Source organism: Phodopus roborovskii, unplaced genomic scaffold (genome assembly GCF_943737965.1).
Source record: "Phodopus roborovskii unplaced genomic scaffold, PHOROB, whole genome shotgun sequence".
NCBI lineage: Eukaryota > Metazoa > Chordata > Mammalia > Rodentia > Cricetidae > Phodopus > Phodopus roborovskii.
This window is the reverse complement of record NW_026126103.1, coordinates 47626-191339: the sequence shown is the minus strand read 5'-3', so window position 1 is coordinate 191339 and position 143714 is coordinate 47626. Positions and strand designations below refer to the sequence as shown.

At 35.8% G+C, this 143714-nt stretch overlaps 2 protein-coding genes across 5 annotated transcripts; both read right to left on the bottom strand.

Annotated features, from left to right (window-relative positions):
• Nucleotides 1-5604: 5604 nt before the first annotated feature.
• Znf711 (zinc finger protein 711) lies at nucleotides 5605-31467 on the bottom strand. 4 transcript variants are annotated; one of them, XM_051179461.1, is made up of 9 exons: nucleotides 31225-31467; nucleotides 27789-27893; nucleotides 19736-20281; nucleotides 13231-13386; nucleotides 12722-12859; nucleotides 11529-11639; nucleotides 10696-10740; nucleotides 9021-9164; nucleotides 5605-8293 (listed from the first exon to the last, which is right to left on the bottom strand). In XM_051179461.1, the coding sequence occupies exons 2-9, from the start codon at nucleotides 27865-27867 to the stop codon at nucleotides 7116-7118; spliced, it is 2397 nt and encodes a 798-aa protein (XP_051035418.1). In that variant the 5' UTR covers nucleotides 27868-27893; nucleotides 31225-31467; the 3' UTR covers nucleotides 5605-7115. The 4 variants fall into 4 exon arrangements, with proteins under 4 accessions (XP_051035418.1, XP_051035422.1, XP_051035421.1 ...); XM_051179465.1 differs by lacking the exon at nucleotides 11529-11639 and having other exon boundaries at nucleotides 31225-31465; XM_051179464.1 differs by lacking the exon at nucleotides 27789-27893 and having other exon boundaries at nucleotides 31225-31283.
• A 47942-nt stretch (nucleotides 31468-79409) lies between these two features.
• On the bottom strand, nucleotides 79410-138536 carry LOC127218442 (uncharacterized). Its single transcript, XM_051179467.1, has 7 exons — nucleotides 138464-138536; nucleotides 136396-136501; nucleotides 128443-128634; nucleotides 125046-125139; nucleotides 81012-81094; nucleotides 80287-80425; nucleotides 79410-79532 (listed from the first exon to the last, which is right to left on the bottom strand). The coding sequence occupies exons 1-7, from the start codon at nucleotides 138534-138536 to the stop codon at nucleotides 79410-79412; spliced, it is 810 nt and encodes a 269-aa protein (XP_051035424.1).
• Nucleotides 138537-143714: the final 5178 nt, after the last annotated feature.

Below are 143714 nucleotides of genomic sequence, written 5' to 3'. Positions count from 1 at the left end.
AAATCTCTAGCAAATGTAAAAATACATGAAAAGTGTAATCTTTCAAAGTCATTTACCTTTTTCTTTTCTTTTCTTCCTTCTTCTTTTTTGTTTGTTCATTTTCTGTTTTTTTTTTTTTTTTTTTTTTTTTTTTTTTTGTTTCTTTTGAGACAGGATTTCTCTGTATTGCTTTAGAGTCTGTCCTGGAACTAGTTCTAGACCAGGCTGGCCTGGAACTCACAGAGATTTGCCTGCCTCTACCTTCCAAGTGCTGGTGGGATTAAAGGCATGCACCTCCAACACCATGCTACCAAACTCATTTTTCTTGTCATTAACTAGTTGAGAATTATTACTAATTATCGAGTTAAAATGAGAATGTGATAACTCATGAGCCAGAATAGTAAGAAAAGAAGTCTGTATAGGGTACAAAATATTCATCTAAGGAAAGTTGATGTTGAAAGACTCAGAATCAATTGCTAGATTAACTACATGTGCCTCAGAGGTGACAATAGAATGAGAAACTATTCCTTCTGTCTCCAATGAAATAGTTAAGGTCTGAAAGGGATATAGATAGAGGAACATACTTATATAAACTCACAGAAGATAGATCTGTATTACCAGAAGTATTTCAGCATATACTTAACCTTTAAATATGACAATAAGAAGACAATGCTTCTCAATCTCCCTCCTTCTGGTTTACAGTCATTTAAAACACATGCCTTAAGTCAGAAAGATTATTTTATTGAGCACTATGTAAGAGTATATAAAAGTGTGGTACATTTCTGTTAGCTGTATACATACCCAACTGAATAATTTTAGGAACTATGTACACATAATAATGGCAGTATTTTAAAATAATTGTGAACCAATTTTAAGATACTTTTTTTTCTTTTCTAGCCATGAATTGATCCACTTTGCAATACTACAACTCAAAGGAGATTTTCTTTGTCTGCTGTATCAGTATTTTAATTATTATTTTTCTATTGCTAAAGTGCAATCAAATCGTGAAGCATGGTCCTATCCCAAACAATCTTTTGGGATGACTTAATTGTGAAGATGAGTTCCACCAGACTTTCAGAAGATCTGAATCCTTTTCTATAATATTGATATATTTGATACAATACCACACAAATGGAAAGAAAAATGTATTTTACTTAAACTCTGGTTGCAGACATTGTGGAACCTAACCTATTTTTATCTAGGATGCTTCTTATATGTTAAACTTATTCATAAGGATAGTCTTTACAAGTAATTCTATAATGTTAAATATGCAATTTAGCTACAAGATTCAATACTTTTTTCAGCAATACAGAGGCAAAGGACAATTACGTTTAAAAATAGGTTAATTAGAGCATGAAAAATACAGCTTAAATGTACTTTTCTAACATTGAGCTTGTGACCAAACAAGAGTCAGAAATAGCTAAGTCAGAGGTGGAGGTTAATGTTGTTAATCAAGGAAATGGGCTAATGTATTTTAAATAACTACATTAATTAAATTATACATTGTGGAACTCGGTTCTAAGTACATGATAGTACTTGGGAAAATCTATTCTTTCAAAACATGCTTTCTGCTAGTGATCCAATTCACTTTCTTAAAAACATATAATACTGTAGTAGTAGGACAATAAGAATATAGAAGTTTTCATAGTGATATACAGATACAATGTTGAAATATTTCATAGTTATAAAAGCTTAAGTAATAAAAATAACAATAAAAGGTAATTGATAACTATCTTATTGGAGAACATTTTATAATAGTGCCCTAATGTATTTAGAAATTTCTTAGTTGAAATATAATGACTTTCCAAAGTGGATACAAGTATTTGTTAAACAGATTACAACAATGAAATTTCATACTATAACCTAATTAAAAGGCACAATAACTTGTTCATCAAAGTTAGGATTAATGTAACAAATATATTCATGTTACATGTTTAGTACATAATTTTGTACTAAACTATCTACAGAAACCTTTATAAAAATTTTCAATGCTTCATAAGTATATTCTAAAAATTATTCATTATGAAAAGAAGCAGTTCAGATAAGCATGGCTGTGGCACTATACTAACTGGAACTACTGTTGAGAAATATTTAAATGGTCTTGATATGAAATTAAGTCTTATTTATATTTTCATAACACTTCAGCTAAATATTAAGTTCTATGATATGTGGGAACTGGGGTCAATATGCAAAATTAGAAAATAAAGAAAAAAATTGGTTTATTGATTTAATGTATAAAATGTTAATGTTTCATATTATTACAGTGCCCCACTATATTATGATCAATTTCTTCTCTGTTAGCTACTCATAGTTTTCATCCATTATAAAAGTTATAAGGGGATGTTTTAATTAACTTGACAGAAAACTGACACAATTACAGTTTGAAAACGAGAATAAGACTTTTTTTTTTTTTTCGAAAACAACTAATCATAGCCAATTAAGAAGGCAGCTCATTTGATCAAGGATAGTGAAATGGAGTCGTGTTTCCTATATTTACCAACTTTTAAAAAATAGCCATACAAAATTTGATGACAGAGAAATTTTCTCTGTATTTGAAAATAAGGTCAACAGAAATAAGAGGAATAAAAGTGGTGTATATTCCTTTCACCAACTCTATAAAGTTTCTCAAAGAAAACTCCATTGATGTCAGGTGAGGATGCCTGTTTATTTCATTTCTATTTCTGTATGTTTTCACTTCAAAATTGTCAAATACAATAAAGACTAAAGTCTGTCATGCAAGAATTGTTCATATGTCTAAAAACAATATAAGCATCTATATGGTCTTCGTGGAAGTTCACATAGGAAATGTATAGGAAAGATTTTTAACTTATCTTCATATTTTGCCAGAAGTTTTTATTGTTTGAATATTTATATAGGGAGGTAAGAGGCAATACTGTAAAATAACACCAAAAAACAAAGCCTTCTTGATGTAGCCTACTCAAAGTGGAACTTTAAGAAAAGTATGACATCCAACTCCAACTGATGTCAAGCATAATACCTTTGCTTACAAATTTAATTTTCTAAGCCCAAGCATGGTTTGCTAAGACATTTTCTTCCCATCTTTGTACTGGTGCTTTCTTTAACTATATTACTTTTTTCAAACTTGAACAATATAATGAATACAATTTTTTTAAAAAAATTATTTAACTGTCAAGTTTATGTCAATTTAGCAAAAATCTGTCTTTGCATTTCTTAATATTGCAATTTATAAAGATTACATTTTTTTTGAAAATATAAACTCATTTGAAAGTAAATGTTTTCAAAGGAGTTCCTCACATGGCTCATCTTTATACCATTACAAAATTTACTCCATTTTGTAGTATTTTTTGTTTAACTGAAAACTGCATAATATTCCATAACTCTGGTATAAATAGTAAACAAGTTATTTCAGTAAGGAGTATATTAAACATACCCTTCATTACTAAAAAATACCCAATATTTACTTCAAAACAAGACATACCTTTTTTTTTTTACTATACAAAGGAATGATGGAATTGTCATGGGGCACAATTACATGATAGCCAGTATCAGTTATTATATTCTTAGTAATTTTCTTGAATACATTTTATAAAGCTGGGCATGGTAGCACACACTTTTAATCCCAGAACTCCAGAGGTAGAGCAGTTGGATCTTTCATGTTTGAGGATAGCCTGGTATACAAAGTTCCAAGACATGTCAGAACTACACAGGGAAACTGTGTCTCAAAAAAATGTGTTTGTAAACTTTGAAATACAGGCTACAGAAATACTTTTAAGGGGCAGATTTTAAAATATCCTTTAATTACATACTTTGCTAACACCATCAGTGTTGAATACTGTTTGTGTGAATCAAGACCCAATGCAGCAAATTTGTTTAAATGAGTGTGTGTGTGTGTGTGTGTGTGTGTGTGTGTGCACGCGTGCGCGTGTGTGTGTCCTAAAGGAGTCTAGTAAAACAATCATCTTGTGGAAAATATCTGATATCTGTTCCAAGAATAAGAGTTTGTAAATCAAATGGGAGGTGACATCAGACATTGTCTGAAGACTTGAAATGTACATAGTTCATTTTATTCTTGAATTTGTATGTGTATGAAAAATATTTAAGAGTAGTGCACGGTTGATATTGGTCATTGTCCTGTTTGAGACATGTGTTGAATTTGAGGAACCTTATCTGGGAATTAATTCCTGATACATTGTGTCATGTCATGGATCATTTAAAAGTAGGCGAACAAATCCATCTGCACATGATGGCTATGAACTATTTTGTAAAAAGGATTTTTAATAATTCCCATATTGGCACACTTGGCAGTCCTGTATCAAGGAATCTGGTTCTTTTAACTGAATTTTTATTCTGTCTGGACTGAAGATTTTCAGGGACAATTCATAAGAAATAGATCTATTTTTGTTTAATTCCACTGTAACCATGAACAATCTTTATATAGTATCTTGCGTTCCTCAGCAACTTTGTGATATAGTCCTTATTCTCCAAAATGACCTTCAAATATAAACCAAAGGGGAAGGGAGGATGGAAGGAAGGAAAACTATGCTCCATTCTTTCACACCCATTTCCTACTACAAACTTCTCACAGGTCCCATCTCTTTATCAGTCTTACTTACTCACCATTGTCTGGCAACAGCTTATTTCACCTCAGAATATTTGTATTTATAAGTTTCTTTTCCTTGTTATTTTTTTAAATTGAATTTTATCTTTTATTAAAATTAGAAACAATCATATTTTATGTAATTATCCAAGTTCCCTCACCTTCCCATCCTCCAATGACCCCCCCCCCACTGATCCCCATCCCACCCCTCTTTTGCTCCATGGAAAGGCTGAGGCCTCCCATGGGTGATCATCAAAGTCTGTCACATCATTTGGGGCATGTCCTCAATATGGATTTTCTTTATCCATTTACCCAATTATGTAGGCAAGAACACCCAACTGTTCTAGTTACATTCAAGGCTTTTTATGTAACACCTTAGTACTCACAGGGTGCCAAAATAGGTGAACTTTCTAGAAATGTAAAACTAGTCACTATAAATTAATTTGACTGTACATTTCAATAAGATCCCTAGGTGAACCTTAAAATTATTAAACTTGTGAAACAGTGGTTTAATACATGAAGTTAAAAGATTTCTTCTCCTGCTAATAGGCTTTAAAGAATAATACTCAGTTGACAGAATTTTAACTTATAGTGCTATATATATATGGCACTAAGAATTCTGTTAAATAGTTATTGGAGAACAGTAAATTAGCATATGCTTATTTTCAGAAACAATGGTTGAATGATTGAATCAATACTTTATCTTTTGAATGTATATTGGGAAAATTAACAGATATACACATTTCTCAGAACTAGATAATGTAAACAGTTTAAGAATTTTTACTTTCCTGTCTAGTAGTCATTCTCGGGTCTTAAAATGAGTAATTTTATTTAACACATTTCATCATGGTTTTATCAAATATATCTATTTTGAGGAATAAACAAGCCACAATCATTGTTAACTATTAAAATCCCTAGCATATGTTAATTAATGTACAAGAGTGAACAAGATACTTTTAAAAGATAAAACTGCCTAAGAGAAAGTTTAAGTGAGAAGTCTTTCATAAGAAATGCACATAACAAAACTTTAAATAAACTTAGAAAACTTTTAAGTGCAATAAATGCTTTTTATTGTATGCTCATTTCAATGAGTAACATTTAGAAATAATAAGTTCACATAACAGTAACAATCTTATTTTACAGCGTGTACATCATTTACAGCCACATAACACACAAGTTTAGTAGATTTTTCCAAATTTAGTATTCTGAAGTTAAGAAAGATAAAAAATTTATTTTCAAGTAACTGATTCTTATCTGGTGCAAAAACAGAAAGGTGAATATTACTTAAACACAAAGCCACAATATACCATGAAGAAAAATTACATTTTAATTATGCTGAACAGCTGAATATAAACTAAATTAAGCCAACTAAAACTTAAAAGTACACATCATATCCATTACATTTATGAACAGGATTTTCATTAAAATTCCCTACACCAGCTTTTAATATTAAGCGCCATTTTGATTTGCAGCATGCTAACACAAAGCGTTGTTAAAGGGATGCATATTTTAAATTTATACACTGTAAACTGAATATCCAACTCCAAACTCTATTGGCAGCATATTTTCTGTTAAATACTGCATAAATACCACCTCATTGAAAATTTATGTTAAATATGGTATATAGATTTTAAAAATCAAACTTTTCAATAATGGCATAAAATTGCACCTTTAAACATTAGAGCAAGTAAGACAAACAGTCATACTTACTAAAACTGTCCTAAAAATTCTAAATACTTTAATATTTAAGAAAACTGTTCTCTCAATTTAATATTTAGATAATAAGAAACATAGTTCTGACTTTGTAATGTTATAGTTGCATCCAGTTTAGAAAGCCACATTTGACTCAAATACACTTTTATCATATATGCCATACTGAATCTACTTGAACATCAAAACTGGAACCTTATTTCTTATATTTCACTTCATATTTCAGCACAGAATGCTATGTCTTAAACATCCTATCCCGTGATAAAATATCAGCAACTCTGAAGTGCTTTTTTTTTACTAGTACTGAATTAATATAACTTGTTTTCTCAATGAGATTCCTTGCAACGAATACATAAAACATTTGCCATTTCTGGAATCCAATGTCCAGGACAATATAAAAGGTTCAATGACTAAGTGACTGATGGATGACTGCACATTCTTTTCCCACCCCATTTTGAAAATTGCATAAAAGTGAGGCTGCTTGGTACAGCAAAGCATTTCTACATCGTTTATGTATTTTCCTTTCAAAAACACTTACTTCTAGTATGACCAATCAAATAAGGTGTCTTAACATTTCTCCCTCTATAGTTTAGTTATGCATATAATATTGTTAATACAGAGTTAAGTTCCTCTGCAACCATCCTATGGTGCTTCTTGAACTCTTTAAGTAATTTTCAAAGGGCTATGAGATTCCCCTTCTAATCCCAATATTTTAAGATCTCTAATACAAAGAATGTAAAGGTATGACTTAATATATCAAGCTTTGAAACCAGATAAAACAGCGAAATTCTCCTTCCAAATAGCTTATCTTATTTTGTAAATAACTCCTTTCCTTATATTGATCTTACTATATAAGAGTCTCCTTGTGGTGCCTCATTATATGCTGATTCTTTTCGGATGGTCTTCGGAATCCCTTCTTGCAGAATTCACACCTGTGTGGATAGTCTTTCGTATGTATTGAAATCACATGTCGTTTAAAGCCAGATGCATCTGTGGTGCTGTATTCACAATATTCACACTGGTAAATCTTCCTTCCGGTATGTGTCTTCATGTGCTTTTTGAGCTCATTCTGTTGTCTGAACCCTCTCTTGCACCGTTTACACTTCAATGACTGATCCTTAGTATGAACTGAAAGAATATGACCACTAAGAATAAAAGGATCTGATGTTTTAAAGTCACAATGCCTACACTGATGAATCTTCCTACCCTTATGAATATCACTATGTTTTTTAAGCTCTGAAGGACGATGGAAACCTTTATCACAGACTTCACATTTGTGAGGAAAGTCCTTGGTATGGACAGATATGATGTGCCGCTTAAGGTCACTTGAGTTGGTGCTCTTATGATCACAATGAGGACACTGGTGTGTTTTATGTCCTTGAAACAAATCCAGATGGCGTTGAAGCTCTCTCTCATCACCAAATGCTTGAGGACAATGCTCACATTTATATGGCAAGTTGCTACCATGCTTAGACTTAATGTGAGTTTTCAGATTTGATTGATCTGCACACCTGAAGACACAAAACTGACACTGATATGGCTTCTCACCGGTATGGGTTCTCATATGTTTCTTGAGTTCAGAAGGATGACGAAAACCCTTTCCACACTCAACACAAACATGAGGAAAATTCTTGCTGTGAACAGCCAATAAATGTCTGTTTAACAGTCCTTGTTCGGCAGTTTCATAATCACAGTACTTGCACTTGTGCATCTTCGGCTCCTTGTCCCTTAAGATGAGTTTATTTGAACTTAGTGGACTAGCTTCTCTGTATCTTCTAGTGTATTCTGTAAATTCATGGGTTTTATCAACTTTGTTTATGAGCTTATGGCTTTCTAAGTGGTTATGGAAACTCACTTTCTTGTTAGTTGTAAAGTCACAATCTGTACACTGGTATTTCTTTCTCATCAAATGATCGGGATGATTCTTCATGTGTCTCTTTAAGAATCCCCTGGATTTAAACTTTTTTGTGCAAATGTGGCAAGGGTATACTGTCAAGGGCTGTCCATCAGGGCCTATTATAACAGCTGGATGAGGGAAAAAAAGAAGTTATAACATCTGATCACACTGCTTTAAAATATTTTGTAAAACAGGCTCCTAAAACTAGCTGAAATTCAGTATGTGGAAATAGTAGTTAAATAAAAGCCTTATAAGATAAAATGCATATTATAAACTTTTTGTAGTAAAGTTGCTTACTGAGAAATGAGTGGCTTTCTACTGTACACTACTTATCTATGGTATGAAATATAAAAAAGAGGAATAAAGCACCTTTATAATCATATGGAATTTGTCTTTAAAATATCTCTTGAATAAGGAGGAAATAAGCACTTTAAAGCACCAACAACATACTGCTAAAATTTAATACCAGATCTGGAGAAATAGCATTTGAGAGCACTTTTTGCTTTCTCAGAGGATTTTAGTTTGGTTCTCAGCTTCCAGATCAGGCAGCTCATAACTACTTGTAATTCCAGTTGCACTGGATGCAACACTCTCTTCTAGCCCCCACAAACACCTGCATACATGTAGTGTACACATACACACACACACACACGCCAAATTAAAATAAATCTTAATCTATCTATATATAGTTTATATATACATATATACATACATATATGTGTTTTTAGTTATCTATAGAATATACAGGGCTATATGGGGGGATAACTACCTTGCAAATATTATCTTTCCTCCTTGTATTACATAAAACTGTACATCTCAAATTACTATACTATTCTTTAAACATAAGAACCTTACCTGTTTGCCACTGCCTTGTTTCTCCCCTTCTCCTCTTCTTGATTTTTTGTTTAAGTACTTTATTTGTGTTAATGCTATCACAAATTTGAAGGAACTGTGCTGCTGTAGTGCTTCTGTTTTCTAATGCTGAGTCAAAAGTGTTTCCTGAAAACAGTTCAATCACATATATTTATTGTTTCAGGATTCTGTTAGGTAAATTACTTGATGTGACATGGTGTTTAGTTATGGTATTAAATTTAAGAAAGCATACACATTTTCTCATTTTCCTTAGTTTTATACATATCCTCTTGTGCACATGCAAGCACATTGAGTAAGACAGTACACAAAATTAAGTTATTTCACATGAATATCCTAAAGGAATAAACTGGTAAGATTAATTTAACATAAGAAACTTTAAGAAACCATAAAAAATAAAAACATCAGACCAACTTCTTATGAATAGAACCTGATAAAGTTAAATGGATTCAGCAAAGAACATATATAACCAAGTGAACTGTTACAGTCATGGTAGTTATATGTAAAATAGATGATACATGTGTTTTATGATTTCAAAGTTACTTAGATTGACTTTGGGGATTAAAATATACATGGCAGGTAATTTGCTGCCATGTGATCAATGCATACAAAATAAACTCTTTAATGAAACCAATTCTCATAACTCTATCATATCATACAAATACACTGTAATGGTTTTAATGAGCCTAGCCCTCATTCAATGGGAATATTTGGTTCCCAGTTAGTTGAACTGTTTGGGAAGGCTAAGGAGCTATGGCCTTATTGGAGGCAGTGTGGCCTTGTAGGAGAAGGTGGGGGTGAAATTGGAGGTTTCAAAACCACACCATAAGCGCAAGTTCCTCTCTGCTGGCCTGCCTGTGGATCAGGATGTAAGTTCTCATCCCCAAGCCTACTTGTTTGTTTGCCTGCTGCCATGCTTCCTGACATGATAATGTACTAATCCATTGAAACTGTAAGCAGGCTCCCAATTAAATGATTTCTTTAATAAAGGACGCCTAGGTTATAGTTTTTCACAGCAATACAACTATAAATAAGTCGGATATTAAATTTTAACTCTATAAAACTGTCAGACTAGCATATATGCTGATATATGTCTTCTGTTGATTTCTATTAAACCTACATTAAAATTTTAGAGTCAAATCCTGCCCAGTAGAAAAATAAACAGAATGATTATATATATTGTCATGATTAAAAAGTCTCCTTAAGAAAAGTAAACTGACCATGGAATAATACTAAATAGAGTATACTAAACAAGAAAAGTTATTAAGCTGGGGTTAAATTTATGATATATTCATGTTAGATGTTTGCTATAGAAATTAAGGCAGTCTCACTCCAAGAATGACATTAATAAATGGTTGATATGAACAATTGTTCTTTTTCTCTTCAAGTAATTTGTATTATTTTTCCATCGCAACCTTTTATGGTCCATGTTGTAAACTGTCCAATAATTGTACTATCAGGGAAACCTAAAATGGATTTCATTCACAAATTAATACAGTATTTATATATGTTGGCTGTTAAAAAGAGGAAAACTTCTATATAGCATCTATAATAGGTGAAGTCCAACTAATATGCCTACAGACATAAGCTAACATTTTTATTTAGCAAGTAGTATATAAAACAAAACATAATTTATATCTCATTTATAATGTTCTCTTACCTGTTGCTTGACAGTCTTCATATCTTCGGGAAACTCTTCTTTCATCTATAGAAATGAATTAGTTATGAACTGATATACTGCCTAGAGAAACTAACAGATCATATTTTAATCTATAAAAAATTATGTTTGCCCCAATTTCTCAACGAAATAAACTTGTTTTTGAAAACTTACCTAAGTTAGACAATATCCTCCACTGAAAATAAGGACTACTGTCTACCCCATTAGAATTGATAACATCCAGAACAGTTTTACATTTTAAGTGAAACTGAGTAGCTATTTCAGCAGAGTACCCCTTAGAAATGAAGATGTTCAATACATGCATGACTGTTGAATGAATGAACCTTTGAGAAAAACAACTTTTGATAAATTAATGCACTGTACATCAGAGGTTTTTAATGTATACATTACATAAAAATGAGATTAACAAAAGATAGAGTGTGGTTAAGAAAAAACTTGATAAATGAATATATGTTCTAAAAAATTTGTTTTTTCCTAGAATCTTAGTTTTTTTATTTATATGTCAACAAATATAATACATTTTTGATAAAGGGGAAGAATTAATTTTGAATGGATACTCCTATTAGGAAAATAAAGCATGTTATGATGCTCACTTATACAGGTAGGATTTTGCACAGAGTGTAACAAAAATTCATTAAATTAGGTTTAGTAGTATAAGATTGTGATAAAAAAATTATGTAAAATAATTGGAGATGAATCAATTCACAGCAGAACATTTTATTCTATTAGCCAACACAGTGGCATTATGGCAAAGAATATTTAATTGCTCAATGGCATAGCAAATGCAAACTAAGGTAAAAATACTAGTGTCCTACCATATGATGTTTTATTAACATCAGAATTCTCAAGCTGAATCTCAAGGTGTGTTCCTTCCTCTTCCCCTATAATGATTTCCATGTACACTTCATTTGATATATCAGCATGACCTAAATTTGGAAATAATAATGTGGATTTTGCCCTGTGGTCCTCAGTCCCAAAAATCCCTAGTAACAATTACCCATGAAGAATATAATAAAGATTCTGGCAGAATGGTTTGTATAAATACTTACCAACCTAACATCTCAGTGACAGGAGATCAACCAGTTAGCCCATCCACTGCTAAATCCAGATAGGCCAAAAATGCTTACTGCCATGTGGAGAAAACACTGGCAGGAGAGTTAGACAAGAATTCAAATTCTAGTACTGTAAAGGTCTTGGGCAACTTATTTTCTCTGAGCCTTTATTTGTCTTACAAACTGGAATATTAGTTTCTACCTCAGAGATTAATTATTAAAGATAAATGAAATTATCACACCTAAAGATTTTTTAAAAATGTGTGTGTGTGTGTGTGTTGTGTGTGTGTGTGTGTATTCCAATGTGAGCTTATGTGCAGTACATGTAAATCAGAAGAGGATGTTGGATCCCCTGGAACTGGAGTTACAGGTATGGTTATAATCTGCCAGACATAGGAACTGAAACTGAACCTGGGTCCTTTGCAAGAGCAGTAAGCACTTTTAATTACTGAGCCACTTCTCCAACTCCAATTAAACAGGTATGATTACACAGATAAACTGTGTACTATAGGATTCAATTTCTACATATTTGTGAATTTCATTACATCAAAACAGTAAACTCTTCATCTCTTTATAACATATTATTTGAAATGTAAAGCCATGTATCCTTATCTAAGTAATACATTAATGCAGAATATCTAAAAAAAAAAGGGCCCTTTGCATGAAATGGCTTATTCTTTTTAAACTATTTTTTTTTTTTTTGGTTTTTTGAGACAGGGTTTCTATATTGCTTTGGAGTCTGTCCTAGAACTTGCTCTGTAGACCAGTGTTGCCTCCAACTCACAGAGATCTGCCTGCCTCTGCCTCGGCCTCAGGAGTGCTAGGATTAAAGGCGTGTGCCACCAACGCCCGGCTTTAAACTTTGTTCTTATTCAGTACATCTATTGTTATCAATTGCATTTAACTTTTATATCATTGTTTCTTATAAATTATTGCAGTGCCTTTTTTTATCTTACTGATATCATCCTCTTCTTGGGAAGAATCTTTAACAGCCATGTAAACCATTTTCTCTCGCTGCATTCGGCTCTGGTCAAGCACTCCAGCTACAGAATGTCCACTGGTATATTCACTCTCTGTGACAATTTCTGTCCCACCTTTAAAATTAAAACACATGTAAATTAGAAATATATTATGGGATAAATCTCTGAATTAAATGCTAGAAGTAGTTCTAAAATCTAAAATACCTGCCTTTGTCATCAATGCTCTCAAACACTCATCACAATCCTTCTCCTAATCCCAATTATTTTCGTTTTAAAGTTTTCTACCATAATAAGTTTCGTATCAGAAAGAATCTAAGAATGGCATAATCCCAATTCCCACTTTATACATAAATATTCATACACAGTTCTAGAAATACACTAAGAAGCCTATGAACATTTTTGTCTTTTGAGAATTTTAGAATCATCTCCATGAAAGATAAAAATTCTAATGTCTCTTATATTGTGGAATTAAAATAGCTTTGTACCTATTTCAACATCATCTTCAGCCTCTGCTTTAAATATATACACTTTTATCACTTCTGAACCAAATCCATCTTCTTTAACATCTTCTTGTGAGCCATCACTACCGATTTTTAATGGTGTGTTCCCCATATGCTCTAACTTCTCTCCCACATCATCCACTGCAAAATATAAAGGAAACAATTTAAGTCAAAAAGTACCTCTGACATTTAATGAGTGTTAAGCATAATGGGAAAATAAAATGTTTTAACCACCTACCCACTATATTCCCTTAGTGTTCTATTATGCAGTCACTAAAAATGCTGTTTCATGAAAACAATACTCAAGGTAGCTATATCACAGGATCAAAATTACATAAAATTATTTTAAATTACAATAAATTACCCAAAACATGTTTCTGTATAGAAGCACTGAAATTTAAAATAGCAAACATGTATTTAAATAGGCTCTATTTCTTAAATATGACATGATTTTGGCAATTTATGAATATCTAACTAACAGCAGTTCATATATCATGGTCCTGTGATATTAATGCTATCCTTAAAACTATACAGAATATGATTTTAAAGTAAGTGGTTACTTCAAATTTTGTGTCTTTGTCTTTTCGTATGTTTTTATATTCACTGAATCATCAGGCTTTAGATGAAAAAAGTGTAAGTAGTTCCCACTTAGGTATTCACTTCACATGCAATTATGAAATAAAGCATAGACTGTATTTTAAGAAAAATCCTTATCACCAAAGTTTGTAACAGAAAAATATATGCATCATCAAATAATTTTACATAAACATCTCAAATTAAAAACCAGTTGTTTCTCAAACTAATTTATCAAGTCTATTATCTTAAACGATGAAATAAAACATATCCAAATGATTTTAGTTAAAAAGGACTTTTCATAAATGATCATGAAAATATTACCTAACAGCTCAAAATTCTGTTGAGGCATTTGAAGAGAATCTCAAACCAAAAATTTTGTGCGTGTATAAAATAAACTTTGTTTTAAACTCAGAAAAAAGATAATACCTAACTGCATGGTACTTTTTCCTTGTTAAAAACCTGATGCTTCAGGGCATATGAAAAAAAAAAAGCCATACAGAAAAGCAAATCAACCATATTTGAGACTACTACTAAAGATTTTCAACATACATATACAATTTTATTTTGTTCTATAGTTTCTGAGGAAGATACAATATGTCACATGAATATTCTACATAAACTATGAAATATATCCTATTAATAATCTTACAACAATCATAAGTTATATTCAATATATTCTCTACAATTATTGTATCTCTAACATTTTAATTTCAATCCTGTTCCTATAAAAACTAAAGCATAATCTAAACCAAAATTGTGTAATTACATATTTCAGAATACCACACATGAAACACTAAACACTGAAGCCTCTGAATATATATAACAATTTTAGAACTATGAAAAAATATAATAAAATGCATTAAAGAGCTATAACCTTGGTGCTTGTTAAAATTTCAGGCAGATCCTAAATGAGTCAAAAATCTACATTTTTGCTAGTTCAGTTTCAAGTTTGATATGTCATGAAAAATGTTTTGTCCATATGAAATGGAAAAACTCACTTATTTAAATATAAATGTTTCCACTTTATTTAAAAGTTTAAGAAGCTAGCACTCTAATAACACAAGAATGATCTAAATATTTGTATTCCATTGTAGCTCCTAATCATACTACTGTATTTAGCAATTATGGGGTTTAAAAATGTCATGAATTAAGATGATGAGCTGTTTAACAGTTTTTCTTATAAATATCAAATAAAATAATGAGGTCATAGAAATATTAAAACAATAAGTTAATTTTCAAGTAAAAATCATTTGGTCATTCATGGACTTAAAAATGGGATTTAAATAAAACTTTTTAAAAGTCCTAGTTCTAAACTGTGTGCCATAATTTTAGCTATAAATATTGTAATTAGAGTTGATATGCCCTTATCATTTTTCTATTGGTATTCTTTCTGATTTCACTTCTACTTTTAAAAAAAGCTTCATAATTTGAATGTTTAACATACCCATTGTTTCCTGCTTAGATTAAGCATCTCAGAATGAATAATTTTGAAATGGATGAAGCAACTGAATTTGTTTTGCATTTTTAGCTAATAAATGGTAATTATTTTAAAAGTGGTGTGAACTTGGAGTATAGCCACCAGCTTTATACTAATATTTATTCTGTATTCTTACTTACAGAAAATAAAACATTATTAATGTTAAAGTTTTACTAGGAAAAAAATGAATTAAGAAATACATTCTCACATATTTTTTCTTCTTATTTTTAGGATGTAGAGCTGGTTTTATGTAGCCCTAGCTTCCTAGCTATGCAGACCTTTCTATGTGGGCATGGGGCTTACAAACTTCCTACCTTGCCTCTCCAATACTGAGATTACAGCAATGTACCACCACTTGTCTTTCAGGGACTGTTCTTAATATAGATAAAATTAAATACTTAATAGACTCAAGCTTAAATTATTGCTTATTTGTAGGCATACACAATACTACTGCTTCTGAACCCAACTTTAAGTGAGCAACATAACACCCCCACAAAATTCTATTTGCATTAAAGACAAGAACATAAGTAAGGTACATGTTTTGCCAGCACTGAAAGACTGGAAATATTCGATATTCATTTGTAGATCACTGACCCAATTTGATTAAAACTTCATTTTACCAAAATATACAGTACAATACTCATTCTAAAAAATGATTAAAATACAATTATATCACTTCCCTCCTCCCTCTTATACCATGCCCATCTCATTCCTCCCCAAATCGATGGCCTCCTTTTTAAAGCTACAAAGGCTTTTGAATTTGCCCGTTATGGTACATAAAAATAAAAAAATTATGTTATGGCTATTATATAAGTATGCAATATACTGATATATCATTGTGATTAAACAATAAACAAAGGATCTCCTCTATAATGCAGAGAAAACAAAAAAAGTCACATTTGAATTTTAATAGCATGCCATGCTCAAGTATATATCCAGAAGAAATGAATATATACCACCACAAAAACTTGTACACGTTTTTCCTATCATCCTTATTTATAACAGTTAAGAAGTAGAAACCAATAAATTGTCCACCAATGATGGTAAACTAAATTATATATATTTATAATGGAATATCATTTGGTAATAAAAAATGAAAGCTACAATGATAAACGCTTTGATATGGATGACCTTTAAGAAACCCTAAGACAGAAAGGAATTTTCACATATTATACAATTCCATGTACATGAAATATATATGTAAAATAAGCAAACTTTATGAACCATGTTTACTGTTGCCTGGGAGTGAAGAGTGGGGAATAACTTTAAGAGCATACCAGGTTTAATTTTAGCATAATTAAAAGTTTCATATTGGTTGAAGTGATAGAAATTCTACTATTAATATATGAACAAACAATAATTTAAATACCTTATTAATTTTGTAGTATAAATTGAATCTTGCTAAACTATTCATATTGTTCACATTGCAAAGCTATAAACATTATTCTTTTACTCTTAAAATTGGCAAAATTTAAATGACATTTTCCTATATGAATTCAATTTCATAAATAAAAGTCCTATTTACACTACAGTGCATCATTATGAAGGAGATTCCTCATTCCAGTGAAGTTTTTCACACAGGAAATGATCATCCATAAATGTCTTAAATATGTTAGATTCTTCTTATAAAAATAAGAATTCATCTGGAACTTTAGGCAAACATAAATACTGTGTATTAATTTCAAAGTTACTTAGCACAAGTGGACAATGTTATTCATCTGGTAGGATAAAGAAGTTGTGAGGTTTGTTTTAAACATGGATTCAATTCAGATGCACCTCAAAATGAGTTAAAACCAAATCTTAACTCTAATGTCCTGTTACTTAATAAGATTTTTTACAGGAATATTTAGGGAAGCTAGATCTGCTTGAAACATTCAGCTTCACCCCTTAAATATTTTGGAACGTCTATATTTTGGGGTAAAAAAGTAAAGGACCTCTTGATTTAGAATGGAGTTTTTAAAGGCAATTTATTACATAATACTTGACTCAATAGCCACCAGACACCAAAAGACAATGAAATGAAGATTAAAAAGATGAAGAGGGGAAAATAAAATATTAAGAGTAAACAGTTCAATTATGAATATTATAACTATTCAAAACAATAAAAATGTGGGAAAATTCTGAATAGTCACACCTTACATATTTTCTATGATTTGTCTGTACAAATTTTTATGAAATAGTTCTAAGCTGGGCTTAATAGCACATGCCTAGAATCCCTGCACTTGGGAGTATGGATAGGAAAATCAGAGTGCATGGGTAATATAAAAATTATTTAGTGTTTGTGTATGTGTATACATAAATTATGTAATACAATTTATTAGCACATACTACATGTACAAACATCTATTTCATTATGACATTTCCATGTCTCTCTCCTGCCATCTTCTTACTTTTCCCTTCTGCTTCCAGAATCCTAATACTCTCCATTTTATTTTCATTTTCTCTAGTGCACTCACCACTGTAGATTTCATATATGAGAAAAACCACATGCACTGCTTGTCTTCGCTGGACTGGATTATTCACTTTACATGATTTAAGTTCTAAAGAAAAAGTTTAAACTGTTCCTGCTTCTCTCACAAATAATTAAGAAGTAATCAATCTCTAGCTTAAATTCAACATAAAACCAAAGCACTGGAGTTTCAATAACATGATAATAATACAATCTTCTCTTTAATTTTCAGTTAAATCTATTAGAGTAAAACGACAGAAATCTCTTCACTTAGCATTGTGTCTTCTCTTGCACTTTTTTCCTTATGTTTGTATGTTCAACTCTAATGTGTTAGCTTTTGTTTTATATTATTACATTTTATTATTAAAAAATAAAAAGATAAATATTCTAGCTTAAAATATTCTTAAAAGAACATTATTCTTTTTCATGATCCTCCTGCCTCTACTTCCAAATTATAGGCACAGACCATGGTACCAGACTTAGAAATGTATGTCTCTTCCTTAAAAATATTTGAAAACAAATGATAAGTCATGATAACCTATAAAACATAACATCTAAGATTTCTAGCATTACAAGTATGTAAATAAGTAGTTGCCCTAGTAAGTCACATACATGTAAGAATAAGCAGTAACACTCCCACAATTTCTTAGTAGTGCACCCAATTCTCTTAAAGAAAATGTAAATATTCATTGGCAAATTATTACCAGGCTGAGCATGATGGCACAGAAGCAGGAGTTAATAGGACCAGAAGTTCAAGGCTAGTCTTGGATACCCACAACTTTGAGGCCAGCTTGTAGTATGTAAAGCTGCCTCAAAAAAAAAAAAAAAAAAAAAAAAAGAAAAAGAAAGAAAGAAAAGAAAAAAGAAAAAAGCAGAAGAAAAAGCACAAAAATGCTTACAAAAGAAAGGTTAACATAATATACTTTAAAAATATATTTAAAAATTACATAAATCCAGTTTGTGGTTTTGGTTTTAAAATCACTAACACATACAAAACATAGAATCATGTTATAAGCACATAAGCACACATACACAGACTTTCTACATGGTGATTCCCTCCTCTGTGTTTTATTTTTATTTTTAAAAGGGAAAATATTATTTCCTAGAAGAGTTAAAAAGCCTTTACTAATTTTTTTTTTATAATTGTAGCATGATCCCTTCAAAATGCATAGAGAACATACCCATTTTTTTACACAGGCCTGTGTACACACATGTGCATTCATGTGTGTATGCTGGGGATTGAACATAGGAGTTTGGCAGTCAAGGCAAGTGTCCTACCAGCTGGACTCCTTGTTTTTATATATACCATCAAAAGCATACCATGAGATTCTTTTATTATCTTTACTGGTTGGTATGGCAAAATGAAAACAAAATAGTTCTACCTTCTTTCAAACAGAGTACTGTAAGTAGTCTGAAATAAAAGCATTAAATAGCTTTGCATAGACCACATATAAATACTAATCAATCAAAATAAAATATAAATCTTGAAAGAAAGACAGGACACTAAGTTTGTTTCAGTTGACAAAATTATAAGTTCATATAACCGATCTAAACATGTTATGTTTGAGTTCTTAAGTAAAAGTTTATTGGCAATGCCAATGCCTGTTGGTTTCTAAACACAGTAAAAACGTAAGTTACTCATTTTGATATATATATATATATATATATATATATATATATATATATATATGTATATACACATACATACATATCACTGAAATTTTGTAGCAGTTAATGTTTCTATTGAACCTTTGAAATAAATTATTTCTATTCTAAGACATTAATTGAACTTTTCATTTTACTTTGGTGTGCAATTTCAGAGTTATTAAAAATACAGGTAAACTCAAAAAGCATCTCAACACCACAGCTTTGAAATTATTTTCAAAGATCCCTCCTACTGCCTTTATGAACTATATCACTGATTCCAAAATGACTTTCCAAATTATAGAAATTAATCTCAGAAGTAACTGACTTTATGTGTCACTTACAAGATATCATTAAGTAGTCTTCAGAAGTGCTCTTGACATCATCATCATCATCATCATCTTCAGTTTTTATTGTAACAGTAGAACCAGGAACACCCCCAGCTGCTTGAATCACAGTTTCTGTATCTGAGTTGGTTACAAGAACTTCTTCTGATACCATAGTGGGAGAGTCAACGCCTGAAACACAATCTTGCACCACATGTCCCAAATGCCCATCAGGACCACTAACAAGATCAGCCACAAAAACTTGCTCTGGTACTCTAACGGTTTCTGTAATTAGTTCGGAAGTCAAGATATGATCGCCATCATCTTCCTCTAAATCTTCTTCAATGGCAACATCAGCTTCAAGTACAGCTTCAGGGACAATCACACCTTCTGTTACTACGTCAGTCTCTGTAATAATATCAGGCCCATGGACAACTTCAGCTGCAAGGCCATGATCAAGAGTTATTCCATCATCTGTGACAACATCAGAAACTAATACAGCTTCAGGAACTGAAACAACAATATGGTCTCCATCGATATGTGCAGTACCAGCCATTCCAGCCACTACAATACAAACAATTATTCAAAAAAGGGTAAAGTTATTCTATTAATAAAATATATTTAACACATACTATAAAATTGTTAAAATATGTACTAAATGTATTGATACACACATATATGTATATATAATTTAAAAAGAATTGTTGATAATTTAACTAATTTTAAAAAATCACTAATTAGGAATTTAGGTTAGAGATCAGTGTAAAAATGCCCAAAAAACATAAGTTATGCTCTTAAAAGTAATTTGTTGTCATTTAAAAGCAAAAAAAGTCATACTAAGACATCACCATACTATAATTAACACAACTAAAATAAGAAAAAAACAAAGAAATCTAAAATAAAACAAAGAAATTTATTTTTTATATGTTTTGGGAAATTAAAATATTCACAGCTATTCAGAAAAATAGTTTGGCAGTTTCTGACAAAACTAAACATTCATTTTATATACAAGCAGCAACTGCATTCTAAAATATTTTGCCCCAGAAAATGTAAAACATGTTTACACAGAAACTATACTTAAATGTTCATAATAATTCATAGCAGCTATTCCTCATAATAGTAAAAAATTAACACTATTCAAATATCAATCCATCAGCAGATAAATGATTGGTTAAATGCATGCACCCTGACACATCCTTATCACTGAATAATACTTAGTCATAAAGAGGAATAGAGCACAACCAACAACCAGAAAAAAATCTCCTGAAACGTATCCTGACTTAGACCTGTATTTAAGATGAAGAAAATAAATGACAGATGTGGATTCATCCTTAAGCAATTTACTTAAATCACCCCTTCAAATAAGGGAACATTAAAGAGGGGGTAGGAGAGTTAAAGATGTATGTAAGAACTTAAAGATAAGGTGAAGAATTACAAATTGCATTCCCTAGACTATTATCCTTAACTCACATAACTATAGTTACCCACATTTGACCCCCATAAGACCAACCCTAAAAACAATCAGTCACAGAAAGGAAAGAGGGTAAAGGGGATCTATCCTTCACCTGTGAACTATTAGCTATATGGGAGAGAAGGAAATCACTATACTTATTTGTACAACCTCTGCTGAGACCACAATGCTACAAAGGATACCTCTATACCTCATCACACAATGGCCCTGGATAATCTTGGTGGGGCACAAAGTGAAATGAGTAGACATAAACATGAGAAATAAAGTAGGTGGGGGTGAAGAGTGAACAGGGGTGGTAGGAAGTGGGAGGTGAGTGTAGTCAGAATGCAAAGGACACATGTGAAACTTTATAAAAAAGGTAAAAGTAAAAAAAAAATTAAAAATCCATGAACAAATATGTCCAAACAATAGGAAAAGAACAAGGTATATAGTTTTAGATAACAGGGATTGCCAAAACTTTGATTTTTAAGATTTGGTATTGTACTACTGTTAAACAGGATACCAGCATTGGGGGAAAATTAATAAAAAGCATGTAAGACCTCACTATACTAATTTTTCCTACTTTCCATGACCATATAGTTTTTGAAACACTGAAAGCAAAATGAGAAACACAAAGGGACACTGTTATCAGCGAACACAACATTCTACTATAAAACATAACCATAGAAGCCCCATGAAATTCTTTAACTTAAAGAAATCACTGTATCAAAAACCTTAGAATCTTTTAACACTTGATTTAGGAGAAAAAAAATCTTAACTCATACTAGACTAAGATTTAGCTTGATAATATTAGTAAGCTTGCACCAGAGAGAAAACTTTAATTTTTCTCTTGAGAAGCATAGTAAGCATCAAATCCCACTTCCATTGTAAATACTATAAGAGAAATAAACTCTCTTCATGAGGAATTTTAAGTTCTGCCACACTGAGGTGGTACAGTAAATTAATTAAGAGTTTGTGGGTCTACTTATAATGCATCATCTATAAGAAATGACTCAGTACTTAGTCTTTTTAACATAATTATCACTTTTCTTATAAAGTACTATCTGAAAGAATGTAAAGTGAGACACCACTAGAGATATACAATGCTTACTATAACCAATTCATCAGCATGTTAGTTAAATATGGAAAACCAGTTTCTACCATAAATGAGAAAAAGCTAAGAATGAAAAGAAAGCTGATTTTTCAACAAAGGTCTTATTATTGTACTGATTTTGAAACCTCACACAATTCAAGCTGTCCTCAAACTGGCTATGTAGACAAGGGTGACCTGGAACTCATGACTGACCTGACTCTGCCTAAGGAGATCTGGAATTACAAGCACATGCCAACACAACCATTCTCCCTTTTAGCTATTCTAAATCCTTCTCTACATTCTTCAATTTTCACCTAAATCTTAAATTACATCAAAAGAACATAACAAGAGACATGCCAAAATAAACAGAAGGCCTTCAACCCTACACAAGGAGCTACCTGTAACTATGGAATGTTCAGGGTGGGAGAAGTAGTACACCTTAGGGAAGAGAACACCAATTGGTTATCAAATACCAAACAATCAGTCCTGAAAATATATACACAAGTAACATTATATACACTGAGCAGGCTATAAATTAGTAATATACATGTATGAAAAATATTTATGAATATACGTCAAAGAAAAAATAGGACATGAATTTGAAAGAGAGCAAGAAGGGATGTAGGAGAGGGTTTGGAGCAAGGAAAGAAAAGGGAGAAATAAAATAATTATAATTTAAAAATAAGAGAAGAAAAGCATAACCACAACCCTACAAAAATGATAGACAATGAGAATATGTATTTAAAAACTACTTTTTGTCATTTATTACTCCAGAAATTAATAGATGAAGACAGACTAGGGTTTCAAATCCTGCATTTATACAGACTGGAAATGATAGCTTTAGTAAAGAAAATTAAATATTAAACCTATTAAATTCATAAAAATGTGGTTCTCTATATGTAAATGCTAAGATTACTATTTCATAAAAATGTTTTCAGAAATCAGTAATTTACTATTCAGTAATTCCTAATTATTTCAGAGTATTAATTAAGATTACTTTGGTTTATGATTAGATAGTGGGGAAAGATGGAAGGACAGAATAATGCTAGTGCTGTCCTATGCTCAGATTAACCTAGCTCGGCTGATTCTAAGAAAATGTAAGAAATTACTCCAAGTTCGCCTAGACCAGAGTAGGTCAAAATCAATCAAACCTAAACCAAAATGAATCCAAATATACTTCTTCATCCTGATTATATTTCTTTAACCTGAACCAAATGACCTTTAAAAACTTATACCAAGAACTAATGATTACAGCAAAATAATGTCAAAATTACTCAGACCAAAAATGGTCCATAACTTTGCTTTCTTATATCAGTTCATCTGTTTCATTTCATTAAATTTAAAAACAAATTCATTTATTCAGCTATACATGAGCGGTACTTCTTTTAAAATGCTATTTATTCAGATACACATAAGTAATATTTATTATGCACTAATAACGCATCAAGCAGCCTTATACTACGTGTGTGAGAGACAGAATATACACAATATACATATAATCATATTTAATTCTCAAAGTAAGTGTGTTATCTCCATTTTATATATGAACAAAATACATGTTTCCTTTAAAAATTGTTATTATTTATGTTCATATAAAATATGGGTAGGACCTCAGAGGACAACTTTATGAAGTGGTTCTCTCGTTTAACCAAGAACTGAAGACAGAAGACAGGTTGTTGTTAGGCTTTCATGGCAAGTACTTCACCCACTGAACCACATCCCAAAAATATATTTTAACTATATTTTAAAAGGTTACTATATTCATTCTTTGACTCAAGGTTATAGTATTATTTTCTTCTTCTTTTCCTGCTGCTGCTGCTTCTACTCTCCTAGAAGGAAAAGTTTTGTTTCTTATCCTAGATAAGTTTTAAAAGAGATACTTGTAAAATCAAGCAAACATGGCATTACTACAGTAATATTTCGAGAAGTATTAAAAGAGCTATCATATAGAAACTCATTTAAATATTTTTTTAAAATTTATTAAGGAGAACCCAATGGCATGAGGAATTTATCTTAGTTTAAAAATTACAAATGATTAGCAATCATCTCTAAAATGTGAGCCAATGATAAACATGTAACAATAAATAGTAAATTCTGAGGAAGTATTTTCCAGTTTATAAGAATTTGTTCAAAGGTTACCTGGCACTCCACTAGAGTGACAGCAAAACTAATTCTTTCTTAACAATCTGTCTTCTACTAGTATCTAAGGCCATTTTGCTACTAAGTTTCAAAGCAATACTTATCTTTGCAATATTAAAATCTTAAAACAACTATTAAACTCAATACCACTGACTGTAAGGAAAATCACTGTACTCAAATATCAGCAAAAATATATGAGACGATATTGTAAAATTTTAAATCTTAACCATCTTTCAGAACAAATTGATCTAATTACTTATAAATTAGTTCTGCCAATTTTCTATACAACATTGATCTTATAAAATGAGAACCTTACAGATTTGGAGACCTGGTTACATGGTGTTAATTTACATGGTTGTATAACTTCAAAAATTTCAAAATGTATTACTAAGGAGAAATGGAAGCCTAATATATTTTAGGACTAACCAATTGAATCATGAATAGATATATAACAAAAAACAGTAGCTCTCTACTTTTTTTCTTACATAAAAATATTTACTTCATTAGTTCATTTTAGAGAAGCCCTCAATAATTATAACAATGACAACAAAAATTAAAAAGTAGTTTTTAAACTTTCCCATCTTCTTACTCCTTCCTTAAACAACATAAAACATACCAAATCAAAACTGTTTCTTTCAGCCATAATGTGATCACCTATAATTTGTTAATGAAAGAGGAGTATGTGTTAATATGTACAGTAACATAAATAACACATGAAAATGAGTTAAAGTAAAAGAAGCCATGCATGAAAGGCCATATATTATATGACTGTATTTATACAAATTTTTCAGATTAGCTGAATCTGTAAGTTGAATTACTGGTTGTTAGAAACTGGTGGAGAAAGGATAGGCACTAACTGATACTAAGTATAAGGTATTTTATTTCATTTTTATATGTATTTAAAATTTTGAGATTATAATTGTAGAATAACAAATGTCTGAAAATCGGATCAATGACCACTGTATAATTCCCTAATTGTACTAAAACATGGAATTATAAACTTTAAAATAGGGTCTGAAGAGATAGTTCAGCAGTTAAGAATGCCTGCTGCTCTTCCTTGGGGCCTGAGTTCAGTCCCAGCACCCACTGTAGGTGGCATATAACTGCCTGTTAACACCAGCTCCAAGGGATCTCATACTCTATTCTCATTTTCACAGGACCAGCATACATGTAGCATATGTGCATACACACATATACATACAAGTAAAAATAATTACTTTAAAACTAATCGTAAAACGAGTAAATAGTATGACATATGAATTACATCTTAATGAAAAATAAAATAATATTTGTATAAAAGTAATTCAATATGTAGCTCCTATTTCCAAAGCAACTAAAAGTGAATAAAATATCACAAATAGAAAAACCTCAAGATGCTTAGGTTACAAAGCTAACATTTAAAATGAAAATTTGTTTAGTATATTGAAATTAAAGAATCCCTCTAGTCTACAGCCTAAATTCAAATATAAGTGGTTTTAGCATTTTTAAAGCTTATAAACTCCCCAGCCAAGAATTTTAAGGACAAAAAATAAAATCTCTCTATCATTAACTTTGTTCCCTTTCATTTATAGTTCTTCCTATGTCACTTTTTTCATTACTGTGATTTAAACATGAGAGGAAAATTAAGAAGTCTCATTTTTGGCTCACAGTTTCAGAGATTTCAGCCTGTTTTCATTGGTATGGGAATGAAGAGAGAGAAGCTGAATGTCATGTCAGGGAGTATGTAGTAGAGAAAAATCAGCTAACCTCATGAAGAAAGGTTAACAGAAAGAGACTATGCCTGTGGTTGCAAGCATTCTACAGTCTTCCTATTTTATTGCCTCTAGGCCCCTAGTCTGTTAGATGGTGATACCCATTGTGTCAGGTGAATCTTTCCTCCTACTGAATCCTTTACCAAAAACACCCTAAGAGACACACCCAATCATGTGCTTTTAATAACTTTAAAATCCTCTCAAACCAATCAAGTTGCCAACCAAGATTTACTATCACAATTCTTGTACTTTCTTACCAACCCCAAATCATTTCTAAATCATCAATAAATAACAAAGCTCACTCATCTTTTAGGAGAATAAATCCATGACTCCTTTATATATCACTTTAACAATAATTTCAATCCTTACTAAATTCAACCTTGAGGGACCCAGGTGTAATTTTCAAAAAAATGTCAAAGAATCACAGAACTCAAGAGAACCTCAATATCATTTAAAAAGTGGATCAGCCAAGTTTATAACCTAGTAGCATCATTGTCAAGACTAGAATATAGTTCCTCTAATTTTTATTACTATGGACTTTAAAATGGGGCAGCAAATGGCATATTAAACCATGCTTAGAATAGTACCATTTTTTGGTGAAGCAAAATATCGCTATTTGTAGTCTCCATCACAGATTTCAGCTTTGTCAAGTACACATGACCCTATGGGTCCCGTGTCTTTCTTACAACCATTTATCATTTCTGTTTTCTACTTTTATTCCTATTGAACCTTCAAATCTAAGAGCCCACCCTTGCTTCTTTTAATTTAGATAGCACCATCTCTTCTAAAAGTCAGACCAACCTTCCCAAAATTTAGTTTCTTTCTAGAAAATAAATGTATTCTTAACATATTTATCAAAATAATTACTGCTTTAAGGCTACTGAAAAAAATGGATATAGAACTAAGAATTCATTTATTAGGACAAAAAGGGAAAAGGTGGTGGGCTCTAAAAATTGCTCAGTAGTTAAGAGTGCTTGCTGCCCTCTTAGCGGACCTGAGTTCAGTTCCAAGCACCCATGTCAGACAGCTCCAAGCCACCCATAACTATGGCAGCAAGAGATCCAATGCCTGCTTTTGGGGCCTGTGGGTGCCTACACACGTGTGCACATGCACAGACACTTGTGCGTGGGCATATGTGCACATACACACACGCAAATCTTTTTAAAAAAGAAGTGTATTTTATTGGCAATAACCTTGAGGGAATGATATCTGAACATAATTCCCAAATATATGATTTACCTTTATCTCTTTGTAATTATCTTAACCTTTTGTATTGATAGAAGCAGCTCCCTTTCCAGCTTTAAGAACAATGCAACTTAAAATGTATTTTAGACAGGTGTTTTAACATTTTCTCCATCTGAAAACTAATATATACGATCACAATATGATGCAATTAAGCAGTATGCATAGTGAGTTTTTCATTTCTAGCAAAATATTATCTTTACATCTCAAGTTTATTTCAAATTTCTTACAAACTATATGATCTTAAATATACTGTTTATATTTGCCTTTAAGAAAATAAGCTGTACAATTTAATTTTTCCAGTAAAGGAATCATTTCAGTGTAATTCTACTTCCTTGTTAATTTTTAATATATTCTACTTTACAATCATAAAATACAACAAAGAAAATGCTTTACCAAAATCCTGCATAATCATGGTATGGGCCATTCTAGCATCTGAAGTGTGCAATCCAAGACTTCCACCACCTGAATCCATCCTTAGCAAAGTTCATTCACAAATACCTGTAAAATAAATGGTTTGAAAAGGGGTTTTAAAACATTTATCTCCAAATCAGTCATTTTGAGAGAAACACAACAGAAAATATGCCTTACAACCAGTATGCATAACTCATTACAAAAGAAAAGAAAACCCAAAACTGCTTAGATGCTGTATGTGAGAGCCATACATAAAAGAGGCAGGTGGAAGTAAAGCCAAAATACAGAAAATGAGGCACAGTTATGGTGGTAAGCCATCAGAACATGATAAAAAGCAAAAGAACAAAACTGGAAGACTGAGGTCCAGTTAAAATATGTGTAATAAATAAAATGAATGATGACAGATTAATAGTTTGGATGTTTACACATTACTAGAGAACTCAGATGTCTAGTATTAGTGACTTTCATCCAGTAGCTTTCATCCATTTCTTCCAGACCCAGATCAGTCCTGCAGTGAGCTCTGCAGATATTGTGTTCACCTCTGGCTCCTGGGGCTCTACTTATAATGCAAAATGTTCTATCACAAGTTTCCCTGGAGTTCTTTTAACCAGTAAGGACTTCTGGCCTTATTCTGCTACATTCTCTTGTCTCACAGTTTTGAGGAAATCATGAAACATGACTCCTTTCTAAATATGGTAACGATAAGACCAACCACACACAAACATTTAGCATTGTTTCTTTCTGCATATCATTTGCTTGCAACTGTACAACTGATATTTTCCAGTAATGATTAATAACACCAAGCTATTCTGGGGAAGTTTTTAAAGCAATAGTTCAACCTTTTTCATTTCCTATATTAAGACAATCAGACACTATGGAACAGAAAGTCAGATGTTGTCACTCAATATATTACTTATAATTGCCTATGTGCATTGCTCCAGCAACAAAAGATTCTAACCAAACAACCAAAATTGTGCAAATTATAAAAAGTATTTAAGTTATTTTCACTCAGAAGTGTTTGTTAAATTGAACCACAACACACAAGGGTTATGTCCTTAATGAAAATTTTAGAACCATGCCTAAGCCCCACCTTCTGTAATGCTCTATAGCTACCCCACAGGCAGAAGAATATTGAAGACTAACTCCTATTTAAACACTTGAGTTGTACACTTTGTACACAAAAATATTCTATATCAGTGGATAATTATTTCTATGTACCAAAATAATTAGGTAAATTATGCTGGAACAAAATTAGATATCTGGGAGGACTTCTTAGGTATATTTTGCCTTTCTTTCAAATTAGTATGTTTTGTTTTGCTGTCATCCAAGATAAGGACAAAGGGCCAATGGAGTTCACCACCATCAATTATCTGTAATAACATACATTTAAGTAAAAATGCCATAAGGATTTATTTTGACAGTTAAAAAATATACTATGTGAACTTCCATTTTAACATTTGCTTTCTTTATCAGATAACTATTACCGTTACAAAAGTCATTCTATAGTTTAAATTTTGTATAATTAATAAAGAATAAGTAATTTGTTAATCACCTTTACATAATTTGGTTGAAGAAACTGTAGATTTCCTTACTAATTGTAAAGTGAATTTTGAAAAATTTCTTTTTAATTTTTCCTTCAACACAATGCATTTCCTTTGGGAAAATGTCTTTTTATCTATTATGAAAATACAAGTTACATACTTAAAAGCATTTTTAATCAAATCTCTTACACAACTTAGGAATGTTCTCTACTCTTCAACTTGTAAGGTGAGGTTTTGAAAGCTCACATGCTCAAAGCTGTGTTTCTCTAAAAAGCAGTCAGAGGGATGCCACCACCAGGACCCCTCCCCCCAAAAAAGATTACTCAATATTACATTTAGAATTAAACTGCTTAAGTCAAATCTTCTTTAAATCATATACTTAAAACACCTTCATTTGGACAGTAAAGAACAACCATGGACAAGGTGTATCTTTGCCAAATCCATACAGAAAAATCTACTCTAGCACTCAATGAAGTGTGAAAATTGCCACATACAGGGCAAATATTATGGAAGTACCACACTGTATAGACAGCAAAGACATAAAGTGCAATACTTCTTCGGATATATAAAGTTTCAATAGATCAATAAATAATGTAAGGGGACAGCAGTATGGAATTTAATAACCGATAGGTAGCTAAGCTCAGTCTTCACAAGAGTCTACCACACACGCTTATGGAGCCAAGATAAACCAAGCAACTATGCCTCAAGTACACATCCTTCTATCGATGCACGGTAAACAGAAAACCCAAAAATCAGATTTTACTCTCATCTTTCTCTTCTAAACAGCTCGTTCAGGGGCAGGCTTCTCTGTGATGTCAACAGGGCGAGGGACAGAAGAGAAATGGTAAGGCGGCTGAGCAAGAGAATGGGAAAGTAGTATTCGCAGAGATAGACAAAGGAGCCCTGGCAAGTAGCAATATTGCAGCTTTGGACGCAGCACTCTTCCCGCAGAAGTCTCCCTTTCCCACGACCGTGCCAAGTTTCAATCATTTCCAGCCGAACGCACACACGTGCCCTCTCCGATGTCGCCCAGGCGAACTGATGTTCAAGGGAACGAGAACAAGAGAGCCTTCGTCGCGGAAAGGCGAGACCCGACCAAGGAGGAGTCCCCCGCGGCGCCCTCCCTGCTCTCCCGCGGCGCAGCGGTCACTGGCGCTGCCCCCACCCCGCGCCGCCCAGCTGCTCGCCGCCCCTCGCTCCAGCAGCCCCGCCGTACGTGGGAGTCCGCCGCCAAGCAAAATGGTGGTGTTGGAGCCCAGGCGACGGCTGCCGCACACGGCACCCGCCCCCCCCCCCCCACACACAGACCGGCTCTGACGGCTCCGGATCGTCGCTCCCTCCCACGCCCGGCCCCGGGCCGCCTGACTGGCTGAAGCCCGCTAGCCCTCAGGCGTGCCGTGCCGTGCTGTGGGCTCAGGTCAGCCGCTGCTGCGGGCGGGCGGGCGGGCGAGCGAGCGAGCGAGCGCAGCGACGCGGGGCGCGGGCGAGAGGCTCGTGGAGGGGGGTCGCTGAGAGAAAATGCCAAGAGGACGCCACACTCTCCACCGTTTTGTTTTCCGCCATTTTCCTGTCACCCTAAAGCACCGACGGCCGAAACGACGGCTTTAGCTCCCCCCGGGGAGGGGGGGACTCCGGCCTAGGAGAGGAGGGGGCTGGCTGAGGAGGGGACCCTCTTGCCTCCGTTTCCTGGCCTCGGATGGCGGCGGTGGAGGAAGCCGGGACTCGGGTGGCTGAGGTAAAAGCTCGGGGACTAGACGCCACTTCCATTGTTCCTTTCGCCCTCCCCGAGACGCTGGGTGGGAGCCTCTCCCCTCACCGAGACACGCTGAGCGTGGCAGAGCTGGCGCTCCCGAGTTTCTCCTCGGGAGTCCCCTTACCTGTCACCGCCGCCGCGGGCCGCCACCGCCACCGCCTTCCCCGCCGCCAGACAGACTGAGGCCGCGCTCTCAAGTGCCGCGGGGGGCGGCAGCCACGGACCTGGAAGGTCCTAGCTTTCGGGTTTCCGAGGTTCCGCAGCCCGAGCCAATCACAAGCTACTCTGCGACTGGGAGGCGCGCCGCCTTGTCCCGCTTTATAGCGCTCCTACATGCTGAGGTTGCATTACGTCACGCAACCCTTGCTGCAGGGTAGGGGGCCAAAGGGGGAGGGCGCGCACGCGCGCGCGCGCCGCGGCGCCGACCGTGGATCCCGCGCTGGGCTTGTGCTCAGAGACCCCGCGGACTAGCAGCAAAGGCTGCGCTGCCGGTGGAGGAGTGCGAATGCGCAAGCTCGCATCTTGGGACGTCCCTGAGGAGTTTCCGTGGGAAGATTTTTGTTTTCTAGGTTTCCCAAATGACATGAAGAGAAGGAGGGAAAAGCAGAATGACCCACTCGCTCAACATACAATAGATGTTGCTTGCCATTTAAAAATGTGTGTGTGTGTGTGTGTGTGTGTGTGTGTGTGTTACCCTGGAGGACCTGAATGTGTGTGTGTGTGTGTGTGTGTGTGTGTGTGTGTGTGTGTGTGTGTGTGTGTTACCCTGGAGGACCTGACAAATTAGATATTGACTCTCCACAAATAAAGGCTATATATGTTTTGCAGGTCCCCTCCATTCCCCACTCTATCCCTTTTATAAATGGAGATAATTCGAAGAAGTAAAAAAAAAAATCAATTAAAATTAAAAATGCAGTTTTAAAAATAGAAGAAAAAGATAGACAAGAGAACTAAATGAAATGAACCCTAAGTAATTTCCGACTGTGACACTTTTAGCTTCTGTCTGTAGAAAAGTGGAAAATTCGACGGGTGTGCCAGAAAAGGTGATGAAATGAGACAGGAAAAGGAGATATGAACCAGGTTGTACTTTTAATACGCCTTACATTCTGAGATTTAACCCTTAATTATATATTCATTCAGAATCTATAATACTATTTAAACAGGGAGAAGACATGTCCTTTGTGGAGGGGGAAAGAGTAACTCACTATTGAGAAAATAATCTGAATATTTAAAAACAAAAGATGTTATACCTCTAGAGATTTTTTTAGATGTCTAGAAAGATATGACACTCTACCAACTGACCAGAAAGCAATAGTCTTTCCCCGAAAGGTACCAGGTAATAGATATTTTAGTTTTGAAAATAAATACTAATAAATATTTCTCCGTGGTGCTGGGGATGAAACCCAATACCTCACACAATCTAAGCAAGCACTCTACTTCTGAACTATGTATACAAACCAAGGAAATATTTCTGAGGGCTGCAAAGTCTGTATCACAACTATTCAACTCTCCTATTGCAGCCCAAAGCTGCCATAATTTGTACACAGTGAGCAAGGTTGTTTTCTATTAGAAATTTATATATATTGACATTTGAATTCTATTCCATTCATTGTGTTTTGAAATCATGTTTTGGATATTTCTTTAACCATTTAAAATATAAATCTCCTTTCAAATATATATGTCCAGATTTGGCTTGTGGGCCATGGTTTTTTTTTTTTTCATACTTTTAGCTGTCATTTCTTTACACTTCTATTTTCTTTCCTAGATGAAGAAATGTGTTTTAATGAGTGTATATGGTGACATAGTTCTGTACTTGAAAATATGTCAAATACTGCTTACTGGTCTTTTACTGTGACAATTCCAACTGAAAACTTAGAAAAAACTTTAAAAAGAAGTGTTTTGTGTGCTTGGTTGATTTGGGGTGTGTGTGTGTGTGTGTGTGTGTGTGTGTGTGTGTGTGTGTGTGTGTGTGGAAAGAGAAAGATTCCATTTCATGAATGGCAGCACTGTGGTACATCCTTGCTCTTTTTTCCTTAAATATCAATCAAAATGTCATGAGAATTCTGTCTCTTTAACATCTGTAGAATTCCCCAAACTTTGGCCAGTCTATCATCCTTTGTTGAGATTCACATCCCTTCTTATTTACATTACTGCAAAACTATGATAAGCAATTCTTTTGTGTCTGTTTAGTCATTAACACTCAAAATACCAAGTTTCCAAGCCAGAAGAATGTCTAGAATTGAGTATCGAAACTCCATTATTACTTCACTTGAAGCTTTCAGCAAGTGAGCCCGTTGTAATTCTCTTCTGACTCATTTCTCATCCCTATAACTCAATCTAATGAAATAGAAATAATGCAAATAGAATCAAATCAAACATAAAATATACTCATTTGAAGGAAGAAATTGGCTACTTGATGTGGAAGAAAAAACATGAAATACAGGCTTTTGTTATGTTTTAAAATAATAGTAATAAATATTGTTTATATGTTGATATTTTAGAGCCTCTTCAGGATCATACTAGCTACAAGAACAATAATATTAGTCAAGTTTCTCAGTAACCTCAGCTAACTAACTAATAGTGGTTTGCTATGGTACATTTAGAAACCAATATTGCTGTCTCTTTTTTCTTAAATGATTCTTCAGTAACAGTTTGTCATCAGCTACATTCTCTTTAAACTGAATCTCATGTATGAACTGTATTCCTATTCTTGCTTTCCCTGTAACCTAGGCAACTCCCATGGAATAATACCAAAAGCATATTCTGGGTCACCTAGAAGAACATTTTACAAATATATATTGTCATGCACGGTCAACATTTATATTTATATTTATATTTACAAACAGGTTGACACTAGATAATAGTGTTTCAATTGTTCTTGGATGATTTGAAACAAGAGTCAGTTTTCATTTGTAAATTATATGGTACTACTCGGTGTACTATACATAATCAAATATCTTGGTAGTTAGAGTGACAGGTGGGGTGAGTCATCTCATAGCATACAAAAGGGCAAGCCATATTCAATATGCCACTGCAGTCATATTCATGTATGAGGTACAATTTAGCTTCATCAAAAATATAATATGCGATATTAAATTAATGCTGTTACTTCAGAGGTAATTTTTGATTGTTTTCTGAATTGTATACACACACACACACACACAGAGAGAGAGAGAGAGAGAGAGAGAGAGAGAGAGAGAGAGAGAGAGAGAGATTGTATTTATATATTGCTCTGGTTTTGTTCACATTTAACTGACATTATAATAAAACTAAATTAACATTAAATAATACCATTTTCCTTGAAAATAATCTAGAATAAAAACTACAAACTACTCACAAATGTCTAAATACTATCCCCCACAAACAGGACCAGGAATCATTGAGGGAAGTGGATAACTCCAAATTTCACAAAAGAAATGAATAAGATGAGATTTTGCCATTTTGTTCTAATAAAGAGGAAATGTTCAAAGACCAATGTATTTATGCCAAAAGTACACAAAAGTTTCCAAAGATAAAGTAGCTGTGAATGATGGAAACATATTAAATACAAAAATTCTAAGTTGAATCAGGATCTCAAAAGAGATCTTCCAAACAAAAGCTTCAGTGAAAGCTATTTTTCCTGCACTCACAGAGTATCAAGTTACATACTCTGTAAATTAACAATAAAAAGAAAGTAAATCAACAGTTCATATTTGTTTTTCCATTTTAACTACTTCAGCACAACACAATATCCTTAATAGAAAAATCAACATTTTAAAAGTCTCAAACATAGCAACAGACCTAAGCAACATTAACAATGGATGAAACATGAGATGAAATACTGAACTAAAAGTTTTTCAGGTTATATTCACACAAATATCTTAGTAGCTTCCCTATCAGTGTCTTCACAAAAATTTGATGTTATTACTATTCCTTAGTTTACATTAGCTAATGGATAGAAAATGGACTCTAAACTTGCACTTGTCTGGTACTTAAAGATGGTAAATGCCTTTACAAGAGTGCTCTAAAGACCCAGCAATGTGCCTTGTGAGCATATACCCAAAGGCTGCTCCATCCAACCACAAGGACATTGGCTCAATTATATTCATAGTAGCTTTATTTGTAATAGCCAGAAACTGGAAACAACTTAGATATCTCTAAACCAAATGGATAAAAAATGTGGTACATTTACACAATGGTTTATTATTCAGATGATAAAAAAAATAACACAAAATTTGCAGGCAAATTGATGGAACTAGAAGAAAAATTATCCTGAGGGAGGTAACCCATAGTCCTTTCTAATTAGACAATGCTATTTCAGCCCTTCTTAAATTTTACTAACACTCATTTGGTGACACAGTATATGGTATATTCCATAAAATATTTTCTACACATTTGAATCAGACATACAGTCTGTCACCCATAGGTGGGATGTTCTGTATCTGTCTGGTTATCTATTTTGTCTAGACAAGGTTTACAGAAAGTGAGATAATAAGTCTTCAATTATAATTATATTACTATTGTTCTTATTGTTGCCCATATTGCTTAATGTATTTAGGTCATTTGATGTAGGATAAATGTATCTCTAGTATATTTTTCTTTGTTATATAATGACAGGTTTTTTTTATTAAATTGTAGCTTTTCTGAAGTAAGTTTAGCTACCCTGTTTTTGTTGCCTCAATAAAAAAAAAAAAAAAAAAAAAAAAAAAACCCTGTTTGAGGAACCTAAGAGATTCATACAAGATCCCTAACAGAAGGGGAAAGGAACAAGAGGTCCTGAGTATATTGGGAGTGGGGGGGCAATGACTGTAGAGGGAGTTAAGAGAAAAAGGAGGGAAGGAGAGGAAAACATGTGGGACCAAGGAAGATTGAGTCCGGGACGAATAGACAAGTGCAGGGAAAAAAAAGAGATACCATAATAGAAGGAGCCATTATAGGTTTGAAGAGAAAACTGACTCTAGAGACATGGCCAGAGACCTACAAGGGTGACCCCAACTAACAACCTGAGCAACAGTGGAATGCTCTTCCCTGATAATGAGATTGATAAGTAACTTATATGCCATCATAGAGCCCTCATCTCGTAGCTGTTGGAAACAGAAGCAGACACCCACAGCTAAACACTGAGCTGAACTCCTAGAATCAAGTTGCAGAGAGTGAGGAATGATAAGTAAATGGGGACAAGACCAAGCTACAGAAAACCACAGAGACAGCTGACATGAACAAGTGGGAGCTCATGGACCCCCCAGACTAATAGCTGGGAAACCAGCATTATAGTAACTCAGAAACCCTAAACGTGGGTCTCATAATGCCTGGGCAGACTAAGGGACCTCTGACAGTGGCACTAGGATCTATCCCTGGTGCAAAAAAGGATGTTGGGAGCACATTCCCCATGGAGGGATATTCCCTTAGCCTACAGACAGGAGGGGGGCCTAGGCCCTACTCCACAAGATTTGACAGATTTTGATGACCCCTTCTGGAAGGCTTCACCCTCCCTGTGCAGTGTGGGTGGGTGGGATGAGAGAGGTGGTCGGGGGCATGGAAGGAAGGGAGAGAAAACTGGGATCTATATGTAAAATAAGGAACAAAATATATATGTATACTTTTCTATTCCTTCACTTTCAGCATATTTGCGTCTTTAAATTCAGTTACATTCTTATAGACAGCATGCATTTGAATGATTATTATTGTTTCATGATTTTGTTTTAACCCACTGAATCATTCTGTTTTTGGTTGGGGAAATTTAATTCATGTCTTTAAAAGTAATTATTGATAAAGACAAACTTGCTACAGTCATTATTTCCTTTGTTGTTCAGCTATTCAGTTTTAAATAATACTTTCTCATTACAATGTCTTGAAGTGTTGCTCCTTCATTTTCATCTTACAGTTCACAGCTTCAATTCTTATGTATAAATATTTAATATGTATTGAGCTTGTTATAATAATTGCTGAAATATTGGGGTGTACTATTTTTTATGTATGACACCAAATTTTTCAAAAGCTATTTATTAAAAAAAAACATTATCAGTACTGAGTGTTATAAAACATCTATGTTGAAACTGAATTGGCTCTCTATGTGTAGATTTACCCCTTGTCTGTCTATTCTGTTATACTATTTATTTGCCTGCATGTATGCCAACATGTTCTTTTTTCCTTCTTGCAATCAGTACTACAATTAGAAATCAGATGCTGTTATACCTACCTTGCTTGATTATTTTTGTTCAGGGTTGCTGTGGCTAATGAAAATGTTCGTTTTTCTATTTAAATCATAAAATTAGTCTTTTCTAGTAATGTGAATACTGTCATTGGTATTTTGACAGGGTTTCCATTAAGTCTGTGAAATGTTTTGCTTACTATGTAGTCTCAACATTATTGATTTTTCTAACCCATGAACACATGATGTTTTTCTATTTTCTCTTCTGCATATGTCCTCAGTTTCTTTCATCAACGATTTATAATATTCATTATGAAAATCTTACTATATTTCATACATATATATATATTGTGTAGGTATTATAAATTGGAATCATTCATTGATTTAAGTTGACGGTAACCTGCTACTCACAATAATACTATTGGTTTCTGCATGTTGACCTTCTATTATGTATCATTCTGTTCTTTTCTTTTGTGGGAACGCACTTAGAATTTTCTACATATAAGATCATGTCATCTGGCTTTTAGACTCTTTCTGTCCCCTCTTCTACATGGATCCCTGAATCTTTGGAGTAGGGAGTGTGGTATATGTGTTCCATTTAGGGCAGAATATTCTGTAGTATTTTAATCTCTGTACCTTGAACAGTTGTGGATCTCTGTGTTGATAATCGCCTGCTGCAAATAGAAGCATCTCTGATGAAGATTGAGAGATGCCTTATTCTACAAGTATAATGTTAAGTCATTAGGAGTTGGTTTAATACTGTGCCGGCTAGATTTATTCAACATGAGATAAACTGTAGTCATCTGAGAGGAGGTAACCTCAAGTGAGAAAATGCCTCCATAAGATTGGACTGTGATCCTTCCAGTCATTTGGAGTAGGGTGGTGGATGGGAGGGTGGTCGGGGGGGGGGGTCATGGGAGAGTGAGAAAGAGGGAAGGAGGGGGAGAGACGGGGGAGAGGTAACTGGGATCATTGTGTAAAATAAAAAGAAAAAGACCAAGGCTTTAAAAGTTTAAGACTCAAAAAAAAAAAAAAAAAAAAAAAAAAAAAAAAGATTGGACTGTGTTCTAGACTGTAGAACATTTTCCTAATTACTGATTGATGGGGGAGCACCCAGCCCATTGCAGGTAATGCCACTCTTTGACTCTTTGGCTGCAAGTCCTGGGTTCTATAAGAAAGCAAACTGAGTAAGCCATGTAGAGCAAGCCAGTAAACAATGCCTCTCTATGGCCTCTGCATCAGCTCCTGCCTCCATATTTCTGCCCTGTTTGAGTTCCTGTCCTGACCTTCTTCAATGATGAACAGCAATATGGAAGTGCCTGTAAGCCAAATAAACCATTTTCTCCTCAACTTGCTTTTTGGTCATGACATTTTGTCACAGCAGTAGGAACCCTAAATAAGATACTATGTCCTTTTTTCAGCATAATATTAGTAGGTTCTCTCCTAGTATCTACGTGTGTTTAATATAGTTTCTATACCTGATAATGGTAGCATATATGGATTTCATCTTTTGAAGTGATATTTAAATACTTAGAAAGCAGTAGGCTACTAGCCTAATGTTTTGCCACTATTGCACTAATGACATATCTTGTCAGGCTGCTTGTTATTGTAGCTCACAAGGTTTGTGTCTGGGTGAAATTGATGATGACTTTTCTCTTCTGGTAGCATGAGTAATACTTTCAGCAGTATGAAAGATGTCTTGTAGGAATGAAATTCATAGGTCTGTACTAGCCCGATTTCTCCATGTTATATGACTCAAATATGTTTTGTTGTACCTTCAGCAGTAAGGTTTTACCATTGAATTCTACAGAGTAACAAGAGGATTGGCAATATCCTGTAACATTTAGGGGGTGTCCATGAGGCTTCATTGGCCAAGAATTGCAAAGGAAGTAACATATTTCAAGAACTGGGATTTTTATTGGTTAGCCTCTGTTGTCTAATAGGGGCAATGCAGGGTAACTACAAATTTACTTTTTAAATGTATATGTATAGATATTTTAGGAAGCTTGTACAGTGGTTTGTTTCCAAATTTTCTATTTCTTTATATTCTATTTTTAATATTACATATAATTAGAACATTTCTCATTTCCTTTTCCTCCCTTCAAACCTTCCCACAGACCTCATCACTGTTCTTCAAATTCATGACCTCTTACTTGTTTTTTACCAATTGTTATGCTCTCTGTTTCTCTCTCTCTCTCTCTCTCTCTCTCTCTCTCTCTCTCTCTCTCTGTGTGTGTGTGTGTGTGTGTGTATGAAAATGCATGTGTGTGTTATATTTAGGATATAAAACATATGAATGTTTACATATTTATGTGATATATCCTAAATATAACCTGTTTGGTCTGTATAATGTTACATGTATGAATGTTTTCAGGGCTGACAATTTGGTACAAGAAAACCAATTGGTATTCTCTTCTTCACCGGTGAAGACTACCTCTCCTGCACCCAGGTTTTTCTCATCTGTTATAGGTCTTTGTGTATGTTTAAGGCCCCATAACCTTTTCCACATCCATTTTGGCATGCACATTGGTGTTTTCCTTGTTCAGCTCATAATTGAGCAGTCATGTTGGAGAGTTTGTGGATTTAGCTTCTGATATTACTAGGAGACACAGTCTCACAGCGAACTTTCTGTTCTTCTGGCTCTTGTAATTATCCTGTCCTGTCTTGCACATTTTTGCCCTGAGCCTTAGGATTTGGTGTATTTTCTAGACTCCTGGCCTCTACATTTTGATTGGTTTTGGTTTTCTATAGAAATCTCCAACAGTTGTAAATAAGTTTCATTGATTAAAAATGGAGATTACACTTATAACTGTGGATAAAATGACAAATAGTTATAGACTGTTGCTAATAGATTGTTGCTAGGTATTGTGCTGGTTTAGTAAATTAGTAATAACCATGACTTCACTAGCACTGAGTAGATAGTAGGTTTCCAATCCATAGTTGCTCCCCACTTGTTGAGAAGGTCTTAAGTCCAGAGAGCTGTTGATTACCAGGTGTTTATGGAATATTTTACCTGTAGGGCTATTGTGCAATGGTGCTTGTCGTCCATGGGTATAATAGCAGGGTAGGACTGTTAGTTGTGTCTTTGCTTTGGAAGCTTGCATGGTATCTTTTGATAACACTAGAATTCAAGGAGAGTATATTTAGGTCAATTCAAGCTCAGGGCTCTCTGGCCCCCTTTTCTGAAGTCCATGATAGGAAATTGCCTTTCATTTCTGAGAAGTAACTGAGGGCAACAGTAATAGGCTGTATGATTTGGGAGTCTTGGACAGCCCTGACCAGCAACTCACAAAAGAGCTTCTCATTTCTGATATTGGAGTTCTTGTTAGTCACTCTTTGGCTCTTAGAGGGAGCCCTTTAAGCCCAGAAAAGTTCATAAAAACTCTATACTCATATTTATAAATAGAATTATGCATATTATAGATAAATAAATAATAGACTGATTCCTTGTGGACTTTCAGCCATTCATATCATTATTTTTCCCACTTCCCTCATTCTTCAATATGTAACTCCCAGCTCTGTCATGGAAGAGGCCCCCATTTCCCATATCACATCACTTGTATTTGGCTATTACCCTTCAACTTTCCCAACTTTTTATGTATTTACCTCCACACTCCCTAAAAGAGTCTACTCTTTTCTATTTCCTTCTCTATTTCTACCATTATTCCTGTCCTGGAAATTGTCTCATTTTACTTTCCTGGTTTCTGTAGTTATTGTAGACTATATTTTAACATCTAAAGGTTTGGAGCTAGGAGCCTCCAATGAAAAAACTCATTCAGTATTTGTCTTTCGGGGTCTCTGTTACCTGGCTCAATAGGATCCTCTCTAGTTCTATCCAGTTACCTACAAAACTCATTATTTCATTTTTTGTTACATTTTTTTGTAAAACATTGGGCCATTTCAAATTTCTAGCTGTTCTGAACATGGCTGAGAAAAGTAGTCATGGAGTAGGACATCAAGTTTTGGGCATATGCCAAGGAGTGGTTCAGCTGGATTATATGGTAGATTTATTTTTGGCTCTGGCTCTTCAAAATTATCCACACTTATTTTATAGTGGCTGCAGCAGTTTCAATCCCACTAACATGGAATAAGGACTCCATTCTCACCTCATCCCCTCCAAGATCTATTGTCAACTGTTGTCAATTGTTCTATTAGTCACTGCCATTCTGACTGAGGTTTTGATTTATATTATACCTGGTTACTAGAGACAAACAATAAAATTTGAACTATCTTTCAGTTACTTTTTTCTTTTCAGAATTTTCTATTCAGGTTCCAGGCCCATTTTCAGATGGACCTTTTTTTTTTTTTTTTTTTTTTTTTGACTCTCATACAATATATCCCTATTACATCATTCCATCATTCCTTTCTCTATCTACCCCCTATTCCCTCCCTCAGATCTACTGCTTCTCTATTTCCCTTCAGAAAATAGCAAACTATATGAGTAGATACGAACTTTCAAGGCTAATCAAGGCAACTCAGGAGGAGGAAAAGTGACCCAAGAGCAGGCAAAAAGAGTCCAAGAAACCCCCACTCCCACTGTTAGGAGTCCCTCAAGACCTCCTGAGCTGAACAAACACAATGTGAACGTAAAAGACCTACTGTACACCCATTTGGTCTCTAAGGTTGCAGCTTCAGTCTCTGTATGTTCCTATGAGCCTTGCTTATTTAATTCTGTAGAGCATGTTCTTCTACTGCACTGGACCCATCCTACAACTATTCCTCCCCCTCTTTCAAGGGATTCTCTGACCTCCACCTAATATTTGCCTGTGGGTCTTTGCATCTGCTCCCATCAGATGTCAGAGGAAGCCTCTCTGATGACAACTGAGCTAGTCACTGATCTATGAATATAGCAGAATATCATTAGGAATCATTTCATTGATTTTTTTTTAAATCTGGTCATGTTTGTTTCTACCCCAGGTCTCTGGGCCATCCGATTTTCAGTTCCTGGCTGTCCAGGCAGTGTGTAGCCTGGACTCTCACTTTATGGCTTCAGCCTCAAGTTAGACAGATCATTGGTTGGCCACTATAACAAGAACTGCACCATTACCCCAGAACATCTTGCAGGTAAGACAGGTGCAGGTTGAAGGTTTTGTGGTTGGGTTGGTGTCTGGTTCCCACCACTGGGAGCTTTGATACAGAAGATGGCCACTTCAGGCTCGGTAGCCCTCATCACTAGGAGTTCTCACTGTGGTCACCCTCATAGATTTAGGTTTCCATGTGTCCCCTCTTGAGCACTCATTGTTACTTAGCCTTTCTGACTATGTGGATTGTAGCATGATTATCATTTACTTAAAATCTACTGTCCACTTATAAGTGAGTACATACCATGTTTATCTTTCTGATTCAGGCTTGCCTCACTCAGGATGTTTTTCCAGTTCTATCCATTTGCCTGCAAATTTCATGATGTCAGTGCTTTTAACAGCTGATTGATATACTCCATTGTGAAATGTACCACATTTGGTTTATCCATTCTTCAGTTGAAGGACATCTAGGTTGTCTCCAGTTTCTGGCCATTATGAATAAAGCCACTATGAGTAAGTGTCTTTGTGCTCAGATGTTACAGCTTTTGGGTCTATGTCCAGGAATGGTAGAGCTGGTTCTTGAAGTAGATCATTCTCAGCTTTCTGAGGAACCATCGTATTGATTCCCATAGTGTCTATACAAGTTTACATTCCCACATACAGTGCAGGAGTGTTCCACTTGCTCCACATCCTCACCAGCATGAGCTGTCACTTGCATTGTTGATCTTAGCCATTCTGACAGTTATCAGATAGAATCTTAGAGTCATTTTGATTTGTTCAGCTAAGGATGTTGAACATTTCTTTAAGTGTACCTCAGCCATTTGGGATTCCTCTATTGAGAATTCTGTTTAGATATCTAACCCATTTTAATTGGAGTTTTTGATTTGTTAGTGTCTAGTTTCTTGATTTCTTTACATATTTTGGATAGTAGCCCTCTGCCAGATGTGCAGTTGAGAATGTCTTCCCATTCTGTAGGATGTCATTTTGTACTATTGATAGTGTCCTTTGCTCTACGGAAACCTTCAGTGTCATGATCTCCCATTAATTAATCTTTAATTTTAGTGCTTCTGATATAAGTGTTCTGTTTAGCAAGTTGTTTCCTGTGCTAATATGTTCAAGGCTATTCCCTCTTCTTGATGGTTTTAAATAGGTAAGGCTGAAATGGACTTGTGATTGAATGCTTGGCCAATAGGGAAGTGACACTTTAGGAGATCTGGCCTTGTTGGAGGAATTGTATCACTATGAGCTCAGACTTTGAAGTCTCCTATGATCAGGTTATACCACAGTTGCTTCTGCTACCTGTGGAGCAAGATGTAGAACTCTTAGCTCCTTCTTCAGCCCCATGTCTGCCTGCACACCACACCATTGTGTGCCACCATGAAGATAATGAATTAAAGCTCTGAAACTGTAAGCCACCTCCAATTAAATTATTTCCTTTATAAGATTTGCCACTGTATAGAGGTGGGCCTAAATGAGATGACTAGATTATATGGATTGATGTTTTTACTATGGGAGTGGGTTAGTTATCATAAGAATCTTGAGTTTGAGTTCATCTTGCTGACTTGCTGTTTAAAGTTCTCCCCACCTTTTATAGATCATTTTATACAACATGTTTAGAGCATATTCATCCTCCTCTACCAGATCAATCACCCCTTCCCTACCTATCCAACTTTGTGTCTTATATTTATAATCCTTCAAGACCAATGTGTGCTACCTCAAGCCCTTGGATATGTGGTCCTCTACTAAAGACTGACCAACTTACCAGGATCTACAGTGTAGATACTACATTCTCAAAAAAAAAAAAAAAACTGACTCTTCCTCTCACAGCAGCTACCCATCACATCTTTAAAGGTCTCTTGCTTGTCTGCCATCTGTCTTAGTATAACCCAACAAGGCAGCCTAATGTTAACATGCTGACAATGTATTTCCATCCCCTAGAACATGATAATTTAAATTTTACTTTTCATAAATTATGTCAGTTGTATGAAATGGTTAACTTTTACTTACAACTTGACAGCATCTAAAAATCACCTGTAAGAGAGTAACAGTGAGGTATTGGTCTGTGGGCATATTTTCTGGGATTGTAATAAATTAATTGATCATTCCTTGTGCAGGGGATTTTAAACTATATAAAAATAGAGAAATTGAATTGAACAAGCAAGAAAGAATGTATGCATTCATTTATCTCTGCTCTTAAGTGCTTATGTAATGTGACTATCTCTTTGAAGTTCCTGCTTTGACTTTCCCATAATGATGGACCATAATGTGGAATTATAATTTGAAATAAATCCTTTCTCTTTTAAGTTGATTTTTGAACTATTTTTACAATAATAGAAATAAAGCTAAGAAATTTTGATATTATCTCATACAAAAACAAAATATATTAATTAACTTATCAGAAGTCAAATTTTAAATACAGTGTTATATATTTCCATCAGGAGGCACACAATGCCTATGTTTTGAGGGGGGAGATACCTACAGAAATTTTTTCTTAGATCTACTAATTAACTGGGAGTTTCATAACTATGAATGACTATGGCAATAAAATTAGAATTATGCCTATAAGATTATAGTACTGTATAATTTCAAAGAAGATACAGTTGACAGTTTGAGACAGAAACGGCATGAAATTTCCACCAAAGAGAATGGGAACATGACTGGAGTAGAGAAATTTAGTTTGATCTTGTGGTAAGACTAAAAGGACACAGATAAGGTTCATGGCCAACAATTTACATAAAGCCAATAATTTCACTTAAATAGTTTCCATTAACCACTTTAGCTTGGATTGATTTGGATAAATGTAGGTAAAGAATTGGATTTAATCTGAGCTGCATTTCGATTGGTGAATTCAAGGAAGAAAGATGTAAATATATTGAGAGCATATGTGAGAGAGTCACAATAATGATGAACCATGCTATTCACACTATGAAAAAATAAATCAAAGACTTGAGAACTATGAGGAACTGTTACAATTTGATGGAGTATAAAGAGTATATGTCCTGTACAGTTTAAAAAAGACTAAAGGTCCAGGTGCTGAAAGGAATATATTAGGAAGAGTCAGTAGATAGTGATGTATTTGAAATTGAGGATATGAAGAAAATAATACATAGGACTAGAGAATAATTGTAAGAATAAGTACTGAAGAGAAATAGTGTGTAGAATGTCTTCTTGAAAAAGATCTAACTGCCCTGGGGAACAACATCTTTATTATCTTTTCCCATGCTCCTCTTCTCCATTTGCTTCAAAATTTGACACTCACTTTTGATCAAAGAATTAAGCTTTCAGACATTTCAGAAACTATTTTGAATGACCCCAGGCAGGATTCATGTAGATAGAATTAGATAAGTGTCTTAACTTTCCCAGTTTTGGTTTTCTTATTACTGAACTAATGACAACATAAAACATCTACCATAGTGCCTGGATACAGTTTGTTCTTAATAGCTGTGATGGCTAGTTTTTAATGTTAACTTGACACAAACTAGAGTTATTTTGGAATAGAGGATCTCACCCTGACCATATTGTGCTTTAGACAAGTCTGTACATTTCCTTTATTATTTCTTGATGCAGGAGGATCCAGCCCATTGGGGGTGGTGCCACCCTTAAAATGGTAGTCCTGAGTGCTATAAAAAACTAGACTCAGAAAGCCAAGGGGAACATGCCAGTAGGTAGCACTCCTCTGTGGCTTCTTCTCTTTATGCCTTCAGGTTCCTGCCCTGATTGAATTCCTACCCAGAGTTCCCTCAGTAATGAATGTGAGACAGATCTGTAAACTGTAATAAACACTTTTCTCCCTGAAGGGCCCAGCCCCTCACCCAGCCCCCTGCTTTGGCAGCCATGACAGGCTGCAGAAAAGACCCAGCAAGACATAAACCCCTGACTCAGCAACATGTTCTGAACTCCCCCCTCAACTTTGCCCAACCTTGCCCTAATCTCTAGGAAGCAATCTCCAGATATCCTCCATGTGGCAAGGAACCAATCAGAACTTAGCTGGCCGGCTCTGGATGTAGTTTACTGATAAGAGTGGAATGCAGGGCTTACTAACTGTGCTGCAGCTGCAGCTGCAGCTGACCAATCAACTCAGGACAGGTTCCCTCAGCCCAGAGGTGCACTAATCCTGAGACTGTTGCTACTCAACTAGCGAACCCCCAGACACTCCCCTTGCTCTACCCCCAATATATACCCTGTCCTACTTCTGCCCAGAGTCCCTTCTACTTCATCCACTGTGTCAGGGACAGGGGACCTGGCTTAACTTGTAAATTAAAAACAGTTTTGTTTTTGCCTCAGATCTTCCCTCTGAGTGGTTTTAGGGGTTCATAGTCTGGGCACAACACTCCCCAAGTGGATACAGATGGGGGGATACATGGTGAGGAATGTGGTGGAGTACAGGAAGGAGAAAGCATAATCAGGATATATTGTGTGTGGAAAAAATCAATTTTCAATAAAAAGAGAAATAAAAAGTAGACTTCATTTTTAGTTTAGATGTGAAAGCAATAGGCAATACATACCCAATTATGACTTGTGCTGACTTGTATTGAACCTTTACATTCATTGTTATGATAAGTACATAATGGTGTCTTCATTTCACTATTTAAGAATATATTCTTTCCCTCTAGGTCTGAGTACATGATTTTTTTAAAATATTTATGGGGAAAAATATAATGTTAATGCAGTGCAGTGACAAATCTAATTATTTCTGTTAATATTACACTTTGGGCATTGAAATACTAACTTGCTATAGTTATCAAGGGAATTCTTCAATATCAATAATGAGTTCACCAGTGAGTAGTAGTGTTCCTACAAGGAGCCCCAGGAAACAATAGTAATTTAATACATAGTAAAATACATTGCAATAATGCAGTTTTACAATGGTAATATGCATGAGTTACAGCTTATTACACACACACAAACACATATACACACACACACACATATACACACACAGAGAGAGAGAGAGAGAGAGAGAGAGAGAGAGAGAGAGAGAGACTATTAATGGGCAGAATTCCAATGAAAAACCTTAATGCACTTACCAGTTCTGTGTTTGAAAATTTATATGTTATTGTCAACTGTGACCTTTTTGAAATAGAAAACAATTTTATGGAATGCAGCCTTCTGGCATAGAGGGCCTGTCTTTCATTATGGTGAAAAATGTACCTTTTTTTCTGTTTAGACTAGTAAAATTGTCAGGACTAAAGATTTTCAAAAACTTTTTGAAAGGATAAAACAGTTTGATTTCATTACAAATGCTAAAAGCTCTACATATCTCATCTGTTTTCTGATTGGATTTGAAGCTTGCTTGCTCCATAGGAGGGAATACATGCCTGGTCCTTTAAAGTTGCTGAAATGCCAGTGGATGGAGAATTCACAAACCCAGGTGGGTGGAAGCATCTACTACTGTAGTCTAGATGAATGGCCATATGAACAAATTAGCAAATATGTGTGTTTATACATACAAATTTTGTATTGATCTCAGCATTAGTCAGAAAAACTTATTTAAAGAGGGCCATGATTAATACAGAGACTTGCAAGTGATGAACCTACTGGCCATAAGGGACTGTTGAGTGTTTAACCATAAACAATACATCTACACAAGCCCTTAGAATACTAAAAGGAGTTCTGCAGAGAGGAAAGAGAAATCATACAAGAGCCTAAAAATGAAGACTGCTATAAAATGCTTTCTTTTCGATATGGTATCTAAAAGTAGCTGTGAGTACACAAAAGTAGATGTGGGTGCCTAAACAAGTATTATACAAAACTGAGACCTTAATATATCTTCATGGATAGACAAAAGGTTCATGGGGCCTCAATTTACTTGAATGTGTTTGTACTCAATGGCTGCTGGGGAAAGGGGAGTCATTTTTTTTTTTCATTGTGTAGGCTTGTAATTGGTTCAACATCTAGTAAACAAACTACCACCCATTTTCATGACAGGAACTCTAAACAAATTCAGTCACACACTAAAAGAAGACATGAAGCCAGGACGGGAATCAGTTGGGGAGACCAAAGAAGTCAGCAGGAGTAGCAAAGGGATTAAGACGGAGTAATCAGAATTGAATATGATAATAAAAGCAATGTATGCATGTATGAATATGTCAAAAATTAAAATTAAACATGAGGGGTAAATCTAGTCAACTAGAATAGGAGGGCATTTATGGTGTGATATGGAAACCTAATGAATTGGAAACTCCCCGAAGTCTACATGGGTGATCCTAGAAAGGACTATTAATGAGAAATATGGAATCTGAACAGGTCATCTTCTCTAACTAGGTAAGGCTCACAGTGTTAGGAACTAGCAGCCAGCTGACACCCACCCCCCCTCCTGCCCCAACGATGGGCCGGACGCTCCTGGTCGTGTCATGCTACATCAGCCTTACCTGGCTGCCAGAGGACTCAGTTAAGCATGCGCAAGCCCCCTTTTAAAGCAAGCCCACCAAGAGCTTCGCTCTCTCTGGTCTCTCTCTCTCTGGTCCCTCTGTTTCCTCTCTCTGGTTTCTCTCTCTGGTTCCTCTCTCTGGTTTCTCTCTTGCCCCCCCTGCTCTCTCTCTCTGTCTCTCTCCTGCTTTTGGTTGGCCACCAGCTACCCCCTCTTTCTCTCCCTTCTCTCAATAAACTCCACGTGGGCACTGAGTCTCGTGTTTGTGTTTCTTAGACATTAGCTGCACAGCAAAAGAACAACACACAGTGCTGGGAATGGGACACCAACCCAGCCACAAAACTTTTAACCCACACCTGTTCTGACTGCAAGAAGTGCTGGAGAAATGGTGCTGAACTTGTAGGAGTGACCAACCAATGACTGGACTAACTTGACTCTGAAGGCACAAGAGAGAGCCCAGGCTGAACAGTGCCTGGATTGTCAGGAACATTCAGATAGCCCAAAGACCTAGGGTAGAAACAAACATGACCATTTTTTTTAATCAATGAAATGCTTCCTAATGATATTCTACAATACTCATAGATCAGTGCCTAGCCCAATTGTTGTCAGAGATGTTTTTCTGGAACCTGATGGGAACAGATTCAGAGATTCATGGAGATATGTTAGGTTGAGCTCAGAGATTCTCTTAAAAGAAAGGTAGGAAGCATTTCAGGAGACAGATGGGTCCAGGACATCAGCAGAACATAGTCTACAGATTAAAATAAGCATGGCTTCTAGAGGCTCATAGAAACTGAATTAGGAACAGCAGTAGTAGTAGGTCCTCTGCATTCATGTTGTGGTTGTTTAGCTCAGCAGGTGCTCAGGGACTCTTAGTAGTGTGAGTGGGGCTGTCTCCGATTCTTTTTTTTTTCTTCTTATTTTATATATTGATCCAAATACCCTTTCCCACCCTCCCATGCCCACCAACTCCTCCTCCCTCCTCCTCCTATCCCATTCCCTACCCACTCCACAGGGAAGGTGAGGCCTTCCAGGAGGGATCAACAAAATCTGTCAAGTCATTTGGAATAGGGTCAAGGCCCTCCCTCTTGCCTCTAGGCTAAGGGAGTATCCCTCCATGGGGAATGTTCTCCCAAATTCTTTGCATGCACCAGTGATACATCCTGGTTCCATTGTCAGAGGTCCCTTAGACTGCCCAGGCCTTCTAACGGAGAACCATGTTCAGGGGGTCTGAGTTGGTTCAATGCTGGTTTCCCAGCTATCAGTCTGAGGGTCCATGAGCTTTCAGTTGTTCAGGTCAGCTGTCTCTGTTGGTTTCTATAGCCTGGTCTTACCCCCATTTTCTTATCAGTCCTCCCTCTATGCAACTGGATTCCAGGAGTTCAGCTCAAAGTTTAGCTGTGGGTGTCTGCTTGTTTCCATCAGCTACTAGTTGAGTGCTCCATGATGGCATATAAGTTAGTTATCATTCTCATTATCAGGGAAGAGCATTTATGTTAGCCTTTCCACTATTGCATTATTAGGGTCTTGTTCAAAAATTCCTGTGTCAATGAATTTAACTGTGTTTTCAACTTTATTCTCTATCAGACAGGGGGTGTAAGGTTTTTTTTTAAATTAATGTTTTATTTAAATTAAAAACAATCTTAGTTACAAACATATCAATCCCATTTCCTTCTCCCTCCTATGCTCCTATCTCCCCCAACAATACCCCCCATACAGTCCTTAGGGAGGGTGAGAACTCCTGTGGTGGATCATCAAATTCTGTCACATAATTTGGGACATCACTGAGGCTTTCCCAGGTATCTAGGCTGAGAGACTATCCCTTCATAGAGAATGGGCTCAGGAACTACAGAAGCAAGCATAACCAACAGAATTAAGAGATGGAAGAGAGAATCTCAGGTGGTGAAGATACACTAGCTGAAAAAGATTCATAGACCAAAGAAAATGTTAAGTCCATTAAATCCTTAATACAAAACATCTAGGAGATGTGAGACACTATGGAAAGACCAAACCTAAGAATAATAAGTATAGAAGACAAAGAAGCCCAGATCAAAGGTGCAGAAAACATACTCAACAAAATCATAGAAGAAAACTTTCCCAACTTAAAGAAGTACATGCCTATGAAAGAACAAGAAGCTTACAGAACACCAAATAGACTGGACCACAAAAAAGTCTCCTTGCCACATAATAATAAAAGCAACAAACATACAGAATAAAGAGAGCATATTAAGAGCTGCTAAGGAAAAAGGCCAAATTACATATAAAGGCAGACCTATCAGAATTACACCTGGCTTCTCAATGGAAATGCTGAAAGCTAGAAGATCTTAGATAGATGTTCTACAGATACTAAGAGACCACAGATACCAGCCCAGACTACTATACCCAGCAAAACTCTCAATCACTGTAGATGAAGACAAGATAATCCATGACAAAACCAGATTTAAATAATACACATCAATTAATCCAGGCCTACAGAAAGTTCTGGAAGGAAAACTCCAACTCTAGGAAGTTAGTTACACTCACAAAACATAGGTAATAGATAATCCAACATTACCAAAACCAAAAAAAGGAACACACACACACATACACACACACACACACACGCACGCACGCACGCACGCACGCACGCATGCACGCACATGCACATGCATATGTGTGCTACAACCACCACCACCAAATCAAAAATAACAAGAATCAATAACCCATGATTATTAATATCTCTTAATATCAATTGTCTCAATTTTTCTATAAAAATACATAGGCTGACAGAATGGATAGAAGAAGAATCCATCCTTCTGATGCATACAAGAAATATACCTCAACTTCAAAGACAGATATTACCTCAGAATAAAAGGTTGGGAAAATATTTTCCAATCAAATGGACCTAAGAAACAAACTGGTATAGTTATCTTAATATACAATAAATTAGACTTCAAATTAAAATTAATCAAAAAAGATGAAAAAGGTAAGTTTATATTCATCACAGGAAAAATCCATCAGGATGAAGTATCAATTCTGAATATCAATGCCTCAAATACAAAGGTACCCACATTTGTAAAAGAAACATTGCTAAAACTTAAATCAAACATAAAACTCCACACATTTATAGTGGGAGACTCCAAAATCCCACTCTCACCATGGGACTGGACTGCCAGACACAAACTTAATAGAGAAAGGAACTAACAAAAGTTATGATTCAATTGGGTTTAACAGATATCTATAGAACATTCCATCAAAACAAAAAATATTATACATTCTTTTCACACCCCATGGAACCTTTTCTAAAGTCAACCACATACTTGATAACCAAGCAAACTTCAACAGATAAATAAATATTTAGAACAGAAAAAATAAAAATTGGAATTATCTCCTGTATCTTACTAGATCACCATGGTTTAATATTAGAGTGCAACAATAATATTAATTGCACAAAGCCTACAAGTTCATGTTAAATTGCTTCACCCCTGGGTCAAGGAGGAAATAAAGAAAGAAGTCTTTGTAGAATTCAGTGACAATAAAGGTACAACATACTCAAACATATGGGACATTTTGAAAGCAGTGCTCAGTCATAGCACTAAATGCCTATATAAAAAAACCAAAACAAAAAACCACAGAATAACTACACTAAAGACTTAATAGCATACCTGAAAGCTCTAGAACAAAAAGAAGTAAATGCACCCAGAAAGAGCAGGGGGGCAGGAAATAATAGAATTGAGGGCTGGAATCAACAATATAGAAACAAAGAAAGCAGTACAAAGAATCAATGAAATGAAGAGTTGTTTTTGGAGGAAATCAACAAGATAGACAAACATTTATCCAAACTAACCAAAAGGCAGAGAGAGAATATCCAAATTAACAAAATCAGAACTGAAAAGGGAGATATAACAAGAATATCCAAATTAACAAAATCAGAAATGAAAAGGGGGACATAACAACAGACAAGGAGGAAATCCAGAGAATCATCAGGTCATACTTTGAAAACCTTTACTCCACAAAATTTGAAATTTTAAAGGAAATGAACAATTTTCTGGATAGGTATCACTTACCAAAATTAAATCAAGAAGAGATACACAATTTAAATAGACCTATAACTCCTAATGAAATAGAAGCAGCCATTAAAATCTCCCAATCAAAACAAACAAACAAACAAATACCTGGGGTCAGATAGTTTCAGTGCAGAATTCTACAAGAAATTGAAAAAAAAAAAAAAAAAGCTAATATGAATACTCCTCAAATTGCTCAAAACAATAGAAGCAGAATCTCATTGCCAAACCCTTTTTACGAGGGTGTCAATTCTTATGTTGAGGTTCTTCATTAGGCCAGTTGAGTTTTTTTGCAGAATTTTTTTTTGCAGAGGATCAACAAACAAGATAAAAGAAGTAAAAGTAACCTTCTTTGCATATGATAAGGTTCTATATATAAAAGACCCTAAAAATAACACCAGAAAACTATAACTGACAAACACATTCAACAAGACAGCAGGAAAAAAAATTAAAAATTAACAAAAACTCAGTAGTTTTTCTATATACAGATGACAAATATACAGAAAAAGAAATCAGGGAAACAATACCTTTTATTATAGCCTCAAAAATATCTTGATCTTTACCTAACTAAGGAAATGAAGGACTAATGAAACTGTAAAAAGACAATGAAGGAGAAACCAGAAGATGTAAAGATGTGCTATGCTTATGAATTGGTAGGATTAATATTGTGAAATTGGCCATCCTACCAAAAGCATACATAAATTCAATGAAATTTCCATGAAAATTCCAATATGTGTCTTCACTGAAATTGAAAATAAAAATATTAAATTTTGTATGGAAACACAAATGACCTGCTATAATCGAAAGAGAAGGGCAGAAGAGGAAAGCACTAGGAAGAATGAGTCAGGGGAGGAATAGAAGACAGCTGAGAGAGAGAGAGGGAAAGAGAGAGAGAGAGAGAGAGAATATAAAAGGAGGGAGCAATTATAGGATTAAAGAGAAAATTGAACCTAAAGAAATGTCCAAAGACCTACAAGACTGACTCCAACTAACAATTTGAGCAACAGTGGAAAGGCTACCATAAATGCCCTTCCCTGATAATGAGATCAACGACTAACTTATTCACCATCATGGATTCCTCATCTAGTACCTGTTGGAAGCAAAAGCAAACACCCACAACTAAACACTGAGCCAAACTAGAATCCAGATTCAGAGAGGGAGGACAAGACCAGGCTGCAGAAACATATAGAGACAGATGATGTGAACAAGGAGGAGCTAATGGGCCCCCAGACTGATAGCTGGGAATCCAGCATGGGACTGACTCAGACCCCCTGAACATGGGTGTCAGGTTGAAGGACTGAACAGTCTAAGGGACCTCAGACAGTGGAACCAGGATGTATTGCTGGTGCACAAAAGGTCCTTGCGGGCACATCTCCCATGGAGGGATACTCCCTTAACCTAGAAACAGGAGAGAAGTCCTAATCCCTACTTCAAATGACTTGACATACTTAGATGACCCCTCCTGGATGGCATCACCCTACATGTGGAGTGGGGGGGATGGGAGGGGAGGTTGGTTGGGTACATGTGAGTGGGGGAGAGAGGGAAAGAGGGAGGGAGAGAGGGAGGAGGGAGGGAGGGAGAAAGGAAGGAAGAAAGGGAGAGGGAACTGGGATCGATATGTTAAGAAAAAAAAATCTCGAACAGTAAAAACTCTGTTGGAGGTATCAATCTTCCAGATTTCAAGTTATGTTACAGAGCAATATAATTAAAAAGAGTATGACATAAAACAGACCCATTGATCCATTGAATTGGATTCAGGACCTGTATATAAACCCAACACTCCCACAGCCACTAATTTTTGGTAGAGTGGCCAACAACACACATTGGAAAAAAGATAGCATCTTCAACAAATGGTGCTGAGCAAAATAGATACCAACATATTGAAAAATTGAAGCTCACTCTTTTTTCACTCAACACACACACACACACACACACACACACACACACACACACACACACACAGCTCTACATTTTAGAAAGTATTTTTACAAATGACATACAGTTTTGTTAAAAAGACATGGAGATGTTAAATATCTTGTAATATTTCAATAGAAGAGCAATATTGCTAGATGTGATGGTGTGAGTCCTTGAATGTTAATGCTGAGGGCAAAGAATCTTTATGATTTGAAGACAGCCTTCGCTGTTAGCAATAGTTTGTCTCAATAAACCAAAAAAAAAAAAAAAAAAAAAAAAGAAAAGAAAAGAAAAGACAAAGATTTCCTCTCCAACTGTGCTGGCTATTTTTCCGGCAACTGTAAAGTTGCTGCTATAAAATTGCAGCATCTAGGGCATTTCCTTAATTAGTGATTGTTTGGTTTGTACCATGCCAGGACTGGTAGTCCTTGGTTCTTTCAGAAAAAAATACTGAGCAAAGCCATAATGAGCAAGACAGTAAGCAACACCACTCTGTGGCTTCTGCATCAGATCCTGCCTCCAGGTTCCTGCTTTCTTTGAGTTTCTGTCCTGAGTTCCTCTTGGTGTTGATTGTTACCTAGAAGAGTAATCAAGTTTTATACTCTTCCAGTTGCTTTTGGTAATAGTGTTTTATCACACTAATAGGAATCCTCACTAAGATGTCAGTCAAATAGGACAGACAGCTAGCTCCTCAACCCAAACCACATATTACACTTCCCTTTCACTGATATATCCCTCCAACCAAACTGACCCATGTACCATCATGGACTAGTAAAAGCAAACCCACATCCAGTTTCCAGTAATTTCTCCCTTTCCCTGGGGGCCTCCTACAGCCCAACTTCATCTTCATATGAAACCAGGCCCAGTGTGGAACCAGAAAGGTGGTCCACCCCAGACTTCCTGGGATTTCACCCATGCCCTAGTGTCTTTCCCACACAAACTGACAAACTTAGGCCTGGCATGCTTCTATAAAGCAGCCCTCTCCACAAACAGGAGTCCTGGATAACTCACCCACCGCAAGTAGCTTGTTAAAGCAGCCCCTTGGCTCTGCCCCACCCTGTGCTCCCTCTAATTTTCCTAAACATCCTAGTCTACTACCCCCATAATCTAGTTGAGTGGAATGAAAATGCAAAACAAAACCAGCAGATGTCCAGGTATCATTGGAAACATAAAAACAGTAAGAAAAACCAAGACAACATTTCTCAAAACAAACACAAAAAACAAAAAACCCAATAACAATGATCTGCAAGGAGAATTATTTAGGTGAATTCAAGTCATGGAATTCAAAACAATTATAAGCATGTGCAAAGGTTTCAAAGAATTTGAAGGAGGCGTTGTGTAGCAGGTTCCTCTGAGGTTAAAATCTTCCATCTTGGAGGTAAGTTCTTTAAGACACAAGATGTTTACAGGGAGGTAAAATACTCAGATGTTCTAAGGTAAAGTAAAACAGTCCATCTACATGGAAGGTCCTTAAGACAAGAAGTAAAAGATTCAAAGTAGCTTCAAGAAGTCCCTGACACTTATCAGATATACTAACTACCATCCTTCTCAGCCCAAGAGTATATATAAGCAGTAAAGACTGCTGAAAGTCACTCTCAGACAAATTGAATGTCATAGATGATACAGAGACTAGCTAAACAATCTTGAAGATGCAGAAATCAGCTGTGAAACATGGAAGAATCAGAGAGCTGCCGAACTGCCTAGACGGAAGCAAAAGAAAGCCAAACTGCTAAGAAGAGGGTCAGATCAAATGACCTACCTAGAAAAGACACTCTCCAACCTCTTGAGTAGCCTTCAGGTTTTTCAGTGTGCTCCAGGTTTCCAGTTTTGGTGAGGTGGCATCATTGCTAAGATGAGCTTTGATGATAAAGCTGTCTTGTCATTTCTACTCGCATAAGTAACCACTCACTCATATTCCTATAACTAAATCTAATAAAATTCATTGGTTCACTAAGTTGGGCTTTGGTGGTATCCATACACTAATCTGTTATCAGTTCCCTATCTGGAATGAGTAGATGTTTGCTCACATTTCTCCAGGAATAATTCTACATCATAGGCATTAATAAACATCTTGAAGAGCTGACAAAAGTCAAGAATAAACCATTTGAAGCCCAACAAAATACAGGAATGAAATAAGATAATATAGGATATTGAAATTTAATCCAATAACATGAAGTACTGAAAAAAACCAAAACTTCAAAGAAGCTAGAAATTAATCACTCAAACAAGGAGGTCAGTGAAACTGAGCTGAACTCCTGGAATACAGTTGCAGAGAGGGAGGAGTGATAAGCAAAGTTGTCAAGACCAGGCTACAGAAAACCACAGAGACATCTGACCTGAACAAGGGGGAGCTCATGGACCCCTAGACTGAAAGCTGGGAAACCAGCATTGAACCTACCCAGACCCGATGAACATGGGTCTCAATTAGAAGGCCTGGGCAATCTAAGGTACCTCTGACAATGGAACCAAGATGTATCCCTGATGCACAAAAGGACTTTGGGAGCCCATTCCCCATGGAGGGATACTCTCTTAACCTAGATGCAGGAAGAAGGGTCTAGTCCCTACTCCACATGACTTGACAGATTTTGATGATCCCTCCTGGAAGCCCTCAACCTCCCTGTGATTGGTTGGGAATGGGATGGGGGGTTATCAGGGAACATGGGAGGGAGGGATGGAGAGGGAACTGGGATCACTATGTAAAATTAAAAAAAATAATAAAATTTTAAAAAAGAAAAGATTGTTAGTGAAAAGCCTTACTAACAGAATTGATTAAGTGTAAGACAGAACATAAGAGCTTGAAGAAAATGCAGAGGACTTGTATCATTCACTCAAGGAAAATTACACTTTAAAAAAATTCACATGAACAGAGCATGCAGGATCAATGGGACACCCTGAAAAGATCCAACCTATAAATTATGATCATAGAATGAGAATTCCAAATCAAAAGCATCGAGAATACAACAAATTGTTAGCCCTGCATGCTTCAGTAATGACTGATCTGATATGACATGTCCAGTGGTACAATAGTGGCATAAACACCATTGGAGTATCCAACCACTTTTTAATTGGATATAAATCCTATTTCACATAGTGAAACCCATGTTTGGCCCAATTATCATGCAATAAACCTGTTGCTAGATGTGTCATATGCCCTATAAAAGAACCTAATACTATTATGCTACCAAATGGAAGTTGTATTAAATAAACCTATAATGATTATAGAAAATTCATCTCTCAGTACTCATCTGAAAAGTTTCTATTTACAGTAGATGGTGATTAACTCAAAAACCCATTGTTGACCAAAGTGCAGATATTTAGAGAATGAAGAATGCTCATACCTTTAGGAAGCATATTTACCATGCCCACAAACTCCAGACTCAGGGAACATTGTGGAAGAGGGGGCAGAAAGTATATAATAGCAAGAGATGGTGGATAACTACAAAAAAAAAAACAAAAACCAACAACAACAACAACAAAAATCATCTTTCTGACACAGCAAGGCAACTTCATATATGAGCTCACAGTAGTTGTGACAGCATGCACAAGACCTGTTCAAGCCTAATCCAGACCAAAATCCACCCTGAAGAAAAGATTTTGTGTTCTATTTAGGGTTACTATTTCTGGGAGGAAACACCATGACCAAAACAACTTGAGGAAGAAAGGGTTTATTCAGCTTACACTTCCATATCACAGTTCATCATCAAAGGAAGTCAGAACAGATACTCAGGCAGGGCAGGAAACTGGAGATAGGAACTGATACCCTGAGGCAATGGAGGAGTGCTACTTACTAACTTGCTCCTCCTGGTTTGCTTCAAGTGTTTCTTAAAGAATGCAGGATCACAAGCCCTGGGATGGTCTCACCCACAAAGGGCTGGGTCCTCTCTCATTATCCACTAATTCAGAAAATTCTCTAGAGGCTTGTGTTTAGCCTGACCTTACAGAGCTATTTTCTTAAGAGGCATCCTCCTCTTTGATGACTCTAGCTAGTGTCAAATTGACATTAAACTAGCCAGAACAGCTGAATACATAATACCACAGTGGATCATTGGGGTCATAGACTCTATGTCATAGAGGGATTGACAACTGTTACCTGCTGGAGAGAAGGAAAAACTTTTTTTTTCTAAGAATGTGGCCCCTGGTAAATTGACCATACTCTAGTTGAAGACCTCACATGCATGAATATTTGGGCATCACAAATGGTTTTGTAAGCTTAAAAGAAAGAAAACACAAAGTTGTGTGAGCAGGAAAAAAGGGGTGAATCTTGGAAGAGTTGGGGGATGGGTAAATATGATAAAACATATAAGAAATTTAAATCTCAGAGAATTAATAAAGTAATTCTAAATGAAAAATATTTTCAAAAGAACATGAAGGAAAATTTCCCAAACTTTGAGAAAGAGATGCTCATAGAAGAACAAGAGACCTACAGAACACAAAATGGACAGGACCAGAAAATAAACTCCCCATATTATATTTAAATACAGACTGTATTTAAAAATACTACATTTAAATATATATTTGAGTATATCATATTTGAATATATTGTTACATTTAACCACAGAATAAAGAAAGAATATTGAAAACTGCTGTTGAAAACTGCAAGAGAAGGGGGCCAATTCATATAAAGCACAGTTTGTACAGGAATAACTGCTAATTACTTGGTAAAAAATTTATTTGGTTTTTATTTTACAAGATGGAGATTAGCCTGTATGTATGTCTATGTACCATGTGTGGTACAAGCGTGGTACCCCACCTCCTCGCCCAGGCCAAAAGAGGTAATTAGATACCTGGAGACAGGAATTTCAGACAGTTGTGGGCCACCATGTGGATACTGAGAATTGCACTTGGGCCTTCCTGATGAATAGCCTCATAGAAACTTTTAAATACACAAAATCTTGAAAAATTTATTTCAAGTTCTGAAAGACTAAGACTTATAACTAAGAATACTATACACAGAAAAATAATCTTTTAGAAATAAATGAGATATTTAAAAAATTGTTTTATGATTTAAAAAAAAAAACACCTAAAGGAATTTCTGGTAACCATGCCATCACTACAGAGAATACTGGAAGGAGTACTTCAGACAGAAGAGAAGGGTAACCAGACCCAAGTAGTCACAGGGAAAAGTAAAATTCCAGGGCAATTAGTCAAATTATGTGTGAGGAAATAAAAACAGGAAATCACCAAAATTACAGAAATTAATATAACCTTTTTCAAAAATAATCTGAATATAATAGCCTCAGCTTCCATATAAAAACAAACAAACTGGAATACTGAATTAGAAACTAATATTCATCATGTTGTTACTGCCAAGAAATACACCTCAACATCAAGGATAGATAGATCCTTTGAATAAAGAAAGAGGAATGATAATCTCTGCAAAGAGAACTATGAAACATGCAAGTGTAGCTACCTGAAAAAATATACTACAGACCAAAATGAGTCATAAGTGATAAGGAGGGATTCTTAATACACATCAAAAGAAAAAAATCTGCCAGCAGGAAAAGAGATTTATAAGGAATACTGTGAAGGAGTTCTGCAGTGATAGGAAGAGAAATACAGAAAATGGGAGTAACCAGAAAGTGTTATATACATATATGAAATGTCAAAGAATAAAATTTATTAATAAAAAGACAGAAACTTTTTTTTTGGAAATAAGACAAGGTGATTTTGCAGTCTTTGTGTCACCCAGAACATAATATTTTTAGGCAATAAGGTTTATTTTTCTAAACTCATCTTTATTCCTTGACAAAAATGATTTCTCTGATGATCATTATCTAGAACTATCTTAGTCCCTTAATCCATTTTTGTTGTTGTTGTTGTTGTGGTTTTATACGAGTTCTCTTTATGTAGCCCTGGCTTTCCTGGAAATACTTATGTGGATCAGGCTGACATCTAACTCATAAGAATCTGCCTGCCTGTGCCTTTCAATTGTTGTGATTAATGTTATATGTCACTATGCCTAACCATTTAATCTATTATTTTTAATTAATTCATTTTTTAGTATAAAGTCAAGCCTGCCAACATGTGGGAAAGTACTATGTTTCTATTTTAAACTTTAGGCATTATACATGTCGGACATTTCTTTCCCAAAATATATTGGCTCAGTATCTAGTTAGTTTCTAGTTGCTGATGGCCTGTGCTTATAATTCTGGCCCAATCATTTGATAGCAACATTTTGTGATCTTATATTTGGTCTAGGGACTTTGTTCCCCAGTACAGAAGCCTGGATCTTTATCATTGTTGTTCTAGATATAAGCTACTTTCTAGAACATTGTCCACAGGATTTCATACATGTTAATCTCATTTTTATAATCGACTTTCACATGTTTCACTTTTTTCTGGGTGGTTTTAAGTAATTTACATATCTTATCTCATTTAATCATCTTGAATACCCTATGAAATACATAGATTCCTTACATTGGGTTATGCTTCAGGATTAAGATGATGCAAGCACTACTAATTGTGATGAAACTGGAAGAGTAATAGCTTCATTTTGCAAAGAAGGAAATTCCGAATTTGGTGTCTCCTTCACTGGCCCTATGATTTTTTTTGAGTCTCTTGATTTTATCTGGCAATTCTCATATCTTCGTTACTACATTATACTACTCATCTTGTAGTCTAAATGCATTTCCATTTAGGAACTTAGCAACTTCTCCATGCTTTCTAGATTATATATAGCATAAATTTTGTAGATTTATGTATAAGATGTCTCAATCAAATGTTATAAAGCAAATATCCTTTTATCATATATATATATATATATATATATATACACACACACACACACACACACTTTTTTGTCGTTTTACATATTGATCCCAGTTCCCCCTCCCTTCCTCCTTACCTCCCATGCCCCCCAACCACCCTCCCATCCCATTCCCCACACTCCACAGGGAAGGTGATGCCTTCCAGGAGGGATCATTAAAATCTACCAAGTGATTTGGAGTAGGGACTAGGCCCTCCCTCCTGCCTCTAGGTTAAGGGAGTATACCTCCATGGGGAATGTGTTTGTAAAGTCCTTTCGTACTTCAGGGATACATCCTGGTTCCAATGTCAGAGGTCCCTTAGACTACCCAGGCCTTCTAACTGAGACCCATGTTCAGGGGGTCTGAGTTGGTTGGTCCAAAGCTGGTTTCCCAGCTATCATTCTGAGGGTCCATGAGCTCCCACTTGTTCAGGTCAGCTGTCTCTGTGGGTTTCTGTAGCCTGGTCTTGTCCTCCCTCTCTGCGTCTGGATTCCAGGATTTTGGCTCAGTGTTTAGCTGTGGGTGTTTGTTTCTGTTTCCATCAGTTACTAGATAAGGACTCTATGATGGCATATAAGTTAGGTATCAATCTCATTATCAGGGAAGGATATTTAAGGTAGACTTTCCATTGTTGCTCAGATTGTTAGTTGGGGTCATCCTCCTTGTAGGTCTCTGGACATTTCTCCAGATTCAGTTTTCTCTTCAAACCTATAATATTTCCCTCTATTACTCTATTATTCTCTCTCTCTCTCTCTCTCTCTCTCTCTCTCTCTCTCTCTCTCTCCTCTCATTTATTTGTCTCCTGATTCAATCTTCCTGGTCCCACATGTACTCCTCTCCTCCCCTTCTCTTTCTCCTAACAACCTCTCCACTCACTGCCCCCTACTCCCAATATGCTGAGGAGATCTCGTTCTTAAACATTCAAGATACTTACTTTGATAAAAGTATAACAGTAGAAAAGTGGGTAACTTTCTACAAAATTATTAAAAATTCCCCATGGATAAATGATTCCTCACAGATAAACATGAACAATTTGTATATAAAGTAGGTGCTGTTTTAATGATAATGCTACTACAACTATTCTATGCAAACTTTAAATAATCTTAGCTATAGAATTCTGATTATAAAAGTCATGCAATGTGGAGTATTCCATTCTTTAAGGATTCAGTAAGAGCTGCAGTTGTGACTTATTGGTAAACAGCTTAGGAATGTGTGGAATCTTAGGTTCCATCTGTTTCCATCTGGAAAACAAATTCAATGCAACTTCTCTCCTAGTTTATTTTCTTAGAGTACATTATTACATGTGGTTTTCTTTGATGTATTTTGTCTCTTATAGTTAGGAGGAACAAATGTCATAAAGACTTGTAATCGTGTTTGATAGTGTCAGAAATGGAAACTAAACTTCCTGATGTACCCACCAGCAAGCAGTCAAAAATTAAACCTTTTCACTATAACATAGAAGTATGAGTCAACAAGCAGGCCTGATGTCATAATTATACAATCACATTAGGCAGTCCAAGGTGCATATGTCAAAAGAACAATTATATTTGGAAAGAAGAGAAAGAGAGGAGTGGGTGAAAGGTTGGGAAAAAGTCAGTTGAGGTATATATATTCAAACATGGGATGCAAAGAGAATTTGTGGACGAAACCATTGTTTTCATTAGCTCGAGTGTCATATTTGGGAGAGCAGAGAATAGCTATGATTAATTGGAAATTTGGTATGTCCTGAACACCCTTTTAAGTGTTGTATGCTTTATTTCATTATATACAAAAACCATGTGAAAGAAAAACTTACTGTGATCATTATAATGGCATGAAATGGTAGCATAATAGTTGTTACTTGCTCAATATTCCACAGCTGAGTAAGTGTACATGGTAGGATTTTAATGCAATAGAACAACCACAGACCTGTGCAGTCTATTAATTGTTATGCAAAATTATCTTCTATATCTGGACTATGGCTTTGGTTATCCTGGGTCTATTCCCACACTGCTGTAGGTGGGTACTCACAGTAGAAGACTCAGACAGTTGAAACATCATCTGACTATAAAAAAAGAGAAACAAAACACAAACAAACATAAAAACACAACTAGGGATGAAGAGATGGCTCAGCCATTAAAGGCTAGGCTCACAACCAAAACATAAGAGAACATAACTGTCCAGATTCTACTGGACTGATACACTAAACATCCAAAATATATCATTGCTCAGGCCTAAAGGAACCAGCTAGAGGCTGATTTTTATTAAATACCTACAGATGTCCTATTACCAAGGATTGCCCATATACATCTCTCAGAGTGAATCACAAAAACTGTTAACAACCTGAAGTTTATTCTTATTCTGAACTTCATGACTTTCACAGAAATCATTTGACAAGCCAGTAGCCCTTTCAGGGAAGGACAAGTTTAGATATTTTCCTAGGATTGCCATACATCTGCAAATATCTGAATCTAAAATAAGAATTTATCTAAAAAGTTACAATATGTATGAAGATCAACCTTACAAAAATAAAAGAAAATTAATGTATGGTAGGACTAGAGCAAGTGTGAACAAGAGTGGTTTGAAAGAAAAGAGAAAATACCCACTGCAATAATTGCATATGTTGGAATCAGAATAATTGTCAAAATCATTCTGCCTTTTACACTTCATATGGTCTTGGGCAACTTATTAAATAACTCAAAAATGTCAATTTCTCATTGGTAACTGGAGAAAATACTTGCATTCATCTCATAGAAGGGCTATAATAGTGTCACAAGTGAATTGATGCAAGGCATTTTTTATTTTCTTATGGAAATATTCTATAAATACTGTTTTCTTTTTTTCTTGCTTATACTGTTAGCATTTATTATACCATTAGCATCGTGTTATTGATGTTAATTCTAAATAAAGGGAAGGGGGGAAATCCAGCCCCAAACATGCATACCATATACATCTGGCATGAGCTCACTGATAGTTTTACAAATGCCTCAGTGGGAGGCACATTCTGAGAGGGAGGCTGATGGAAGGGAAGGAAGCCAAGTCAGTGAGAGGTGACTAAGATGACCAGAAGTGGCAGGAACCAAACCAGTGTCACAGGCTCATTTCAGACTTCATGCTCCTCCTTGCTAAGATGAAGATTTGCCACGCCCTTTCTCAGAAAGTCCCTCCTGATGTCCTCTTCATGAACAGCCAGCATGTGGGGAGTTCTAACTAAGTGGCCATTGTGTTGGATGATCCATCCTACCCCTGTTGCTGGAATCTTCCATCTTGGGCCATCACTAGTCTTGTGCCTGTCCTTGCACTGGGTCCTTGGGAACGCACCTTCTTTGACTTTGTCCCTAGCACCTCACACATCCAAGCAGGCTGCTAAAAGTTGCCTGAAGCTACCTGCCAGACACAGGAGCAAGGCAATGACAGAAGATGGTGTGTCTTTGTGCTTAGTCAGTTTCTAAAATCTGCAGCAGGGAAGCAGTGTGGGGGCATGAATCTCATTGCATATGTCTGGCAATTTGACTTTCTTCACCTGTTTCCTTTTTTTTATTTTTTATTTTACATGTTGATCCCAGTTCCCTCTCCCTCCCTCCCTCCCTCCCTCTATCTGTCACTCTCTCCCTCTTACCCTCTTTCCTCCCTCACATACACCCTGACCACCCTCCCCTCCCATCCTCCCACCCCAATTCCAAATGTAGGGCAATACTATCTAGGTGGGGTCATGTAAATCTGTCAAGTCATTTAAAGTAGAGACTAGAACTCTCCTGTCTCTAGGTTAAGGCAGTATACCTCCATGGGGGATGTGTACTCAAGTTCTTTTTGTGCACCAGGAATACATCCTGGTTCCACTGTCTGAGGTCCCTTAGACTGCTCAGTCCTTCTGGCTGAGACCCATGTTCAGAGGGGCCTGAGTCAGTCCCATGCTGGATTCCCAGCTATCAGTCTGGGGACCCTTTGACTCCTCTTTGTTCAGGTCAGCTGTCTCTATATGTTTCTACAGTGTGGTCTTGTCCTCCCTCTCTGCATCTGGATTCTAGTTCAGCTCAGTGTTTAGTTGTGGGTGTTTGCCTCTGTTTCCAACAGATACTAGATGAGGGCTCCATGATGGTGGATAAGTTAGTTGTTGATCTCATTATCAGGGAAGGGCATTTATGGTAGCCTTTCCACGGTTGCTCAAATTGTTAGTTGGCAGCAGTCTTGTAGGTCTCTAGACCTTTTTTTTCAGGTTAAGTTTTCTCTTCAAACCAACAATGGCTCCCACTTTTATTGTTCTCTCTCTCTCTCTCTCTCTCTCTCTCTCTCTCTCTCTCTCTCTCTCTCTCTCTCTCCTGTATTCATTCCTATCCTGACTCAATCTTCCTAGACGCACATGCTTTTCTCTCTTCCCCTTCTATTTCTCCTACTTCTCTCTCCATTCACTGCCCCCCCACTTCCCATGTGTTCTGGGGACTTGTCCCTCCCCCCTTCTGTGAGGGACTTTATATGAATCTTTTAGAATATACCTTGTATCCTTGTTCCTCAGGGGCTATGAAGTATAGGCTGGTGATCCTTTGCTATAGATCTAAAATCCATATATATGAGTGAGTACATACCATGTTCTTCTTTTTGTGACTGGTACATCATTCAGGATGGTTTCTGCAAGTTCATTCCACTTGCCTGTAAATTTCAAGATTCCATTATTTTTTTCTTGCAGAGTAGTATTCCATTGTGTAAATGTGCCACATCTTCTTTATTCATTCTTCAGTTGAGGGGCATCTAGTTTGCTTCAAAGCTCTTGCTATTACAAATAGTGCTGCTATGAACATAGTTGAACAGATGTCTTTGTTGCATGGATGTGAATCCTTTGGGTATATGCCTAAGTGGGGGATTGCCGGGTCCTTGGGAAACTAATTCCCATTTTCCTGAGGAATCGCCATACTGATCTCCAAAATGGCTGTATGAGTTTGCATTCCCACCAGCAGTGGAGCAGTGTTCCCCTTTCTTTATATCCTCTCCAGCATGAGTCCTCATTGGTGTTTCTAATTATAGCTATTCTGGCAGGAGTAAGATGGTATCTCAAAGATGTTTTGGTTTGCATTTCCCTGATAGCTAAGGAGGTTCAGCCTTTTTGACTTCCTCTATTGAGAATTTTTTCTTCAGTTCAGTACCTCATTTTTAATAGGGTTATTTGTTGTTTTGTTGACTAGTTTCTTGAGTTCTGTGTATATTTTAGAGAATCAGCCCTTTGTGGGATGTCGGATTGGTGAAAATCTTTTCCCAGTCTGTGGGTTGCCATTTGGTCTTGTCCACTGTGTTTTTGCCTTGGAGAAGCTTCTACGTTTGAAGAGGTCCCATTTATTAATCGTTTATCTCAGTGTCTATGCTCCTGGAGTTATCTTCAGGAAGCGGTCTCCTATACCAATTTGTTCAAGGGTACCTCCTACTTTCTCTTCTAAGAGATTCAGTGTGGCTGGATTGATGTTGAGGTCTTTGATCCATTGGTACTTGAGTTTTGTGCATGGCCACAGACACGGGTCTATCTGCAGTCTTCTACACACCATTATACAAATGGTGCCAGAACCATTTGTGAAAAATGCTTTCTGCCCCCATTGTATTCTTTTAGCTCTTTTGTCAAAAATCAGGTGTTCATAGGTGTGTGCCTTTATATCAGGATTTTCAATTCAATTCCATTGGTCTACCTGTCAGTTTTTGGGCCAATACCAGGCTGTTTTCAGAACTATAGCTCTGTAGTAGAGCTTAAAGTCAGGAATGATGATTCCTCCAGAAGTTCTTTTATTGTACAGTGTTGTTTTGGCTATCCTGGGTCTTTTTGTTTTTCCATATAAAGTTGTTTATTGTCATTTCAAGGTCAGTGAAGAATTGTGGTGGGATTTTAATGGGTATTTCAGTGAGTGGGTAGATTGCTTTTGGCAAGATTGCCATTTTTACTATATTTATCCTACCTATCCAAGAACATGGGAGATATATCCATTTTCTGTTGTCTTCTTTAATTTCTTTCTTAAGAGCGTCAAAGTTCTTATTATATAGGTCTTTCACTTGTTTGGTAAGCGTTACCCCAAGATATTTTATGTTGTTTGTGGCTATTGTAAATAGTGATGATTTCTGATTTCTTTTTCAGCCTCTTTGTCATCTGAATAAAGTAGGGCTACTTTTTTTGAGTTTATCTTATATCCTGCTAGTTTGCTAAGTGTGTTTATCAGCTTTAGGAGTACCCTAGTAGAGTATATGGGGTAGCTTATGTAAACTATCATATCATCTGCAAGTGGAGACAGTTTGACTTCTTCCTTTACAATTTGACTTCTTCCTTTTGCTGTCATATAGCTTTAGCTAGAACTTCAATTACAATATTGAAGAGATATGGAGAGAGAGGGCAGCCTTGTCCCATTCCTGATTTTAGAGGAATCACATTAAGCTTCTCTCCATTCAGTTTTATGTTGGCTGTTGGTTTGCTGTATGTTGCTCTTATTATGTTTAGGTATGTTCCTGTTATCCCTGATCTCTCCAAGACCTTTATCATGAAAGCGTGTTGAATTTTGTCAAAGGCTTTTTCATCATCTAGGGAGATGATCATGTGGATTTTCTTTTTTCAGTTTGTTTATAAGGTGGATCACGTTGACAGATTTTCGTATGTTAAACCATCTCTTTAATCCAGGGTTGAATCCTACTTGGTCATGGTGGATGATTTTTCTGATGTATTCTTGGATTCGGTTTGTCAGTATTTTATTGAGTATTTTTGCATCAATGTTCATCAGGGATATTGGTCTGTAGTTTTCTTTCTTAGTTGTGTCTTTGTGAGGCTTGGGTACCAAGGTTATTGTGGTCTTGTTGAAAGAGTTTGGCAATGAACCTTCTGTTTCTATTGTGTGGAACAATTTGAGGAGTATTGGTATTAGTTCTTCCTTGAATTTCTCATAGAATTCTGTACTGAAGCCATCTGGCCCTGGGCTTTTTTTTTTTTGGTTGGAAGGCTTTTGATGACTGCTTCTACTTCATTGTGGGTTGTAGGTCTATTTAAGTTGTTTGTCTGTTCTTGATTTAATTTTGGTAAGTGATAGCTATCCAGAAATTTGTCCATTTCCTTTGAATTTTCAATTTTCGTGGAATACAGGTTTTCAAAGTATGATCTGAAAATTGTCTGGATTTCCTCTGTGTCTGTTTTTATGTTCCCATTTCGTTTCTGATTTTGTTAATTTGCATGTTCTCTCTCTGATTTTTCATGAGTTTGGATAAAGGTTTGTCTATCATGTTGATTTTCACACACCCAAGTCTTTGTTGCAATGATTTTTTTGTATTGTTTACCTGGTTTCTATTTTGTTGATTTCAGACCTCAAATTGATTATTTCCTGGTGTCTACTCCTCTGGGGTGAGTTTGCTCTTTTTGTTCTAAGGCTTTCAGTTGTACTGTTAATTCTCTTATGAGTCTATCCTCTGTTTTCTTCATATGGGCAATGAAATTCCCTTGTAACACTGCTTCAAGGTGTTCCATAAGTTCGGGTATGTTGTGTCCTCATTCTTGTTGAATATTAGAAAGTCCTTAATCTCTTTCTTTATTTCTTCTTTCACCCAGTGTGGTGCAATTGCACATTGTTCAGTTTCCATGAGTTTGCAGGTTTTCTTCTATTTGTGTTGTTGTTGAATTCCAATTTTAAAGCATGGTGGTCCGATAAGATACAGGGGACTATTCCTATTCTCTTGTATCTGTTGAGGTTTGTTATGCTACCTAGTATGTGATTTATGTTAGAGAAGGTTCTATGTGGAGAAGAGAAGAAGGTATATTCTTTTATGTTTGGATGGAATGTTCTATAGAAGTCTGTTAAACCCTTTGAGACATAACTTCTGTTAGTTCTTTTGTTTCTTTGTTGAGTTTCTGCTTGGTGGTTCTGTCTAATGGTGAGAGTGGTATGTTGAAATCTCCCATTATAAGTGTGTGAGGTTTTATGTGACATTTGAGTTTTAGTAGTGTTTCTTTTACGAATGTGAGTGCTTTTGTATTTGGGGCATACATGTTCAGAATTGCGACTTTGTACTGATGGATTTCTCCTGCGATGAATACGAAATGACTGTCTTCATCTCGTTCGTTTGAAGTCTAACTTGTTAGATATTAGGATAGCCACACTTGCTTGCTTCTTGGCTCCATTTGATTGGAAGATCTTTTCCCAACCCTTTACCCTGAGGTAATGTTTATCTTTGAAGCTTAGATGTGTTTCTTGTATGTAGCAGAAGGATGGAAGCTGTCTTCATATCCATTCTGTTAGCCTGTGTCTTTGTATAGGTGAGTTAATACCATTAATGTTGAGGGTGAGTAAGCACCATTGATTGTTGATGCTTCTTTGTTTTAGACTTCTTGTTGGCAGTGGTATTGTGAATATATTTGTCCTGCTTTACCCTTGGTTTCTGGTGTACTGAGATTATCTGTTGCCTACATCTTTTGTGGGAGTAGTTAACTTCCTTGGGTTGGTGTTTTCCTTCCAATATTTTCTGTAGCATTGGATTTGTAGATACGTATTGGGAAAATCTGGTTTTGTCATTAAATATCTTATTTTCTCCATCTAGAGTGATTGAGAGTTTTGCTGGGTATAGTAACCTGGGCTGGCATCCGTAAACTCTTAGTACTTTTAGAACATCTATCCAGGACCTTCTGGCCTTGAGGGTTTCCATGGAGAAGTCAGGTGTAATTTTGATAGGTCTGCCTTTATATTTTTCCTTCACTGCTCTTAATATTCTTTCTTTATTCTGTATGTTAGGTGTTGTGATTATTATATTTCAAGGGTTTTTTTTTCCTTTGGTTCAGCCTATTTGGTGTTTGGTATGCTTCTCGTACTTTCATTGGCATGTCCTTCTTCAAATTTGGAAAGTTTTCTTCGAAGATTTTGTTGAATATGTTTTTGACACCTTTGAGCTGGGCTTCCTCACCTTCCTCTATACCTATTATTCTTAGGTTTGTCCTTTACACGGTGTCCCACATTTCCTGGATGTTTTGTGTTAAGTTTTTGTATTTATGATTTTCTTTGGTCGATGAATCTATTTCCTCTAGTTTCTCTTCAGCACCTGAGATTCTCTCTTCCATCTCTTGAGTTCTGTTGGTTAAGCTTATGTCTATAGTTCTGGATCGTTTGCCCAGGTTTTCTATTTCCAGCATTCCTTCGGTTTGTGTTGTCTTTATTTTCTCTATTTCAGTTTTCAAGTCTTGAACCATTTCCTTCACCTACTTGTTTTTTCTTGGCTTTCTATACTTTCTTTACTTTCCTTAAGAAATTTGTTCATTTCTTCCACTTTTTTGTTTTTTCTTCATTTTCTTTAAGGGAGTTTCTCACATTTTCTTTGATGGCCTCTATTATTTTTATGATGAGAATTTTTAAGCCGTTCCCTTCTGCTTCATCTGCTTTGTTGTGTTCCTGTCTAGTTGGTGTATATTCCCTAGATTCTGGTGGTGTCATGCTTGTCTTTCTGTTGTTAGGTGTTTTCTTGTATTGCCGTCTTCCCTTAGCATCTTCCAGTAGGTTTTGGTGGTGTCTCTCCCTCTCTCTATGGTACTTCCCCGGTGGGCTTAGGTGGGTCAGAGGTTCAATGCCTGTAGTTCTGGGTGGTCCAAGCTCTTTAGAAGGTTTCTCCACAGGCAGGAGCCTGGCAATGGGGGTCAGTGATCCAGTAGAAGACTGGCGATGGGGTTCAAAGATCCTGAAGGCTCAGGATGTTCCTTGTGCCTATAGGCAGATCTAGCCTGGGCCTGACACTCTCCAGCTGAGGCCTCTTTAGCAGTGTCCTGCTGGCAGGAACTCAGAGTGGTCCCATAGAGATAGGCAGATCTCTGGGTGGGGTTGAGAGACCAGGCATTTATCGGTGGTCCTGCATGGATAGGCAGGTCTCATGTGTTCAGAACCGCTCCTGGAAGTTCCCTGAAGGTGGCTGGATTGTTGGCTCCACCCTCTGTTCCAGTGCTCAACCAGAGTGGTGGTACAGTGGGCAGGGTAGGGCACAGGGTAGGGGGAGGGCCGGCTCTCGGTGGGGGGTGGGTGGGGGTGTATCAGAGCTCCAAAACACTCTTGATGGGGACAGGACACAGGAGCAGGAGGATCCGGGGCCAACCCAGGGAAGGGTGTAGGGGAGAGTTCACCCAAATTGGTCCCAGACTCACCTCTAGCCAAGGCCTGGCGATAGGATACCTATAAATATCATTTTCTAACTTGTATAAAAATAAACATGGTAGATATCAGTATAAACAGAGATGAAGAGACACAGAAACAGAGACTTATGTTTTAGAATCTTAGAAGATCTAACATTTAAAGGGAAATTAAGGCTTTACTCTAGAATAAGTTGGAGATATTAAAGAATTTAAGGATAGACAAATGAAATCAAATTATATTTGTATGCTAAAATACTCTAAATGTAAGATGGCAATAAAATGAATGCAGGAAAGTGTGGTTATGGGGAAACCAACTGACATTGTTAAAATTGTATAGGCAATAGATGGCAGTGTCTTAGATAAAAATAATGACAGAAGAGATACTGATAAAGACATTATATGGGACATATTTGAGACATATTTGGGAACTATGAAGGGCCAAATACATAGCAATTGAACTGTTAGCTGACTTCTCTATTTCCATCATTCTCCTTTCAATGGGATTAAGGAAAGACTGAAGAATAACATCATCAGTTAGGGCCAGGAAGTGGTGGCATATGCTTTTAATCCCAGCACCTGGGAGGCAGAAGCAGGTGGATCTCTGTGAGTTCAAGACCAGCCTGGTCTAGAGGAGTGTCAGGATAGGCTCCAAAGCTATACAGAGAAACCCTGTATCAAAAAAAGCTCCACCATCAGTTAGTTTATGTATTAGTGTATGATACTTTGTAGTGTATCTTAGATCCTAGAGAAAGAGCCTGTTATTTTACTAGACTCTGGCTGATATGTTAGTATACTAATTTTGTTGAAGAAATGTATTTTATTTTATATCCTCTAAGACAAAATCCAGATTTACAGGATGCTATTAGAAAATCTCCTTTGTCTTCACTCTCCTTTGTAACCATTGTATCTGAGCAGATAGTACTTTCAAACACTGGAGGTCATGAAATTTGAAAAACTGAGCAGGGTCAATATTTTATCACTACCATAAGTGCTCTTCTTGAGATAGAATGATCCATGAAGTTAACTGGAAGTAGGGAGAATAAAGAGAAAAGACTTTTGAGAGTCTGGATAGAGAAAGAAATTGGAGATGAAGCAACAGAGGGACATAAACAGAGAAATTGATTAGGGAATAAGGGAAGTCCATTAGACCCAACTTTCACAAACTTGAGGAATAGCTACATGTTCCTATCACCTCCAAAATGGAGGCATAAATAATATTATGCAGGACAGTAAAATAGATCCTAAAAAAATGTGCTGCGTTCATTCTCCCTCAACTTTGAAACTAATATATGTATTATATTAATAAAGAATTGCTAAGGCCAGGTATGGCAGCACATAACTGTAATTTCAGTATTTGGAAGCACAAGATATGATGGTACAAGGTCAGCTGGGACTACATAATAAGACCCTGTTTCAATAAATGGAGAAAGCGAGAAAGACAGCCCAGTGTCGTAGACTTTTAAAATGGAAGGAAGGACCAAGTGTTAAAAAATATAGGCAGCCATTAATATCTGGAGAAACTTGAAAAAAATGTTTCACATGAAATATAGCCTTGTCTATATCTAGGTTTTAGTTCATGGAAGCACATTATCAGATTTCAGATCTATAGAATTGTAAAAAAATAAATGTGGTATGTAAACCAAATGAGGTTTGATAATTTGTAATAAAACCATAGGACACTGAAACAAATAAATACTTAAGTAGAAGAACACATTTTTAGAAATATTGAATTTTCAGCATATTTGAGGTATCACACATGTGTAAAGAAGACATGTAAAATGCAGATTTAAAGCTAGGAGTTAGTAGTGATGACAAAAATGGATAATTGGTACTGGAGAGATGGCTCACTTGTTAAAAGCAGGTATTGCTCTTACAAAAGCCTGGAATTCAGATCCCATCACTCTAGTCAGGTGTTTCAACATTGCCTGTAATTCAAGTCCCATGGATAGCCAACACCTATGACCTCCTCAGACACCTGCATTCATGTACACATACCACCTAACACATATCCACATAATTAAAAGGGACAAAATAAACCTAAAGATGGAAACAAACATGGTCTCTAGGTAAACATAGAAATGGATTTCTGAGCTCAAAGGATGGGCTCAATAGTGAGAGGTCTGTGAGTCACATTCTCATAGTTCCTATATTAAAAGAATTCCTATTTGACTTGTCTTAAAAGTTTAATGTATATTCTAACTTAGGAGAGAATTAAAATAATGTAGAAAGGATAATTTATGGAGCAAGATCAAAGAACATGTACCACAGAATGAAATTTAAAAGAAGCACTGCATTTTTTGATAGGATGTGAGACACATTGAAGGAAGATAATGGACTGTTTTTAGATTTGTTAGTTTATTTTTGGAGGGTTCCATTTATTTAAATTACGAAGTAGGAAGTGACCAAAACAGATTATTTTTGCTTTGTTTCCTCCATTAGTATTTATCTAGTCTCCCCCAGCCCAATAGCCATAAGCTTGCAGGTGTCTCTCCTCTCATATTTCTTCCATTCTCTTGGGACTCCACAGAACCTAGGTATGGACCAAGTTAGTCTCCTTCCCATGGACCTTCTCAGCCCTCCATTCTAGCCCACCCCATTCCTTTTTGTCAGAAACCTTTCTACCTGGGATCTCCAAAGGTAAATCCAGGCAGGGACACAAATAGGCAATGCTCATTCTGCCTTATTTCCTCAATTAGGAGCTCTCTAGACACAAACTAGCCCAGTATCATTCTGCCTGCAGGTGCCCTTCCTCCTGCCTTAATTTCATTCACTGGAGATTCCAACTCTTGTTACAGACCCAGAATCTACCTAGTGCTTTCAAACTGTTCTCTCTAAATTATTTGTCTTTCTGCTACCCACTTTCAGGAGACCCTCATACCCACCACATCTCTAACTCCTTAGAGGGCCTACCTCTTGTTGTGGTCTAAATCCCCTTAGCTCTTTCCAGCAGTCCCTCTCAGCCATTTATCTGAGCCCATCTCTACTATTCTCTGCCACCCACCAACCTACAGAAGCACTCTCTACCAGGAAAACCATAGATATGGCTACTTCACTTTGCTAAAATCTAGAGAGAGCAAAAGAAACAAAGAAATGGAACACCCACCCAACAAAGACAAGACCACATATGATCACATAGAAATGTCTCAATTATCCTGATTCCAGACCAGATGCCTTGATACCAACATAAAAACAAACATTAACAGCCAAGATATCTTTTTTGCTGCATCCAAGAGACAGGCATTAACATTAAGGATAGACATGACTTTAGAATAAAAGAATGGAAAAAATGTATTTCAAGCAAATGGACACAAAAAGTAATTTTAATTTCTGACAAAAATAGAATTCAAACAGAAATTCAAATAAAAAACAAAGAAAGGGGGAAGGCACTACATACATATAAGGAAAAAAAATCTACCAAGAAGATAATGTAATTCTAAGCATCTTTGTGCCAAACACAAGATCACCCAAGTACATATAAGAAAATGCTACTGTAGCTTAATTCACAAATACTATCTCATAGCCGATAGGTGGGTCATTAAGATAAAATCTAAACAGAGAATGTCTGGAATTAAATGATGTCATAAAGCAATCAGACCTAGGAGATATTTATAGAACATTGCACCAAAATACAAAAGTATATAGCTTCTTTTCAGCATCTCAGAGAACTTTCTCCAAAATTAGCCACATACTTGGAGACAAAGCAAGTCTTAATAAATAAAAGAAAATTTAAACAACACACCACATCTAATTGAACACCATGATTTAAACTGTATATCACAAAAAGTAAAAACAGAAATTATACAAATTCATGGAAACTGAACAAGTCATTATTGAATGAAAAATGGGACTAGACAGAAATTAAGAAGGAAATATAAAAATTTCAAATTGAATGGAATTGAAAGCACATATGTTCATTTGAAAGGAAAGTGCTTAAGCTGTAGGTGAATCCTTCTGGAAAGAAATTTCCTAACCAATCAAGTGTTTCCCTATGGTCAGTTCACAGAAGCTGTGAACTACAGGAAATAAGACCCATCATGAGAGGGCAGTAGAACTTGGCACTGCAGGAATAAAAGGAACAAAATTGATGGCACAACAAAGTCACAGAACATTTATAGAAAGATACTAAGGTGAGATAACAAGTAGCAAGAGTTGATTCTCTACAGGGGAAACCTTGAGAGGCAACTGCATGAAGCAGTGAAAGTGATTTAAGTTGTAATGGAGACCTCAGTATGCTAAAGATGCCACAACCATGGGAGGTCCACTGAGGAATGCTGATGACATAGAATAAAGCCAGTTCAAGAAAGAATCCATGTGTGCTTTGCAAAGCACAGCTGGAGGAATTGAGCTACCTAAGACCATTGGAGCCCAGAAGATTCCACCACGAGTCGAAGATGACAAGGAAATGGAGTTACAGGATTTAGCATTTTCCCTCTTTGTTTTCATCTTGCCTTGGTCTGTCTTTATTCTTTTCATTTGGAATAGCAATGGTTAGTTTGTACAATTGTGTATAGAACTATTCAACTTCTTTTTTTGGTGTAATAGGCTGACAGTTAAGAAATATTGTTGAGTGCCAGATAAGACATGAATTTTTAAAACTATTTCTTTAATTTTTTGAAATTATAACATAATGAGAATATTTAACCCTTCCCTTACCTCCATCCAAATGCTCCCATCTCCTTGCTCTCTTTCAAATTCACAACCTCTTTTTCATTATTTGTTGTTATATATGTGCGTATTTGAGATATATTTATATTTTAATCAATATATAAATATATTTATAAATATATGCATAATATATAAGTGTAGTTTTACATATAATATACAATTAAATATTTATTAATACAATTATTAAAATATATTATATGCTATAAAATAATAAAATGAAGTATATATGTAACATAATATATAGATATGATATAAATATATGATTATGTATAATATGCTTATTATATATGTTTTATATCATTATATTATCATTAGCCTATATAATGTTACTTGTATGAGCCTTTGTTTTTAAAATTTTAAACAAAATTGAAAATGTTAAAGACTACGGGAACAAAGGGTGATTTTTTTTAAATAATAATATGTTTAGTTGTCAAGTTGACAAGAGGTGAAATTGTAACATTTGATCTTCACTGTCAATGTGACTGGTTTTAAAATCACTTAGGTGACACACCTTTGGTTTTTCTTGGGAGGGTATTTCCAAGAGAAATAGCTGGGGGAATAAGGAAGTACAGGAAAGAGGAGCCCAGATTTTGGGATTCTTCTTTTTACTATTCATTTTGCAGAAAGCATTTGACAATGTATGTTTATTTCCAGAAATTAATTTAGGCAAAAATTTTATGCTCCACATAGTTGTCTGATTTAATATGATATTTCACTGCAAATTTTTATCATATAAATTACTCATTTTTAAAATTTTGAGTACTTTTATCAAATTTGTTCTATGATAAATATGTATGTGTATATAATGTATTCTTATTAATATTGCAACCAAACCTCTCTTAATTTTCCAACTACATTTTGCCATACACCACTTCCTGCAGTTCCTTTTACTCTATTCATATCTCTTATTAAAATTACTTTTATTTAAGGATCATGAGAGTGGTGTCTTACACATGCTACTGAATGCACATAGAAGCCAGAGGACAATTTTCAGGATTTAATTTTCTCCTTCCATCATGTTTGCCCTTGAAATTGAACTCAGGTCATTGGTCATTGGCAACAAGCACCTTACTAAGCCACCTTAGTGGCTCATGTATTTATTTCATTATGATTTGCTGAGCTCTATCAGGATAATCTTTGAGACTATTGGTTAGGAGCTAGTCATTTGAGCCTAGTGAGCTCATCAGTAGTTAGGAAACTGAAGACATTGCCTTGCTGCAAACTATTCAGTAGCCAATAATTGAGCAGGGAGAGGTAAGACCACATAAGACTGTTGTTGACAAGCCTGGTCTTGTTCAGAACCATTGCAGCTGGCCATAACTGAAATGAGATCATGATCATATTGACTATATCCTGAACACAAGACAGCATTTCAATTTCTGTTCCTGTCCTGCTTTTAAGTGTTTTTTTTTTTCCTGCCTCCTCTTCCACAATGGTCCATAAGCCATAGAAAAGGCATTATATAAATGCCTATCTATAGCTGAACTTCAACCATAACTTACTCTCACTCATTGAACACTCACGTAACTCTCTATTCACCCTCTTTGATCACAAAGAGAAGCTTTCCTGATTAAAGCTAAGCGTAGCATTTGTCTATTAATATAAGCATAGATAATTGGAAGACAACTTTAAGTTTTGACAATTTAACTAAATGACAATAGTAAGCTCAGCCCTGGGACCTCATCCATGGGAATGTTTACTGGATTTAAAGTACCAAGGAAGGATTATTGTTTATGGATCAAGCCTCATATAAAACCAGAAGTTTGTTGGTAAGTCTCAAAACAGTTGTGCCACTGGTGTATCAGTTGACACTCCTTACCTGGTAGGTTGGTTTTGTAGCTTGTAGTGTTAATAGATGAGTGAGATCTTTGATACCTTCACTACTGCAGTGGCCAACATAACACTTTTCAGGCTTATGACAACTGGCAGCAGGAAAGAAACCCTTAGCTCATTCCCAGCTTGATTTCTCTATATCATGAAATTTGGGTGTTTGGTGTCTCCAGAAATGGATTCTTATCAAACTAGTTTCTGGTGGCAACCAAGAGGAAGGCCAAGAGCCTGTATTATGCTTAGGTTGGCCTCTGAAGTCTCCCTGACAAACTTCTTATAAGGTGTCATTTTAAAGCTAACATTGGAATTTTTGCTTAAAAAAACCCATGGCTTTTTTTTTTTAATGCCACTAGTTTTAATTAAATACAGTGAATTATTTATTTATTTTTTTTTTTATTTTACATGTCAATCCCAGTTCCCTCTCCCTCCCTCCCCCCTCCCTCTTACCCTCTCTCTGCCCTCACATGCACCCTGATCACCCTCCCCTCCCATCCTCCCACCCCAATTCCACATGTAGGGCAATGCCATCCAGGTGGGATCATGTAAATCTTTCAAGTCATTTAAAGTAGGGACTAGGACTTCTCTCCTGTCTCTAAGTTAAGGCAGTATACTGTCTGAGGTCTCTTAGACTGCTCAGTCTTTCTGGCAGAGACCCATGTTCAGGGGGGTGAATCAGTCCCATGCTGGATTCCCAGCTATCAGTCTGGGGGCCCGTTAGCTCCTCCTTGTTCAGGTCATCTATCTCTATGTGTTTCTGCAACTTGGTCTTGTCCACTCCCTCTGGATTCTAGTTCAAATCAGTGTTTAGTTATGGGTGTTTGCTTCTGTTTCCAACAGATACTAGATGAGGTTTCCATGATGGTGGATAAGTTAGTTGTTGATCTCACTATCTGGGAAGGGCATTTATGGTAGCCTTTCCACAGTTGCTCAAATTGTTAGTTGGTGGCAGTCTTGTAGGTCTCTAGACCTTTAGGATTCCCTGTCTCTTATTCTTTTAGCAAACTACTACTTTTCATGTGACATTTTCATACACCTTTTGTTTAGGTTAACTCTTCCTCCATCCCCACTTCATATGTATTTTCTTCTTTACTCCATGAATCTTGAGGGTTTGGACTCAGCTCATCAGTATTGGCAGCAGGTGTCTTTACACATCACTATTGTTTATAAATAGTTTGCCACTGATCTTCTATGTATTTCACTGAGCATACTAAAAATTCATAATTAACACCCAAACATTGTGGCAAATTTTGGAGACAATGAATGTCTGTAAATTGCTGAATTAATGAAATTGGATATAAGAAATGGAAGTTCTTTCCTTATGGTCATCAGGAAGGGCATTAAAGAAAAAAAAATCCACATGAGGGGAATTAACAAAATTATAGGAGGAAAGTATTTAGAGAATATAAATCATATCTGTAGTGTGTTCTTAGAATATAATAAGAATGCTATTAAAATGATACATACATTTACACAAACATATTTATTTTTTCTGTGGGAAAATTAATAGTCATATTTCATCTGTGCACGGCCTATTTTATAAGGGTTTTCTAGTTCTTCATAATCTGAGTATTTCTTTTCCTTCGGAGTATAGGTTGCTCTTGCTGGCACAGATGTAGAAACATCCTGCAAGGAAGTTAAAAATATAAAAGTAATTTCATGACATTTAATGAAATACCTAAGCTTGCTTACATACGTCAATGTATTAAAAATTAGACATATATTATGTGTCATTTTAGAAAACTGTTTAGTTGCTATTACAAGTTCATAATTATTTAAAACAATAAAATAATCCTTGTAGTAGATTGTTAGCTACTTTTGAACAGCCACTAAATACATGTACTATAATTCTTCTAAACTGCCTCACATACTGTGCAATCCAGAATCTCTTCACTACAGTAAGAAACGAATATTGCTGGATAATACATATATAAGAAAAACAAGTAGTTTTGTGATATTATAGTCCCAACATTCATCTTGTTAATGTACAAGATGAATGTTAGTACATCCCTGACTTAGTCTTCTAGCATTTAATCAGTTCTCATTGGTTTCAAATTTCCTTTCTAATGATTGCAAATGTAAGTAGTTTATATATAAATTATATTATACAAATTAATAAAACATGCTACATTTATTTATGTATACACTAAATCCTATTATATATCATATACTCTATATCTTGGACTCCCATTTCTACAATTCATTATACAAACTGAAAGAGTAGGTATAGTATTCATTTAACATCAACTTTCTAAACCTATATCTGAACTGATTTTGTTATATCATTTTAGCATAATGAAGGTCAGTATTCACTATGCAATTTGTACTGGAATTGTGATGATGATGGCTATAAATAGAAATTGAAATGATTTTTACATACAATGATTGGCTTCATGTGTGTGGTTGACAAATAATTGCTCCCATAGTTTACAGCAGGCTTAGTTGGTCCCAGAGAGCTATCCCGGTTATGAGCTGGATAGTTGTAAAGAATGCCTTCTTTGACTTCTTGAGCAATATAGCTATATTAAAAATAAAACATAGAATATTTCAAAATGTAAAATATAAAAATGTTATAGTACAATAGGTTATTATGACTATAATCTATATGAAATGAATGAAGTCATGTAGAATTTATTAGATTGAAACAAGAGGCATAATGAAATAATGGTGTAGTCATAAACTAGAAAGTACCAAACCATGTTTTAAATTACATTACAAAAAAATAGAGGCTTGATAGGGAATCGTCCCTACTTTCTTTCTCAGAATGCCTACAAAATTGTGATGCTTAAACAGGTAGCACAGCGTTAAAAGCTCTACAATTTAATTTTGATAACTTCTGAGTTTTTCCTCAGGAAATATGCTAATGAGTTTTTTTGCTGAAAAAAAAATACCATTATATAGATATGCATAGTTGGAAACAATGTTAATCTCTCTGTCTGTTTGTCTCTGCAACTTTGCCCCCTACCCACCAAAAAAAAGAACATATAAGTTTAAACTATCCAAATCAATTATTTCTAAATGAAATAATTTCTAAATGAAATACTCTTGTCTTTCTTTTTCAGTATTTGTACTTTTCACTTCCCATTTACAGGATATATTGCTTACTTGGAATTCATTCTGGATAGCTGTGATGATGGAGGAAAAGAACTTCTGGAAAAGACTTCCTGGTATGATAGGTTCCAAGGATTCTACACAGATTTTTGAGAGAGGAAAAAAAATGTTTAGTCATGATTTTAAGGAAATGTAAAATACCATGTATAATTGCTCAAATTGCATCTCCATGCTAACATATAAGTATCATGATAGCTCTAAGCCACTTCCTACTATATGACAAGTGAACAAAAGTAAGTAAAGATACTAGGAACTTTGCAACCATCTATTAATACAGCTATCTGCTAACTATCATCTGTCTGTCACCCATCTAGTGATAGAGAATGGTATTCTGAAGATGTGTAAATGGCAGTTACACTTCAGGCACAATCTAAGCATTAAGCAATGCTTTTAACCAAAGATTGAATTTAAGCCCATCTTTCAAGTGTCATAATGTGAAAAGCTTCATAGATAAAACACAGCTGAGAATTTAGGTTGAATACAGAACTATATCATCAGACAGGTACAGAATATTGTAATGATCTTTAAGAAAAAGTCAATTCTTGCAAATCAGCTGTTAAAAACAAAAATACTACGAATGCATGCACAAGGATTTGAAGCAAGATATTCACATTTTGGTAAAGATGTTAGGCATAAAAGTGTATGCATGAATACATGGAACCTACTCTTTTAAGCACAAATGCTATGCATAAAGGTACAACATCGTGTTGTGGCATTTAGACAGCCATTTCAAAATCATGGATAATTTTACAAAGACATTTTGATACAATTAATTTGGCAATGGGAAGTTTCAGATAGTCTATAAAGCTGCACATGTACTTAGACATTTAAATGGTTAAATGATGTGAAATACATGTAATGATCCATCCCTAGGTTTTAGGTCTCATGCACAACCATCCTAGAGGGGTAAAGAATCTCAGATTAATAATAATATTAGAGATAAGAGGTGAAATTTCATTTGAAAAGGCCTGCAGACAAAGAAGAATGAGACTGACCCTGTGTTTTTCCTTCATTGATTAAAAATTTCTCTTCTGACTCCTGGCCTTTTTTATGTCTTTTTTTTTCTGCTTTGACATCAAAAATATCCTCAGGAAGAAATAAAATGCAATGATGAAACACAAAATGAAAGCCATAACTCCTGAAAAGACTGATGAACCTTGGTCAGAAAGACGAGCTTAAATCTATAACCTTTCTGAGTTACTCTCTGATCTCACAAAGATCATAATCATGCTTATCAAGGTATTCCATATCTAGTATCTTAAAGGGGGAATCTTTCTTCTCACGGTGGACTTAAATTCTTTGCTTCATGACTTTTCCTCTATCAGGCAAGAGGGAATACTGCATTTCTTGAGATGAAAGTTTGGACTTGAGCTCATAAATGAAGATTCTTTAGATTCAGTAATATGCATGTTTTGTGGGGAAGGATCCCATAACAAACTGTTTCAATGCCTAAACATGTAGAGATTTTGTACTCTTATACACTCCTAACCTGTCCATTTGGGGCTTATTTTTAAAATTTTGAAATATTTATGTGTATTAATGATTTTTGCCTACATGTATGTCTGTGCACCACATGTGTGTAGAGTTCATGCAGGTCAGAAAGGGTGTCAGATACCCTGGAACTGGAGATAAAAATGGTTCTGTACTGTCACATGGGTCTTGGGAATCAAACTCAGATCCTCTGGAAGAGCAGCCAGTGTTATTAACCACTAAGTCATCATGCCAGTCATTGACTTAATTTAAACTCATTAATCCACACCTAGCCTTATTCCAAGTAAGCAGATACAGCAAAGGACTTTAGACAAGACATGAAAGTAAAGATATGTAGAATAATTTAAAAGGCAAGAGAGAAATTGACATAGTAAGATTACATTTTTTACAACTCAGGCCTTTGGGGTGGTAGCAATGGTATCACCAATAAGACGGTGGCCCTCCACACTATATGCACTTGGGCAACAAGAAATATCACCAGCTAGTTAGTAAAGACATTTTTCAGGATTAATAACTATCAGTCAGTACCATCTACTTCTAACCAGAAAACTTATGGTAATGATAAAGCTATTAATGATTCCAGGAAAATTATAAGCAATGTATTCACTCTGTTTTGGTGTCTAACAGTAGTTAAACCCAAAGCTAAACCTTTTCATGTCCTCTAGAATCATGAAAAAATGTGGGTTTAACTTTCTCCATGAAAAACATTTCTTTTATATCATATTTCAGAAAAAGTTTAAATATCATATTCAGCATTGTGGATTGATTGTTTTACATACATATTGATTCAGAAAGAGTAGGGGATGGATTTGTCCAACATATTATGAAGAAGCCCATGGACTAACTCATCAGTTTTAAATAACAAAGAAAAAGTCATGTCAGGAAATCCATTAGGGTACAAGAGTACAAAAACCACCAGATTAAACATTTAAATAAATAATCAGAGTATAAAACAAAACTCAAGTCCAAAGGGATCAAAGACCTCAACATCAATCCAGCCACATTGAACCTCTTAAAAGAGAAAGTAGGAGGTACCCTTGAACAAACAGGAAGATTGAGCCCAGTTAGGAATAGAAGACAGGAAAGAGAAAAGAGAGAAAGAGAGAAAGAGAGAGAGAGAGAGAACATAACAGAGGGAGCCAAGAGTGGTTTGAAGATAAAATTGAACACAAAGAAAGGTCTAGAGAACTATAAGACTGCTGCCCACTAATAATTTGAGCTTCCGTGGAAAGGCTACCATAAATGCCCTTCCCGGAGAGTGAGATCAACAACTAACTTATCCATGGAGCCCTCAACTAATGTCTGTTGGAAACAGGAGCAAACACCCATACATAAACACTGAGTCAAAGTAGAACCCAGATGCAGATGGAGAGGACAACATCAGGTGGCAGAAGCACATAGAGACAGCTTATCTGAACAAGGAGGAGCTAAGGGGCCACCAGACTGATAGCTGGGAAGCCAGCATGGGACTGACCTCAGGCCCTGCTGAATATGGGTCTCAGCCAGAAGGACTGAGCTTTGTAAGGGACCTCATTCAATGGAGCCAGGGTGTATCCCTGGTGCATAAAAGGACCTTGCGAACACATCCCCAATGGAGGGATAAGTGCCTTAATCTAGAGACAGGAAAGAAGCCCTTGTCCCTACTTCACGTGACCTGTCAGATCTACATGACCCCAACTGTATGGCATTCCCCTACATATGGATTTGGGGTGGGGGTTGGGAGGGGAGGGTGGTTAGAGTGCATGTGAGAGGGCAGAGAGGGTAAAAGGGAGGGAAGAAGGAAAGGAGGGAGAGAGGGAAGGAGGGAGGAAGGGAGGGAAGGAGAGGGAATTGGGATTGACATGTAAAATAATAAATTAAATAAAAAATGCTTTGACTCCAAAATTTAAGTTCAAGGACAAGTTACTGGGGAAAAGGATTTCTATTTTTGTTTCCACAGAAAATAAAAAGATGTGGATTCCTTCCAGATTAATGTGGTTTGATCAAGCCAGACCTCCTGAAACAGAGTACCAGGTGATCCTACATTCAAAACAGCTGGACAAAGCAGCCTTACAGACTACAGCCAGGATTTCTGCATCTTCTTAGAATCCCCCATGACAGCGCCCCTTACCAGCAGGAAGTAGTTTGGAAAGAACGATGCCCAAATTCCCAAATATTGTCTATAAATGTTTGTTTTCATTTAAATGGACTTGGTTATATAAAATAAATATATAAAAAAGATAACAATTAGAACTGAAAAAATCTGTGTATTTAAAAAATGAAAGAAATTAAGAAAAAAGTGAAACTCATAACACTGTTATGAAGAAACAAATTATCAGAAGCTTGAAGATAAGGAGGTACATCTAATCTAACTAGAACAGCCTGACTAGGAGCCTATCTGCTGAAAGTCACAAAGAAACTGTCCTGTTTTTTTCTCCTCCTGAACTTCAATGATGTTTTCCCAATTTCTACATAATTCAGGACATCCATATGATAATAATATCTGGAACCATGAGAGCACTGCATTGTGGATAGGACAAGATCTGAGTTTCTAAAAGGAAGCTACTCTTTTAAAATTCATGATTTAAAAGAAATCCCTTCAGAGGCCCCAAAGTAATATTCAGCCTATACTCCAATTGCCTTATCTTTTTAACTATCCTCATCTTTCTGAATCCTTCTCCATGATCTTTATTCTCAACTGATAACTTCATTTCTTAAAGAGTTTATTGAGTGAGATAACCCAGACCCAGGAAGATAAACACCACATGTTCTTTTGTTTGTTATTCCTAGTCCCAAGTCCTCAGATGTTGAATATATAACATGGAGCAACCACAGAAATTACAAATGTAAATGAGCCATGTGTGGAATAACAGGATGAAATTAATAAAAAGTACAAAATGAAAAATGGGAAGTAGGTTCCAAATGGGATGGGAAAGGAGGTCAGTGCAGAAGGAGAAGTAGGGTAAGGGATAAATAATACCAAGGTTATTTGAAAAAACCTTCTAGGAATCATTATTTGATAGTCACCCCAAATTATAATATAAATGTATGTATATATGTATATACCTTAAAAATATTTTAAGATCTACAGCTGTCAATGTCTCCATAAAGAAATCTCAAGCCTTAGGCACACAAATGTCTCCTTTAAAACACTTGTTAAAGGTAGTATAAGACTCACCAAATGATAATGACTATGTTTGTTGCCCTTGGTTGCCTCTAAGATGCTGAAGGAAAGATCCTACTGCTGAAGATACTCCACATTTAGAACATAAGACCAAGATTATTTGATCTGGATCTAACCTGAAAGCCTCTTTTCTGTGTTCCAGCTTCCATAGTACCAGAAAATACTATACAAGCTGCCAAGGAAGGTAAGCAATTAATAGTCCTTCCTATCCAACTGTAACACCTGTGAATCACAACAATTACCAATATGGCAAGATACCCATAAAGGTGCAGTAAGTAACAGCTATTTATTTGAACTTAAGGCCTGCTCAAGAGGAGGGAAACCATGTCCAGAATTAGAAACCTAACCTGGACATAATGAAGTCCTGTGTTTAAAAGAGATCTGCCAATTTTCTAGACTAACAGTAATTCCTGTGTACAATCTAAATCATGCATTTTACTCTCAGATATTGTATATATCACCTCTGATAAAAGTAGCCTCTCTTTTCAGCAACTGGAGAACATCACAGAAAAACACAGCTAGAATCAAAACAGAGATCATCTTGATCATAGGACCCCAACTCCAGTGGATACATCTACATCACAGCTCCTGCATCTATGGTTCAGGGAACTTCTCAAAAAAGGGATAGAAAAATTTTAGGAACTAGACTACCAGGAAGTCTTATTTGAAACAGTCTATCATAGAAATGGCTGCATAAACAAGATCTGAACAATGACAACATCAATAGACATGCTAATGTGAAATGAGGAAAATCTCATGGGGTTACATATAGGCAACTGATAACTTCGGAGAGGTGAGTTAGTTTGTTCTAGAGATGTGACCCCTAATAAAAAGTGGTGAATTCTGAAACCATATATACACAAACAACTAAAGTGAATGCATCAGGTAGTATTTATATATTTATGCATATATGTGCATATGTGTGTGTGCACATGTAGGGGTGTGTGTGTGTGTGTGTGTGTGTGTGTGGTGTTTGTGTATGTATGGATTTGTTTATGTGTGACAATAGTAATTATAAGATGCAATTAATTTCAGAGTGAGGGGGCCATGGAAGGAGTTGGAGGGACTGCAGGGACTCCCATATTGCCAAATCCAAGCCAATAGTAAATACTCTGTCCTCAGTTTATGTCCTTTTTCAGTGCAGTTTAATACTGTGATTTATCTCAAAGTCCTTTGATAATACAGCTTTTTCTTTACTAACAGGCCTCTAAATGTTGGAGAACTTAAGGGCTTAACAAGTTAACAAGTACTTGCTTCCTCTCTAACTGTACTCCAAGTTTAAATTCAGTATTGTGGCATTAAATACCATACCATAACTAACAAACTAATATTTTCAACCTGTATGTGTCCTTTGAGAATCAAATTTACATATCTAACTACAGATTTAACACTTCCACTTGGGTAAGTCTAATAGTCATCTTCAACTACTTATGTCAAAACTAAAAGTTTTGATCCCTCCTCACAACCACTTCCAAATCTATTCTCACCCCTCAGTGATCCTCATCTCCTTAGTTGCTTAAAATCATTCCTTCGTGTCAAAGTTTATTTCCTTTAAACTCCATTTGCAATCTATTAGCAAGTTTTGTTGATTGATTTCTCTAATTGTTTTGATTCCTACTGACACCAGACATCATTATTTCTCTCTTGAACTCTTTCAGTCTATTTTCTTATTCCTGCTTCCAATTTATTTCCCTACAAACCAATATTTGTGCAAAATTATGCATTACACCCATGGAGAATATTTTCAAGTATAACTTTCCAACTGAAATAACAACTCAGCTGAATTACTGGCTATATCCCAAAAATCCAACATAGTTCTTCTACTTTACCAATGTATCAGCCATGCAAATTTCTTTCTTTGAACACAACATATCCATTTACCCTTTGTTTTTTATACACACTTTATCTCCATTCAGTTATTTCTCTTGATATTTCTAATGTATAAAGTTTTTTCTCAAAACTATTAGCTCAAATACCAGTCTTTATTGACTTTTCACTAATTTTTGCAAGCAATATTACCCATTTCTAAGTATCATTCAGCATCCTGTTTTAGTGACAGATTTTATCACAATCTGAAATTCCCTTGTTTACTTATTTGTTTCATATCTGATCCTCTTCTTTATAGATTGTCTACTCCATGAGAATAAAACTTAAACTTGGATACTTTCAAACATACTATAGAAGAGAGTTCTAGTCATATGCATTAGAATTCAATAAATACTGTTGAAAGAATCAGAGAGTAACTAACATCATTTAATATATATTTTATGCTAAGGACCAAACGTAATAACATTGTTTTCTTACCTCATAGAGTTTGATATCCTTATGTTATGATCAAATACCTTAATGGCCTTATAAAATACCTACATGAGAGCATACAAAACACAAAGAGGGAATATCTGAGAATAAAGAAGGCCTATTGACATTTCCAGTTAAAACCATTGTAAGGAGTACGGTCTTTCTGCCCGCCACTGCTGGTCTTGTCCCGCCGCCGCGCCAGCCCCAAATATCACACAGAGACTCTATATTTGATATTATACTGTTGGCCAGTTACTACTTTCTTATTGGCTAGCTCTGTCTTAAGTATTAACCCATTTGTGTTAATCTATGTATTTCCATGTAGTCTTCTTACCCGGAGCCTGCTTTCATGTACTGCTCTCTCCAGACTCTCCATCTTGGCTCCTCCTCCCTACTTCCTATTTCCTCCTTGTCTCCTAGTCCCTCCTATCTTCCTTTCCTATTGGCCAACAGTGCTTTATTTATTAACCAGTATGAGAAACATATATACATAATGGCATCTCCCATCAAACCATTTTTACTTCTATACCTTTCCTATTGCCCTTTTATACCTTTTCATCCTTATAAAAAGTTAATATATTTTATTAACTTTGAGAAGTGCATCCATGCATACATTGTATTTTGATAATATTAAATCATATTCATCTTCACAATTCCTCCTAATTCCTCCTAAATGTGTGCCTCTTTTATTATTTTCAGTAACTTAGCTAGTACAGTCTGTGCTTACCATGTACTGAAGCACATAGGGCCATGTACTGGAGCACAGTTAAACCTACAAGGTGCCACAGATTTAGAAAAAACTGATTGTTCCTTCCTCAGAAACCATCAACTATCAATACTTCCTCTCCTGCTTCATGCTGGAAGGATGACTGGCATGACCTTGTGCTGCTCAATTGACTCATGAGTTTAATGGTCCTGTAACATTCAGAAAACCTTGTTTCTCTTCAGTCCTCCCCAGTCTTTGGCTCTTATAATCTTTCTGTCCTCTTTTCCATGATGATACTTGAGCCTTGGGGAAAGAGATGATATACTCCTATGCACTTGGAAAAGTTGCAAGTTTTGTAACTGCCATATACTGTATGAATAAACCTCTCTGACAAGAGCTGAGAGCTGCACTAATCTATGGATATAGAGATACAAAATTAGAGGGTGTTTAATACTATGTCCATTTAACAAAATAATAGTAGGTTCACCTCTGGGGCCCATGAGCTACCCAGCCATGATTTTTGGCCAGATTTATAGTACCAGGTACATATTTCCTCCTTTGGAGTTGACCTTAAATTCAATTAAATAGTGGTTGGGTAACCCTATAACATTCATTCAACAAGAGGCATTTCTAGGCATACCAGTTAACATTGTAGCTTTCTCAGAGTTCACAACTGAGTATGACTGCTGATTTATTTTCTCTAGAAGTCTGTATAGCCTCCTCTGTTAATATGAAACCTAGCTGGCAGGAAAGAAGCTACATAGTCAGTACCAAATTGATTTCTCTATATCCTGTGACCAAATTGTTTGGCATCTTCATCAATAGGCTCATTCCACAAGATCCTTGTGCCCAATCAAGAGCAATGTCTGTAATCTGCATTGTTTTTTGAAGGGATGGTCACATTTGAGATATTCCTGACCAACAACTAATGGGCAATAGCCCACACCTGGCACTTAACTGTCTTAAAGTATATTTATTTGAATGTGTGAGAGAGGAAGAGAGAAAGAGAGAAAGAGAGAAAGAAAGAAAGAGAGAGAGAGAAAGAGAGAGAGAGAGAGCCTGAATAGACCAGAAGAACATGTCTGTTTCCTGCATCTGACAGATTTGTTGCAATCCATCCAACGTGAGTGTTAGAAGCTAAACCTAGGTCCTCTACAAGTGCCCCAAGTACTCATAGCAACTGAATCATCTCTTCAAATTTAGCCCAGGACTTTTATTTGACAATTTGTAGGTTCTGGAAGGAGCTTTATTCCTGATGTATGGTAACCCAAATCAGACTCTTTTGTAAATATATATATATATACATATAATTAGTGTAGTGTAATTAGCGTAGTAAATATATACATTCATGACTTTTTCAAACATCCTTAACTTAATTATTCTTCTTCCTGTATTTCCTCTTGTCTACTCTCCCATCCCTGACCTCATTTAAAATCCCTTCACCAATATTCCCACTTTCTCCTTCATGTCAACTATGCTCTGCTAGCCTCACTCTCTTAAGATCTTTCCTCTCCTTTACCCACAATGTCCCTTTTCTAATTTCCTGTTATTCACAGATATGCCAAGTTTAATACACAAATCTAAAGATTGCTAGGTTTCACGTACGAATGACAACATGTAAGATTTTCTTATGGGGTCTGTTTTAACTCATTCAGTCTAATGTTTTCCAGCTCCACCTATTTACCTACAAAATTCATAATTTCATTTTTATTTCTAGCTTATAAAATCTCATTGTATGTAGGTATCACATTTTCATGAAAAGAATATCGATAAAAAACAAACTTTTTACTGAAATGACTCTGCCTGTATTAGTAATTATAGTAAAAAGAAGAAATAAATAAAGAGAAAGCATTCTGAATGAAATTTGATTAGATTTAGTTTGAATATTTAGCATATCCACATTTCTTTTATTTCTAAGTCTTTATCACTTAAAATAATTAAGCATTGAAAGCTCAAAATATAGTGAATAGTTTTCAGCTACCCAAAGAATATGTGAGCCAAAGAAATAGAAGAAAAAGGGAGGGTAGTTTTAAAGCATTTAAGACGAGATTAATCCAAAAGCCAGACAGGAATTATTTCTTGCTTTTACTCCATAACATTAGTCACCAAAGTTAACAAGGTTACTTTGATGTGTTTTGAATCAATTGTGAAATTAAATTTAACCTTTCCAATATTTTTAAGTATATTCCAATTAGATTGTGAAATTTAGAGAAACTTTTCACACTCATGACTGAAAAATATCCATAAAGTACATATGAATGTGGCTAAAATAAATATGTAGGAGAAAAACCTAAAATACATGAGGTATGCATTGACATACAATAAAATATTAGAGAGAGGCCTTGCAAAACAAAAAAACATAGTGGCAGAATCTTCTAACAATAATCTCACTAATTTACATTCTTCTTTTCTTTGTGGTGATTCTCTCTAACAAAAAGTCCATAAATACAATAAAATAAAGTATTTTAGACTTTGGCCACAACTTTTTCTATCCCTCTGATCTAATTTACATTAATATACATGAATTCATTCTTTACTTGTCCAGATAAATACGTACTATGTGAATGTATTGCAAGGTCCAATCAAATGTAGCCATGTGTTTGTTTTCTGTGCTACCTACCATTAATAACATCCTAAGGGTATAGTAGAGAATAAGCAGTGAATGAATGTGCCAAAGGTACAAATTTTATGACTGTTGCATTAATTAAGTCTCTCATAATACTCATGCTACAGTTTCCTCCACTGGCTTAACACCTACCTAAAAAGACTATGTATCTTGAGTTTTTAAAAGAGAGCACTAATTTCATGTAACTATTTTCAATAATGGATATTTGTTAAATATATTAAAACCCAGGATAACTAAGACTATCCAGTATAATAAAGGAATTTCTAGAGGTACTATCCAGTATAATAAAGGAATTTCTAGAGGTATCATCATCCCTGACTCCAAGCTCTACTTTACAGCTATAGTCATAAAAACAGTTTGGTTTTTGGCATAATAACAGACATGTGGATCAATGAAATCAAATCAAAGACCTTGACATAAATGTGCACACGTTTGAACACCTGATTTTTTACAAAGAAGCAAAAAACACACAATGGAAAAGAAAACATCTTTAACAATTGGTACTGGAATAATTGGATGTCAGCATGTACAAGATTGCAAACAGATCCTTATCTATCGCCCTGCACAAAACTCAAATCCAAGTGGACCAAAGACCTCAAAATAAATCCACTTACACTGAATCTGATAGTAGAGAATATAGGAAGTAGCCTTGAATGCATTGGCATAGACTACTTCCTGAATATAACACTGATTGCAACAATGCATAAATGGCTCCTTCTGAAACGGAAAAGCTTCTGTAAGGCAAAAAACACTGCCAATAAGACAAAACAGTAGCCTACGGAATGGGTAAAGAACTTTATTAAAGTAATTTCATTCCTATGCAAATATTTTAATGTAAATATAAAGTTTAACAATAGTATTATATCAAAAAATATAAAGTTTAAAACAATCTTAAAATAATATACATTTTCTGTTATAAACTACAAATCCTTTACAAGTATCACCTATTATTTTAAAGCAATTGTCTCATGGATCATTGTTGAGGAAAAGAACACGAAATTTGCTAGAGTAAGTCTATTTATCATCTCATTAATTTTTTTAATCTTTGGGCAATTTCACATGTTCCCAAGATTGGAGTGCAAGTGGTACATTATTTTATATTTTGAGATTCATGTATTTTATTTAAAATACTAGTAGTAGTAGTATCAGCTACTGAAGTTTATGTTGTGAGAATTAAATGAGATAAGATGTGAAATCCTGAGTCCAATGTCTGGTGAGATATATATTTTTGTTGAAATTGTAGAGTTACCAACACACCTATGAACACCTGATTTTTGACAAACAGCTAAAATTGTACAATGGGAAGAGGAGAGCATCTTCAACAAATGATGCTGGAATAACGGGACGTTGGTGTGTAGAAGACTGCAGATAGATCCATGTCTATTGTCATGCACGAAAGTTAAGTCCAAATGGATCAAAGACCTTAACATAAATCCAGCCACACTGAACTTCTTAGATGAGAAAGTGGGAGATACTCTTGAACAAATTGGTATAGGAGATAGCTTCCTGAACATAACACCAGTAGCACAGACACTGAGATCAACAATTAATAAATGGGACCTCCTGAAACTAAGAAGCATCTGTAAGTCAAAGGACACCGTCAACAAGACAAAATGGTAACCCACAGAGTGGGAAAAGATCTTCACCAACCACACATCTGACAGAGGGCTGATCTCCATAATATACAAAGAACTCAAGAAGCTAGTCACAAAAACACTAAATAATCCATTAAAAGTAGGGTACAGAACTAAACAGAATTCTCAATAAAGGAATCCAAAGTGGCCTGAAAGAAACTTAGGAAAGTGCTCAACATCCTTAGCCATCAGGGAAATACAAATCAATGAAACCCTGAGATACCATCTTACTCCTGTCAGAATGGCTAAAATTAGAAACACCAGTGACAGTTGATGCTGGAGAGGATGTGGAGAGAGGGGAACACTCCTCCATAGCCGGTGGGAATGCAAACTTGTATAGCTATTTTGGAGATCAGTATGGCAGTTCCTGAGGAAAATGGGAATCAGTCTAACACAGGATCCAACAATTCCACTCTTAGGCATATACCCAAAAAATGCACATCCATGCAACAAGGACATCTGTTCAACTATGTTCACAGCAGTATTATTTGCAATAGCTAGAACCTGGAAGCCACCTAGGTGCCCCACATCTGAATAATAGATAAAGAAAATGTGGTACATTTACACAATGGGGTACTACTCAGTAGAAAAGAAATAATGGAATCCTGAAATTCGCAGGCAAATGGATGGAACTAGAAGAAACCATCCTGAGTGATAGCCCTCATCTAGTAGCCAATGAAAACAAGCAGACACCCACAGCTAAACACTGAGCTGAACTCCTGGGATCCAGTTGCAGAGAGGGAGGAGTGATGTGCAAAGTGTGCAGAAAACCACAGTGACAGCTGACTTGAACAATGGGGAACTCATTGACCCCAGAATGATAGCTGGGAAACCAGCATAGGACATACCCAGACTCCCTGAAATTAGGTCTCAGTTAGAAGGCCTGGGAAGTCAATGGGACATCTGACAGTAGAACCAGGATGTATCTCTGGTTCATGAAACGACTTCAGGAGCACATTACCCATGGAGGGATTTCAAGGATCCCATGCCCTCTTCTGGTCTCAGTAGACAATGTGTGCATGTGTTGCACAGACATGAATAGAGCAAAACATTTATAAAAATAAATATTTAAATAGAGATGAGACACAGTATAAAAGTAAAACATACAGTTATTTTTCGAAATATAGTTGTATTAAGATATTATTCAGATAGTACAGAGCACATAACTTAAAGAAAATAATTCATTGTTTTCAGTATAGTCATAGAATTTTCTACTCATCAGTATAATTTTCATCATCTCCAAAACAAAACAAAACTCTGTACTCATAAGCCAATATCCATCATTTCTTATGAAATCTTACTCCATTCTGCTGCCCTAGAAAACTAGTAATCTACTTTCTGACTGTGCAGAACTCCTGGAAATTTTATATAAATGAAATTTTGTAATATGCAATACTTTAAATTTTACTGGCATTTTCACATACTGAAATTTTCTCAAGGGCTATCCATGTTGTAATATATATCAGAATTTCTATTTTTATTATCAAGTGAAATTTCATTACACAAATATGCTGCATTTTGTTATCAATTGATTAATAGATGAATTTTTTTCTTATTTTGTCTGTCTCAAGTTTGTAATAAACATTTGTAAATAACATATCTATGTTGAGAATTATTAAACTTTTAACTTTTAAAATTATCATTTTTATTATACGCATTTAAGAGATACAGTATGCAATAGACCATGCAAATATGTAAGATATAATAATCAAAGCATGATCAGTAAGGCTACCTTCTCTTCATTTTTAATTTTTGTCTGGAATCTTTGAGCTCTTTCTTTTCCTGAATGTTAAAAAGGCATGCAATAGGTTATTGTGAAGTAAATTTATCACAGTGTGCTTTGAAATCTACAAGATCTTTCTTTCATCTAACTGTTTTGATAGCAGTTATCCAACTTTCTTCTATAAAGCCAATAATTCTAATTTTCCAAACTCACATAATTCACCATTCTACTTGAGGTATACTTTTCATATCAGCCACATGTAGGAGATGGTATTCTATCTTTCTACAACTGATATATATCGACTTATTCATTGATGAACATCTAAGTCAATTGTGTTATCTTATCTATTGTATATAGGTATGCAATAACTGATTTCACAGGTATTTCCTAAATATACTGATATTCTTTTCTTAAGATAAATACTCAGAAATACACACACACACACACACACACACACACACACACACACACACAGATAAGGATATAGATATATGCTCAAATAGTTGAATCATACAGTAGATCTAATTTTTAGGTTTTTCTTAAGAAGCTTCCAGAAAGCACTCCTAGAGGCTGTATGAATGTATACAATTGGATAGTTCAAAAGCACACATCAGTTACATTTGTTGGAAAAAAATATAAAATTAATCCTAGTCATAGAAGGTACAGAAAAAGTAATTTAACTAAAAAGTATACTATCCTTCTATTCCTACTTTACATAAAAATTAATACACATGAATTTGTGTGTGCATATGTATGTGTGTGCACAAAATGCAAATAAATGCACATGCTTGCAGGTATTAGAGATCGAACCCAGAGCCTTATTTGTGCTCTTGGTAAGTGCTCTACCACTAAGTGTATCTTCAAATCAGATGTGTCCAGATTTTATTAAAAGATTTTTCTAGAACCAAGCATTGATGGCATATGTCTATAATTCCAGCCCCTGGGAGGCAGAGACAGGCTGATCTTTGTGAGTTTGAGGCAACCCTGGCCTACAGAGAGAGTTCCAGGACACCCAGGGCTACACAGAGAAACCTTGTCTTGAAAAACCAAAACAAAAAAAATTGATGTTTCTATATCTGCTGTCATTTTTATTTTATTATTTCAAGGTAGTAAAATCATGCTGATGGATTTTCAAATGTCCAAACACCTGTATACACACTGGAATAAAACCATTTACTCATGCTATATTTTTAAGAAACATGTTAGGATAGGATTATATTTTAAGATAATTGCACCTGAATTCTAGTGAAATATTCTTTGTCTGCATTAGTTCAGTTTTTGTATCAAGGACGTACAAACTTCATGACATAGTACCATATCCTTTATTTAATACTTATAATTTTATAGAAGATGTTTCTTCTCTAGTATTGTAAATGAAAAAAAACTTATGCTTTGATCTGAAAAAAGTGTACTACCTTTACAGTGGATAATAAAGAATACAGCAATAAAAGAACGTAATGAAGACACAGAAGGGAAAGGCTTTCCATGTTCAACCCACATATTCAATGCACTTTTTAAAAAAGAGCATTAATATTCCTCATGCATTTGTGTATTTCCCAAAGGAACACATGAATGTACAAATAAACACACACACACACACACACCACAAACTCCTCAAATGACATAAGCAATCTTAAACAAAAGGAATAAAACTGGAAGTATAACCACTACCTGATTTTAAATATATGAAAAAGTAGCTGGAGCGATGGTGGGACAGAAAAGAGCTCTTGTTGCCAAATCTAATGACCAGAGTTCCATCACCAGAACCCACATTGTAGGAAGAGAGAACTGACTCTCTCAGGTTGTTCTCTGACAACTACATACTTGCTGTGGAATGTGTGCACTTAAACATGCACATGCACATACACAATAAATAAATAAAATTTAAACATTAAAAATATACTACAAAGCTATAGTAATAATATCATTGGCCATTGTTCAAAAGCAGCCACACTGAAGTATAAGTCAGAACTGAGGGCCAAATAAAACCTTTGAGCATTTATAGCCAACTGATTTTTCAAGTTGTGCTAGTGTGCATTTTTTGTATAAAGCAATAGGCTTCAAAATGACATTTTTTATTATATTATGTACTTTGAACATATTCACTCCAAGTCATTATCTTAAATGCCCCATCTTTACTTTGCTCATCCTCTGTCTCTTCACAAATAGACCTCTTTATATTTTCATGCCATATGTATGTGTGTGTGTGTGTGTGTGTGTGTGTGTGTGTGTGTGCATTTTGATGTACCTATATCACCTAGGTTCTACATATGATACAAATACATGCAACATTTATCTTTGTAGGTGGAACTTATTTAGCTTAGTATGATGACTAACACTTCCTCCCATTTATCCGTATGGCTATTGTTAAGTGTAGGCTTTACCCTAAACAAAGAAAACTTCTCTTTGCAAGAGAGAGAGAGACCACTACAAAAAAAAAAAAAAAAAAAAAAAAAAAAAAAAAAAAAACTACACCAATCAGAATACACAGTCATGGATCCTGGTCCCAATGATACATCTACAAGACCACTGCTGCACCTACAGTTCAAGGAATATTGTGCAAGAGGGTGTGGAAAGATCTTAAGAGTCAGAAGATGAGGGTTTACTGAAAGATTGTGTCTACTAGAAATGTCAGAAATTAGATCTATGAAGTCACATTAAACGTGGCTGTCTAAACATGGGTTGAACAAGGATAATAACAATAGACATGCCAAAGTGAATAGGAGAAATCCATGAAGCTTCAAGCCTATACAGAGAACTGCAGGCAACTGAGGAATGCCCAGAATGTTACAAATAATCTTCCCCCATAGAAGAGCATACCTATTTGTTACTCAATATCAAGGTTAGGGTTAGAAACCTTAATGATGTTAAAATGGCAACAGCCTTCAAATGTATATACAGATTAAATGCTTTTACACAAAGATATATTTTGACCCTGAAACATATATTTCAAGGGACCCAGAATAGGCAAAATAATTGTAGAAGTTGGAAAGCATATTAACAGTGTATAGTAGTTCCTTTTCTTCACGTCCCAGCCAACATTTATTTATTTTTTGTGTATAAAAGACATTCTAGTAGGGTGAGATGATATACTGCCTTGCCATTTTGACTTGCTAATTATTTTGATCATATTTATTTAAGTTTGTTGGAATTTTATATTTCTTCTTTTGAAAAGAACATATCCATATAATTTTCCTGCTCTTAAATCAGATTATATACTTTTGTAATTAATTGTTTTTCTTTTTCTTTTTAGAGTATAATGTATTTACATCATTCCTCCATTCTTTTTCCTTCTTTCAAACCCTTCCATATATTCTTCCTTACTCTTTCAAGTTCATGATCTCTTTTTGCATGAATTGTTGTGAGATGCATACATAGATACATATCTAAATCTATATGTATGGATAGATACATATTTTCTTAAAATAAATGCTGTTTGTATAATATTATTTGTATATATGGCTTACGGACTGATAATTTGATATTGAGCTGGTTTAACTGAATGTCAGCATGTAGAGGAATGCAAATAGATTCATATTTATTACCCTGCACAAAACTCAAAGGAGCTAAATAACAAGGGGAGTTGCATGAATCACACTGTAAAGGGGAAATAGAATAAATGGGGGAGGTGTCAGGAGGAGGATGGTCGTGGAAACAGGAGTGACAAGGAGGGGTGAAGGGAATACTGTGAAAGTCAAGTGGAATCAGGGGCATCTCTGGGATGTTAGAAACCTAGTGCAATGGGAACTCTCAGGAATCTATGATGATGACTTTAGATAAGACTACTAGCAGTGGGAGATATGGAGCCTGAACTGGCCATCTCCTGTCATCAAGAAAGACTTCCAGTAGAGGGACTGATTCCCCAAACAAGCCACATGACCTTTGACTTACAATTTTCCCTGCCTAAAGATATGCTGGGGTAAATGTAACACAGAAATTATAGGAGTAGCCAATCAATGACTAGTACAGCTTGAGAGCTATACCATGAGAGGGAGTCCACCCCTGACACTGCCTGAGGACCAAGACTCAGAGGCTGAGCAACCCAGAAACCTAGGATACAACCAAACATGTCTGGCAAAATATGTCATTGTAATATTGCCTAATGATAGTCTGCTATACTCACATATTAATGACTACCCCAATTGTCATCAGAGAGCCTTCACCCAATAACTGATGGAAACTGATGCAGAAACCCATAGCCAAACATTAGGTAAACCTCCTGAAATCCTGTGAAAGAGGGGGAGGAATGATTATAGGAGGCAGAGGGAACAAGGTCTTCACATGACAACCCAGAGAATCCACTACCCTAGGCTCATAGTAATTCAGAGATTGACTCAACAATCAGGGAGCCTGCATGGGTCTAACCTAGGCTCTGTGCACATGTGTTACCATTTTATAGGTTGGTATTCTTTTGGAACTCATAACAGTGGGAGCAGGGACTGTCTCTGACTCTGTTACCTGCTTTTGGGAACTTTTCTTCCTACTGGATTGCTTTGTCCCACATTAATAAGAGCTTAATAGGAGTGGAGGTGCTTAGTCTTAATGCAACTGGATATGCCATGATTGGCTGATAAGCATTGGAGTCCTGGCCTTTTCTGAAGAGAAAGGAGGAAGAGTGAATTTGGGAATGAAAAGGAGGAGTTGGGGGGATGGACTTGGAGGAGAGGAGGGAGGGAATGGAAATTGTAAATGGGCTGGGGAAAATTAATTAATTAATTGAAATATGCAGTTCTAATAGAAAAATAATGAAACTATAATTATCTAAATATTTTGAAATGATTCTTGAAGTTTTTCACATACAAACAGGTTTGAGAATTCCTTCTCTGCATAGGTCAGAGTTTATATATAAACCATAACTTTCAGCTCAGTATTCCCTTTTATATTTTACCATAACACCATAAAATACAGTTATACACATCTCTTCCTAATTGCATTAGGTTGTTAATTTCCCTACACTTCACTTCATATTTTTAAAGATCATTAAGCCTACAGTAGTTGGGAAATGTATCCGTTAATTATTTTAATGGAAAATACAAAAAGCAAGAAAGCTGTTTAACTATGCCTTTGACACTTTTTGTTTGTATGCTATGGCTCAATACTCTTTTATGTTTGATATATTTTACATGCAAAGAAAGTAAAATTTTACTTCCAAAGAGATTATGAAAATTATAGGTATGCTAAAAATATTCCAGTGAACTATCTCTGGATCATGTTATTATTTTGAAAAATAAATAATTACTGGAATTTTGGGCTAAGTTGTTTCATGTTACAAAGAAAGAGTTGTGAGATTAATGGCTTCTAAATTTTTTTTAAGATTTAGATTTTTTTTAAATGATGTCTTGTTGTAGGAAATAATTTTTTATTATACTTTTCAATATTTCAAGCAACTTTCAAATTCATACTCTTCCTCTCTGTTAAGTATCACTAGATCCTCTCTCCCTCCTTACCCACCAAACTTTTAGTTCTTTCTTATAAAACAGAAACTCATTAAAACAACAACCCCCCCAAAACCAAAGGAAACTACACCCACAAAGAAAAAATAAACAAAACATCAAATTGCAACCAAATAAAATCACACAAAAACCTTAAACAGAAAACCTGTGGCGTCTTTATATCTTGACTAACTACTACTTACTTAAAGTGAGTCCTGTCCTGGAGTGTTTGATATGCCCAGTATTTATCCATTGGAGAAAAGTTAGGCAAGACAAACCAAAAGACCAGTTTATTGATGTATGGAATTTCTGAGTGCAAATGAACAGATAATTTTCAATGTAAAAAATTTCAGCAAAAAAATATGTGCTCTATTTAACTGTTTAGCGATTTAAAAACAACTTTGTTTCTTTTCAACCATAATAGTTTATATAATAATTTTGATAATTGAAGCACTTTAGCTTTCCTTTTACATTGAATATTCAAAAGACCCTCATGAGACAAACATATGTTTTAATGCTATATATCACATATATGTGATACAATATCAATGTATATATATATATATATATATATATAAACCAATGTTCATATATAGCAACCAATACTTATATATGTGTATATAAACACAGAAAAATCTATATCTCTATTGTGAACTTTTTAAATATTTAAGAGTTTGATTTTGCAGATTTATATTCATTTTTCTCAATACCTGATTTTAGAAGAATGCACAGTCATACATACTTACAGCCTCCTCGTGTTACACTCAACTATTCTTTAAAAATAAATTCATATATTTAGTTTTTCAAGTTTAGTTATCAAATGAAAACATTCTCTTTTAAATATTTTTTTCAAGTTAAACAACAATTTGGTTTATTTGTTTTTTGGCTATTTTGCAAACACTAGCATTTTAATTATGGCAATAAAATAATATCATTTTAATTAATAGAGTATAGTCATACAATTGGTTACTGTGACATTTAAAAACAAATGTAAATATAACAAATTGTTGATAAAGTTTTGGGACAAATTACATTTACTGAAGAAAATTTAACTTTTACATGAAAAATATATGATTTATCCTAACAAATATTCCTGCTAGGTCTCGATCACTATAGATGGAGAAAACGAAATATTCAGTGACAAAGCCAGATTTTCACAACATATATCCACAGATCCAGCCCTACCGAAAGTTCTGTAAGGAAACCTCCAAACAAAGGAAGTTAACTATGCTCACGGAGACATAGGCAATAGATAATCCCACTTTATCAGAACCCAAAGGAAAAAGCAGGGCAAGAATACTCACAATACCACTGCCAACAACAAATCTAAAACAAACAAGAATTAACAATCAATGGTCCTTACTTTCCCTCAATATTAATGTTCTTAACTCACCTATAAAAAGACACATGCTAACAGAATGAATACAAAGATAAAATCCATCCTTCTGCTGCATACAAGAAACACATCTAAGTTCCAAAGACAGACACTCACAAACATATCACAAATGACAGCATGAAAAAGAAATCTTGCACAGTAACTCAAAGGTTCAGCTCCATAATGTACCCTTACACTGATAGGACACTGGTAATTTAAAGTCTTCCATTTCCAAATAAAAAATGTTACAGCTATGTGTCCATATATAGCAATCAGTAAGGAACCTCTGAAAGCCTTCAGGGTACAGTTCCCACCTTTACCTGTTAGCTGGTATTCACTAACTGCTTTTAAAAGACTGCTTATCATTTTACCCACAGCTCCACATAGTATCTCAGCTACTAGACAAACTAGAATTTTATTTACTTTTTGCCATTGGTTTCTGTATCATTAGCACATCGCACTTTAACTGGGTGGGATCTAGGTTTTAGTCTATGAAAAACTAAAGTTCAAAGCAAATTTGAACAGCTAAAACATCTTTAAAATGCACCAAGATTATGAAGTCTCAAACAAAACTTGAATTTCCTGTATGTACTACTGTCAAATGAAGTTATTTGCTGTACACCACTTCTTTAGCAAGCTGGTCTTCTACTTCCTAACATTTGACCTAGAGCAGCTACGAGACCTAGAGAAGGAACGAGATGGCTTGTGGTTTCTCTCCCAAGACAGAGACCTTTCTCTTCTCTTATCTCTAGAAAATGACCTGCTCCTGCTTCGAGAGAAGCTTCTCTTCCTTGGAGATCTTTGCCTAGGTAGAGGACTCCTACGGTAATCATCTCAAGCGCCAGGACCCCAGGAGGGCGGCGAGCCAAGATTGCAACTTCTTTTATCACCATTCAACAGTTCCACTCTCACAAGGCAGCCACATGGTGTTCTTCCATCCAGCTCTCAGACAGCATCCGCGGCATCTCGGGGATCCTCAAATTCAACGAAAGCAAAGCCAGGAGGGTTCTGAACAACCCACACACTTTGCAGTGGTCCGTAATAGCCAAATGCCTGCTAGTTCAGTCTTGTTTCCATTGTTTCCAAGACTAGCTACATATATTTTACAATGTAATGGAAAGGCAGCACCATGCGTTTGGAGATCCTGGGTTCAAACACCAAAGCTCAAATCCAAACACTGCAACAGGCCCACCTGCACACTTCGGGATCTGCTTCGGCAGATGTTCTACGTTCCCTGGTGTCCAAGCAATGGCCCTAAATAATTTTTATGATCTTGTCTAATATAAGATCTAATCTTTCTACTTGTAATTATTGCCTAGAATAAATAAGAGAAACTAAAATAGAAAAGAGAACTTGGTCAATACTCAAAAAAATCTACAATTATATTTTTAATATTATGTTAAAAATTCAAACTCTGAAGGGGGATATTTTCATAAATGTGACAAGGTCAAAGACACAAGTGAAACAAGATATGAAATCAGGGATTTATAAACAAGAAGAACCTCTGGTTATGCTAATTTTGAATTGAGTACTCTAAATCAGTATCTACTTTCTACCTTGGCCCAGCATAATCCACTATTATTAGGTTACAAATTACAAATTGGTAAGATATAAAAATTGCCAGTTGGTGGTGGTACACGCTTTTAATCCCAGCACTCGGGAGGCAGAGGCAGGTGGATCTCTTGAGTTCGAGGCCAGCCTAGCCTACAGAGTAAATGTCAGAATAGGCTCCAAAGCTACATATAGAAACCGTGCCTTGAAAAGCAAAAGAAACAACAAACAAAGAAAAACAAAAAAAAAAAAAAAAACAATAAAAGAAGAAAGAAAGATTAAATTTTACTCACTTGGCTTTCAGGTTAAATATCTTTGGCTAAATTCCCTGAATATGTGTGTGGAAGGGAAAAGATAATTGAAAAACAAATAGAAGAGTAAAAAAAAATGTAAGCCAAGTGTAACAGGCTCCCCTGCCATCTTTGCACTCAGGAAGCAGAGGCAGGTGGATTGGGAGTTATTTCCAAAACTTAGAAACATAGACTCTGTCAAAAATAAACAAAACAAAGGAAATCAAAGATGTTTGGTGACAAGAATGTCATTGTATATATCTTTGAAGTCTGCCTACTATTTCTTGGCATAATATAATGCTTTGCTCATGGTAGACAACAAGTTTTATTTTGGAAACTCAGTTTTAATAAATTCAGTAAGTGAAAAGATCAAGGCTCAAAACGCTGTTTAAAATTCTAATCACATGCTTCCAAGCACGATAATACAAGAAGGAAAACCAAGAAGAAGATGCAACAACTACACTAAGTAACTCTTAACATTTCAAAACAAGCTATATAAATTATTTTCATTGGTTTTACTGAAAGAAATATTAGACTGGTGCTTGTCTCAAAAATTCGGCCAGAGTTATTGAGAAAATATTACATATGCATAATGTCCAGAAGTTTTCTTATCTCCACACATGTGCTGTGACATGAACGCATGAATACATACATACATTATACACAATAATAAATAAGTTTTGAATATCGGTTGATGATTATTTTCTTTGCATGAGTGTTTGTTTTCAAATATGTATGTGTTCTGTTCACATAGTCATTTGAAGAAGATGCTGAATGCCCTAGAACTATAGTTACAGATGGTTGAGTGATGCCATGAGGGTGCCTGGAATCAAACTCAGATCCTAATAACTTTTAAAAATGGAAAAAAATCCTTACTCATACTGTCCTATCCACCAAATAGCTAATATTGGTCCTAGAGGGACATTTTGTGATTAAAAGCACATTTTGATATACTGACTACTACAACCATTAGATCTATAGAATAATAATCCATATTTGTCCACAGTGCATAGAGTGGCATCAAATAAAATATGCCCAACAAGTCAAAGGCAATCCTGATTTCTACAAATAAAAACTGCTTTTAAAACTGTTCCTAATCAAATCAATCAAGGCCTTCTGAGCCTTTTTATTAAGTGTTCCAATATTTTAAATTTATTTACACTATGAGAGAGGCCTTTGATTCATTTGAAGTTGAATTTCATGTAAGATAAAAGAGAGCTTCATTCCTCTGTTCACTGATCTCCAGGTTTCCCAGAACTATTTGTAGAAGATGTCCTTTATTCAATGTATATTTTTGGCATCTTTGTCAAAAATCAAGTAGTTCTAGATATGTGGACTGATATGTGAGTCCTCTATTAGAATGATTTCTGTTATCTGTTTTCAGTCAGTATCATTCTGTAATATTGAGCATATAAGTATAGGTAGTAGTTTTCTGAACAGGATTCTAGTAACACATGGAATAAGATATCAATTGACAAATGGGATTTCATGAAATTTTTTTTAAAAAAAGTACAACCAAGGAAACCAACAATCACATGAAAATGCACCTCACAAAATGGGTGAATTTTTTGCTAGCTACAATGGAAAGAGATTTGGTGCTTTGCATATACAAAGAGAAAACCTCCAAGAGCAAACAACCTAATTAAAATGAACTAAAGAATTAAGTAGGTCTCAAAAGAAGAAATACACAGGCCAGTGAACACTTTTAAAGTGTTCTGCAATCCCTAGCTACCCAGAGAACACAGATTAAAACCCCTTTAAGATTCAATGTCACTCTAGAAAGAATGGCCCTCATTAAGAATACTAATAACAACACACACTGCTGTGAATATGGGGAAAGGAGAACCTTATACAGTTTTGTTAAGAATGTAACTAATGAAGCCAGGTTGAAAATCAGTCTGAAGGTTTCACAATAACCAAAACCAAAACTACCTTTTAACTCAGCTATACTACTTCTGGACATCTACATGAAGAACTCTCTATTATACTGCAGAAATACTTGCATATCCATGTTCATGACTGCTCTATTTACCATATGTTAAAAGCTGATGGATACTCGGAGTTCATCACCAGATAATAGACAATAAAATGTGGTACACATTATGCAATGGAATTTTGTTCAGCTGTAAGGAAAAATTAAATTATGACATTTGCTGAAAAAATATGTGTACTTGGAAAATACTATACTGAGTGAGGTCACTGAGGCCCCAAAGTACAAACACCTCATACTTGCTTACATATGGATTCTAGCTCTTACTCTTTTGTTCTGTTTGTTTAATATGGAGTACCCATGGAAGCCAATGAAGTAGGAAGAGGACATGAGTAAAAGTAATTACTTTGGACAGAGAGGAAGTGCAGTGATGGTGAGGTGAAGGGTGGGATTATAGGGAGGAGTAATCAGGATAAAGAGTTTAAAAATCTATATGGAAACCTGTGATCTTTTGTCTTAAATAAAAATTTTATGATAATTTTTCTTTCATGCCGGAATGGCACTGCTGCTAGAAACAGTGAGTTCCTGAGCATTTTCTCAGGCCCAAGGGTAGGATACCGGGGGCCCTAGGAGCTTACAAAACAATATAGGCTCTTGTCAACCCTATTTCTTGCATGCTAGAACTAGGGAATAAGATCATATTGATGAAGATATCTGTCCTGATCAGGTTTTGTTTTGTTTTTGTTTGTTTGTTTGTTTGGTCAACTTGACATAAGCCACTATTATCTTGGAAGAGGAAAGTACAATTGAGAAAATGCTTCCATCAAATTGACACATTGGCAAGTCTATGTTGCATTTTTTAACTGATCTTGGAATGCCCAGCCCACTGTATGCGGGATTACCATTGGCCCTGCACTATATGAGGAAGCTGAGTATGAGCTGGGAAACTGAGCCAGTAGCAGAATTGCTCCAGTATTTCTGCTTCATTTATTACTCCTGGACTCTGCACTGCTTGAGTTCCTCCCTTGGCTTTCTTCAACAATGAACTGTGGCCCAAACATGTAATCCAAATAAACTCTTTGGACTATGGTTAATAGAAATTTGACTAGAGTGACATCCCACACCTTGGTCATAAGGGATAATGACAGCAGGCCAAACAGAAATGGAAGGTCAATCTTCCAGGCATTATAGGCCCACTTGTGCAATAGAATCTTCACTATTGTGAGCGTAACTAGCATCTCTCTGACTGGTTTTGAGGCCCTCTCAAGTAAGGAGCCCTGTGCCTTGTCCTGAAAAAGTTGCTAATAGTTTTAGTCTGGGGAGATTGCAGGCCCTTGTAGAAACATATTGCTGTAGTATAATTAAATTGGCATGACATAAAACTGCCTTCTAAGAATCTATGGTTATGTTAAAAAAACAAAACAAACAAACAAACAAAAAAAAAACAAAAAACAAAAGCTGTTCCCAGCTTTGATCAGAGAAACCTCTCCTTATAATGAACAGTGGAGATGTAGAGACTCATGACAGCCCAAGATGCTGAAAACAAGTAAAAGTTTAGTTCATTTACTCAGTTCTAAACAAAATAATTTTAACACTTTCTCTAAGTTTCATGGAACACTGTAGAAGAAAGAGCAGGCAGGAAGTACTTCCGAACTATAAAATAAAGATGCAATCCTATAAATTTGACACAACCACTGCAATCATTAGATCACATCTGTGGATACCTACCTGTGCTGGGCTAATATAAGATTTGGCTATCAACAATTTGCCAATGAAAGTAGAGGGACTTATGGGGCTCTACCATTTATTTCTGAACTACTGGCTATTGGTTGTTTCATGGTCTTTAATTGGGTACACATTGCTGAGCCCAGCAGGCACCAAAGGATAGTGCCAAACCCATATTCTTACAAATGACCCTTATTTAACTCTATGTTAATATAATAAAGTAAAGAAATATGAACATTGGAGAGAGAATTATAGAGTAGGAAGAAGGTAGACAGGGGTGGTATGGAGTTAGGAGAGGGTAGGATAATGTAACAGTCAGTATGAATTGCATTTCTGTGAAATTGTCTAAGAACAATTTTGATAGTAAAAAATTAGTTAGACCTTCAAAAATAAATGTGAAATTTCCACCACAGAAGCTATTTACATTTAGGTAACCATAAGGTTAGAGAAATTATCTGCCAAATAAATGCCTAATTGATTCCAGGATACTATTTGATGATGGTTCCCTGGGAATGTGCTTTTAAGTCAAGGATAATTTCCACAGAGATGACTGAAGGCTAGTTGAGTGAATAGGGCTCAGCAAATAATCTTCCATAAACTAAATGTTACTTATTAGAAAATGGGCTTCATTCTGTAAGGCAAAGGACACAGTGAACAAGGCAAAATGGCAGCCCAAAGAGTGGGAAAAGATCTTCACAACCCCACATCTGACAGAGGTCTGCTCTCCAAAATAGACAAAGACCTCAAGAAGCCAGTCACCAAAACATTAAATAATCCAATTTAAAAGTGGGGTACAGTACTAAATGGAGAATTCTCAGTAGAGGATTCCAAAAACGTCTGAAAGACACTTAAGAAAGTGTTCAATATCCTTAGCAATCAGAGAAATGCAAATCAAGGAAACTCTGAGATACCATCTTACTCCTGTCAGAATGGCTAAAATTAGAAACGCCAATGACAGTTGATGCTGGAGAGGATGTGGAGAGAGGGGAACACTACTCCACTACTGCTGGGAGTACCAACTCATACAGACACTTTAGAAATCAGTATGGTGTTTCCTCAGGAAAATATGGAATCAGTCTACCACATGATCTGGCAATTCCACTCTTAGGCATATACCCAAAAGATGCACATCCATGCAACAAAGACATGTGTTCAACTATGTTCATAGCAGCATTATTTGTAATAGCTAGAACCTGGAAGCAACCCAAATGCCCCTCAACTGAAGAATGGATAAAGAAAATGTGGTACATTTACACAATGGAGTACTACTCATCGGAAAACAAACAATGGAATCTGGAAATTTGAAAGCAAATGGGTAGAACTAGAAGAAATTATCCTGAGTGAGGTAACCCAGCCACAAAAAGACACACATGGTATGCACTCACTCATATATGGATTTTAGACATAGAGCAAAGTATCACCAGCCTATAATTCACATTGCCAGAAAAGGTAGGATACAAGGAGGACCCGAAGAGAGACATACAAGGCCCCCACAGAAGAAGAAAGGGACAAGATCTCCTGAGAATATTGGGAGCAGGGGGAGGCAGTAAGGAGAATGAGAAAGGGAGAGCAGGAGGGGAGAGGAGAACATGAGGGAACAGGAAGATTGAGGCAGGGGAGGAAAAGAGGGGAACAGGAAAAGAGATGCCATAATAGAGGGAGCCAATATAGGTTTGAAGAGAAAACCAGCACTAGAGAAATATCCAGAGACCTACAAGAATGATACAAACTAACAATCTGAGTAATAGTACAGAGGGTACCCTAAATGCTCTTCCCTGGTAATGACATTGATATCTACCTTATATGCCATCCTAGATCCCTCATCTAGTAGATGATGGAAACAGAAGCAGACACCCACAGCTAAACACTGAGGTGAAGTCCTGGAATCAAGTTTCAAAGAGAGAGGATGAGGAGCAAAGGGGTCAAGACCAGGCTGCAGAAACCCACATAGCTGACCTGAACAAGGGGGAGCTCATGGAACCCCAGACTGATAGCTGGGAAACCAGAATTGGACCGACTCAGACCTCCTAAACATGGGTCTCAGTTAGAAGGCCTGGGCAGTCTAAGTGACCTCTGACAATAGGATGTATCCCTGGTGCACAAAAGGACTTTGGGAGCACATTCCCCATGGGGGAATACTCCCTTAGCCTAGAGGCAGGAGGGAGGGCCTAGGCCCTACCCCAAATGACTTGACAGATTTTGATGATCCCTCCTGGAAGGCCTCACCCTCTCTGGGGACTGGGTGGGGAATAGGATGGGAGGAGGTTTAGGGGGACAGGAGAGGATGGGAGGGAGAGGGAACTGTGATCCATATGTAAAATAAGAAAAAATAATAATTAAAAAAGAAAGTGGGCTTCAAAGAGTAGCATTGGAATTTAGCAAACTGACAACACAGAGTTCAAAAAGGATGTTTTGAAATGCACAGGTCTAGTAGGTCAGTGTGTTTCTGTTGGAAGGACACATAGCCAATAATATATGGAGAGCATGAATTGAACTTCATGAGATTTCTGAAAGAAGAAACAAAATAGGGGTGGGCATGAAACTGGGAACAGTTGGGAGTATAAATGTGAGAAAAACACATAATAAACTCCCTAATAAGTATTGTTAAAACAATATACTTTGAGGCAAACACACACAAAACCCTTTTGATCCTTCACATGTGAAGTTTAATCCAATTTAAAGTGTGGCATGCAGAAGAAGTATACAGTTTCTTACAGCTGATTATCAGAGAATCACAACTGTCATTTAATTGGCTCCTTCACCCCTGTCCAGCAGAACAACCTGATATTGTTCCAGTTGTTAGAAACTTAACACATTACACTGAGGTGATGTTTCCTTTAATTCTGATTCAGCCTTTTGGATCAATGAAAAAGTAACATAAACCCTCTTCCACATAAAAAAATCCTGTCTATGCTCTCAATCATCTGTCATGTATCATATGTTTCCTCTGAAGCTGTTAGATGCAGAGCTTAGAGGCAAAGTATTTAAAGGGACAATTTATATACTGACTACCATGAATAATGCTGAAATAAAAGTGGGAGTGCATATATTTCTGTTGTGGGATGTCCTTCTGTATGATGTGAATATGTATTGCTTTTGTTGGTTGATGAATAAGGCAATTTTGACCAATGGCCAGGCAGAATATAGCTAAACAGGAAATCCAAACACAGTTACAGAAAGAAAGAAGGCAGAGTGAAGGAGATGCCATGTAGATGCTGGGGAAGCAACATCTGAGGTAACAAGTCATGAACCTCATGGAAAAGTGCAGAATATTAGAAATACATTAATTTATATGAAGAGCTAGTAAGAAATACGCCTGAGCCATTGGCCAAAATATGTAATTGGTACTATGCCTTAGAGTAAGTGTTATAAAAGGCTTCAGGAACTGACAGGCAGGACAAAAAACCTCCAAGCACATGTGTCATCCAAACACTTGGCAAGGATTTTCACTTAATACCTGACAAAAGCTTGAAAAGGGATTCTAAACACAAAAGAACAGAGTAAGTAGAACTTCTCAATAACAGCATTTTCTTGTGTAGGCTGTTTTTGTTAGAGACAAGTTGTAGTTTTCCTTAGTTATAATAAAAGATAAACTCAATATAAAACTTTAGGCTCACAAAGATAGGATAAATAATAGAGCATTTTCTTTGACTTTGCCAAATACAACTAGACTAAATATTGTTAACTGTAATTCTTGCTTGAAAACTGTTTTGTTATATATCATTTTACTGTGTTAAAATTTAAACTTTCCTTTTTAATTAGATATAAAAATGGAGATGATGTGGGATGTCCTTCTGTATACTGCCATTATGTGTTGCTTTTATTGGTTGATGAATAAAGCTGTTTTGGCCTATGGCAGGGAAGAGTATACATAGGTAGAAAATCCAAACGGAGATATGTAGAGAAAGAAGTCAAAGTCAGGTGACACCATGTGGCCACTGGGGTGAAGTAATAAGTCACACTCATTGTGGTAAAATATAGAATAATAGAAATTGGCTAACTTAATTGGGAAAGCTAGTCAGTAATATGCCTGAGCCACTGACCAAACAATTATATGTAATATTAAGCCTTAGAGTGGTTATTTGGGAACTGGCAGATGGGATCAGAAACCTCCAACTACATATTTCTTCATCATATCAATTTCAATTATTACAAGGATGCGACAATTAAAAAATTTGAGAACCTACATGTTATTTTGCATAGTTTCAGCACAAATCTATCCCCCCAACCATTTTGCCTTTTCTTCAAATTCAAATATCTATTAAGTTTTTAAATTATGTTCAGTAGAATATTATACAACAACTTTAATAATAAGATTCTATCATTTGAAATATCCTAGACAGAACTGTGGAAACTTACACTAAGTGAAATAAACAAGAACAAAAAAAAGCACTGTTTAATTTTAAATATTGAAAAACATAGAAAAGGTAAAGTAACAAGTAATAATATTTAAAAAGCATCTGTAGTCTTGGGCTTAAATAATAGGTTTTCATGATTGAGTCTTGTTTTAGAATACCATTGTTTGATGCAAATCAACTGAATTTTTTTGAAATAACAATAATATATTTGAGTTTTATCCTCCAAATTATTTGGTGCAGAGAACTTAACCCCACATTTTTTACAAGTGAAATTGTTTAACTTGATTATTGAAAGCAAGATATGTATGTACATACATGAATAAATAATAAACTATAAAACTAAAATTTATGTAATGCAAAAGAATTGGGCTAAAATAAATGTTTGTTGAGGGTAAGACTCAAATTTCAGCTTATGAGCTTTTTATGGTAATATTTTTATTTAAATTTGAAACAAGCTTGTTTTACATGTCAATCCCAGTTCCCTCACCCATCCCTCCTTTCCTGTCCCCCTCCCAACCATCCCATTCCCTTTCTGCTTCCCAGGGAGGAGCAGAAATTCAAATTCTTCAAATTCTGTCATATCATTTGGAGCAGAACTTAGGTCCCCCCCCCTTGGGTCTAGGCTGAGAGAGTATCCCTCTATGTGGAATGGCCTCCCAAAGTCCTCCTAACTGCCCAGTCCTCCTAACTATAACACCCATGTTTAGGGGCGTCTGTGTCGGTCCTATGCTGTTTAAAAATTAGATTCTGTTTAAAAATTAGATGCTGTAAAAAATTAGATTTGGAGCTGGAGATATGGGTCAGTGGCCAAGAGCACTTTCTGCCCTTGCAGAAGAGGTAGGTTTAGTTCTCAGCACCCACATGGTGGCTCAGAACCACATCTAACTCCAGGGAATTCAACATCCTTTTCTGATTTCTGTTGTAGGACGATCTTTTTGTGCGCTGTGGAGATGTGTCTTTACTAACCTTCTGATTGATTTAATAAAGAGATGAATGACCAACAGCAAGACAGGAAAGAATTAGGTGGGACTTCCTGGGAGAGAGAGGAACTCAGGAGGAAACTATGCACGAGGGAGACATCAGAGAGACATGGAGGGAGTTGAACATACAGAAAGAAAGAGAGGTAAAAAGCCACCTGTTAAAACATAAATTAATAGAAAACAGATTAATTACGTTATAAGAGCTAGTTGGAAACAAGCCTAAGCTAAAGGCCAAGATTTCATAATTAATGATATGTCATCAAGTCGTTATTTGAGAGCTGGTGGTCACTAAAAAAAGTACAAGAAAAGCTACAGCTCTCCACAGTTACCAGGCACACATGAAATACAGATACATGCATATGGGCAAAACACTCATATATACATATACATATACATATATATATTCAATTAAAAATACATTCCTGATCTCAGTAAGATGTCCTGTCAGTAAAGTGTTTGGCTGATAGAGTAAAACACCTGAATTTTGTTCCAAAGCTGCACATGAGGCAAAGCCTGACATGGTGACACACGTCATCCTAGACTGGGGAGGCAAAGGTAGGCTGATCCTTGATGCTTGCTGGCAAATGAAGAAAACACATCTTAAAAAAAGAAGAAAGAAAGAAAGAAAGAAAGAAAGAAAAAAGGTATATGACACATAAAGAATGATAGCCAGATATTGCCCTCTGGTCTTTGCAGATGCACACACACTCAAACATACACACACACAAACACATACACACACACACACACACACACACACACACATGCACCAGCACACACAAATATCACACAGAGAAAATTCAGATTCTTTCTATTGCAACACTATAAAAATCTTTAGGCCACATATTGGAAATGTTGGAAATGGAGCCTTAAACTTCTTAAGCTCTCCTTTCCACCACCCCAGCCTCTGATTCAATATAAAGATGCTGATTTTGTTAATTAGGAGAAACAGCCTGTATATATTACTCTGTCCTACACAAATCCCCAAAGTAGGTTTTTGAACTTTTAAAAACATGTTTCTTGTTAGCCTCATTTCATCCCATTAAGGCAATAGCTTGTTATCTGTTATTATCAAAATCTGAGAAAGTTTTATGAATTTTAGAAAACTGTGATTATTAAAATATTTACTAATATTTACTAACAAGAAAGATTTTTATTATTAAAACCACTCTATTTACTCTCTCTCTCTCTCTCTCTCTCTCTCTCTCTCTCTCTCTGTGTGTGTGTGTGTGTGTGTGTGTGTGTGTATCTGCGGAAGGGATGATGAGAGGTGTGTACATACATAAGTGGAAGTCTGAGGGAAAAAGGCAGGAGTCAGTTCTCTCCTTCAGTAGTCAGGTTTTGCATCATGTGCTTTTACTCGGTGAGCCATCTCACCCTTGCTGAAACTACTTTACAACATGACAAGAATATTTTCACAATTTAAGTTTTGAGTTAACATATACACTATCTGTACCATTGGCAAATCTGAGAGAAGGTAGATATGTGAAGGTTAGTTACTGCCATCTATTGGTAAAAGTAGAACATTTCATCTAGAGAATTTAAGAGATGTGCTATTTGTTTAAGATGAAAATACACTTTATTTGCTTTGGAAGCCTGCGTTTTTCTGAAGAAGAAACAGATGGGGAGTGGATTTTGGGGAGCATGGTAATGGAGGAAGCTTGGAGGAGTGGAGGGTGGGGAAACTGCAGTCACCATGCATTATATGTGAGAAGAATCTATTTTCAATAATTTTAAAAAATTAAGAACATAAAATAGGTTTATAATGTAAAAGACACTTCATTATTTTTAATGATTGAGACAATTTAATTACAGCACTTCTGTCTTCCCTTTTCTCCTTCGAAATAATCCCACATGTTCCTCCCAGCTCTCTTTAATATTCATGGTCTCTCTTTTCACTAGTTGTTATTGTATGCATACATATTAATATGTAATAACAATTAGTGAAATTTAAATGTTAGTAAATATATTCTGCTACCCTTGAAGAGTAGTTTCATGAATTACTGCACTTGTTTAACTGTTACAAATATTGTAGGTGATTTTAAAATTATGTGACTGAGGAGACATTGGTCGTCCCTAGTGGTTTTAGTTGTCTAATATGAACACAGTGTATAAGACTAGGTAGACTTAGCCAGGCATGGTGCCACACACCTTTAATCCCAGCACTTGGGAGGCAGAGGCAGGTAAATCTCTGAGTTCGAGGACAGGCTGAAATAAAGAGCAAGTACTCACAAAAACAAAACAAAACAAAACAAAAACAACAAAAAGACTAGCCACATTAGAGGTACTCTAGTTTATGATGTTTAGGAACAGCAGTATTCAATGCCAAATCTTTTCATAAGAGTCTTCTAAACTTCATTATTCATTGACAGGCAACAGTTCTAATACAGTATGAAAAGTACCTATTCAAATAAACATGGGGATAGAGCTAGTGTGCTAGCACAACACCTAGGTGCTCTTTGGTCTGAGAGGCTCTGACTGCAGGGTGGACAATTAGTTTTCTGTCTAACATTCTGGGCTTTTCTTGGATGAGATCAGAGTTTGATGTCCAAACTCTCAGATACACTGCTCAAAATTTTCTCAAAGCTGAATTATCTAGGGCAGCCTGAGCCAAAAGTTTTCGGGGGTTTGGATATGATGATTAGGTCAGTAAATTATTCAGGTAGATAAAAAGATCAAGTTGTCAAGTAGGTTAATTTGTATCCGGCAATGATCACTGAGAAATATCATTCATATCTCACAGGCTATAGATAGAACAGCATATTTAAATTAAGGAATATTTAGGACTCTTTTACACATGTTCCTTATTAATATATATTATCAAAAGGTAGGTCATAGATTATCGCTGAGCAAAGACTGAAGACAAAAAAAGATAATTGTTTTTTACTAGATTAGCTATATGGTTCCTATATATAGTGCCATCATGTTTTCCCAAAGGTGGTTGCCAATTAGCAATTAATTTTACTCCACATTGAGTCATATAAGATACACGAGTACCCAAGGCACTTGACCCTTGACAATGCTGCCTTCTATTACCAGGGCCATTGTAATTTATATCCACAGGGAGATATCCATGGAGAAATTATACAGAGCATTAATTCCTTGCCCTTGCATCTGAGAGGGACTGAAGTCCAGTTGGTTATAAATCATACTCCATCAACAACTGAATGGTAATTATATTTCTAAAAGCCAGTATAGCATGTCATGGGCTAGGCACCACACAGTTAACCACCTTGCTACCATGAAGCAAGTTGTGATTGTTTTTCTTATAGTTTTATAACATTACTAAGGATTACAATAAGGGTATGTGCAGATTTTTAGTTTTATATGTTCATCCTTATATTAGAGAGATAGGCGAATTTGATAAGGAAACAAGAATTTATAGCAAGATACTAATTAAACTGCTGTCTTAAAATGTAGATGCAAGCTTTGACAAGTATACTACCAGTGTACATTATCTCACTGTAGACTTTCTGGAATTAGGTCCACACCTCATGCTTATTCTGGAATAATTTGCAAGACAGATGTTGAAAATTTTGACAGATAATTTATTCTCTCATCCTTTCCATTCATCCTTTGTCTGTGCATTACACTTTAGTTCAAAGAACACATTGCCAGCACAAAGCTGCTTCTTGGAAGTCTTCCATTATTCTGTGTGTATTCATAGACTTTTGGAACACAAAGAGAATGCAACATACTACTTCATCCTGGTGGCCAAGTGCTATCTAATAGTTTTACTTGCTCATTGTAACAGGTTCCATTTGGAAATTAATAACTATACTCCAGACATCATTCCATTATTTTCTTTCACAATCTTATACCTAAAACCTATTTTGATGTGAATTTATAGCTGAATATTCTGAGTATCAGAAACTTTATTCAGGACAGTTAAGTTCTAATCCTCTGCTTTAGTAGTCTATATTTTTATACATTACCATTTTATTCCACAAAATACAAACTCTAGATTTTCCTGTAAAACTGTATCCTGACATTAACTGTACAATTCAGTGTGAGGCAGCCTAGAGTAACACCTTGTTGGAACCTCAGACACATGAGGAGAGATGGAGAGAGTGGGGGGCACATATTTAAACAGTGTTAGATGTTCTAGCTTCAACCAGAAGCTGTGACAAGCATTGTTACTATGACTGAGGCAAGCTGATAAGCATCATTGTTACATGAAGACTGTGATTAGGAACATAAGCCAAATTGACAAAGGAACAGAGAGATAGGAAACACTGAAAGCTTTAAGAGATTGAGTCCGGAGCTGAATAGATGGGAGTGAAAAGAGATACCATAATTGAGGGAGCCATTATAGGTTTGAAGAGAAAACTGTCTCTAAAGAAATGTCCAGAGACCTACAAGGATGACCCCAACTAATAATCTGAGCAACAGTGAAAAGGCTACCTTCAATGCCTTTCCCTAATAATGAGATTAATAACTAACTTATATGTCATCATAGAACCCTCATCTAAGTAGCTGATGTGATATGAAATGTCATTCTGTAAATATGTTTCTCTTACTGGTTAATGAATAAAGCACTGTTGGCCAATAGGAAAGCAAGATAGGCAAGACTAGGAGACAAGGAGGATTCGGGAAGTTGTAGGAGGAGATTCAACATGTAGGACCAAGAGAACACAGGTCCCTATCCTCTCTCCAGTAAAATAAGACCATGTGGAAATACTTAGATTAATAGAAATGGGTTAATATTTAAGACAGAGCTAGCCAATAAGAAATGCTAGTAAGAGGCCAACAGCATTGTATCTAATATAGTGTCTCTGTGTGTTATTTGGAGTGGTATGGCTGTGGGACCAGGCTGGCGGGAAACACTGCTTGTAACACTGATGGAAAAGGAAGCAGACACCCACAGCTAAACACTGAGCTGAGCTCCTGGAATCCAGTTGCAGAGAGGGAGGAGTGATAAGGAAAGGGATCAAGACCAGGCAAAAGAAATCCATTGAGACAGCTGACCTGACCAAAGGGGAGCTCATGGACCCCCAGACTGATAGCTGGGAAACCAGAATTATACTGATTTAGACCCCCTGAACTTTGGTCTCAGTTAGAAGGCCTGGGCAGTCTAAGGGACTTCTGACAGTGGAACCAAGATGTATCGCTGGTGCACGAAAGGACTTTGGGAGCACATTCCCCATGGAGGGATACTCCCTTAGCCTAGAGACAGGGGGGGAAGGGCCTAGACCCTACTCCAAAGGACTTGACAGATTTTTGGTGATCCCTTCTGGAAGGCATTACCCTCCCTGTGCAGTGGGGGGGGGATGGGAGAGAGGTTTGGGAGGCATAGGAGAGAGGGAGAGGGAACTGTGGTTGATTTGTAAAATAAGAAAAAATAAAAAATAGTAATAAAATAAATTAAAATAAAAAGGGGAGAAATGCTGGAGATAATTCTAAAAGGTGTTTAGATCATAGCTAAATAAAATAGCACACGATGCTATTGGGGTGGTAGAGTAAATAAAAAAGCCACCAAAATTGTGCCTTTTAAGATGAAATTTTACTTTACCCAATAAATTTGTGTGTTACCAAGTAAAGAGGGTTTTTCCCTGTCATTAACTCATGGAAAAAGAAATGTTTGCTAAATACTAGAAAGGAGATGGTAAAAGATGAATGGAATTATTGCTGTGTTTTCGGAGTCTTTCAGATAGACCCATTAGAGGGTTACTCTGACAGCTATCCCCAATGACCTCATCCAGTTGGAAGAGGCCATACCAAATCATTGCCCCAATTCTCCAGTGGCAATTAGTGTTGCCTCTTTATAGTAAGGGGGATGACAAAACATCAGGAAGTTTTAAGAGAAAACTTCTCGTGATCAAGAAAATATAATCTCTGCATGGGGTGAAAACCTCACATACCAGATGGGCCAGGTAAATCACTCAGTCAAGGGAACACAGTTAGAAAGGTAGGTTCAAAGCAATAATTTACTGCTCCTAGAGACTTCAAATGGTCAATACATGCTGGATAAATTTAAAGAAAGATATATAATATGAAGGGAATTGTAATAAATATTTTTATTTTCAATTAAAGGTAGTTAACTCCACAAGAACCCATATTTCCTAAACTTAACACTCCTACCATGGGACCTAAAATAGGGATAAAAAGCAGGGGCTGTCTGGACCAAGAATGTTCACTAGATCAGTTTGGGTTCTAAACCATTATTAATAACTTTTTGCAAAAGGAAATTGTCTTGTTTGGGTTAAGGGGGGCTGCTCATTGATTTAGTGAATATTTTGCAAAGAAATAATTAAAAGATAAACGCTCAGTGGCAAGCTCATATGTTTCAATGGCAATGGGGAAATAACTAATGCTTTTTTGAAGACAGATTGTTATGGAAAAATGTTTAATAAGCATATGTGTGGTCTTAATACACCAGTTTTGTTTTTTAAGCTTTTATTATCAGTTCATAATTGTATCGTGATCCTAGATTAATAGGAATGTGTTCTAAGAACCCATTTGATTCAAGATCTCTAACCATGATAAAAGTTCCTGAATGAGAAACTATTTCTTTTCAATCAAGCTTAGGGTGCTTGCACTCTTACATGCATAGCCCCCCACCACCAAAAATGCCCTAAATTTTCTTATCCTTTGAATAGAATCATTGAAAGGGGAAGATTTTTGTAAACATGAAAATGTATGAATGATGTTGCAGGTCACAATTTTACACTCATTGAGCATATTTCAATAACATTATTGAAAGTATGGGACTTAATTTGTTGATGCTACTGTAAAATGTTCTTAATCAAGCTTTAATATTCTCCACAGATTTAATCTTAGAAGATTACAAATGTAATCAACAAGAAAATTTTTATTTCTAATTAGACCACTAACGTAACTTTAAGCAATGTCATGTCTTTTCTCTTGAAATTACAACATGGTAACAGATAAACAGGGACCCTAATTTGTTCTCAGTCCTATAGTTGAACCTCTTGTTACTATTCACACACACACACACACACACACACAGACACACACACACACACACACACACATACACATATATATATAATCATTCTATTAGTATCTCAGATTTAAATCCTCAGTGATAGATTTTTTTTCTAGTAAAATAGTCTCATACCCCCACCACCAGGCCTCTGCTAAAGAGTTCGCAGCTAGAGAGTGCCAGGCCCCAGCTAGATCTGCCTATTGGTGCTGAAACATCCTGAATCACAGCCTATTCTTTGAACCCCATCGTCTTTGACCCTCATCGCCAGGCCTTTGCTAGAGGTGAGTCTGGGACCAAACCGGGTGGAATCCCCACACACACCCTTCCCTGGGAATTCCCTGGATTTTCCCCGGATCTTGATCCCCATGTCCTGTCTCCATCGAGAGCACTCCTGGGCTCTGATACATACACACACACACACACACACACACACACACACACACACACACACACACACGACACACACACACACACACACACACACACCAAGAGCCTGCACTTCCCCTACCTGGTGCCCTACCCTGCCCACTGTCCAACCTCTCTGGTTGAGCACTGGGACAGAGCATGGGGCCTAACAATCCTACCACTTCAGGGAACTTCCTTGAGCTGTTATGAGCACACTAGACCTGCCTAACCACGTGGGACCACCTGGAGCACCCACCTGCCTGGTCACTGACCCCCAGCCTCAGTCCTCTACTAGAGTTCCGGGCTGCTCCCAGAAATTCACCTATCCCCTCAAGGACATTCAGAGCCCCTGCCTACTGAATCCTTGACCCCCATCACCAGGCTTCTGCTGAAAAGGCCTCAGCTGGAGAGTGCCAGGCCCAGGCTAGATCCACCTATAGGCACTTGGACAATCCTGATTCCCAGCCTTTAGGATCTTTGACCCCCAATGCCTGTCTTCTTCTGGAGCCTGATATTTGACATCCATCATCCGGCCCTGCCTGAGGAGAGACCTCCTAGAGAGCTTGGTCCACCCAGAGCTACAGACATTGAACTTCTAACCCACCTAAGCCCACCTGGGGGATACCATAGAAAGAGAGAGAGACCCCACCTGCACCTACTGGAAGAAGCGATGGGAAGATGTCAATACAAGAAAACACCTAACAATAGAAAGACAAGCATAATACCACCAGGATCTAGGGACTCTACACCAACTAGACCTGAACACTCCAAAGCAGATGAAGCAGAAGAGAACGACTTAAAAATTGTTGTCATAAAAATGATAGAGGCCCTCATATATGATGTGAGAAAATCCCTTAAAGAAATGGAAAAGAAAAGAAACAAAAAATTGGAAGAAATTAACAAATTTCTTAAAGAAAGTACAGAAAGCCAAGAAAAAAAAAATTATTGGGTCGCTTATGTAAACTATCATATCATCTGCAAATAGAGACAGTTTGACTTCTTCCTTTCCATTTTGGATCCACTTGATCTCCTTTTGTTGTCTTATAGTTTCAGCTAGAACTTCAAGTATAATATTGAAGAGATATGGAGAGAGAGGGCAGCCTTGTCTTGTTCCTTAAACTTCTCTCCATTCAGTTTGATGTTGGCTGTTGGTTTGCTGTATATTGCTCTTATTATGTTTAGGTATGTTCCTGTTATCCCTGATCTCTCCACGACCTTTATCATGAAAGGTTGTTGAATTTTGTCGAAGGCTTTTTCAGCATCTAGGGAGATGCTCATGGTTTTTGTTTTTCTGTTTGTTTATATTATGGATCACGTTGATAGATTTTCATATGTTAAACCATCCCTGTAATCCAGGGATGAAGCCTACTTGGTCATGGTGGATGATTTCTCTGATGTATTCTTGGATTAGATTTGTCAGTATTTTATTGAGTATTTTTGAATCGATGTTCATCAGGGATATTGGTCTGTAGTTTTCTTTCTTAATTGTGTCTTTGTGAGGCTTTGGTACGAAGGTTATTGTGGTCTTGTTGAAAGAGTTTGGCAATGAACCTTCTGTTTCAATTTTGTGGAACAGTTTGAGGAGTAGTGGTATTAGTTCTTCCTTGAATGTCTAGTAGAATTCTGCAATGAATCCATCTGGCCCTGGACTTTTTTTGGTTGGAAGGCTTTCGATGACTGCTTCTATTTCATTGCGGGTTATAGGTCTATTTAAGTTGTTTGTCTATTCTTGATTTAATTTTGGTAAGTGATAGTTATCCAGAAATTTGTCCATTACCTTTAAATTTTCAATTTTCGTGGAATACAGGTTTTCAAAGTATGACTTGAAAATTGTCTGGATTTCCTCTGTGTCCATTATTATGTTCCCCTTTTCGTTTCTGATTTTGTTAATTTGCATGTTCTCTCTCTGCTTTTTTGTTAGTTTGGATAAAGGTTTGTCTGTCTTGTTGATTTTCTCAAAAAACCAACTCTTTGTTGCATTGATTTTTTGTATTGTTTTCCTGTTTTTTATTTTGTTGATTTCAGCCCTCGAATTGATTATTTCCTGGTGTCTACTCCTCCAAGGTGAGGTTGCTTCTTTTTGTTCTAAGTCTTTCAGTTGTGCTGTTAATTCTCTTATGTGACTATCCTCTGTTTTCTTCATATGGGCACTTAGTGCAATGAATTTCCCTAGTAACACTGCTTTCAAGGTGTCCCATAATTTCGGGTATGTTGTGTACTTATTCTCGTTGGATTTTAGAAAGTCCTTAATTGACAGATTTACATGACTCCACCTGGATGGCATTGCCATACATGTGGAATTGGGGTGGGGGGATGGGAAGGGAAGGTGGTCAGGGTGCATGTGAAGGGGTAGAGAGTGTAAGAGGGATAGAGGGAGGGAGGGAGGAAGAGGGAACTGGGATCGACATGTAAAATAAAAATAAATAATTAAAATAAAAAGAAAGAAAAAAATATTTGCAGAGATGTTGCCCATTAAAAATATAGTAGTGATCTAGAGCTCTTCAACTTTTCACAGAACAGTTTATAATGGAGGAAGTTAACTTTAAAATGATATTAGCTTCTAAGGAGAAAGTATGTCATAATAATATTATACACACACACACACACACATACACACACAAACACACACACACACACACACATATATATATATGGAGTAACTTAATTAATTAAATATTTTCATATATGATCTAGGATGAATGATTTCCTGGACTTATCATCCTATTTTTAATTTTTTCAATTTGCAAATACAATGAAGTTGGCAACTGAGTATTTTTTGTGATTGATGTTATCAAATTTGGAAGTTCTAACTGTTAAAGTATTCACTTTTGGGGAGGACATTTCTCCTAAAGTGTTGCTGCTATTTTATTGTTAAATGTTCCAGTTATATCAGTATTTGTTCTGTATATCAGTATTTGTTTTGTAATCATCAAAACATATTGTTTTTTTTAAACTTTAATAATTACAAAATGTCCCAATATAGTACTGAGCTCTTTCATAGATGAAAATTATGCAAGTTTGTTTATTCTGTGGCAAAGACTCCAGTAAGTAAGCTTATTTTAAAAGGCCAATTATATTTTAAAATTTCTGATTAGAAAAAAGCAAATATAACCAACAAACTCAGTAGTGAGTTCCTGTAGGACTAAATTATACAGCATACATACTTTTACTGTCAAAGGTTCAGAATATGGTGTTCTTTCTAATTATATGCTCATGCTGTGATGACAACAACTTTAAAAGCTACTTTATGTTAAATATAAAGGTGTTGGTGGGGTTAGATGAAAAAGTGCTATCAAAAACAATTTCTTGCTACCACTCTCTTAAATCTAATTGTTTATCAATTAGAAAACAAATTAACATGGACAATTTAAGGCTTAATTCAAACTGTTCTGTTTGTATATGTTATCTAGCTGAATAAAGAAATTATCAATGGAATATGGTTTTAATTCAGTGGAAACAGTTTGAGATTTAGCATCTGAAAAGCCAGAATTTATCAAAAGCAATATTTTAAAAGCACATTTATTGTATAATACATGTAGACATCTTTCTGAACAGCCATCTCTGAAAGTCTCCTAGTTCTTCACTAGCTAATTTATGTAGTCAATTTCTATTTTGTTAGGTCTCCAAACTGGAAAGCAATTTCAAAGAGAAGAATATGCTAGATTGGGACAGACATGTTGGATCACTTGTGTTTTCTACAGTCAAGGAAATATTTACAGGACTCAATAATATAAACATTTAGATAGACAAAATAATAACAATAGTAACCATTTATCCACAGAAAGACTGAGAGAAGGAAAGGAAATGGAGAAGGATATATATCAAACTGGTAGATATATATATATCCTAGCTGATAAGCATTTCATGTGCCCTTCCTCATTAGTTTTATCCACACTGAGTGTGTACATGGCACTTTCTAAAATCTGAGAGGAAAGGAGAGAAAGTAAAGCCAAATAGAAGATTTGGAAACCAGATAGATAACAGAGATAACAGATATAACTATAGGGATAAGAAGAATTAAAATGTCTGAAATGGAAAAGTATGCTAGATTTTCTAATTCATAGTTTCTTCCTACAAAACATTTGACAGTTTTAGAGGATACCATTTTGCAAATATGAACATTTACATTAGGATAGTCATCCAGAATACTTTAATATTTTTGAATGGTGCTTTGGAATAGATCTTTAATGCTGCTATATTAAAGTTCATATATTTAATTTATTTGATTTTAGGTAGAAAAATTACTTGCCACAAATCTTTTATATTCAATAAACACTGAGTTTAACCTTTCAGTGTCCCAGTATTTAACTGGCCTTGATGCTACCAGTTTAGACATACATAGATATATACATACATACATACATACAAATATACTGAGTTTGGGTTGTTTAATTTCAGTATAGTTCTTCTGTAGAATAAAGAGATAACTATTGGCATATTTAAAGATAAACATAGGACAACAAAAAGAATTTGTGGCTGTCTTAGTTAGGGTTTCTTACTGCTGTGAAGAAACCCTATGACCACAGCAACTGTTACAACGAAAATATGTAATTGAAGTAGGGGCTTACAGTTTCAGAGGTTCTGTCCATTATCATCATGATGGGGAGCATGGTAGCATTCAGGAAGTCATGGTGCTGACTACATTTTACCAGAAGGCAGCAGCAAGTTGACTGTCACACTGAGTGAAGCTTGAGAAAAGAGATCTCAAAGCCTACCCCCACAGTGACACACTTTCTCCAATAAGACCACGCCTACTCTAACAATGCCACACCTCCTAATAGTGTTACTCCCTTTAGGGGGTCATTTTCTTTCAAACCGCAACAGTGGCACTTTATGATTCATTTGAACAACAATATTTCTGATACCTCCTAAACTTGCAGTCTCATGTGACAGCAAGGTCCCTTTTATTTTATTTTCTAATTCAGAGCAAATCCTAAAATAATTGAATCTCCAAGATCTCCACATGACTTCTTTTTAACCATCTCTGCAACTGGAAATATATTGCTAGATATAAGATTTTAATATCTATAGAAAATTCTTGTCTTTTTACTCGTATCTCCTTTGCCCTCTTCTGGCAATTTGTTTCCTTTTCATTATATACTTTATTTTTCTTGAAGCCTGTCTTTGATATCTGTGCAAGTTGATTTTACCCAGCAAAAAATGATGGGAAAAGAGGAAAAGAACATTCCAGTGTCACTGCTGCAGGCCTGGCCCTGTACTCTATTGATATTTGATATAAAACCTGGCACTAAACACCCCATTACTTGCAGTTTTAATTTTCAATAACATTTACTTTAGCATTTGTATATTCTGCTTTAATTATCCATGGCAGTTCTTTCTTTGATGTCTTCTGTAAACTTAGTTTATTTGACAAACGAATTTCAGTGTTTACCTTGCTTTGATTAAGTTGAGGAAAATTCCTATCAGTATCCAAACCATATGCAGAATTATGGTAAGGTTGAAGTTCTGGCATACTCCTCTCTTCTCTGGCACATAAAAATTAAAAATATTCGGTTATGATATAGCATTTGCATTAACTGATTATACCAATATCTTAAATTTTTGTATAATACACAATGAATATTCCCATTTTATGACTGTACTCAAGTAAAGGAATTAGTAGGAGTTGCAATATATCAAATCTATTTCATGATCAAGGTGCTTTACTTCATCTGATTTTATATAGCATTTTGTTTCAAAAACTTTTAAGCATATAGAAAACTAAAAAGGAATTTCAGCAAATATCCTTATATCTGCCACATTGACCTAAACATTACCATTTTATTGCATGTATTAACATACATATATTTATATATCCATTTTCCTATCCAACCATTAATCTATGTTATTTATTACGCAATTGAAAGTAAATTTTAGAAAGCAGGATATTACACAAAGAATCGTACTGTCTCATTTAAATATTATAGAAAGCCTGCTTGTTAGGGGCTTTGAATTCAATTTCCAGATAAGAAACTTAAGGCTAAGAGAATTTAAGGAAAGGGGAAGTAATGCAGGGAAGAAGTATGAACCCTATTTATGCTCAATAATATTTACATTCTCTACTAAGCTAAAGAATCTCAGAGTAGATTCAGAGTTATCTCATCAATTCACAATCCAAATAATGAAAGAGATATAAAAAGGAACTCAAACTAAAAATCACATGAAGTAAAATGACACACCAAATCCAGTAGATTCTGTGTGACAAGTTCTACAGACTGCTGAGGAGATAGCTTCAAAAGGAGGAGGTCTCCTGGAAACGATTGTGGAACCCTTGGCAGGAGGAAAATATTGAGCCATATTTCTCTTAGCAATCTCTGTTCCTCTATTTTTTTTCTCATATTATTAAAATGCTCCTGAAAGCCTATGCTGACATTTTAAACAAAAGATACAAATGAGAAACTGTCCCCTGAGATGTGGTCACTGACCATGACCTCGTCTCCAGGAAAGCAGCGCTTTCATATCACTCACATAAGTACAAGTAGTATCAACGAAAACTTTCCCAACAATAAAATTTCATATGGCTGCATATGTGTAACTGAGAGTGGGTTTAAACTTTTGGTAAAGAAAGCCTTTTGATAGGAAAAAAGTCAAAATAGCTCAATATTTTAATTCTTAAGAGCTAGGCAACAAATATTAAACAATAACTGACCATAAAGATTTATTAATCTAATCTTAGAAAATAGGTGGTTAGGTGTGATTAGCCTTGAATGATTTTCTGATTTTTTGTTAGCTTTGAATAAGCTGTAGGTTACTGTACCTAACAACGATGATGTCATTTGTTCTATATGGATTTGATTCAATGAATAAAATTTCTGAGAAACTATTCTATATCCTGGATAAAAAGCCTTGCTTGAAAGTTGCAAAACACACTCAGATTTAAACTGCCTCTGTGTTTGTTTCTGTTTGTCACCCCCTAATCTTTACCCACCTAGTCTTCAAGAACCCTCATCCCAGGGACCCCCATACCCAGCTGGGGTGGTCTGTGGCAGTGAAAGAAAACAGAGTAGCTAAAGTGTACAGAAATCCCAGAAATGAACTCAAATCCTATGAAGGCTACTACTATCTTGATTTATACTAGGTTTTAATTTTGTCTATCATTCTCAATACCATTAATTAATTAATTTAAATCTCAGACTAATGAAGAAGTAAGACATATACTTCTCTTTCTATAAATGAGGAAACTAAACTTTGATTAATTCACAGTCACAGAATCAATAGAAGAAAGAGAAAGAAACAGTTAAAACTTTGGAATCGAAGACTGAAGTGCTCAATGGTTAAAAGCATTTGCTGCTCTTCCAAGGTACAAAAATTCAGTTCCCCTGCACCCATGTTCAGCAGCTCATGACTGTCTATAACTTTAGCTATAGGATATCAGGTGCCCTCTTCTAGTGTCTGTGTGTATCCACCCTCACATTTCATACACAGACACACATGCACATAAATAAAGATGATAAATATAACAACGAACTTTGGGATAGGAAAATTACAGAGACTATTTCTAAAGTGACCTACATGTTACTTAAAATGATTCTTTAGTGTCTCAAGGGGTTTACATATTATATCAACTGATAGTATGAAATCCTTCATATTAATTTGAATTTACACCATTAATTCTGATTAACTGTATATATGTCTATATATCCATACATACATATGAATATAAACACACAACATGGCACAAAGATTGGAAATTTAAGTTGATAAAATGGCTGGTGAGTTTAATCTTCCTCTTTCAACAGACAAACACTTATGGCAGTTTAAATCCCTAATTTTGTTTCAAATTGAAATCAGTACTTATCACTATGAGGCAAACAGTACCAGTTTCCATTTTAATATAGTATTTCAAAGCATCTCTATAATGCTTGGAAAGTAACATCTTGTCACAGAGAAATGATAAAGCAGATGATAATTTTAATTGACAGAAAACTGATGACATCACACATTGGTATTTACCCCTCATGTTTCTGAAGTTCAGAAACATTGACAACTATAAAAGATAGAGTTTGTTTTACATATAGGAATAAAGTGACACAGTAAGGCACACTAGCCTTACCACTGCTTTAGTCAATCAGATCCCATTAGCACAGCATGGAATTTATGCCTAGTAACCAGATTTAGCCCCAAAACCTTGGCCAAGTTATTTGATCTTCTATGTCTCAGTAGTGTCATCAGTATTTTATAGGGTTGTTGAGAGGATTAAATGAATTAATAAGTGTGAAACATTTGTAACTCATCTTGCCATGCATAATGAACAGCCAATACCTGATTGCTCCTTTTAGTAATCCTCGCTATCTCTGAAGTTTGTCTGATTATAAACAACTCTATTTTGCAAGATGAGAAAATTAAAGCCCAAGGAAGGGAAATCAGTTAAATAAGACAGAATGTTGTCAAAGCCAAGGTTATTAGATTGGTATCTTTGATATTGCTGCTGATATAAGGGAGTTGGATAGACTAACACAGCAGCATCTGATTCATTGTTCCCACACCACCAGTGAGGAAATTGTGGTACACACAAACCTTAGTGGAAAGAAAATGCTGAAATGGGACATTTGTCAATTGCATTTGATTTTTATCTAGAGAAAAGTTTTTTAGATTTTTCTCTACCAAAATCCTAAACTAAATATGTGTTCTTTGGCACTATTAATTTGACTTAAATTATAATATTGATGAATCGGAAAGAAAACATACATATTGTACGGATAATAAATAAGGTTTATTATATTTTGATTCATTTTATGGTCACATGAGAGACTATCTACTTTTTTCTGAAGTACTTAGAAATCATTTACCTGTGATGTCTTTCATTCTTCTTTGATTCCCTTTTACAGTAGTGGATAATCTGGATTGCCACACCAACGATTACAGCCAGTGCTATTCCAGGCAATGTTGCTACTAAAATCAGGTCTACAGTGGTCCACAGTTGTTTGCACTTGTCCCCCATGTACCAGTAGTCTCCCCACTGACCTCTGTAATTTGGACATCTAGGTGGAGATAAAATAAATATCTCACACAATAGAGAAATCCAAGTCTCATATGAGTGAATCAAACATTTCATTGTTGGTCGAGCATGAAATTTTTCCAAGTTCCTTCTTAACAGATTTATGTCATCCCATTTTTCTATTTGAGCAAGTGTTCTAAACCTACAAGTTTGTACACATTCAGTGATCATACCAAGTCTGTAGGATTTCAGGATTTCCTAACCATCAGCTAATGAAGATGTGTCAGTTACCACTTAGGTACAGGGAGAGGAAAGTTGTCTTAAGAATGCTTCCAAGATTACCAACATTTTGTTCACAGCTCCTTCCTGTGCTCTACTTTGGCTACTTTAGCTCTCTGGATTCTTGAAAAGAGGTCTACTCCATCTAAGCTGCCAGTTCTTTAATGGCAATGTGTTCTTCCCTCCACCACTCACTTCTTAATTACAAGTTAACAAACTGATTCTACCACACCACAATAAATGCAAGAAGAAACATGAGAAGAGACTAGGCTTCCAGGAAAATAAGCCTGCCCCCATGTTTCCCAGGACTCCAGAGTTTTTCCTTATTTATTTATTTATTTATTTTAGAAAGAAGTGACTCATTTATGAATTACATGTGCTTTCATAAGTCTTGGGGTGCAGCCAAATAACGTGAATATGGTTCTTTAGTGCATAGAGTAAAAACTGGCATGGCATACACCCACATAGAAATGTTGACAGATTTGTGAAGATAGGAGAATGGGGTTAGTCATGCTTCCCTGGGAGTGACTAAAGGAGGAGTTTACTGATGTAGTTCTTTAGAGATTTTCTTCACTGTTTCCTAATGGACTGATATGAGATTACCCTGTTGTTCAATAAAGGCAGTAAGTAAGTAAGCTACTTGTGGCCTTTTGTGTTGTTTCAACACATTAAATATTACTGAACAGTTGACATGAAGAAACTTATTATATGGTTATTATAACCTTTTATACCACTTAGGGACTATATATTATTTTTCAAATTAATAGTCGCCTATTTATAGGATGCACCTTTAAATATGTAATATATTTTCACCCATTTATGGAAGTCAAAAGAGAGTTTTCATATATCAGTCTGCATACGGTTCTTCCTGGAAAAAAGACTTTAGTGAGAATATATTTCTTCTTTAGCTGAGAAATAAATCACAAATGAAGTGTTTAGTTTATAATAATATTTCCCTCACACAACACATATTGACTATGTCCTAAATATTATTACAGATATTTGAGATAAACACTGAAAAAACAAAATGATCAATATACTCAATTAACATAATATAACAGAGAGAATAAGAAAATGTAAGCAAAATTAGCAATTTATCTACCATGTTTAAATTTGAGAAGAGCTATGGGGTTAAGTAAAATGGGATGAGTTAAGAGGAATTGATACTTTTAATATATTCTTCAGCTAACACTGACATTTCTTATACAGTTTCTGGTGAGTGAGATTAAAAATGTGGATTACATTGACAAGTTGTTGATCAACATGGAATTATAATTAAGTAAGAAACATTGATTATACAACATGATGAATGTATTTATTGATTATATATTATCATCTTGAAAAATACTAAAAGAGTGGCTATTTTATGCTGTCACCATAAAAGTGAGGTCATACATATAATTAACTAGATTTAACCATATTGTAATGGGTATATTATATATGTATACATACATATACAATACCACATATTATGTGATAAATACAAAGATTCGAGTGTCAAATAAATAAATACATATATAAAGATTTTATTCCATAATGATACCATGAAACAAAGAATTTTATGTGCTACTCAAGACTTATGTAAGAATTAAATGGAAAGAAATATTTCAAATATTTACAATAGTAACTGCTTCTGAGTCTCTTCTGAAATAACACTTCATTTCTTACCCCTAGCTGCATGGTGGTAGAGCAAATTTAAGCCTTCATTTTACTTAACCTATCAGCAACATTTAACATCGCTAATTACTTCATCTTCATTGAATTTTCATTTGGCTTCCAGAACATTCTTTTATTCATCTATTTTTTCTAGTTCATTTTTCATCTCTAAATACCTTTCCTAGTTTCTTGTCTTCATCCCACCTATTAAAGTTGGAGTATTACATAGATTTCCATCACTTTTTTTTTTAGATTTGTATGCCTACCTTGGAGTACTTGTGGAATCTAGGAAACTAGAAAAAGACCTTGGGGATGGGGAAAAATATCTTAAGAGAAGGAATAGTAGAATACTAGTTATATGAAGTGGGGGAGAAGGGTAATGGAAGTTTAGGTGGAGAAATGGATGGGAGAGTAGGGCAGAAGAGAGGGTAGGATGTGGGATAACTAACACTAATAATGTTTAAAGAGGCACCCAGGGTTGTATATGCCTTTAATTCAGCACTTGAGAGTTAAAGCCAGGCTGCTTTCTGTGAATTTGCAGCCAACCAGGTCTACATAGTGAGTTTGACACCAGCCAGAGCTATATAGTGAGACTCTGACTAAGATAAAATATGTTTGAATATGCTATTTAAAACATATATTTATACATGTACACACAGAATGAGAAAGAGAGAGAGGGAGGGAGGGAGGAAGAGAGAGATTTACATAAAAGTTTAATTGTAGTCACGCTATACAGGGTATTATGCTCTTTCTGAAAGCCAAAGTTTACCAAATTAAAAGTTCAGTGCTAAGTGTGGGATACCTACTGTCAGGTTGTTGGTCAGTGGTGACGTTGACCCAGAAATCCCCAAAACAATACAGGCTATCAATATTGCACTTTGTTTTTAACCAGAACTTGTTGGTAAGACTTTATTATTGAAGAAACCACATACTTATGTCACAGAACTGAAAATCAAATGTTGCTGATTGGAACTTCTTCCTTGAATGGCTAGATTTCATGGTACCAGAAAGTACTATGTAAGCTGCTACATAGTAACAGTTTTACCTAGTTGTAAACTACAATGACAGGTGTGACAAGATATGGCAGTGGTGGTTGCAATAGCAGCACAGATGTTATGGAGTTAACGTACCTTTGAAATGTGTTTAAGGCCCAGCACACAGTTGGAGAGTTGGAGACACAAGCCTAAGAACACATGGCTGGGGAGATCACAAGCCCCTCAGTGAATCTACTATTACCATTTTCCTAAATGGATACAGCATCAAACTGCCCTCTAAATTACTATGTCTCTACTCACAGATTAGTGTGCCTCTCATTTACCAATTATACATCTGACAATGAGTTATTATTTAGAGTATACAAAAACTAAACTTCAAATAATCAAGAAAACAAATAAATGGGGTGCATAACTATACAAAGAGTTCTCAAAAGATGAAACATAATTGACCCAGAAACACTTGAAGAAATATTCAGCATCCACAGCCATCAAGGAAATGTAAATAAAACTACTTTGATATCCCATCTTACCCCAGTCATAATGGCCAAGATCAATAAAACAAATGACAGAATGTGGTGATGATGCAAGAAAAAAGGAACATGTACTGTTTGCTAGAGGGAATGCAAATTTATACAGCCACTTTGCAAATCAGTGTGGTAGTTCATCAAGGAGGCTGTGAATCAGTCTTCCTCAAGATTCACTCATGTTCATATACTCAAAAGACTCTATAGCCTATTACAATAGAGCTAGAAACAAATCATCCTGGGTAAGATAATCTAGACTCGCAAAGACAAATATTTTTTTTAAAAAAAATATTACAACAGGAAGGATCAGGAAGATTGAGTTGGGGGAAGAATAGAGGAGAATAAGAAAGAGATACCTTAATAGAGGGAACCATTATAGGTTTAAAGAGAAACCAGGCACTAGGGAAATGTCCAAGGTTCCACAAGGATGACCTCAACTTAGATCTAAGCAATAGTTGAGAGGCTACCTTAAATGTCCTTCTCCTATAATGATGACTACTTTATATGCCACTATAGAGCCTTCATCCAGTAACTGATGGATGCAAAAGCATAGGTTCACAGCCAAGCACATAGCCAAACTCCTGGAATGCAGTCATAAAGAGGGAGGAATAATGAATCAAGACCATGCTGGGGAACACAGAAACAGCTGACCTGAGCAAGAGAAAGTTCATGGACCCCATTCTGACAGCTTGGGAATGAGCATAGAGCCAAACCAGGCTCCCTGAACATGGGTGTCAGTTGGAAGTACTGGGCAGTCTATGGGGGCCACTGGCAGTGAAATCAGTATCTATCCCTAGTGTATGAATGGGTTTTGGGGAGCCTATTCCCTATGGAGGGATACTCTCCCAGCCTAGATACACAGGGGAGGGCCAAGGTCCTTCCCTAAATGATGTGTCAGATGATCCTTCATGGGAGACCTTACCCTCCCTGGGGAGTAGAAGGATGGTGGAGTGCAGTTTGGTGGGGAGCTTGGAGGGAGAGAGAACTGGGATTTGCATGTAAAGTAAGATTGGTTTTTATTTAAGTGAAAATTTATTTTAAAATATTTTTTAGCTATTTGTATTTCATCTGAGACCTCTATTCACTTGCATTGTCTAATTTAATTCGGTTGGGTTTTTTTGGGTGTTTAGACTTTTCATTTTCATGTACATTCTAGACACTATTCTAGCAAAAGTACATGGCAAAGATTTTTGTTGTTGCTGTTTATTTTTCTATTCAGTGGGCTGGCGATGGCCATTTATTTGACCAGTTTATTTGGCTGTGACCTGGCTACAAACAGAAGAAAAAGGAAATAGATACACACTGAGCATAATGACACATAATGGTATTCCCAGAAATCTGGGAGCAGAGACCAAATCATCACAAACTCAAGGCTATCCTGGGTTATGTAGCTAGATTCCCCCCCCCATTTTTTTCAAATAACTAAGAAAGTAGTAAATGAAGAAGCCAAAATTTTAAATTCAGATCACATATTTGAGGAAATTAAGAACAAGAGCAAATAGGTACCAGCTTCTTTCTCATGGTCAGAATAGCAGCAAAGTATTGAGATGTCTGGGAAGTGAAGAATGAGGAGGAACTTGATAGTTGAAGACATCCACCTACACACACACACACACACACACACACACACACACACACACACACACTAGCTTTGCTTTCTGCCTGAAAACTAACACAAGACAAAGAAAAAGCAAAACACATGCAACTGTTAGAAAAAGGCCTTCATGTAAAAAAAAAAAAAAAAAAAAAAAAAAAAAAAACAACCTAGAACTGTTCAAGTTTATACTCTCCAACTCTCTACTCTCCAGAAACCAGAAATGTTAGATACTCCTAAAGCTTAAACATTTGGTCTCATGAGAATCTGACTGGCTGGATGATGGGTTTCTGGGATAGGGAAGAAAATAGCACACATATATAAAGAAAACCATTAAATTGAGGGTGGCTTATTTACAGTTTCAGAGGTTTAGTTCATTATCATCATGGTGAGGAACATGGTGGCATGTTGTGCCTGCATCTTGCAGGCAACAGGAAGTCGACTGAGACAATGGGTAGTATCCTGAGCATAGGCATCCCCAAAACCTGCCCTGACAGTGACACTTCCACCAACAAGGCCATAACCACTCCAAAAAAACCACACCTTCTAATAGTGGAAAATGGCACTTCTTTAAGAAGAAATGAAGCTGAGAAAAATAATTATGATTTTATTCATTCACCCTATGTCTCATATTCATAATGACTGTCAAAGCTAAGGAAATATTAATCTTACTTAGTGGATCATCTTCGGCAGAAGAGAGGCATTTCCAATTGAGCAGGACCTTCTAGGACAAGGACAATCCTCATGGAAAAACATAGAGGAAGGTATTATGCAAGAATTGAGCATTCAGCAGCAATTTGTGCTCAAGTCTCTCAAGAACATGATAAAGCCATTTTTATAGCCCAATAAAAAATAGCTGTTACAAAATGCTCCTTGACAATGTGCAATCACTTGTTCCTCCTCTCTTTCTCTTTATCCTTATAGTCAGCCAGATTGTTTATATGTTTATTGTGAGGGCAAGGCTACTGCCAGACAGGGAGACATCAAATGTGGCCAGGACAAGGTGTAACTTTCCATAAGACTTGATAGGAGAAAAAAACAAATAAGAATAGAAGGGGATTCAATCTTCCTAGTCCCAGGAAAATTGAGTCAGGGAACACACAAAAGGGAGAGAGAGAGAGAGAGAGAGAGAGAGAGAGAGAGAGAGAGAGAGAGAGAGAGAGGGAGGGAGGGAGGGAGGGAGAGAGAGAGAGAGAGAGAGAAAGAGAGAGAGAGAGAATATAAAAGAGGGAGCCAGCATCATAGGTTTGAAGAGAAAACTGACTCTAGAGAAATGTTCAAAGACCTACAAGATGGACACCAACAAATAATTTGAGCAACATTGGAAATGCTACCATAAATGCCCTTGCCTAATAACAAGATCGATAACTAACTTATCCACCATCATAGAGTCCTCATCTAGTAGCTCATGGAAACAGAAGCAGACACCCACAGCTAAACACTAAGCCGAATTGGAATCCAGATGCAAAGAGGGAAAACAAGACCAGGCTACAGAAACTCAAAGAGACAGCTGACCTGAACAAGGAGGAGCTAATGGAACCCCAGACTCATAGCTGGGAATCTGACTCTGATCCCCTGAACATGGGTCTTAGTTAGAATGCCTGGAAAGTCTAAGGGACCTCTGACAGTGGAACAAAGATGTATCCCTGGTGCACAAAAGGACTTTGGTAGCACATTCCCCATGGAGGGACACTCCATTAACCTAGAGACAGGAGGGAGGGTCTAGTCCCTACTCCAAATTACTTGACAGATTTTGTTGACTCCTCCTGGAAGGCATCACCCTCCCTGTGGAGTGGAGGGGGAATGGGATGGAAGGGTGTTCGAGGGGCATGTGGGGGGGAGGATAGGTGAGAGGGAAGGAGAGAGGGAGAGGGAATTGGGATCGACATGTAAAATAAGAAAATAATAAATAGTAAAAAATATCAAAAAAACTTAATGGGATATAAAAGAAGAGAATGGGGAAAAATTAAGGATCAGATAAGACAACAAGAAAGCAGATTATGGAAGGAACAAAGAACAGTTTCAAATTTTTGCTTTGCTTTCCACAGAGGAAGAAGAGCTTCCCCATTGATTAATTTAATAAGCCCTTAAAAAGAGGAGAGATAAAATGGTACACAAATGGAAATGAATGTCTAGAATATAGTTTATCTGCACTTTTCCAACTTAAAAATTTTTCAACCCTCAGAGCCCTTTCCTATACATGGTGATAATGTTATTCATTTTCATTAGTGGTTTTTCTCTGACTATCTTCTCTTTTAGTCAATGAGGCAAGCTTTCTTACTCATATAACATGTTTTCTTCCAACCACTCTCATTTCATGGTTAAAAAAATGGAACATTTGCTTGAATTTTAAAATAAAAATTTATGACTCACCATACTTTTATGCTTTAAAAACCAGTAAAAGGAATTCTGTCATGTCATAGTATATCTGAATTATATCTTGATTTGCAAACAAAAAGACCTTTATTCATTACTGAATAAAATGATACACACCTAACTTTTCCTTGTTTGTTAGAATTATAAAATAATTTACTACTAATAAAGATTATCTGCAGAAGGTAAATATGAGAAGGATTAATCTCATAAAATCAAAAGAAAGCTTCTAGGAAGACCACAACCATTGTCTCATGTGCATAGGAACTGGTTCTGATTATATTATTATTTTCAAGTGTTACATCATCGCAGTTACATCGCAGGCAGTATTATTTACAATATACCATGTTCCATTTTTTTTATAGAGCATAAATACTACTTACTTGCAAAAAGGCTTTCCATCTTTGCATGCACAGGCAACATCTCTAGGGCAGAAATCTGTTGTGTTTCCTAGACAATCATCAAAGTCTTTCACAGATGAACAGTGGGCTATAAACAGTAAAATTTAAAAACCATCTCAACAACAGGAAAAAAATGTTACAAATGTACATGCTACACATGTGCAAAATTCTGAATATTAAGAAAATTGTTCATGTTGGAGGGAGCAGGAGGAAATAGACATGATAGGGGAAACAATGAAATTATATTTTCATTAAAGAAAATTAAAATTTTTAAATACAAAAATGAAAATAAGTTTTAGCTACTTTATGATGTTCAAACATTATACTGATAAGGATCAGGCCTCTAAATTCATGATGAATATCCAAATATCTTTTCTTTACACTATTTTATATTGGCTATTTTGAAAATATGACTTTATAATGTTGATCCATTGGCCAAAGGTTAGCTAATGAATTTTTTTACACTAAATTTGAGTATATTCCTCTAGGTAAAAAACAAAAAAATCCTATCTAAAAGTAGAGGCGGTATAAAAATGGCATTCTTAATCTCAAATTATTCCTATTGTCCGGGAATGATAGCTGCATCCCCTCCCCTGAAAAAAGATGGTGATTTACACAGGTAGATTAAAGAAGCCATTGGATGAGTCTCTCACTCTTTTGCCTGCTCTTGGGACTATTTTCCTCCTGTTGCTTTGCTGTTTCCAGGCTCAGTGTGAGACATTTTGCCTTGTCTCACTTATCTTGTTTCACTGAATGTGGCTGTTGTTTCTTGGAAGCCTGCTCTTTTCTAAAGGAAAACAGCAGGAGTGGGTGGGGACAGAGTCAGGGGAGACTTGGAGGAGTGCAGGGAGAAGAAACTGTGGTCATGATGTATTGTATGACAGAAGAATCTACATTCAATAATATTTTTTTAAAGCACATGGACTAGTAAACCGCTGAGTGTAACAGGCACTTCAGGCCCAACATAATGTTTTTTTTCAAGGTCTCCAAAGAGACTTATTCTGTCAAAGGTATGGCTGAAAAAAACTCATTCCCAATGATAATTGAGAAAAAGGTTAGAGTCTTAAAACAAGTAAAGAAAACTTGTTACTAATCATTGGACCCATAAAACATAAAATCTTAGTCTCCCACCAAATGATGAATTATTTTTATCCTCTACCAGCATAGACACAAAAACAAAGTGTTTATACAGTAAGATTTCATAATTTTCTGTATCAGGGTATCTTTTTGTAATAGGAGATGGTAAAGAATGAAGATCAGAGCCCAGAAGGAAACCAAACTGTTCCTAAGTTTACTATTCAAATATATCACTCAGAGAAACATCACAAAAACATAAAGGAATTTGTAAGCAAACCCAAAAATACAGTATAATACTTTAAAAGTTTGGTTCTATTTTTTTTTAAAGATGAAAGCAACTTCAGCTAACCAAAATGTCCCCGCTAACTGCACATTACAGAAATCCCCACCACAATTACTGGGCCAAATTGCTGCTTAGGGGGAATTTAAGCCACTCCTGTTTTTACCAGAGAATATTCAGGAAAAGAAATATAGTTCTTAGCTTTCCAATAATATTAGACTTTATTTTATCAACACATATGACTACATTATTTATTTCTTTAACCATCAGTTTATATCAATCCATGTGATTTCTTTATAACAAATAAGTAAAAAATTTAATATATTATAGTTTAAAAGTTTTCTTTAAAAATTACAACTTTTACAGAGTCTGACAAACAAATTGATAAATATAAGTAACTTAAACCAATTCTCAGCATTTACTCAACTAAAATGTTTACTTATTTTCCCACAGAATTTTTCACATTTCATGTTTACCTAAAGAATCAGACACAAACATGCTAGTTTCAGAAGAAAAAAAATCCTTTCAGAAAGTAAACATTTCAAATAAAGCAGATATGCCCAGAAATTACAAAATTTTAATGGCAGAATTTTTGCTTAGAATGCTCTTTAATTCCTTAGGCTTAGACATTGTAACCTAATTAATTCATTATGTCTTCAACCTGTAGAAATAAAGCAAACAAAAATTTCTTACGTTGTGTGCAGTTTACCATCAAGAAATAGCAGATGAATAGAATTTGTGTCAGCATAAATGTGCAATCCGCCATTATCAAGGAAAAAGCAGAACCCTTAGCAGTCTTAACAAATGAACTTAGGTCTCCTGCATTTATGATAACCAGCTGGAGATTGTGGGTGGCTTATATAGCAGATACATGAAGATGGATTTTGAACTTTTTCCTTCCAGCCTGTGTAAATTGCTAATTAACTTTTCATTGTAGACTATTTGTTTCCTGTACCTGCTTGTTCCTGCTTCTAAGAACACAAGTGCTTGTGTTTATCCTCAACTCTGCATTATTTCCTAAAGCGATATCTTTATCTTTACACAAAGTTTCATAATGTTTTACTGCCAAAGAAGAATCTTTACTTGGAACATGTTTCTATGAATACATTTTTTAGCACTGATTAGAATCAGACATGAGATCTCAAACAAGGAGGAGGAAAGGAAAACACATGCAACCAGGAAGATTGAGCCCAATTAGGAATAGAAGACAGGAGAGAGGGAGAGGGAGATGGACAGAGAGAGAGAGAGAGAGAGAGAGAGAGAGAGAGAGAGAGAGAAAGAGAGAGAGAGAAAGAGAGAACATAAAAGAGGGAGCCAAGCATGGTTTGAAGATAAAATTGAACACAAAGAAAGGTCTAGAGAACTACAAGACTGCTGCCAACTAACAATTTGAGCTTCCCTGGAAAGGCTACCATAAATGCCCTTCCCGGAGAGTGAGATCAACAACTAACTTATCCATGGAGCCCTCAACTAATGTCTGTTGGAAACAGGAGCAAACACCCATACATAAACACTGAGTCAAACTAGAACCCAGATGCAAATGGAGAGAACAAGGCCAGGCAGCAGAAACACATAGAGACAAATTATCTGAACAAGGAGGAGCTAACGAGACACCAGACTGATAGCTGGGAAGCCAGCAAGGGACTGACTCAGGCTGCGCTGAATATGGGTCTCAGCCAGAAGGACTGAGCAGTCTAAGAGACCTCAGACAGTGGAGCCAGGATGTATATCCCTGGTGCACAAAAGGACTTTGGGATCACATCCCCCATGGAGGGATAACTGCCTTAATCTAGAGACAGGAGAGAAGCCCTAGTCCCTACTTCATATGACCTATCAGATCTACATGACCCCAACTGGATGGCATTCCCCTACATATGGAATTGGGGTGGGGGGGCTGGGAGGGGAGGGTGGTTAGAGTGCAGGTGAGAGGGCAGAGAGGGTAAAAGGGAGGGAAGGATGGAAGGAGGAAGGGAGAAAGGGAGGAAGGGAGGGAGGGAGAAAGGGAGGGAGGGAGGGAAGGAGATGGTATTGGGATCGACATGTAAAATAATAAATTAAAAAAATGCTTTGACTCCAAATTTTAAGTTCAAGGACAAGTTACTGGGGAAAAGGATTTCTATTTTTGTTTCCACAGAAAATGAAAAGATGTGGATTCCTTCCAGACTAATGTGGTTTGATCAAGCCAGACCGCATGGAACAGAGTACCAGGTGATTCTACATTCAAAACAGCTGGACAAAGCAGCCTTACAGACTACAGCCAGGATTTCTGCATCTTCTTAGAATCCCCCATGACAGCGCCCCTTACCAGCAGGAAGTAGTTTGGAAAGAACGATGCCCAAATTCCCAAATATTGTCCATAAAAGTTTGTTTTCATTTAAATGGACTTGGTTATATAAAATAAATATATTAAAATAATAATAATAATAATAAAAGTAAAAGTCAAAAATAAAAAGAATCAGAGATCTCTGACCTCTTAACTACTGAGATTGTTAGGCAAGAATTAGAAGATATAGATATGTAGCCTTGTCAATAAGAGAAAGAAAAATTAGAAAATGAAATGAAAGCTGAAACAGGTAAATACACCTGCTAGGAAAAAAATAAAAGGATGAAGAAGGAACTATTATTCAGGACAACAAATACAGATGTAATTCAGTTGAGACACTGAACTTACACTTTTTTTAAAAAAAATTATGAGCCATCTCTAGAGCCCTCATTTTATTTTTTTTTTAGTTTACATATCAATCCCAATTCCCTCTACCTCCATCCCTCTTTCCCTCTCCCCTCCCCTCACATGCACTCCTAACCACCCTCCCCTCCTACACACCCCCACTCCACATGTAGGGTTATGCCATCCAGGAGGGGTCATCTAACTCTGTCAAGTCATTTGAAGTAGGGATTAGGACTTCTCTCCTGTCTCTAGGTTAAGGCAGTATCCTTCCATGGGGGATGTGCCCGCAAGGTCCTTTTGTGAACCAGGAATACATCCTGGTCCCACTATCTGAGGTCCCTTAGACTGCTCAGGCCTTCTAGCTGAGACCCATGTTCAGGGGGTCTCAGTAAGTCCCATGCTGGATTTCCAGCTATCAGTCTGGGGACCCGTTAGCTCCTCCTTGTTCAGGTCAGCTATCTCTATATGTTTCTACAGCGTGGTCTTGTCCTCCCTCTCTGCATCTGGATTCTAGTTCAGCTCAGTGTTTAGTTGTGGGTGTTTGCCTCTGTTTCCAACAGGTACTAGATGAGGGCTCCATGAGGGCGGATAAGTTAGTTGTTGATCTCATTATCAGGGAAGGGCATTTATGGTAGCCTTACCACTGTTGCTCAAATTGTTAGTTGGAGTCAGTCTTGTAAGTCTTTGAACATTTCTTTAGGTTCAGTATTCCCTTCAATCCTATAATGGCTCCCTCTTTTATGTTCTGTCCTCTCTCTCTCTCTCTCTCTCTCTCTCTCTCTCTCTCTCTCTCTCTCTCTCTCTTCTGTCTTCTATTCCTCCCCTGACTCAATCTTCCTAGTCCCACATGCTTTCCTCTCCTCCCATTGTCTTTCTCCTAGTTCCCTCTCCACTCACTGCCCTCCAAAACAGGCAATTTTTAGAGAAAGAAATACAGTCTCTGGCTTGGCAAAAAATTCTAGTATTTATTTTATAGACAGATATTATTACATTGTTTATTTCTTAACCATCACATTAAAGAAATCCTTGTGACTTTATTATATCAAGTAAGTATATATTCAGTATATAAGTATATAATTCCTGATGAATGGACATGGCCACAGTATTACTTTGTCACTAAAACATAATATCTCTCTCTCACATTTGCTTGCTCTTTCATAGACTGCCACACATAACAAAAACACATGTTTAAGTTCATATCATCAAGATAACAGTTCGCACTATGGTGACTATATCTGCTATATATCCTCTACCCAGTGAAACTAGTTCACCATGTCACCATTTTCTATCTCAAAATTCCATTGTTTCTCACTTGTTGGAAAGTATACTTTATGTACTATTTCCTGTTTGGAAATTACCCATTATTTTATTTTATATTCTATGCTTGCTTTCTGGCTATAAATTAAAAATCAATACTCTGTGCTCAAGGTTGAAACATCTTGTTACCATGAATAAAAATATTTTTCTACCTTCTTGGCTCATCCTGATTCAATCTAATTTATTCTGAACAGTTTTATTTAATATTTTAATAGTAAGATATTTATTTTATAATACCATAGCAGCTAGATATGTACCTTATGATATCAGTATATTATTATGGAAATATACTCATTTTGCATATAGGTAATTTTGATTGGCTCTATTATAGTGAAAGCAAAATTCTCATATACATATAGCAAAAATAGAAGTGTTACAAATCACAGTGATGGGACATGTCATTTTATAAATATGTTTCTCTTATAGGTTAATGAATTGAGCACTGTTGGCAAATATGAAGGCAAGATAGTCAGGACTAGGAGACAAGGAGGATTCTGGGAGATATAGTAGAGAGGAGTCAAATTGTAGGGCATGAGAGAAGGTCCAGGGCCCTTTCTCCAGTAAGATAAGACCACATGGAAACATTTAGATTGATAGAAATGGGTTAGTATTTAAGACAGCTAGCTAATAAGAAGGTATAGTCACTGGCCAACGGTTTTATGACTAATAGAGTCTCTGTGTGTTATTTTTGGACTGAAGGGGCTCTGGGACTAGGATGGTGGGAAACTGCATGTAACATCACAGAATTTAATTCTCTCCCTATTATGTGACTTTCCTCTACAATATCCACTGCAATTTTCTTTTGTGACAGAGACTCACTATATATCTCTGGTTGGCCTCACACTCAATAGTAAATGTAGCTTATTACTAAATGATGGGATTAGAGGCATGTGTCATCACATATGTTTTCTAATGGACTTTAAGACAAAGCTTGTAAGTTCTTGATTCAGAACTTACAAATTACTATTGTCATTCAAAAATTTTGCTTTCATGTCACTGAGGCCTTCTACAAGCAGTTTTCGTAAAGCTCTGTCAAAATCCTTATTTCAGAAACTTCCAGTAAGTATGAAATAAATTCATTATGATTCACTTAGAAAGTTCCCTGGATAAAGTGAGACTCCATTCATACAGTAGCACTAAGTCCAGGGAAGGGAAAGTTTAGAATTCCCATATCCAATTCAGTATGGCTTCAGATAATAACAGGTTCATCCATCCTAAGACACCAAATTTTGCTAGTAATTTTGTATAGTAAGCACACAATGGACATTATATATAGCAACAAATTTTCCTTAGCAGCCCAATAAACACCTTTCATTCTACATGGAAACTAAAATTTCCAGATACTTCTGTGTTATAGCTCATTGTGCAACTAAGAGTTGTCATAAGGCAAATACCAACCAAGCGCCAGTTTTACTAAATGATCATTCTGTGCATTCATTCTAAATGTATGTGTTTATAATCATTGACTTACACTGCTCTTATCCATTCTCAGAAAAACTTTTGCAGTGGGTAGTAGTTAATTTAGTGAGTCATAACTGGTCAAAGTTCCTAGGAAATCTGAGTGCTACTCAGCTGTTGGTAGGTCATCTGTATTAACCTCCCACTATCCAAGATTCAGGGACTATCATGAAAAGGTAATGAAAATAAAGTTAGAGCTAGCAGATGATTAGGAGAACTATGAAAAACAGACTTCTGTACATGATATGGCCATCATGTACATCATTTAATAAAAGCTGTGGTTACCTACACAAATCCTGTACAAGATCAAGACGGCTGAAACCCAAGCATGGATGGGGGAGGGAATCATGAGATTTCACCCGAAACTGAAGAATCATTGGCAGTTTATGGCTACTGGGAATGGAAATATAAGTATCTTTGAGCGATATGGCCACTGATGGGTTCCTCATGTCACAGTACATGGCCACTCTTCAATATGTATACTTACAGCACTAAATGGAC

What these genes read in the sequence shown, in the direction of transcription:
- Znf711 (XM_051179461.1), bottom strand. Translation starts at nt 27,867, where the DNA reads ATGGATTCAGGTGGTGGAAGTCTTGGATTGCACACTTCAGATGCTAGA. An exon ending in TGTTAATAAAACATCATATG is followed by an intron (nt 10,741 to 11,528) that starts GTAGGACACTAG and finishes TCATTTCTATAG; the next exon opens with ATGAAAGAAGAGTTTCCCGA. An exon ending in TGAAGACTGTCAAGCAACAG is followed by an intron (nt 9,165 to 10,695) that starts GTAAGAGAACAT and finishes AACTGTTTTCAG; the next exon opens with GAAACACTTTTGACTCAGCA.
- LOC127218442 (XM_051179467.1), bottom strand. Translation starts at nt 138,536, where the DNA reads ATGGCGGATTGCACATTTATGCTGACACAAATTCTATTCATCTGCTAT. An exon ending in CTATCCAGAATGAATTCCAA is followed by an intron (nt 80,426 to 81,011) that starts GTAAGCAATATA and finishes TTTTTAATATAG; the next exon opens with CTATATTGCTCAAGAAGTCA. An exon ending in CACACATGAAGCCAATCATT is followed by an intron (nt 79,533 to 80,286) that starts GTATGTAAAAAT and finishes ACTTCCTTGCAG; the next exon opens with GATGTTTCTACATCTGTGCC.